The sequence below is a fragment of the Mus caroli genome, unplaced genomic scaffold (assembly GCF_978045245.1).
Source record: "Mus caroli unplaced genomic scaffold, Mus_caroli_1 scaffold_13, whole genome shotgun sequence".
In the NCBI taxonomy this organism is placed as follows: domain Eukaryota; kingdom Metazoa; phylum Chordata; class Mammalia; order Rodentia; family Muridae; genus Mus; species Mus caroli.
In genome coordinates, this window is record NW_028227268.1 from 69022779 (window position 1) to 69163107 (window position 140329).

The following is a 140329-nucleotide window of genomic DNA, read 5'->3' on the forward strand; positions in this document are numbered from 1 at the left end:
CCACCGCCCAGCTCTTTTTTTTTTTTTTTTTTTTTTTAAGAAAAATACTCACATATCTATTGTGTTAGTTGCTTTTCTATTGCTGGAGAAAAGTACCATGACCAAGGCAATTTATAAGATAAAGTGTTTAAAAGGGCTTATGCTTACAGAGGATTAGAGTCCATGATGGAGAAACAAAGGCTTGGTGACAGGAAGATCTGAGAGCTCACATCTTAAACTCTTAGCAGGAGGCAGAGAGTGTGCTAGGTGGGAGGCTCTTGAAGCCTCAGAGACCAACTACACGATACATCTCCTCCAAGAGAGCCACACCTCCTACCTCTTCCCAAACAGTTCCACCAACTGAGGACCAAGTATTCACACACAGGAGCTTTGGGGGCCATTTTTCATTCAAACCACCATACAAATGTTTTTCTAGTAAAGCCCAAATGAGGGTATATAATTTCATAATTTCAGTTTCCTAAAATATTGCTGAAAAATGTATCTATGGAAAGAATTGTGGAATTTGTACTTTTTATCTCTCATTTTCTCTCTCTCTCTCTCTGCTGTTTCTCCCCACCCCCTCACACACACACACACACACACACACACACAATTAAAGTATTTTTAGGGCTGGAGAGATGGATCAGCGGGTAAGAGCACTGACTGCTCTTCTGAAGATCCTGAGTTCAAATCCCAGCAACCCCATGGTGGCTCACAACCATCTGTAATGATATCTTACGCCCTCTTCTGGTGTGTCTGAAGACAGCTACAGTAAGTGTACTTATGTATAATAAATAAATCTTATTATTTATGTATAATAAATAAGCATTTTTAAAAGGAAAACAAAATGGCACATTGGTGGATTCAACTCTCTGTGATTTCTGTCTACAGCAGGATGCCCCATGTCTTCCCCACCATGATGGGCCAAATCTCCTAAACCATGAGCTGAAATGACCCCTTATTTCCTCAGGTGGCTTTAGTCATACATCCTGTAGCAGCACAGAGGGAAGTCACCAATACAGTCCTCAAAGGGCTGCAAGAAGTGCTACAAGCTAGTAAACCTAGGGTTAGCTGGAATAAATGGAGGTCAGATGCATATCCTTTAGCATTCACCCAGAGGGCAAGGGAACATCTTCAAAAACACACCTCTTGTGAGGATAATGAGATGACTCCATGGGTAAGGGGGCTTGCTGAGTGAGCGTGAGGACCTGAGTTCAAATCTCAGTACCCAGCTTTGGTTTGGTTTGGTTTTTAAGTCAAGTGTGGCTCTGGTCTCATGCAAGTCACATTCCCCCATAAAAAGTAGAAAGGATCAATGAGATTACTGGTCACCAGCCTAAGACCCTGTCTCCAAGAAATTTAGTGGAGAGTAACAGAGAGGGACACTAGATCTCTTCCTCTGTTCTCCACATGCACAGAAACATATGCATTGCACACACAACACATGCACATAACCACCCTCACAAACGTACCATACGCACACAAAAGGCAGACAAACAATATTATATTACATATGTGTATATAAAATTATATATATGTGTATATGTATATATATATATATATATATATATATATATATATATTCATTCCATCCCTTGAAATTCTTAATGGAATAGAATCCAGATAATATTGGGCATCTACTTTATATCTGAAGAACTTCATACATAGAGAAAGTTTCAGAAATTGTCTATAGTTCAAGAACTAACCTTTCTCAACAGGCAGAGTCTGCCATTAAGATTTTGGAAACCCAAAATGTGGCTAAACGGGAGAGAGAAACGAGGATTTGTAAAGCAGTCTTCCTATTGGCAGCTTCTCTGCAGTTCCATCTGTAAAACCCAGGAGAAAGAAAGAAGCCATCTCCAGCCAGAGCCCATGGCTTCCACTCTGAGACTTGTCACCCACTAAAACTGGGGGCTGAAACAGTGCACATTTTACAAACAGAAAGGACACTGGCAAAGGGACAGACCCAAACTGTCCTCAGAGAGGGAAGGTAGGAACCAAACCAATCCATTTTGGTTTCTCTTGAAAAGATAAAAACTAACCTAGTAGTGGTGGCTCATGCCTTTAATCCTGGCACTCAAGAGGCAAGGCAGATGGCTGAGTTCAAAGCCAGCCTAGTCTACACAGTAAGTTCTAGGATAGCCAGGGCTACACAGAGAAACCCTGTCTCAAACAAACAAACAAACAAACAAACAAACAAATACTAATGGGGCCAAAGTGGCTCTCAGCCTGGCTCTCTTTAGTGCCACCCAGGTGTGCATCAAGAAGTCCTAGGTCACCCGGGAAATAGCTGGCAGGAAAGCTGAGCTCTTATTGGACACTCAGGTGTTATATCCAAGAAAGCACGTGACGGGGAGTGGGAAGACATGAAGCTAAACTTTTTCCCCAACTCATGGTGTGTGGTCCTTTTTTAACATAAAAAATAAATTACATTTTGGTTTATTTATTTGAGAAGGGGGCATGCCATAGCACAAATATGAAGGTCAAAACACAACTTGTGGGAGTTTCTCCGTCCACTGTGTTAGTCCCAAGGATCAAACTCAGGCTGTCCGACTTGGCAAAAGGCACTCCCTTCTCAGCAGCCCCAGGTGGGCTCTTTAGACACTTATTTCTGTCTGTTCCTGCGTTTCCCAACCTTCTTAAGGAAGTGTCCTAGTTAGGTTTCTGTTGTTACAATAAATCAAAAGAAATTTGAGGAGGAAAGGATTTGTTCAGCCTACAGATTCAGATCACAGTCTATCACTAAGGGAAGCCGAGTCAGGAACTAAAGCAGGACCATGGAGGGATGCTGCTTACTGGCTTGCTCCCCATGCCTCGTTCTGTCTGCTTTATTATACCACTCAAGACCACCTGCCCAAGGATGGCACAGCCCACAACATTCTGGACCTTCCCACATCAATTATCAATCAAGGAAATCCCCTACACACACACACACACCTGCAGACCTATCTTCTGGAGACATTTTTTTCTCAACTGAGGCTCTTTCTTCCCTCATGCCTCTAGCTTGTGTCAAGTAGACAAAAAAACTAACCAACATGGGAGGGGTATGGAACAAACCAGGGGCAACTAATGATCTTCCCAGGAGTCACGCTGCTGAGCTCATGGCGTTTCTCCATGAAATTCCATCCATCCCTGAAGCTAAGCTCTGAGCGTATATTAGCTCAAGTCATGTGAAGCCTGAACACAAGGGTGAGTAGGACAAACTCTCAGCATTAAGTCGGCTTGGAACAAGCTAACAGGTAAATACATCTGCTTAAAACATGAACCCAGAACTGGAATCAGGCCTGTGGTTTATCAGCTTTTAAAGCAAGGCTGGAGAAACACCATAGTGGTTAAGAGTACTGGCTGCTTTCACAGAGGACCCAGGTTCAGTTCCTGGCACCCACATGACAGCTCACAAATATCTGCAATTCCAGTTCTGGAGCATCTGATGCCCTCTTCTGGTCTCCATGGGCACCAGACACGCAGATAGTACACATCCATCCATCCAAGAAAAACTCACATACACTTAATATGCTTCTTCAGATTTCCCAATAATATTGTCATCTTAAGAAGCCAGGGAAAGAAAAATGTATGTTCAGGCTGATGAGATGGCTCAGCAGTTAAGAGTCCTGACTGCTCTTCCAGAGATCCTCAATTCCCAGAAACTACATGGTACCATCTGTAATGGGATCTAATCTCCTCTTCTGGTGTGAATGAAGATAACTACAGTGTACTCATATACATAAAATAAATAAATAAATAAATCTTTAAAAAAATAAAAATAAAAAGAGAAATATAGGTTCATACAGGGTCTGCGTGTGAGTGATAAACTACTCATCCTATTTTTTTCTAATCCCTATGCTTTGCTGTCAAATCTTCCTGGGGTAATAATTACAATGCTGTCCTGGATTTAAGGGGCTCCTGTGTGCCACAGGACTCTGAGTTATTTGCCTTCGCGTGGGAGGATTTAAGACACTGTATGACCATGTTTCAACAGGGATTCAATTTCTCCCAATAAAGGACACATCACATTCTCTCTGCTCAAGCTCAGGGAACACCAAAGGGAAGAGGGCAGAAAGATTGTAAGAGCCAGATGTTGGGGAGGACAGCTGCAAAACAATGTCTCCTGGACATGAGACGACCTCTGCATACCTGGCCTCATAGCTGCTGTGGATGCTTGCACAGGACCTGTGCTGGGTCAAGCCAGTTTACATTCCAGCACAGACAGGGAGGCAGGGACTCACAAGCCCTACCCCTAGTTGAGGTGCCCCTGGCATTTGATGGCTACTAGGAGAGGGAAGGTGAGTTTTCTTCAGGGATGAGGTTGCTGGTAGATTGCCAATGCTTCCAATGAATGGCCCTATATCCAGGAACATAGGGATAGCACGACTTGGACTTAGTGAGCTATTCTTTTGAATAGGACATAAGGTTGGGAGGGGAATGTGGTGAGTGGTCTGGGAGGAGTTGGAAGAAGGTAAAGGAATGGATATAATTAAAATACCTTACATACAAACTGGGCAGTAGTGGTGCACACCACACTCAGGAGGCAGAGGCAGGTGGATTTCTTTGAGTTTGAGACCAGCCTGGTCTACAGAGTTCCAGGACAGCCAGGGGTACACAGAGAAACTCTGTCTTGAAAAACCAAACAACATCAAGCAAACAAACAAAAATAAAAAACAAAAAAGCAAACAAAACAAAACAAACAAACAAACAAAAAACAAAACCCACTGCAGACATGTATAAAATTCTCAACAGATATCTTACATTGTAAAAAGAACTCTCAAATCTTAAGCAAGACTGAAGATAATTCAGTCTGGAAGATGAACCTTGTTACCATATGTAGACGAAATACTCAGTGAAAGCCAATCTCAGGAGACCTGAGATAGAGACAAAATAACAGTCTTTAATCTTCTGTTAAAAAACTCAAAGCCCTCCAAGGGGAAGGCACAGGTGTCTGAAGAAATGGTAAAACACCTATTCTACTTTGTTTTCTGTTGCTGTGATAAACACCATGACCAAAACAGCAATTTGGGGAGGAACAAGTTTATTTCAGCTTGCAGGTTCATGGAAGCCATGTTATGAAGCCTTTAATAAACTCACAAGGTCCTGGTGAATGACACTCACTGCCTTCAGTCTGCCAAACAAAAGCAAGCCATTTGATTGATATGTTAATGTACAAGAGATTGCAACAAGTATATTAGAGCAGTTGCTGGATTCCTCAAAAAGGATAGTAGTTTATTTTTCTAAGCCATTAGTTCCTGTGTGATAGGACTGGCCACCTTGTTTAAGGACAGTTGCTAAAACTTCCTTTTCATCCAAGAGGGAGAAAACCTGTGGAGCAGGTTTAGTAGAGATCTGGTACCAGGTCTCTAGTGCTCTTGACACTAAAGGCCATCTCTGTTTGAAAAACAGCTGAAGGTTACAGACCAGACTCTTCCCGTCTGACTTCCAAGACTCTCAACCCAGTCACTCTGCTGCCTTTATCTTAAGGGCATCTAGTGCAGTGGTTCTCAACCTGTGGGTCACAGGGGTAACCTAAAACCATCAGAAAATGTGGATATTTACATTATGATTCATAACAGTAGCAAAATTACAGATACGAACTAGCAACAAAGTGATTTTATGGTTGTGCTCACCACAACCTGAGGAACTGTATTAAAGGGTCCAAGTGTTAGGAAGGCTGAGAACCACTGCTCCAGTATGTGGCTGCTGGGAATGGAATGGCTAGCCATACTCTAGCAGATAAGACCTGCAGACAGCCTTTATGAGATACTAGAAAGTGTGGTCTGTAGATTGAAACAGCAGTATGACCATAGAGTCTATCTGTGGCAACAGCTTCTAGACCACGGTGTGCCTAGGAGTTCAGAGAATCAGTGGGTGACCAGGTAGTATCTGGCATTTTCTCATCAGCCTCCCAGATCTAGGGCAGTTTTGGACCCAGAGCCTATTGCTTTAAGGCAAAGTCAAGTATCTATTTGGAAGAACCAGTCAATGAAGCCAAGAGTAGACACGATTGTGGTTTCCCCAAGTCACTTCCCATAAGGGTCTAAGGCTTTCACCACAGCAACTCCCATGGGGGTGGTGGTAGGGGTAGGATGAGGGTAGGGGTAGGGGTGGGGAGCAGGGGGAGAACCAGCCCTCTTGAGGATTGTGGGGTAGAGTAGGAGCTGGTGTCGATGCTGGAGTAGGAAAGGCATCCTGTTCTCTGTTACTATTTGCATGAGAAATAGTAACACATGTTACTATCAGTTCACAGGCTCATATGTTTGAACATAGTCTCCAGTTTGTGGTACTGTTTGGGAAGGTTTTGGAAACTTTGAGGCAGGAGGCACAGTAGAGGTGGGTCCTTGGGGGAATTCCTCTGAGGTCTCTAGCTCAATCTTACTTCCAGTCTGGCTTCTTCTTCCCACTGTCTCACATTCCTGCCTGTGTGACTTCCTGCCACAATGGACTATATGCTCTGATTTGTGAGATAGATACAGATACAGATACAGATACAGATACAGATACAGATACAGATACAGATACAGATACAGATACAGATACAGATACAGATACAAATACAGATATCTTGGGTTTTCAAGACAGGGTTTCTCTGTGTAGTCCTGGCTGTCCTGGATCTCACTCTGTAGAACAGGTTAGCCTTGAACTCAAAGATCAACCTCCCTTTGCCTCCTGAGGGCTGTGATTGAAAACATGCACCACCGCTGCCCAGTGTAAATAAACCTCTCTGAAGCTACTTCAAACAGGTATTTGGTCACAGTGGCATAAAGAAACCAGTAAGCTCCAATTATGAGAACTAGATGATAAAAGAAGTTCCTAGACAAACAGATGCAATGAGTCCCTATAAAAAGAAAGTTTCTGAGATGTCCTAAATGTAATTTCAAAGTCTAGGGGACAGAGGGATGTATCAGACAGCTTTCCATCTCGATAATAAAACGTCTGAGATGATTTACAAAGAGAAAGGGTAATTTAGGCTCACAGTTTGCAAGATTAAGGTTGATTAGCTTTCATGGTTTGGGCCCTGTAGCAACAAAGTATCTCATTGTATGGGTGTGCGGCATAGCAAACATATTTACATCAAGCAATGGAGAAAAAGAGAAGCAGAAAAGAGCAGGGGTCCCTTTGAAAGCATCCCTCCAATAACCTAAGGATCTCCTGTAAGGCCCATCTCCTAAAGGTACCACCATCTTTTAACAAAGTTATCCCAGGGACACTTCCCAGCCTTCAGGAAGTGTTTAGGATCTAAACTACAGCAAGGTGGGGGGGAGATAAGGGAATTCAGTCAGGTACTACAGGTAAAGTCAATGAAAAGACTAGAGGGCTGGTGGGATGACTCAGTGGCTAAGAGCACTTGCTGCTACGACACTTGCAGAGGGCCAAAGTTCAGTTTCCAGTCAGGAGGCTGACACACTGAATATAGTTCCAGCTTCAGGGGATCCAGCGCCCTCTTCTGGTCGCCCCCAGACACCCATACATATGTGCACATACACAGCATCTCTCCCCCCCCCTCTCTCTTTCTCTCTCTCTCTCTCTCTCTCTCTCTCACACACACAGACACACACACAGACACACACACACACACACACACACACACAGAGAGAGAGAGAGAGAGAGAGAGAGAGAGAGAGAGAGAGAGAGAGAGAGAGAGAGAGAGAGAGAGAGAGAGAGTCATTCTGACCCCTTAGGTCTGCTTCTTCTGTGTTTATTTGTAATTGTCTGTCCTGTTAGCCCTGCTTCTCCCTATAAACTACCCTCCCATCCCAGAACAATTTTTTATGCTTCATGTTATCCCATTCCTCATATCTACAACCAGCTTGGGTGAAACCCTGAGCAGGAGAGAGCTACACAGTGTGTCCAAGCATAGCACTACTTCCCCACCAGTTGGTCCATATAAACAGTGCTTTCCTTCCTAAAAGTTAAAACAAAAATACTCTTCTTAGAACGTGTAGACCCAATAAACATGTTTCCAACTGCTCCCTAACACTATTGATGGTGTGAGGTCTCTGTGACCACTACAGTCGGCAGAGTAACAATCTGTGGGAGGCAGGAAGGTAGTAACTAAGTAGCCAGTGTTGGTGTATTTTTTTTTTTTTTTTTTTTGGTATTTCGAGACAGGGTTTCTCTTTATAGCCCTGGCTGTCCTGGAACTCACTTTGTAGACCAGGCTGGCCTCGAACTCAGAAATCCGCCTGCCTCTGCCTCCCGAGTGCTGGGATTAAAGGCGTGCGCCACCACGCCCGGCTCAGTGTTGGTGTATTTAAGCACAGCACAATTTGGTGAAATCTTTGCTAGTGATAATTAAAAAGTCCACGTGTGCCGGGCAGTGGTGGCACATGCCTGTAATCCCAGCACCTGGGAGGCAGAGGCAGGTGGATTTCTGAGTTTGAGGCCAGCCTGGTCTACAGAGTGAGTTCCAGGACAGCCAGGACTGCACAGAGAAACCCTGTTTTGGAAAAACAAAAAACAAAAAGCAAAAAAATAAAACAAAACAAAAAGTCCATGTGTGCAATAAAGCTTGCGACATGAGTATATCAAAACTCTCTGTAAAGTGCATGTGACATCTTCCATCAAGACAGGTTCTGTAGATTTCCGCATTCATGATAAGGATCTGGAAGAAGATCTGGTGTGGTTTGGGCCACACAGGCTATTAACCACTCCCAGCCTTCTGGGTAAATAACAGGATACACATCCCTCCCTTTGAAGAGACAATCCTGTAGTCTAACGTTCTTGGTCCCTCCAGTCCATTTTCTAGCTAAGATCTTATAATTAGCTTTGTCAATATTTGGTTTTATCAATAACCTAGAATTGCTTGGGAAGAAAATCTCAGTAAGGAATTGACTATAATGGGCTGACCTGTGAGCATGCCAGTAGGGGACTGTCTTAGTTAAGCTAGTTTATGTGGGAAGGCCCACCCCAGTATGGGTGACACCATTCCCTAGGCAGGGAATCATGAACTGTATAAGAGTAGGGAAATCGAGCTGAGTATAGGTGAGTAGGCACACATTCGTTTCTCTCTGCTCTTGACTGTGAATATGACTAGTTTGAAGTTTTTGCCTTGACTTCCCCACAATGAGAGATTTCAACCTGACATTGTAAGCTGAAATAAACCCCTTTCTCCCCTGAGTGCTTGTTGTTGGGGGTATTCATAAGTAAAACCATATTTGTAGGAATTCACAACCACATGAAAGCCATTCTTCTCAGTATCCTTTATTAACAATGGCTATGGTTGAATGCCTGTTCTCCAAAAGAAAAATCATGCTGGAATTCAATTACATCAGAGTAGTCACATGGGGTGGAACTTTAAGGCAACAATAGGTCATGGTGTTTTGTTTTAGCTTTCTCGTCACTCTTACAGAATGCTTGACATAATAGACTTAAAGAGGAAAGTATTTATTTCTGGCTCACTGAGTCAGAAGGGTCAGTCCATCCTGGTAAGAAAAGATCATGTGATTTTCCTGGAGAAATATGAAGAAATATCTGTTTACCCCAGATAGCACACTGCCAACAGACCAAAGATATTGCATCCAAGTACCTCTTTTTTTCACTGTTTTTCTCTTCTCTTCTCTTCTCTTCTCTTCTCTTCTCTTCTCTTCTCTTCTCTTCTCTTCTCTTCTCTTCTCTTCTCTTCTCTTCTCTTCTCCCCTCCCCTCCCCTCCCCTCCCCTCCCCTCCCCTCCCCTCCCCTCCCCTCCCCTCCCCTCCTCTCCTCTCCTCTCTTCTTTTTCAAGACAGGGTTTCTCTGTGTAGTCCTGGCTGTCCTGGAACTCACTCTGTAGACCAGGCTGGCCTCAAACTCAGAAATCCGCCTGCCTCTGCCTCCAGAGTGCTGGATTAAAGGCATGTGCCACCACTGCCTGGCTCCATCCAAGTCCCTCTTGATGTACCAATAAGAACTGGCAATCAGGCAAAAGGCCATCAAAGGTTTGTGTAGTACAGCTAGCCACATAATGAACTGGATAGCACTAGATTCTAAGTTGTATTAGCAGGCTGATCAGTAATTCATCATAGAACAAACGTGGTAGGTTCTGGTTCACGTCTAAGCAGGTCAGCAGGGTATATGCATGTATGTCAGCCATGGGAAGGTCAGACACCAGCTCAGATGTACCAGCACTCCTCCCTCAGCACAGACCTGTGGTCTCATGAGGTAGTTCTCTGCAAACAGCTGATGGGAACAAAATATTCAGCCTTGGCTCCCAGATGGGTTAGCTTCCTGTGTTGATACTAGCCAAAAGTCACACCAACACATCTTACAGGTGAACCCTCCTAGCATACCAAGATATAGCCACTTTGATTCATTTTGTATAGAGGGACAATGGGCTGATTTACATACCCTTGTCAATGATGGCAAACAGCTGAGCAGATGGACTCTTGTTTAGCTCTCACAGCATCTAGGTGTCTGGGAGTGGCTTTTAGTGGAGGTGGAGCTATGTTATTCTGCCTCCTACTTTACCCAGAGGGACCAAGCTCCATTCTCCCAAAACAAGGAGGGTAAGATGAAACTGAGGCATGTGAAAAGGGTGAGGCAGTTGCTCCTGCTGGTGAGACACAGAAAGGGACACCAAGAAATGCAGTAATCAAAAACAACTGTTTGAGCTGGCCACAGAGGTGTGTGTCTGTAGTCCCAGTTATTTGGTCTTGCGCGTCTGACTCAACCAGCAAGAACTACGCTGCAACAGGATCCTTCTGCACATGTTTATTGGGAGAGCTTGATTGTAGAGGCGAATAGACCCCGAGCCCAGCACTGGTGCTGCTTTATATAGGCCTAGGAGAGGCGTGTCTCACACCCGGATTGGTTGTGCTTGGTTGATGCTTACCTCCTCATTTGCATGCCTACATCTGATTGGTTAATTTCTCTCTCATCTGATTGGTTAACTTCTCTCTCATCTGATTGGTTAACTTTTCTCTCATCTGATTGGTCAACTTCTCTCTCATCTGATTAGTTAATTTTGGTTAATTCTCAAAACCTCATCTTGGCAAAAAACTTTACTGCCTATGTATGCGTGGTGGCCAACAGAAGCCTGTGCCACTCTGCAACGGCACATGTGGCTTCCCACAATTTGGGAGGCTGCAGTGGAAGGATCCCTGGGCCCAGAGGCGTTTAAGACCTGCCTGTACATCTTAGCAAGATCTATATCTACACAGTTGCTAGAATGCCTATCCAGCACTCACAAAGCCAAGTGTTGCATAAGCCAGGCGTGGGGGTGCACATTAAGAATGCTTTAAGAGCATTACTATTTTAATGCTAGTCAAATATTATTTAATAATTTAGTTGGTTAATATTTTAAAATTGTAATGATATGTTTAGTGTTATTAAAAATGTTAAAAACATTTGGGTTTTTTTTTTTGTTTTTTTGTTTTTTGTTTTTTGTTTTTTTTGACACATGGTCTTACCATAGCTTTGGTTGGCCTTGAACTTAAAATCATCCTACTCTGGCCTACCCATTGCTGGGATTATAGGTATACACTACATGTTTGACATCAGTGCCAGCATTTTGAGGCAGATGTCACTGCTCATTCATTGGACCTCAGGTTCCAAGAGGGTTCCTGTGCATGGCGTGGGTACTGACCCTGAAGCCTGCCAAGGCTCAGCTCAACTCTGTGTCTTGTGGTGACTTCATCTTCATTCTGTGTGGTGGCTTCATCTTCGTTGCTCACTCTCCTCAGTCCTTCAGTCTTGCTCTTTGGGAATCATTCTTCAAAAAATAAACAGCTAGTTCTTGACTCTGTTTATGTTTGTTAGTAATTTGAAGTGGAAGAACTGAACCTAAGTGAGATTCCGACCACAACACACCACCACTCAAGCATTTCAGAAGTAAAGAAACCCTGCGAGTACTCTCACTGGATTAATAAGCACGGATCCAGGCACAGAGGTGCACAGCTTTAATCCCAGCACTTGGGAGGCAGAGGCAGGCGGAGTTCTGTGAGTCAAGACCAGCCTTGTCTACATAGCAAGTTCCAGGACAGCCAGGGCTACATCCGAAGACCCTGTCTCAAACGAACAAAAGTAAAAAGCATAAGCTAGTGTCCTGGCATACTAGGAAATGTGTCTTAAATGACAGGAAAAGAAATGTAAGTTACTGGTGGGAAGTCAGCCTAACAGTAGGGCTCATGGGGAAACTAACACAAACAAAGAAAAAAGCAGAAGTCTCCTTCAGTCCCTTGCCAGAGTCTAAAGAGACAACCCAGTTTGTGCAAAGTGTTGGGCTACTCAGCCTGTCAGTCTCTCCAGGCCTGTGGATCCCAGGCTAGGGGAGCCCAGCTCTATCTTGAGCTAGCTTGTACACTGTGCCCAAGACCTTAGATGTGAATACTGAGCAGAGAGAGAAAAAAGGTAATCCCACTTTTGGTTACCCTGCCAGTTCTGAGGGCCAAATCTCACCAGTTTGTCCTCTCTCTGTCCCTTCCTCCCTCTGTTCCTAGACTAGAATGGGCCTTTCTGCAAATAGAACGCCTTTCAGTCCAAGAAGGCTTTGGCACCGTGCTGCAATAAAGGGCTCCGGGTGCCCCGAGAGTGCAAAAGGACAAACACCGAGCCGAGCCCAGGCGTGGTGACTCCTCTATGCTCCCTCAGTGGGCCGGCTTCCCTCTGGTGTCTCTATAAAGGCCACAGGGAATCTTTCGAAAGGACACTAGAACGACTCAGGGGCCGGTGATCCAGCCCTTCTAACCAGGGCGCGCCTCTGACTCAGCATGACCTCGAACATCCTTTTCTGGCTCCAGGTCCACAGTCGCCTCTTTGCAAGGTGAGGATCCTGCTTTTCCAAGGACGCTTCTTGGGCCGCCGTCCCGTGATGGACTACAGCCGTGCTAAGGTTCATAAGTGAGTTCCCACGCTGGTATTTGTGAAGAGGTGGCGCTCCTGTCCCCCACACAGGTCTCTTGGGAGCGCGGACTCGATTAACTGACCGGTCCGCCTGCCTGAGCTCAGACTCCAGGCTGGGATCGTGGAGCAACGGACTCCTGCTCCGGGCTAGGCCTGGCTTTCGGGACGCTCCTCCCTGTCGCTCTCCCTCCCACGTGGGGCCGAGAAAGCCGGAGCTCCTGGCTGCACGCGCGTTGTCTGGCCGATCCCGGGCGGGAGGCCTGCGTGGAAGGCCGCTGGGTGCAAGGAACGGAGCAGGAGGCTGATCACGCCCGAGAGCTCCGCCCAGATCGGTAGAGTGCAGTGGCCTTTCCCTGCACGGGGGTGTGGTTCAGAGGACTCCGCTTCCCGGCGCTCCGCGCCAACCCCTGGGAGTTTTGCAGCACCCACGGCGTGTTTGCACGCAGCCACCTAGGAAGATCCCCGCAGCGCACCGCAATCGCTGAACTCTTTCTCTCCACCCACCTCCTTCGCACAAGCTGAGGAGGAGAGGCAGAAACATGCGGGACTACGACGAGGTGATCGCCTTCCTGGGCGAGTGGGGGCCCTTCCAGCGCCTCATCTTCTTCTTGCTCAGCGCCAGCATCATCCCCAATGGCTTTAATGGTATGTCAGTCGTGTTCCTGGCGGGGACCCCCGAGCACCGTTGCCGGGTTCCTGACACTGTGAACCTGAGCAGCTCCTGGCGCAACCACAGCATCCCCTTGGAGACGAAGGACGGACGACAGGTGCCTCAGAGCTGCCGCCGCTACAGACTGGCCACCATCGCCAACTTCTCCGCGATGGGACTGGAGCCGGGACGGGACGTGGATCTGGAACAGCTGGAGCAGGAGAACTGTCTGGATGGCTGGGAGTACGACAAGGACGTCTTCCTGTCCACCATCGTGACAGAGGTAGGTGGTAGTGCTGGAGCTGGACATTGGGAATGGAGACTCTGTTGCGTCCGTGCACCCAACAGCCCCTGGCAGTGCCTGGGTCAGTGTCACCTACCGTCTCGAACCTTCCAGGCACAGAGTGGGGTTGTGAGTGCATTCTCAGCGCACACTCAGAGCTGATGAATTTCTGTGTGGCATGGAGGGGATAAAAAAAGAGAGTGTTGTCATCAACTGCCTTTTCCTTTCTGAGTTTCACAACAGAGTTTCCCAAGAGCCCTGGTGCTTCCCTGGGCAGGCCAAACCAGACTGTCTTGATTTATAGTCATAGCTATTTCCTTGCCACAGAGAATGGCTACAGTGGTCTGTTGATGGACACAAGGAAGGGTCTTGAGACAGAAGGGCCTCTGTGTCGAGGCCCCACTTTCTCCAAAAGGAGGCAGCAGCCCCTTCCTTGACACTGGTTGGATGTAAGGAGTCAAAACTAGACTCTGGCCTTTGGACACTCAAGGAAAGACCCGTACTTCTGAGGGAAGTGTAAGCTGGTGATCAGGGCTCCAGCTGAGCCCACTGCCTTACCTCTAAGTGATCTGGGAATAGGTTTCCCAAGTCACTGGAATCTGAATGTGGACCTACTATTCCCTCTTAGTTTCCTGCTGCCTATTTGCTGAGGACCAGGTCATAACAGATAAGACAAGCACTGTTTCTGGAAAGAGCATCACCCAGAACTGATTACCTGCTGTTGGTCAAGCAGGTAGAAAAATCTGCCTTCCCACCATTGCTGCTTCTGTTCTGTCTTTTTTCCTTAGGCTGGTTAAGCAAAAAACAAACTAGGTTCCTCCCAATGAGATCTCTGGGAACAACAGCCTCAATTTCTTATCTCTTTCCCTCAGCACTACAGAGCAGTCAGCAGAAAATGTGTCTGGCCCCAGGGTGTAGACAGCTAGGGTGTGGGTCCCACCTGCAGAGCTCTGATGCCTGTGGGCATGCCAGCTGTGTTGTTAGGAGAGCTGATGTCAGCCCTACTTAGCTGTTGGCCTTCAGGAGCCAAAATTCAAATCATAGCTTGTTTAATGTGTGACTTTGGATAAATAAACTCCTTTCTCTTTGTGGAATAACTAGATCTGGATAGACTGCGGGTAGGAGTGTGAAGCAAGTCTGGAGCTAAGAGACAGTCCTATCTAGCCAAGAATGTGGCTGGTTCTGGGACTAAGAGCCCTGTTGATACCGTAGGTGGCGTTCAGGGAAGGATAAGAGACCAGAGCTGCCTTTAGGACCAGCCAGCTTCTGGGTATTCTGAAATGTTGACTGTATTTTGAGGACTGTGGAAATAGCAAACCTAGGGTTTCTGTTTTTATTTTCTTCTTTTGAGACAAGGCCACAGGATATCATCTTGTCTAGCCTGTAACTCAGTGCATCACCAAGGCAGAATGGCTTTGAACTCACAGGGATCCTCTTGCCTCTGCCTCCTAAAGAGAACTACAGATGAATATCAACTCTCCAAACCCCTTGTTCTTAGAGTTTGCTCTAGCTGCTACGGAAAGCAAGATTGGGAGAAAGCTATGGAAGTCAGTATTACAAAAGGGCACCTAGTCAAGGGTGGCAGCTGTGGAGGAGGCAGGGCTCATGGAGAGTGACAGCCTCTGGGTCCCTCACGCTAGCACCCTGACTGCCTTGGGTCCTGGTTGGCTGTGCCTCTCCAGGTGTGATCCCCTAGCAAGAACTCAGAACACATGTGCTGGCCCTGGGACATCTAAGCCTGGGAGTTCATCCTTCAGATCTGGAATTTCCCTGCATCTAAGTTGGGAGGTTGGACCCACTGGCTGCAACCTTCACAAACAGCGAGTCTAACCTGGCTGCAGTCCTTCTCCTCCTGGATGATTTTGTTTGCCTGAGAATATAAAGGGCAGAGGGACTACCAGCTCCTGAGTCCATAGGTGCACCACCGTGCTGTGCCAAGGGGCCTATGTGACTCCTGTCCCAAATGCTCATGTGCACACACTATGACTTGCTTTGCTTGGCAGCCTTTCTCTTCCTTGCTTGCTTTTTTGGGTCGGTGGGAGTTAAAAGGCAAAGGGCATGGGTAGCTGGAAAGAGACGGGAAGGAAGCAAGAAGCAAGATGACTAGGGTGGGGTGGCTCCTTGGGGGGCGGGGGCTGCGTAGTAACTGGGAGTCCGAGTGACAACTAAGTCAAACAGAAGCAAAACAAGTATTGAGGAGAATGTGGAGATGGAAGCCCCATGCATTCCTAGTGGGAAGGTGCCACTCAGTTTCAGTTACTGCAACAAATGCCCGACACAAGCAATTTATAAAGAGACAAGGTTCCAGCCTGTGATCAAGGGGCTCTGTTGCTTTGGGGCCTGTTGTGAGGCTGCACATCCTGAACGGGAGTGTGTGCTAAGAGTGAAGTAGCTTTCCTCGAGGAGAAGACATGTGAGAGAGAGGAAGAGGAAGAGGCCAGGGTCCTAAAATCCCCTTCAAAAGACTTCACTTCCTTCCAGTGGGCCTCACCTCTTAAAGTGCCCACCACCCCACAACAGCTTTAAGCTGGGAGCCAAGTTGTCAATAAAGGTCTTTAGGTGATGCCTGAGCCCCTCCCGCATACATACATTACCAGGACTCTGAGGACAAGACATGCGTCAGAACCCATGCTGACTTAGCCAGTGACCTCATCCTTGCAGGCTAGCGCAGGGCCCCTGACAGGTCCCTACATCCCAGCTGACCAGGATGGAAGGCCCATCCTCAGAACATATCCACTGCCTAGTCCTCCAGCACCCTGACATCCTCCAGAAGACAAAAGCCCGTCCAAACTCTCCCAGGTCCTCTCCACAGGAGGACAGGGTCAGCCCAGAGAAATGCCTTTCACGGATGCCAGGAGATAGGAATCTGGTATCTGGACTGTGACTCACATGCATATTACCTGTTCCTGTGTGCTGTGTTCTGCATGTAAGGTTTTCTTCCTTAGGGGCTGTGTGTGAGGTACAAGCCGTTTATCCTGTGTAGTAAGAACCTAATTTCCTACCCTTATTTTAAAATAATTTCTCATTCAAAGAAGAGTTGTTAAAATAGCACGGAATATTTACATACACCCTTCATCTAGCTTCCTCTGACTTCAGCGATTTATTTGTTTTTGGTTTTGGTTTTTGTTTTTTTTTTTTCTGAAACAGAGTTTCACTATACAGCTCAGGCTGGCTTGGAACTCACTATGCCATCCAGGTTGGACTCCTCTTGACTCTGGCCCCCAGGGCAGACATGTGCCACCACACCCAACTCTGATGTTATCAGTGCAAATTACCCATAATGCACTTATCAAAACCAGGAAATTAACATTGGTCAAAGTACCACTGGTGCCCTTCTTCCGTTTTCTGATCCCATCCTTTAGCCCACTACACTTAGGTGGCCCGTCTCGGTCTCCAGAGTGAGACAGCTTTTCAGCCTTTCCCGATCTGTCGTGAACATGCTGTGTTTCATGTGTTGTTTTGATGGCTGTCTATCAGCTTGAGTTTATGTGACTTTTCTCATGATTAGATTGCGCTATGCAGCTTTGGATAAGAATGTAACAGAAGTGTTATCTATTTAAGGGCATCAAACCAGATACCTAATGCTGGTCATAGGTGATTGCTAGTGATAGGAATATCAGCCATCTGGCTAAGTTGGTGTGTGCTGGGTTTTTCCACTATTATTGTTATTATTTTCCCTTTCATAGTTAATAAATACTTGAGGGGAGGTACTTGGAGATAATACAAACTTTTTTTTTTTTTTTTTTTGGTTTTTTCGAGACAGGGTTTCTCTGTGTAGCCCTGGCTGTCCTGGCACTCACTTTGTAGACCAGGCTGGCCTCGAACTCAGAAATCCGCCTGCCTCTGCCTCCCGAGTGCTGGGACTAAAGGCGTGCGCCACCACGCCCGGCTTGATAATACAAACTTTTACTCCCGAAGTTTAGTATAGATCTTTAGATAGTGACTACAATGTACTGTAGTATTTGCCCAATGGCAACATGAGCTTATTCTGGAAGTAAATCCTTCCCCTTGGTGTCCATTTGGTTCTGGGTATGTTTATTCATGTATTTCATTCATTCATATATATTTATTCATATATGTATTCATGTAAGCATGGGCTCACACCTACTTATTTCATCTAAGCAGTTAACTCTAATGCTATCCTCAGTATTCTATAGCTCCTGCTATCTGACCTTGGACCAAATTACTTTCCAAGTTAAGGGAAAAGAATGTGAAAATACAAGGTGAGGGTTTTCTGTCTCTGGACTCTGGGCTAGAAGAGTCTGAGGTCACTCTGGGAGAGGAGTATGAGTCCTATCTAGTAGCTAAGTTACCCATAGGGTGGTGTCTGGGCAGGGACAGAGAGAGGCAAGGATGTGTGGGTTTAGTGACGGGGAGGTTCTGTTGGGAAAGGAGACCCACCATAAAGCTTTATCTAGAGATAGGGTCCTGAGTTCATCTCTCAGTGCTATACCTGGGTGAACTCAGATGCCTCCTGCCCTGAGGCTGAAGGAGCAGGGAGGACAGACAAGGGCAGGGCCTGAGTGTGAGCTCCTCTTGCATGCTTCCTTTCCTCACAGGACACCATTAGGTGATCTTGGCCTTAGTCCACCAATTAGAAACACTTAGCCTCATGTGACCCAGACCCAGATCCTCCTAGACTTTGTGCTTCACGGTCCTCAAGGAAATCCTGTGTCCTAAGGCCCAACCTGCTCGATAGACCCTTCAGTAGCCTAAGATGGGACTGCTGTCTGGCCAAGGCTATATTTGTCCTCTTCTGTCCTATATCCCTGGGAGCCTGGGGATGAGGTAGCTGAGGGGGAAACCACTCATTCAGATAGAACCTGCTGCAAAGTCTGTGTCCCCGGAGGCACCAGCCTTGTGTCACCCCTCCTGGAACCAGGACATTGGTGTCACTCATACTCCCAAGGTAGGCCAAGTTTCTGGAGGAACATGGTGGACCCCATTCCAAGCTCATAGGTAGCTTCTGGGAATGGGAAGTAAGCAGGGTCAGTGACTAAGCCAGGATGGGGCTGGCCACTCCAAAAGACTTCATCTTGTAGATGACCTTGATGCGGACTCTTTCCACTGGGGGTCTGGGTGGACCTGGCCGAGGGATAGGCCTGGGACAGTTTGCTTCTTTCTTTCCTTGTCCCTGGAGTTGTTCAGGTCAGAGCCTGGACCCTGGCAGTTCTGGGGAGCTGTGCACTCATCCTGATAAGCAAGTACTGATGAGAAGCAGGAAAAGGAGACTATTCAATGAGGCCACATTGGGAAGAGGAACAAGAAGTCCCGAGACAACCATGTGCATACCTTTAATCCCAGCACTTGGGAAGCAAAGGCAGGCGGATCTCTACGAGTCAGAGGCCAGCCTGGTTTACAGAGCAAGTTCCAGGACAGCCAGGACTACACAGAGAAACCCTATCTGGAAAAAACAAGGGGGGTGGAAGTCCTGGGACACCTCCCCTCAAAAGCCCACCCCTGGGGTTCTGCCGTGAGGTTCAGGTCTATACAGAGGGCAAGGGCTCTGCTCCTCTAAGGAGTCCTGGTCAAGGTGTGGTCCTGCCCGTCATCACTGCCTGGACTCGAGGCTCTCCTGCAAGGTGGACAGACCAGTTGTCAGAACTGTGTGAGATTTAGTTCCAGAAGTCAAGTAGGCCCTCTGGCTAGCACCAGCATCCCAGCCTTTTTCCTTCTTCCAGGAACTCCTAGGAAAATTACAATTTCTTCAGGTTCACTGTTCCAATAGTCTGCTATACTCTTCTGTACTATGGTTATGCCACGGTACTGCTGGTGGCCAGGATGAGACACCTATGCCCTCCTTTGAGTCATTAGATTAAAACAATGGGTCCCAAGACATCATAATGACAACCTGGCTCTCAGGATGGCTTGAATATTAACTAAATCTCTCAGCACCCAGATTTGCGCTCCTGGTTCCAGAGACAGTGTGCCAGCCAGCCCCAAGGAGACTTTCTTTCCAGTCAGCTTTCAGAAACTGTGCTTTTGCCAGTAAACAAAAGAAGACTCAGGAACTAGTCCTGGCCCCAGTCTCTCTCTCTCTCTCTCTCTCTCTCTCTCTCTCTCTCTCTCTCTCTCTGTGTGTGTGTGTGTGTGTGTGTGTGTGTTTCCTTATTTATAAGCTGCTTCGTTGTCGTCACCTTGCGGCTGTGTTTCCCTGACAACTGGCTCTGGGATGTCAGAACACACCTTTGTTCTCAGACTGTCTCACCTGCGCCTGCTGCCAAGACTCAGGATAAACAGACTTTGTCCATTCCTTTCAGTGGGTCACAGAAGCCAAAGATAGAGTCCAGGGTGAAACGGTGACAGGCAAGATGGTCAGGAACAGGCTGGTAAATGGCATGGGCCTTAGGCACAACTGCCGTCCCTCCCTATTGCTGGTCATTTTCTTGTGTATAAGGACTGTGCTGGCACCTGACATATGTCTCCAGAGCCCCAAAGATATACAATAACCTTCATTTGTGACCTAGCCAGTGTAGAGAGAAATTGGGTGGAGGGGGGGATCTGGAGAGTGGATGGATTCACTTTTATTATACCCAAAGGTTCCCCAACCCACTCTGCTCTTATAAGAAATATGGGTATCCCATGCTGGCAGCTTCTGCTTGGTGTTTACAAGGTAAGAAGCAGGCAAATGTAGCAGCTTATGGTTGCAATTCTAGCACTAAGGAAGCAGAAACAGAAGGATCCTAAGTTTGAGGCCAGCCTGGACTACAAAAAGAGATCCTTTCTCAAAAATAAATAACTAAATCTCTGGGCCCAGGGCCAGGCTCATACTGATACCTTTGAGTGGTCTACCTCTGAGCAGGTGCTGGTACAAACCCAGTCTATTTGTTCACAGGCCTAGGGGAGGGCCTGGGAGAGCCATGGTAGACCCTGACCCTAAAAGGACAGATTCAGGACCCCAAAGGGACAGATTCAGGTCCCCAAGGGCCTTTTCTCTTTTCCATGGCTCCCTCTCCAACCTCACCTGCTGCTTTGACTTTGGGCTCACAGCTGTTAGCATACTCTCATGACCCATGTCCATTGCTCTAACCCAGAACTTGGAAGACCTGAGTCAGTAAAAGCGTGGTTTTCTTTAAAATTTGAGACCCAAGAGAGAAAAATTCTTAGCTTATATCTACCTTGCCTACAGTAAACAGTATTGTAATTTTCAGAAAGAATTAGACAAAAACACCTGAGGTGTTAGAGTGTTAGGTGTTAGACAGCTGAGGTGTTAGAGTGCTGGGTTTGAACCCTGACATTGCATAAACTGGGTGTGTTAACCCACACCTGAAATCCCAGCACTTAGTGGGTAGAGGCAGGATAGCCCAGGCCTCCTGCATACTAGGTGAGTGCTCTAATAACAAAATGCATCTCCAGCCCCAAACTTCTTTTAGTTGTGACCAACCTCAAGCAACCACAGAACTGGCACCTCTTCACTGGCACCTCTCCACCCTCTGTAGCTTTTTCTTTAACCCAATCTAAAGGAAGGCTTTGCAAACATTATTAGGTTCAGCAGTCTCTTGTCTCGGTTGTTTATAAAGAAAAATATGAGCTGGGTATGGTGGCACACACTATTAATCCCAGCACTTGGGATGCAGAGTCAGGCATATTTCTGAGTTCAAGGGCAGCCAGGGCTACACAGAGAAACCTGTATCAGAAAAAGAAAAAGAAAAAAAAAACAAAAGAGAAGGGGGAAGAGGAAGATGAGAATGAGAATGAGAAAGAGGAAGAGGAGGAGGAGAAGGAGGAAGAGGAGGAGAAGGAGAAGAAAGAAGAAGAAGAAGAAGAAGAAGAAGAAGAAGAAGAAGAAGAAGAAGAAGAAGAAGAAGAAGAAGAAAATCATGCATAACTCCAGCTCCAAGAGATCTGATGCCTTCTTCTAAGCCACTATGATGTGGAAGAATGTGGTGGAGAGATGGGAGAGAAAGAGAAGCAGAACAGGTTGAGCATCATGAAGAGAGGTGGAATGGGAGGCTGGAGGGGGAGAGGAATAGGCCTACCCTGCCACCCGAGGCCTTGATGAAGTCCCAATCCATGCTGTGGCTGAGGTCTGGGTCTGTGACCACACAGCAGCAGGGGTCTGTGTTAGTGTCTGTGGTTCATATTACCACTAAGGACCATGCAGAGGTCCCGGTCAGGGATGTGCAGAGCTGGCCCCACCCTTCAGTGGCTGTGGCATTCTGGAGAGCTGACCCACACTCCTCATTGGCTGCAGCTCTCAGGAGAGCAGTCCCTGCTCCTCGCCTAGGCAGCACAGTAGAACTGGCTCTAGTGGCATGGGTTCAAGTGAGCCTGCCTTGAGGGCATGAGAGCGGAAGAGGTGGCCCTACCCCTTGCTGGCTAAGACAGTGGGTGAGCTAGCCAGAGCTTGCCCTGGTGGTGTGGGTGCAGGTGTGGGTGATCTGGTGGGCTGACCAACTCAGCTATCATCCAGTCCCAGATCCAGGACTTTGAGTGGGCCCACCTCAACATCTATGAATGGCTTGAGTTCATGAAAGGGTTCAGGCCTGCAGACCGCCTGCAGACCCAGAGCTGCAGGATCTCCATGACACAGAGCAACAACAGGATATCTGAGAGGAATTCCAGTGAGGTTCCAGTACAGAGAATGTAGCAGAAGCCAGAGGCCTCAAACTAGACCTATGACTCATTACGATGAGTATTTGCATGTAAAGAAATGTGGGCAAAAGAGTAGACTGTGTGACACACTGTGACACACCGCAGACTCCATGATGAACTGTTTTTTGTTTTTTTGTGTGTGTTTATTTTGTTTGTTTTTATTTCCTTTTGAGGAGGAGATTGTGAGGGCAGGGGGAAGATTAGAGAGGATGGGGGATGAGTGAGCCTGGGGTGCATGATGGGAAACTCACAGAGAATCAATACAGAATTAAAAAGAAATAAATAAACCTTTATGTAAAAACATATGTGATAAAGGACTTGTATCCAGAAGGTGAGCTATAATTCTTACTACTTAATAAGGAAAAGGCCAACTTTCCAAAAGAAGAAACACTCATTTGGTTATTTTGAAAATAGGTTTTTCTCCACACTAAAAAGGATTAACAAATCAGTTAAGTAAATGAAAAGATTCTCAGACTTTCTGAACAGCAGTGTGATATACACCATAGATCTGCTTCTTGATGAAACAAACATAACTGGTTGTTTTAATCTCAATGTCTGTCTGTCTGTCTGTCTGTCTGTCTGTCTCTCTCTCTCTCTCTCTCTCTCACACACACACACACACACACACACACATCTTCTCAGTCACACCCTGACACAGGCAGATGGATTCAGCCAAGACAACAGGATTCTTATTATTCCCCTGTGACTCACACTCATAGATACAGTGTGTCATCACAAAGACCACCATGGCTTGCCTCACCTCATCCCTACATACCGTGAGCTCTGGGTTGCAGTGACTAAAATCCTGGTGAAGTCAGCCAGGAAGTCAGCAGCTGCCATCCTTTTCCACCCAGCTCCTCTGCAAACAGTGGCAGCTCTGTCCACCAGCCGTTAGGTTTAGAATCCCAGGGCCTTCATTGCTTTTTCCCTTGCTAATTTCTGGATCACAGGTTCTATGCAAGAGAAGCAAAGGCAAGCCAGAAAGCAAGCCAAGCAAGAACCCCTGTCTTGGGGTGGGGAGGTCGGGGAAGATGGGGGACCCTGGAAGTGTCCTCCCACACTCAGCGTTTCCCTCATGAAGAGGTTTCACCCTGAAATGGGCCACTTTCCCTGCCCTCTGCTCTTAAAGTGAATGAAAGAGGCTCAGAGGCCATCAAGTACTGAAGCTGTCTGCATAGGGTGGAAGAAGCCTAAGGTGGCTCAGAAAACAATGGAGATGCTGTGGGCACGCCAAAGTATCTCTAACAGAGCCACAGCTAATCCACGGAGCGCCTCATCACCAGGAAACAACCAACCAAAAAAAGCATCGACGAGCAGCCTTCCTGAGGTCAGAGCAAAACCTCAAAACGACTCCACCCAGTATCCTAACCAGAGGTGACCCAGCTCACTGGTAAACATTAGCAAAAACTGCATTCATTCCACCAGGAAGTGATGCAGCTTTGTAAAATTGAAGGGGAGAAGTCAACCTGCTGCTGCTGCTGCTGCTCCTCCTCCTTTTAATTTACAATCGCTTATTTAGTGTGTGTGTATAGGCACATGTGCAGCACCAGCAGAAGACAACCTGCGGGCCTCAGTTCTCCCCTTCCACTCTGAGGGGGCAGGGGTCAGTCTCGGGTGATCAGGCTTGACATCTGTCCTTACCCATGGGGACATCTTGCCAGCCCCTGCTTCTTCAATTTTAAATGAATGGATTGAATGGTAAACACCAAAATATTTACCTATCTGCATTATTTCACAGTTTAATAATGCCTTCAATGCTTCCTTAAGTTTCATCTGAATCTATGTTTACGTTTATTGATCCCTGTGTGTGAGATGAGATGAAACGGGGAAGTGCGACTCCCAGAGTGGACAGAGGAGGCAACATAGACTGTGCTAGGGAACTACCTGTCAGATTTAATAAAAAAGATACTGCAATAATATGTTCGAAGAGCTAAAGGAAATTGTGATGCTAAAAATAAAAGAGGCATGGAGACCATTCTCATCAAGTAAAGAATGCAAGGGAAGAGATGACATATATATGTGTGTGTGTGTTATATGTGTGTGTGTATGTATACTATCTAGAGAAACAGACATTATATATGTGTGTGTATATATATATGTAAATAGGTATGTATGCATATATATCTGGAATGAAAATAAGCAAGAGCTGAAAATAAAAATCCTGAAAGGGTATTGGTGAAGAATTGAACTGGCCAAAGGAAGAAGCATCAAGCTTGCAGTTAGAAGGCTGGAAATTATATAATGCAAAGAACAAAGTTGGGGAAAGGAATAGCAAATCACAGAGTCTCAGAGAAGCAGGGGACGCCTCTAAGCACACCAATACATGCACAGTGGGAATATTAGAGGGAGACAAGACCAGGGGGAAAGTACTCCAAGAAATGGCTAAAAACCCTTACAAATTGGGTGAAAAATATTATTACTCTCCGAATCTCAGAGGCTCAAACTCCACGTGGAATAAAACAAAGAAATCCACACTATTATACATTATAATAAAAATATGAAAAGACAAACCCAAGGGCAAAAGTTTGAATGCAGCAAAACTATGACTTGTCACATACAGGAGACGTCAAACGCACGTTCGTAAATCGGAGAAGACAAAAGGCAGTGGTGGTAATGGGGTGGCAGCCTAATTGCTGAGAGAGAACAGCTTTCAGCCAGGCTGAAGTAAAGGAGCTAAAGAGATGGCCCTGGTGGTTTGGAGTGCACACTGCTCTTGCCCAGGACGAGGGTTCGAGTCCCAGCACCCACGTTTGGCAGCTTAAACTCCTATACCTCTAGCCTTAGGAGATGCAGCATCCTCTTCTGGCCTCCATGTCCCTGAACTCACCCAGGCACATACATGTAAATAAAAGTAAATTAAGACTGTTTCTGGGAGTGCTACATTTGAAGAAATCTGTTTAGGAATAAATGTCACCAAAAATTTTCAAAATGTATACTCTGAAAGCTACAGGACATCATTAAAAGAAATTAAAGATATAAATAAAAAGACATCCCAGTTTCTGTTATTGAAATAGAAAACACACGGTCAAGATGTCAATACACGATGAGGGACTTCCTTATATCTACTTGGTTGATCAGAATTAAAGAGGTATACACTAGCAAGTGCTGTGGAGAATTTGAAAACCTTGTTCACTGTTAATGGGGTTATAAAATGAAATTGCCACTTTGGAAAACAGAGAACTCCCCTAAGGGTTAAGCATATGCTTACCATATAACCCAACTATTACATTACTATTGGAAATACAGTAAATTTCCTAAGGGAAATGAAAATATGTGTCTTCGATATAAATACATATGATGGCATTATACACAGTAGCCGCAAACAGTGCAATGTCTAATGTATACACTTAGATAACACCATGCTATATCAATACTATAAATATTATCCGTCAATAAAAAGGAATGAAATACTGACCCAGGCTTCCACAGCATGATGCACCTTGAAAGCATCACACCATATGAAAAAGGCCTATGGTAAAAGACAGCATGTCAGGTTGAGAGTGTGGCTCAGAGTCAGGGTGCTTGCCCAGCAGGGACAAGACCTTCAGTTCTGTCCCTAGGACTACAAAACAAAACAAAAAGTAACCAAATTCAAGACTGTATTGTATGACCCATCCCCAGTAAAGAAACCCACATGGTCCGTTACTGGCTGAGAGTGTCTAGGCTGGGAAGAGAATTGAACAGGGTTGCCTGCTGATGGGCTTGAGAGCTTGTTCAAGAGTGATGACATATGTTGGACTGGGGAGCTGCCTCCGTGAGTAAAGTGCTTGCGGTATAAGCATGAGGGCCTGAGTTCGGATCCCAGAACCCTTGTAAAGCCAGATAAACTATTATGTGTCTGTGATCTCACTGCTCCTAGGGACAGATGGGAGGTAGAAACGGGAATCTCTAGAAGCTCAAGGACCAGTTAATCAGGTGGACACAATGGCAACCTAAAAGAGACTCTACCTCAAGCAAGGCCAGATGCCCCAGGTTCTCCTCTGACCTCCACACAAGGACCATGGCACCCAGGCACCAGCACTATCACACAGAAACACACACACACACACGCATACATACATACATACATACATACATACATACATACATACATACACTCATACACATACTATCAGTATCAAACAGGAACACGCATGCATACATGCATGTGCACACACACACACACACACACACATACAAGCTCACAAAGGCCTGAAGACACCGCACACTCGGTTCTTGGGCCACATCAAGAAGTGCAGAACTGCACAGTGTACAAGTGTGATTTCTGTTATGTAAAGTATATCTCAACAAACCTATCATTAACAAAAAGGAATTAAACACTCGGGGTTTCTTTGTTTCTGTTTGTTTATTTTGCAGATGGTCAAGAGATTTCACAGCCAAGTTATAAGGAAAGAGCTGGGGTGGATGCCTATGTTAACTGTTGCCTCTGTCTCTCCTCCCGGGAGGAGGCTAACCTGAGAGGACACTGTAGAGACCCGTTGTTGCTCATTCTTAAGTGGACCGATGCTAATTTCTTATTCAGTCACCTCTGGGATTAAAGTCTGTTTATAGAAGGATTTTAGCCCTTGTGGTAAGAGTTTTTCTAGCTTTTTTCATACTTGGATGGAAGAAGTTTCACTTGTAAGCATCCCTTTCCTCAAGTCAGGTAAACACTATCATCTGTGCAACTTTAAGTCATGGCTTTCCTTAGCACAAAGGTAGGGGATGTTTGAGAGGTAACCTTCCCTTAAACAAGTTTGCTTGCACTTGCACACTTCCTGTCTCAGGAGGGACGTGGGTCCCATCTTTAAAGATGACGACAGAGCAGATGGACTGGGGAGATGACTGCATCAGTAAGGTGGCTGCATTGAAAGCACAGGGACCGTGCTCGGATCCCAAATGCCCACATAAAAGCCTGGCATGATAGTATAGTGCTGTAACCCCAGTGCTGGCAAGGGCATGGACACAAGCAGATCCCCCTAGCCAAATAGCAAGCTCAAGCTCGGTGAGAGACCTTGTCTCAAAATATACACAGTGGAGGAAGACCTCCACACGTACACACACAGCCACGCGGACCTCTGGCCTCCTCATGCATGTGCACAGGTATGTACCTGTGTACATACACAAAACACATGCACATACCTCACATACATACAATTGATTTTTTAATAAGGAAGCAGGCTGATAAAAGTGAACGAGAGGTGAGGCCGCATATGAGAAGTGCCAGTATCCAAGAAAGCCTGTCCTCTTTGCTCAATATCAGATGGCCTTGCAGGGTTTTCAGTTTTGTGCAGGACTTGTCTTTATGGTCTTTTATAGCTTTTGTACAAGCTGAAACTGCCAGGCTTAAACTACTAGGAGAGTTCAAAATCATAGGTGTCTTTCAAGTCTAGTGCTTGAAAAGTATAGGTACCCCCTAGCCCCAGAACCACACTTTGCTGTTACTCCTAACTTGGTCCAAATGCATCCATCAACAGTTTTGGTATGTACCAAGTGCCCAGCCCCATGTTGCTCTAGAGTCTAAAACACTATTGTACTAATTATTCAGGCATGGGAGCGTAATCCTTCTGATGAAGGATAAGGGAGGCTGCCTTTTTCTTTCCCTCTAGCTAGAGTAGAACCTACTAACAAGGATGCTGGCCTCATGCAGACACACGTGCATAGCTGGTCTGTCTTGCTTGACCTTGAGCTTTTATGAAGGAAAGAACTATGTCCTGTGCCTAGCACGTACCCTGGCCTGGAGCAGGTATTTAATGTCAGCTGAACAAATGATTAATTAATTCCTTTCATTGGTCCACTAAAAAAAAAAGAATTTGGATGGGTTCCTTCGTCGCTCCAATGCCTTTATTTATTTATTTATTTATTCATTCATTTATTTACTTATTTATGAACCGAGAAAAAAGAGTACCCATCCCATAGGACAACATTGAGAGCTCTTAAAGCAATACAGCATGTACACTAAGCACCCAGTACACTATAGTCACTGGGTATGGTGGCACAGGTCTGTAATCTCAGCCGTTGGGACGATCACAAGTTCAAGGTGATCAAATACATAGCCAGTTCAAAGTCAGCCTGGGCTACTTGAGACTTCATCTCAACAAAACAAAACAAAAACCCACTATGGTTGTTACTCTTATTATGCTGAATTTTGGGAGGCACAGGAAGCCAAGAGTGATCTTTCATCTCTTCTTGTTTGTTTGTTTTCCTCCCAGCAATGTAAGATTGAATTCAGGGCCTGTGTTTGCTGGGTAAGCATTCTGCCGTGGACCCACATCCTCAGACTGTTCCTCATGATCTTCTGGCCTGGTTTTTATCTATTGAAACAGAACTGAAGGACATACGATCTAGCTGGGTAGATGGCACCCTGCTCTGTTGAAGGAACCTCAGTCTTAGGCCCTGAGGATCCGGGGGGTGCATATCCAGTACTCCTCCCCCTGCATAGCTTGAGCCAGCTGGTTGCCACATTTCACTCTTTCACCAGAGAGGAGATGGGGAACCTTAATGTTTCGGGAACATTAATGTTTGGTTTAAAAGAACAGTCCCGAAGTGATGCCAGCCAGCTGGCTACTGAGGCTTCCGCCTCTAGGTTCTGATCCTCCAACTGGAAGCGTGTTTGTGTGCTTATGTGTGTAATTCACATGCAGGGAACAGTTCTGTCCCATCAAGAGAGATCGGTCTTCCAGCAGATATACTACAGCATTGCTACCATGGGGAGTAGCTTCCCCAACAACAGACCTTTGGGTGGAAGGGCTTCTTTTTGGACTGTGGCTTGGTTTACTGGACTATAGACCCACAGGCTGCAGCTAAGATTTGTCAGCCAACCCAAGCCCCTCACAGCTTTCCAAAGAAACCCCTTGGGCACAAAAGCCCTCAAAAGAAACTAGAGAGCCAGGTCTAACCATGGGAAGCCATATTGTTTAGCCTTTACCTTTGCCAAGGTTCTGAAAGGCATGCAGTGCCCCATATGGCTACTGTGTGTTCATGGCTGGTCAGGACACCTTGTTGGGCACATCTTCCTTCTCATGGAGGGAAAGAGACCCACAGCCATGGTCTCCAGGAGAGAGAGTTGCAGCGAGCTAGGCCAATCTCACTCCCATCCCCAGCACCCATCCTTCTGTCCAGAGAGCACAGGTTTGATCCCCTCACCAGAGGCTAGCTTCATGGTGTGCAGCCTGTGTAGCAGCCACACAAGACCACACTTGATCACATTGTTCTGCTTTGTGTGTTTTGAATTTTTTTCTTTCTTTAAAAGCTTTTTTTTTTCAGCCAAGGGCTTGCCGTATATAGCACAGGCTAGCCTCAAAACTCTTGCTCCTCTAGACTTGTACCACGATGCCTGGCTAGAAACCCTTAATTTCTGAGGCGAGGAAGATGACTCATTCATCAAGTGTTTGCCATGCAAGCAGTATGACCTGAGTCTGAGCCCCAGAGCCCATGTGGAAAAGCTCAGCGTGTAGAAGTACATTTGTTATACCAGCACTGGGAAGGGGTAGACAGAGAGACCCCTAAGGCTTTCCTGACCAACCAGCCTTGACTAAATAGCAAACCTCAGGTCTCCTGAGAGACCCTGTCTCAAAAACTAAAGTGGATAGCACCTGAGGTGCAGTATTTGATGTTGACCTCTGATGTGTATGTATACAGAGAGAGAGAGAGAGAGAGAGAGAGAGAGAGAGAGAGAGAGAGAGAGAACGAACTAAAGAAAGAGAGAAGAAGAGGTCGGGGGTCATCTGCATTTTGTAAACTTGCAGTTTTTGAGTCCTGGGTTCAGAGAGTTCAGTTTGCACTGGGACCACACATGTTACATAGAATCCCCATTACTGTTTTTGCTCATACTGGGTCTGGATCCTCCTCCAAATGCCTTTCTCTTCCCCTTTCTGTCTCTTAAGTCCTTTTATTTGTTTGTTTGGTTGATTGGTTGGCTTGAGATTTTCGAGACAGGGTTTCTCTGGTAGTCCTGGCTATCCTGGAACTCACTCTGTAGACCAGGCTGGCCTTGAACTCAGAGATCTGCCTACCTCTGCCTCCCAAGTCCTGGGACTAAAGGTATGGGCCACCATGCTTGTCATGAAGTCCTTTCTTTGCCTGTCAGTGAAACAGTTGAAAAGCAAAACAAAACCACAAAGCAGAGAATATCCTACTTAGAAGCTCTTTGCTGCCCAGATGCAGCTGGAATAGTGATGGTTGGTGGCTTCATGGTTAACACCTCTGCTGGCATAAGATTGGTTGGGTGCTGTCCATGGCTGAACTCCGTGATGTCAGCCTTCTTCCCATAGTCCTGAGCAATTGTCTCCTGGTGTCACATTCCTGGAAGAAGAGTGGGCTTGTCTTGGCGATATAGCAATGTCTCTCTGTTAGAACTCAAAGCTGCCTTCCAAGCTTTGGCCAGCTAGATTTGGAAGAAGACACCCATTCATGGAGGTACATCTTGCCTGCTACTCCCTTCTGGTCCGTAGGCTGACAGAGCATAGCAGGAACCTGGCTGGACAGCAGTTGAAGGCTCCCAGAGTTCAGGGTCCTCAGGTCCATTTCTATTTCTGAGTAATTATTCTTTAACTTTATTTAATTTATTAATATAAGTGTGGGTGGCTGATGGGGGGGGGGGGCTGTACCACAGAGTGAAGGTGAAGGTCAGAGGACAACTTTGTGAAGTTGGTTTCCTCCTTCCATCTTGACATGAGCTCCAGGAATTAAACTCAGGTGGCCAGGCTTATTCAGCAAGCCCCTGAGCACTCTGAGCCATCTCGATGGCCGCATTTCTAGGTAATGTAGAAAGACTGAAGGTTTGGACTGGCAAGATGGCTCAGTGAGGAAGAGTCCTTGCTGTACGGGTGCTTAGGCACCTGAGTTCAAATCCCCAGGAGTCATATAAAAAAAATTGCCAGGCATGGCTGCACATGTCTGTAACCTGCATTAAGTGTTGGAGACAGCAGTTCCTGGAAGTGCACTGGCCAGCTAGCCTATCCAAACTGGGGGCTTCCAGTTCAATGAGAGACCCTGTTTCAAAGGAATAAGGCAGAAAGTGATAGTGGAAGACACCTGACATCATCCTCTACCACCACCCAGTATGTGTGGGTGCACACTCACATGTATGTAACACACTATAACTATATCACAAACCATCCACACATGCCAGCACACATAGAGAATAAAGGCTTATTCAACTCCAGGTTATGAAGGTGGAGTTCAAGTTCACTGTCTTGCACAGGACATTGGTGAAACAGAAAACTCATTTACTTAGATCTGTTCTCTTCCGAAGCTGCTGTCCCTTTGGATTAAGCCCCACCCTTATCACCTCATTTAACCTTAATCACCACTCCAAATTCTTACCTCCAAATGTCATCATTGAACTAAGTCTGTCTACTTGCGTAATCCTTTACAATAGGGATTAAATTTCTCTGTGTGTTTTAATGCATGGGGGTGGGGGCAACTTGAATAGCCTCAGGTGGGTCCTTGGGTTGCTTCTGAGCGTTAGAGCTGACTTCCCTGTCCATGGTCTTCTTCTGTAGAGCCATGCTTTGACTCTCCAGCCAGCATCAGGGGTCTAGAGTAACCCTTCACGGAAGGAAGTCTCAAGGACTAATTCTTGAGTCTCAGGACTTAGGCAAGCTGTTGTTCTGCAGAAGGCTTAATTGCTGTGGGTCATGAGGCCCTTCTAAAGCTGAGAAGGGGTAAAACCATCTCTCAAACCCCATTGCCAGAAGTAGACCCTTGAGCAGGACGGGCTGGTGTGACCTCTGACCTGAGTTTTTCTAACCTCCCGGACTTTCTGTCTGCCCTGATTGCCTTAGCTTCTTGGCTTATGTGGTTTTATTTGTTTGTGTTTCTAGAAAGATCTCTCTGTACCACAGGATGAGATATGGAATGATGCATATGCATGAATTAATTTAAATCAACTATCCTTTGAGAGCAGCTATAGGGAATAAGAACAGATAGGGAATAAGAACAGAACTGCCCTGCAAATGTCGTGTACATGGGATGCCCACCCAGGGGAGCGAGGGATAGGCCGGAGACAAGGGTCCTTCTCCCCGGCCGGATCGTCTTGCGACACACTGTTCCCATACATACTGCAAGTCCAAAATTCGCAAACAAATATCAAGCACACTTTGAACTCTCTGCAGCCTCCCTTGAGACTGGGTTGAATTGACTTCAGAGGAAATCTGGGAACAGAAACTCGAGCTGAAACTGGTTTTATGGATCCAGCAGCAGGAACTTGTTAGCTTGGTAGCAGCCCACGGGGCTTTGCGGACTGGGAGGGACCATGTTGTTGGGAAGGCTATAGAAAGGAGGGGTGAGGATTTGAGGAAGGCGGCTTAGACAACCCTTGAAAAGGGTGGGTAGGGCTAGAACAGTGGTCCCTGGGATGGGTCAGATGCTCCATCTAGGTTTTAGGGGGTCAGGGAGCCAGCACTTTCCAGAGAAGTCTGCTTAAAAAAATAAACTCACCCACCACTGGGGCTATTTTCAGTTTCCAGCAGAGGAGATGACATTTTATTCTTGGACCAACTGGCCATGTCTTATGGCCTACTTTCCTGGCTTTTCAAATCTCTCCCTCTGTGCTAGGCGGCCTCAAAAGGACAGGGATTCTTTTGCTTCATACTGCTTTACGGTTGAGGGTCCGCTGTCCCTCTTGATACATTATATAAGTGGTTAAAGCCATCTCCTTCCTCTTGAAGAGGAAGCTGCATTTCAATGAGGGACTTTGGCACACCCCAAGACACTCGTCACATTGAATGGCAGACCCAGAGTTGTGTGGCCTGTACCTTTTGCACAGAGCCAGCCTGCTGGCACAAGGGAGGGCAGTGCATCCGGCATCCATCTGGCGCTCCTCGGAGCGGGGCACGGGTGGGTCGTGCTGGAGGACTGGGCTCACGTTGCATGCTGTCTTGTTGGCAGTGGAATCTGGTGTGTGAGGATGACTGGAAGACACCCCTCACCACCTCCCTGTTCTTCGTAGGCGTTCTCTGCGGCTCCTTCGTGTCTGGGCAGCTGTCAGACAGGTAAGGACCTTGGATGGGGAGCGATGGGGTGTAGCTATTTATCATGTCAGCCCATCTTGACACAAGATCAAATTCATGGGCTTTCTACACAGGGAAGAACCCTTTAGGCACTGGGGAAATAATAGGAGGAGCCTAGCGCTTGGGAGGCTAGGGCTGAGAAGATTACAAATTCGATGTGAGCATGGACTCTATATCAAGACTCTATGTGACTAACTAGTTAGATAAATCTTTCCCAGATAAACCTACTGTGCAGTCTTGACTGTATCACCCCTACATGACAAGACGCTGCCTTGAGTGACAAACTAGCACAGTAAATGAATAAGTCTTTCACAGATGGTACTATGATGTAACTCCAGCCTCAGCATCCTGCCAAGACCCACTCCTGTCACACTCCCAGGCTGAACTCATGGGGCTTTGGCCAAAGAGATGCAAGTATCAACCTCACTAGAAAGTGGAGCCCTTGGACCACACGTCCCTTCACAGAACAGGATGCTGTTATCATCATTGCCCTACACTCTGCCCCCAACTCTTGACAGGGTAGGGGGTAGGTGACATGTCAATGCTGTACAAACAGCCGAAAGCTAGATTCAAGCCAAGGAGCCCCTGCTATGCACTCTGATCCTGGGAACTGAGCCATGGCTGGGCCTGCAGCCACAGGGCTGACCCAGGCTGGCTTTTGGCCACCAGAGCTTGCAGGCTTCATGAGGACAAGAGTGCAGTATCCCAAGTTGTGTTTACCTGCTCTTGTGGCCAAGGCAGGCAGGAATGCTAACTGGCAGTGTTGGATGAGGCTTCCCGGTGTTCTTACCCTCCCCAAAGCTTTAAAGCCCAGTGGGCTTGGGGCAGGAAGATCCACCTGCCCATGGGTCATTACCAGAATGAAAATTTAAAGCTTAAATTGACGAGCGACGCCACAGACATGGCTCAGAATGACATCACCTCATAAAGCAGTTGTTTTCAATTTTAGAGACACATAGACACACCTGGGAAACTTCATCACACCCCAAATACTCACCTTGCATTGCAAATAAACAAGACCTGGGCAAAGCGGGGTGCTGGTATGAGTGGGGAATGCTCTTAACTTTCCCTTAGGCCTGTCCTGATAAGCCCATCTGAAGAGATGTTAGGTTGTAAAACTCTTCAAACAGCTAATACCGCATGCCAGCTCAGCAAACAGCCAGCTGTAGGGGGCCGGGTGCCTCCCCTCACTGTCCATCAGCTGTGCAGCTCACTGTTGCTGCTTGATACAGACAGAGAGGCCCACAGGCCACAACCCTGTCCAGCACAGAGAGTGCAGAGAATTCAAGGGCAGAATTCCAAGCTGGTACCCTAACTGAGTGTACAGCACTTACCTACTGTTGTAAAGGCATGCCATCCTAAGCTGAACCATTGTAAGTCAAGAACTGTCTGTCATTTTTAAAGCTCTCTGGGTGGTTCCAAGTACAGCCAAGGTTAAGAAGCAACCACCCTTCAGGGAATTTTTAAACTTACAGAATTCCCATGTGGGTGATAGAAGAAGTGTCTTCAAACTGCACTTTGAAGGGTTTTGTTTTGTTTTGTTTTGTTTTTAGACAGGCCCAGGATGGTTGAAGATGGCCTCAAAGCTGCTATGTAGCTAACAGTGGCCTTGAGCTCCTGATCCTCCTGCCTCAACCACTCAAGTGCTGGGATTGCAAATATGCCCCACCATACCCAGTCTTTCCCATTCTGGGGGGTCAAAGCCAAAGCTTCATTCATGCTAAGCTACTCTGTTCACTAGAACATGCCCCTGCCCCCAGCCTTCCTACAGCTCCTTCTGAAGATCAGATTTGTCAATGTGACTCTCATGGGAGATGTCCTGTGTTTTCCAGAAGTAAGGCTTGGTACCTCGGAAGGTAGTTCCTGGGCAGACGGGTGCTCCTCCAGGGAGGATGCTAGCAGAATGTCACAGGGGAAGAAAAAGGGGAACCAAACATATATCTGCCTTAGTGCTGACACAAGACAGAGCCTACAGTGAGGCTAGGCTTGGTGTTACAGCTGACCCTGGCTTACAGTGTTATGCTGTGTCCTCTAGGTTTGGCAGGAAGAAAGTCCTCTTTGCAACCATGGCTGTGCAGACTGGATTCAGCTTCGTGCAGATTTTCTCAACCAACTGGGAGATGTTCACTGTGTTGTTTGCCATTGTGGGCATGGGCCAGATCTCCAACTACGTGGTGGCCTTCATACTAGGTAGGAATGACTTCCCGGTTTTGATGTCCCTCCTTGCAACCCTGTGAAAGGCCAGGGAGGAGGGAGCCATGGAGTGTGTATCCAGAGTGTCCTCAATCTTGGATGTGTGTGTGTGTGTGTGTGTGTGTGTGTGTGTGTGTGTGTGTGTGTCTTAGAGGAGGAGGCTGCAGTTTTGGGCACCTTGAGCCAGTCACAGCAGGACTAGAGCTCACAGGAGGCCATCAGTATTGGGCCAGAATACGGCCAAATACAAGAGCTTGACCTGGGCAGAAGTAGCCACACAACAGCAGAGACACATTCTCAGGAGCAAGGGGTGAGAGACAGGAGGTCCTGGGGGAGAGACAACAGAGGACATAAAGCCTCGAGTTGGGCTGTGAAAGCAGAAGGCTGGTGGCCTACAAAGCAACTTAGTGGGGTCGATGTGCCGTATACAGAGGAAGGAAAGGCACTTGCTAGGTGGCAGGATTTTGTCCCACCTGGGCAGAGCTGTTCTGGCCTGCTTCTGAGCCCACACCCAGAGCATATGAGCTCCACATAGGACATCTGTGCCTCTCTGATAACAGTCCTACTGTTGGAAGGCCAGGCTGAGGGAGGGCAAGCCATCAGTTCCTAGGCATGGGAAGGCCCTAGACACTCTCCAGCTTCTCTGGGGGAGGAAATGAGGTGAGTTTCATAGAAGTTGTTCAAGGGTGTTCCGGAAAGTGTGATTCCCACCACCTAACACCCCCTCATTATGAGAGGAGGTGAGGTAGTGAACCCAAAGCATAATAAACACAAAGTCCTATAATACTTAGTACAAGCATTTTAGTTGGCCCCAAATTATCCCAGTCTTTTCCCTTTGTTCCAGCATAACTATTGATTGTGCTCTATCATAGAGGTCGAATAGCCTTTCCTACACCTGGCTATGTAGTTCTGATTGCTCTCCGGAGTTTGTGACTCACTGGCCTTAGCCGTGTTATGTTGTGTTAGCCAAATACATGCACACCCTCTGTCAGGTTGCCAAGGTGGAATTGTCCAAATTCCATTCCTTTAATTATTGGTGAATGCCCTTTGCCACGGGCCCAGCCTCATGTCTGAGGGAAGAGGACTCACAGGAAGGGATAGTGCAAGCAGGAGACACAGGGTCCCACGTAGCTCAATAAGCAGCCCTCCATTAAGCAGGCCCTGGCATGAGGAGCGAGGTTCTCAACCTTCCGAGGAGGATGAGGAGTGCAACAGGAGTTTTTCTGAGGTTATCTGTGAAGATGCACACATGTTCTCAGGAGACAGAGACAGGAGAATGATCAGTTTTAGGATAGCCTGGGCTATGTAGCAATACCATGTCTCATAAAAGCAAAACAACAACAACACCTCACCATAACAAATATTATTATGTCTGTAGAGAGCAAAGACGTTTGTGTAGAAAGAAAAGAGCTGCAAGCAGTAAGTGATGTAAGACCTGGGAAGGGTGGGACGTGAGGGTCCCTCTGGATGGAAGGACAAAGCCAGAGCAGCCCTGGCTGGGAGCAAGGAGTGGTCTATGCCAGACAGCCTCATCCTCTGATGCATTTTACTTATTTAACGTGTGTGTGTGTGTGTGTGTCTGTCTGTCTGTCTGTCTCTATGTGTCTGTGTTTGTCTATGTGTGTCTATCTGTCTGTCTCTGTGAGTGTTTATGTATGCATAAGTATAAGCGCAGGGGTGTGGGCAGGTTAATGCAGAAGGAAACACTGGGTGTCCTTCACAATTGCTCTCTACCTATTTTTCTAAATGAATGTTTATTTTGTATGAGGAAAGGGGGTGCATGCAAGCCATAGCACACGTGTGAAAAGCAGAGAACTTCTTGTGGGACTTCATTTTCTCCTCCCACCATGCTGGGCCCTGGGAGTCAACTCAACTGACCAGGACTGGCACTGAGCCAGCCAGCTGGCTATTATTCACCTTATTCTTTGGCATATGCTCTTACATTAAACTTGGAGCTCTCAGGCTAACTTACCCCAGAGGCCTCCTGTCTCTGTCCCACCAGCACTGGGATCTCAGGCGTGTTCCACAGTGCCCAGCTCTTTTAGGTGGGTCCTGGGCATTTGAGCTCACTCCCTCATCCTTCTACAGCAAGCACTTTATCCACGGGCCCAGCCGCCCACAGCAGCCCCAGCACCCTCAAGTACCACAGCTCTGGCACCACCTTCTACAACCCTCCTCCCCATGTGGCCATGGCCTCACGTGCAGGGGGGTAGAAAAGAAGAGGGCCAGGTCAAGGGTGGGCAGGAGCTTAGGTGTGTCAAGCCAACAGTTAACAGAGAAGACTGCAGTCACAGGGCTCGCTGTCTGCTTGGGTCCACCCTTCTCATTCTAGCGGGCTCGGAGGGAAACTGCTAACATTAGGTTCTGGGATAACACTTGTGTTAAGATCTTAGGTCTGAAGGCCTGAAAGTGTCGCTGAAAACTGATCTGTCCCAGAACAGATGGCATCCCAGGCACTTCTGCAGGGGAGGAGGACTTTGTGGAAAGACAGACGTGGTGGCTGCTGGTTTTCCTGCAGCACAGCAGCGCCCTCTGGTGTTTCACAAGTAAAATAGCTACTTTCCAGGCTTCTGTTGGTTTTCTCTTCCTCGAAGCCAGATTTGAACCTAACAGATTTTCATTTGAGAAGTTCCCTGAACTTTGATCTTCCCAGCTCTGGGAATCTGGATGCTTGGGATGGTAAAAAGTTCATCCTGAGGATTAATCTCTGTGTTGATTCTAGAGCCTGAATTGTTCCCAAAGCAGTACAGGAATGAGCCTTCTTCTAGGCTGCTCTTAAAAACCTCACTAGGCTTGCAAGAGTCTTAGGGTAGTACAAAAGGCCAGTGAAACCCATGCTCCTCAGAGCAACACACACGGGATACCCCTCCCAGGGTGGGGGAAGTGAGACTCAAAATCAGGGTCATTGACCCTCTCACCTCAGCTTTTTAGGCCCCGTGTCAGTCTCAGGCATAGCATCCTCAACCTGCCTACAGACTGCGGGGTAAGATGCCAGCAGTGGATCTCCTTCATCCCCTGTAAAGAACCGCTTCTCAGCAAGGGAGGACTTGGTGGAAGGAAGGATGTGGTGGCTGCTGGTTCTCCTGCAGCGCAACAGCGCCCTCGGGTTCTCTGTCTACAGAAAACCTAACCACCTCCTGCCTTGACTGAGTTCACTAATTCAGTATTTTCCAGACTTCTAACATTAACACCCAACCACTACCCCACCCCAACCCACCCCTGCCGTCCTTGCTATAGCTTCTCTTTAGACATGTTTAAAGCCTGTTTGATCCAGTCCACATATTTCCCTTTCAATGAGCATACACTTGATGGCATGTTTTATAACTTTGGCTACCAGGGATCTCAGTCATATTTGAAATTTAACTACATCAGTTACATGGCTTTTTATCAACCACTTATTTTGTATTGTTTTTCGCTAATTTATTAATGTACATATCTTTTTATATTAAGGATCAAACCAAGGGCTTCTTGCATGCACTGTATAACTGATCTATACTTCAACTTTTAAATGCTTTAAACTTGAAATATAAATTTGTCCTGGTCTATTTGAATGGAATAGCATAGCCAAATACCACAGGCTAGCTTATCTCAAAAACTCAGATCTCTTTTTTGTGGCAGCAGAAGTTGGAGTCCCCCGACCACACTGTATCTCTAGTCAGGAAGCAGAGAGATGAATGCTTGTGCCCACCTGGCCTTCTCTTTTTGATTCAGCCCAGCACCCTCTCCCACACCCTGGCTCCACCCACATTTATGGGGGACCTTTTTCCCTAGTTAAGTCAATCTAGAAACCTGATGAGGTAATTTGCTAAATCTGCTCTATCTCATGGCAGGCACACACACACTTCTCACCACCTGCCCTTATGTTCTGGATCCCAGATGGAAACACACACACACACACACACACACACACACACACACACTTTATATTTTAATATGCTATAACTAGCTTAATGGCTAGGCCACTTCTGAACCTCCATGTGGCTAACACACTCCCCTCCAACATTCCTGAGTTAACACACTTACTAAATCTGTATTTTATCCTTGCTGCCCTGGACCCTTCTGGGGTCCTCCAGGGGCTGCTTTCCCCTTTGTAACTACATTTCAGCTGTCTCTCCCTCCTGCACCTTCCCAATGTGGTCTCCTACACCCTTGTCATGGTGGGATGCCCTCTTCCTTCTCTCCTGCATTTCTTGTCCAGGAATCCTAAAGGTCCCACCTCTGTCTCCCTGCCCATCTATTGGCTGTTGGCAACTTTATTTCCCAATCAGAGCCAACTGGAGACAGGGACCCTCAGTGCAGACATGTGGGTTCCCTGTGATTTTGGGAGCCAAATGAACACAAATGGCATTAGAACCAATCCACAATGGAAATCCCTCACAAATATACGAGAGGTTTGTCTCCTAGGTGATTCTAGATCCCATCAAATTGACAAGCAGTATTAACCCTCACAGGGGGACTTAGCATAGAGGAGCCCACACTCTCTACCCATTATGATTCAGGACACTGCCCCCTCAGTCCATCCTAGCACATCCATTCCCCAGGCTTGTCTCCTGAGCTAGAATCTGCAGCAGGCTTCAGTTGCATTGAGGTGCATGTCCTGCTGCCTCCTTATGGAGAGTGTCCAGTGCCTCCTGGGGCTGGATGACAAAGGGAAGGGAGCCTGCCAGATAGAGGAGCCAATTAGTGGCATAATCTCCTGGAGCTGCCCGTGGTCTTGTCAGAACCAGGACATGCTCTTGGATTGGGATGTGGGGATTCTGTTCTCCTGAGAAGCCAGGCTTTGCCTAGGATCAGAAGCCAATGGGACAGAGGAAGACGACAGGGATCTGGGTGAGCGAATCTGGAAGTCATCTCTACCATGGGTCTTTCCCCCAGGTGAGCACACAGAGAGCTTCTTGCATCTGCCAGACTCGGGGCCCCTTCCTGGTGTCCCTTAGAGAGAACTTCTCTCTTAGCCAGTTTAATGATCAGCCCAAGAAGAACTGAAAGACATTCTGCCTCACAAGGGGGGAAGACACATCTCCCCTGGTGTCTCCACCAGCATCCCAGCTGAAGGACTGGTCCATAAGACAAAGGGTTTGCCCCAGGCAATGTTTTTCTTGAAGGCTAGACATGCATAGGTTGACAGATATGGCTTACATCCTGGTTTTATCACTGTGTAGTGGTTTGTTTGCTCTAGGATTCTGATTTGTTTGAGTTCTATTCATGTGTGTATGTGCATGTGTGATGTTCAAGTGTGTGTGTGTGTGTGTGTGTGTGTGTGTGTGTGTGTGTGTGTGCATGTGTGGAAACCAGAGGTTGATGCCCTATGTCTTCCTCTATCACTCTCTCACTGAATCTGAAACTTAGCGTTTCAGCTAGACTGGCTGGCCAACAAGCTCTCAGGATTTTCCTGTTCTCATCCCCAAGTGCTGGACATCCAAACATGTGCAGTCATGTCCAGTTCTCATACAGGCTCTGGGGATTCAAACTCAGGCCCTTGCTTGATCAGCCAACACTTGACCCACCAAGCCACTGTTCTCACCCATTTGTCTGTGATTTTGAGACACAGATCTCTTATAGCCCAAGCTGACATTGAGCTCAGAATTTATGCAGCCAAAGAGCCCCTAGTCTTCCTCCTTCCACTTGTTCAGTTCTGGGATTTTAACTATGAACTGTCACTTGCAGTTTGTGTCACTGTTACAGATATGTGATTGTAGGCAAGTGGCTTCAACTCCTTATGTCTCAGTTGTAAGATAACCGTCAAAGGGATCATTTATGTAAGCATTTACCCTGAAGTGGGGCTTAAAGAACTGCTCATAAAAGCGTTGGTTCTGAAGATGATGGTGGGTATGATGATGGTGGTAGTGATAATGGTAATGATGGTGATGATGGAGATGATGGTGATGATGGTGGTGGTGATGGTAATAAAGACAACGACTGTGACAGTGTTGGTGATTATGTACATTTTGGTTGCTGCTCTGTGGTTGTGATATAATACCCTGACAACAAGCAACTTGGGGAAAGAAACGCTTCTTTTGGCTCACAGTACCAGGGGCTACCGTCTGTCACGGTGGGGGAGGCATGGCAGCAGGATCACGAGGCGGACATGACAGTGTCAGGAAACAGAGTGACAACATTTTCTCCCTACATAGGAGGCATAGAGGGAAAAGGAAGTGGAGTCAGACTATAAAACCTAAAAGCCTACCCCTAGATGTACTTCCTCCAGCAAGGCTCCACCTCTTAAAGGCTCCGTCACTTTCCCCAGTGGTGCCACCTGTTGAGGCTAAGTGGCCAAATGCATGAGCCAATGGGGACATTTCTCACCCGAATGACAGCAGTGTATAAGGAAGGGAGAGGTCCTAAAAGTTAAAGAGTGGTGGAGTTGTTTGTACAGTCCTCTGTGATCCACGAGCTGGCAGAGCTCTTGTCCCTGCCTAGTACCTACCTGGTGCAGGACCAAATCATGCTGAGTGTGTTACTGTCTGCTCTCAGACAGTGGCCCAGTGCTTTGGTGTCTTCCCAGGCCTCACAGTAAACAGGTCCCATGTGTATTTCTTTTCCATGATCAAATTTTCTGCTTCTAGATTTTTGCTTAAGAAGAACACACACAAACATACACATACATACATACACACACACACACACACACATTCATTGCCATATTGTAGTCCCAGCCAAAGACCCAAAGACAGCCAGGTCATGGTAAAGTGCACTCATTCATAGAGTAAGGAAACATCTGGAAATGACACTCATGAAGCCCAGAGTAATCAGACCGCATCCTTCGGAATGAATCTACAGGTTGAAGGATGGCCCTGGGCTTAGAAATCTGGTTGCGCTGTAAGGATCGTGAGATATCCAGCCTCAGCTCTCTCAAGAAACTGAAAGAAAATCATGAGAAGGGGAACCATTGAGGAGTTTCTCCTTTTCTGTACAGCCGAGGACCCCATGCCATGCACCAGTGCTGTCCACATTTACAAAGGGTGTTCTAGCTCAGTTTACCCAATCCAGAAACCTTCACGGACATGCCCAGAGTCTTCTCTTCTGGATGATTCTAGATTCTTCAAGTTCACCATCAATATTACTAGTGTTTTGTAGTGTGGGCAAGTCCTATACAAAGAATAAAGCCCTTGCTGTCGGCTATATCTCTTCCTTCAGGTCAGAAGACCCAGAGTGGATTCTAGAAAGGGCTAAGGCTCCCCACAGAGGATGCTGTGCTAGGATCCTAAGTGACAACATCTCTGAAGACCCACTGCTGAGTGGGCTGCTGAGCTGCATAGGACAGAAACCTGCCAGTTCAGCCTTCCCCAGACAATACCAACTGCATGTGGCCTCAAGCCTTTGCTTTGGTCACTGGATATGTGCCTGGCACCTGGGCTGTCACCATAAGAGACAATAGAACACTGTTCTGCCTGGAGAACATCAGTTCCAGTGCTGGCTGCCAGCTCTGGGAAACTCCAGAGGCAGCTGGCTTCTGAGTATCATGTCTCAGGGTTCAAGGACAGGGGCTGTGTCCTGACAGCTGGGAGAGCCACTGTTATCTCACGGGCCAGTGACTGCTCACACACAGGAGAGTTGTGGACAAGCCTCCCACAGCCTGACTCCACTCAGTGTCTTAAAAGAGCCACTTCTTGTCTCCTGGACAAGACAGTCTCTGTGTCTCACGATGGCCTTCCTCTGAAAACAGCATTGTCAGAAGGCAGTAGTTTCATTGGTAGAGCCCTTGTCATACATGGGTTTAATCCCCAGCACTGGAAAGAGACCCCGTCTCAAAAAGGCAAACGTTGAAGAGAGCAGAAATGCTAATACTGCCCTTTGTTTTGAACAGGAACTGAAATCCTGAGCAAGTCAGTTCGCATCATCTTCTCCACATTAGGAGTCTGTACATTTTTTGCAATCGGCTACATGGTCCTGCCACTATTTGCATACTTCATTCGAGACTGGAGGATGCTGCTGCTGGCCCTGACACTGCCTGGCCTGTTCTGTGTTCCCCTGTGGTGGTGAGTACACCTGCCATTCCCAGCCAGCCCTCTCTGCCTTGTGGCAGGCAGGCACCCCAGAGATGAGCCCACTGTTCACCTAGCTGTGTCTGCGTGCTCTCTGCTACAGCTTGCCCTGCTGCCTCCAAACTTCCTGCACTCTGCATCTCAGTGACTGGGCACATGCACTGTAGGAAGCCTGTCTCAGACTTCTTCCAGATACTTCCCACTCCAGTCTCCTGCCCATGTATTTCCATGTTGTCTGTGGAGCTGGTACTGCTGGGTTGTGTCTTTAACTCTGGGCTGTTTGGGGCACTTTCTCTCTCTCTCTCTCTCTCTCTCTCTCTCTCTCTCTCTCTCTCTCTCTCTGTCTCTCTCTCTCTCTCTCTCTGTCTCTCTCTCTCTCTCTCTGTCTCTCTCTCTCTCTGTCTGTTCCCCTTCCACAGTCCACCCCCCATTCCTCATCCCCTTCTCATCTGATAGCACAGACCCCCCCACCCCCACCCCCCGCAACCCTGCTCCCCACCCTGGCACATCAAGTCTCTGCAAAGGTTAAGAGCTTCCTCTCCCACTGAGGCCAGACAAGACAGCCAAGTTAGGGGAATGGATTCCACATACAGACAACAGCTTTAGGGATAGTCCCTGCTCCAGTTGTTAGGGACCCACATGCAGACCGGGCTGCACATCTGCTACATACGTGCAGGGGGCTTTCATCCAGCCCATGTATGCTCTTGGCTTAGCGATTCAGACCCAAGGGTTGACTCTGTTGGTCTTCCTGTGGAGTTCCTATCCTCTTCAGGGCCCTCAATCCTTTCCCCAACTTATCCATAAGAGTCCCCAAGCTCCAATGTTTGGCTCTGGGTCTCTGTATCTGTCTGAGTCAGCTGCTGGGTGGAGCCTCTCAGAGGACATCCATGCTAGCTACTGTCTGCAAGCATAACAGAGTGCCATTAATAGTGTCAGGGATTAGTGCTTGTCCATGGGATGGATCTCTAGTTGGACCAGTTATTGCTTGATCATTCCCTCAAGTTTCTGCTCCATCTCCTGTCCCTGCATTTCTTGTAGGCAGGATAAATTTTGGGTCGAAAGTTTTGTGGGTGGGTTGGTATCCTTATTGCTCTGCCGCTAATTAACAATTAATATATATAAGTGTGTATATGTATATTTATGTATTTAGAACTATATAGAATATTTGCAACATTAAAATGACCTAGGACATTTTGCTACATATGTTTGCTAACATCAAATTCTGTGGTTATAGAAGGTAATGAACCATTTCAAATGAATTCCAGGTTTATTCCAGAATCTCCCCGGTGGCTGATATCCCAGAGGAGATTTGCAGAGGCAGAACAGATCATCCAGAAAGCCGCAAAGATGAACAGCATCGTGGCCCCAGCAGGGATATTCGATCCTCTGGAGGTGAGCGAGCACCTGTGTGCAGACATCCCTTTTGAGATCAGCTCTGCAGAGACTTTCTTTTATGGAATTTAGTGTAACTCGCTACCTGTTAAATGCCCACAATATACCAGGCACTGCATTAGGTATCACGGTTACATTCTCAGGTAAAATCTTAGGAGGCATGGCGCTGCACACCTGTTCTCCACCATTCTCAGGAGGAGGGGGTCTGAGGACTTCTTAAGCCCAGATGCCCAGGGCCAGCTTGAGTAGCATAGTAAGACATCATTTCTCTTCCTGAAAAAAAATCTACCTAAAGGACTATTTATAAGTTAAGAACATTAGGTGTTTGCCTGTCTTTTAACTGTCTATACAGTTCATAAACCCAGTTTTTGATTGGCAGTTTTATCCTCTTAGTACTTGCATGAGTCCTTGTGAACTCTGGATATTAGCTGGTAAGGGATGTCTGCCATTCTATAAGATGTTTGCTCTGCAATCTCTCTGCTGGTAGTTGGTGCTTTTCCTGTGCTGGTGAGGAGACTCTCGTCTTCAAATTCTCCCTTACCCCAGTGTCTGAGGAGTATTCCTTATGTTTTCTTTTAGAAGTTTTAGCATCTTGGGTTTTCAACTAAGACCTTTGATCTATTTTGAGTTGAATTTTGAACAGGTAAAAGATAGGACTCTGATTTCATCCATTGCAGGTGGCTATCCGGTGTGCTGCACCACCTGCTCAATGGGCTATCTTTGCTTTTTGCAAGTTTCCAACTTTGCATTGGCATGTGTGTCCAACCATTACAAGGTTATGTATGAACTGGTATTTTTAAGATACCCACAGTATCTGGAAAATGTGCATCTGAGAGTTGGCCAAACCCCAGTTCCCACTGTATCCTGGATTAATTACACCAAAGCCTTTCGGGGGAACAGTACATATCTTCAGTTGGTGTGCCTAGTATGTCCAAAGCCTCGGTGCTTAAGAGCACAGGCTCAAGGCTCCACTCCTAAAGGCAGGTGGCCCTGAGGAAAAATCATTGTGCCATGGGTTTGTGGTATGTTATGATGGTGAGGACTTTGTGGGTATCATGTTGTGCTGGCTCTTAGAGAAGACAAGAAAGGCAAGACACAGCCCCCACACTGCATTAAAGGATCAGAGAATTACTGAAGGGGGCAAGAGGAGTTGATGTGCAGGACATGGTGACACAGGAAAGAGATGCTAAGGACCCCAAGGAACAGACATTGCATGTCAGGAGTGTCCAGAATGACAGGCGGGTGGCCTGAGGAGACAGGTCCACACTTGGAGAACAGTAAGATTAACACAGGTGAGTATAGAGGTCATGGTACCGCTGGCCAGCATGAGGGAAAGGACCCTCAGGACATCAGAAGGAGATCCTTGTGGTTGCATCCGCAGTTTGCATGTGTGCTAGGGCAGCAGAATGCACATGTGGGGGGAAGGTCTAAGTCCAACCTGTGTATGCTCTTTGGTTGGTGGTTCAGACTCTGAGAGTCCCAAGGGTCCAGGCTGAGACAAAGCATTTTTTTAAAGATTTATTTATCTATTCATCTATATGAGTACACTGTTGCTGTTGTCAGACACACCAGAAGAGGGCATCAGATTCCATTACAAATGGTTGTGAGCCACCATATGGTTGCTGGGAATTGAACTCAGGACCTCTGCAAGAGCAGTCAGTGCTCTTAACCACTGAGCCACCTCTCCAGCCCAGGACAAAGCTTTGCTGTTTGAATTCAAAAGTTCATCCCGGTCCTAGTAAACTTAACTGGTTACACAAAGGACACTGGCCACAACTAATGCTTCTGCCATTTAGGGCTATTAGTGTGTCTTAGTATTTATCAGATAGGGAGCTTCATTCCTACCCTTAAGAAATAGACAATGTGATAGTGTGATTGTGGAGATCAGTTGACACAGAGAAAAGTATCAGAAAATTGACATGGACAAATAAGAATGAAGTCCAGAAACACAAACCCCTCAAGGAACCTTGTTTCTTGCTGTGAGTCTATCTTGAACTGGATACACCCATTAAGAGAAATAGAGCCCTCGATTTCCCCAGCCATGTCATCTCCCTGTCTCACCACTCTCTCAGACCCCATGTAGGAGGATCTGCAGCACCCTCACCAGCCAATACACCCTATTTAGAATGCAGTAAAGACAGGGCTGGGTGCCAGACAGCTTGTCTGATGCATGCGGTGCTCACGTTGGCCACTGTGAGGCGGTCTATGAGCTTCATTTTACAGGAAAGAGCACGGAAGCACAGAATGACTTGGGGAGATCACACAGCCACCGACCCATGATTTTCCAGGGTTTCTCTGGAATCAAGTACATGTTCCAGTGAGCTGCAATTTTCACTTCATACCAGGGGCTGTGGTATTGATTTGGACAGGAAGCCATTTAGAGGAGCATAGTCTTGAAGGATAACCTAAAGCTTTCCTGGCTTTGGAAGCCCCTTCAACCTAGTCGTGTACCTAATCCAGACACAGGGACAATCACTGAACTCATAACTTCTAGCCTTGCTTCTCTTGTGGGGGGCTTGGGGGGAGCGGTAACTTAGGCAAGGGCCAGAGTTCCAGGAGCATAAGGGGATGCCTACCGTGTCATTTAGGTAAATTATCACCCTTCGGGGTTCAGACCTCAGCTCAACTGGAGACCAGCCTGCAATTCCCCACAACCCCCCCCCCAGGCATTATGGAGCTGCATGGCCCTCTCAACTCAATAGCTTTAAGGACCCCAGCTCCATGTGTTAAAGGAGACCCATGTTAAGGCCAAATGAAGGAAAAGCTGGTCAGCAATCCTCAGTGGGGCTGATGCTGCTTATGTTGAAGGCTTCTATATAACATGGGCTATAGTCAGCATTTTAAAGTATATTTTAAAGACACTCAGGAAACAACATGGAAGAGGGAGCAGAAAGAATGTGGAGAGTCAGGTGATGAGAAATTATGTGAAATGTTAGCTTTTGGACATGACATAGCCATTGCACTAAGGAGTTCTCAGCAACTGTGGTTACCTGCAAGGTCCAGCCCTTCCACATCCCAGCATGAAGTGGGAGAGTCACATCAATCCATGGTCCTATTGATGGGCAATGGCTGCTACAAAGAGGGGGAAGAGGGAGTCATTTCCTTCATGGGTATAACCAGATATGAAATTAGGAGAACATGCTGGGAGGAAGGAAGATTCCAGAGGGAAAGGGAGGGGAATATGATCCAAATCCGCTAGAGGCATGTATGAAATTGTCGAAGAATGAGTTTAGAATTATGTAAATATTTAAATAAAGAGTTAGAATGAGCGCCATATTTGGAGATGTCCTTACAGCCCTCAACTTCTGAACTTGGAAGTGTATCAACTGTTCAGTTAGAGTTGTGTGGATGGGCCAGGATGTAGTTCAGTGCATGGAGTGCTTACCTAGCATACACAAAGCTTCAATCCCCAGCATCAAAGCTGGCGTGGTAATGCATGCCAGTAATCCCAGCACTGGGGAGATGGAGGAAGAAGAGTCCCAAGTTCAAGGTCATGTTTATTGACATAGTGAGTTAAAGACCAGCCTGAGATAAATGAGACCCTGTCTTTTTTTTTAATATTTTTATTACGTATTTTCCTCAATTACATTTCCAATGATATCCCAAAAGTCCTCCATACCCTCCCCCCCACTTCCCTACCCACCCATTCCCACTTTTTGGCCCTGGCATTCCCCTGTACTGGGGCATATAAAGTTTGCATGTCCAATGGGCCTCTCTTTCCAGTGATGGCCAACTAGGCCATCTTTTGATACATATGCAGCTAGAGTCAAGAGCTCTGAGGTACTGGTTAGTTCATAATGTTGTTGCACCTACAGGGTTGCAGATCTCTTTAGCTCCTTGGATACTTTCTCTAGCTCCTCCATTGGGGGCCCTGTGATCCATCCAATAGCTGACTGTGAGCATCCACTTATGTGTTTGCTAGGCCCCAGCCTAGTCTCACAAGAGACAGCTATATCAGGGTCCTTTCAGCAAACGCTTGCTAGTGTATGCAATGGTGTCAACATTTGGAGGCTAATTATGGGATGGATCCCTGGATATGGCAGTCTCTAGATGGTCCATCCTTTTGTTTCAGCTCCAAACTTTGTCTCTGTGACTCTTTCCATGGGTGATTGTTTCTAAATTCTAAGAAGGGGCAACGTGTCCACACTTTGGTCTTCATGAGACCCTGTCTTAACATAGTAATAGTAATAATAATAATAATAGTAATGATAATGATAATAATTTTAATTAAAGTAAATATTTTTAAAGTTGTATGCCCAAGTTTTTTTCCATAGTACTTCCTGCCTGTCTCTTTATCTCATGTTTCATTTATGGTATTTTAGCTACAGGAGCTAAACTCCTTGAAGCAGCAGAAAGTCATAATTCTGGACCTGTTCAAGACTCGGAACATTGCCACCATAACAGTGATGTCTGTGATGCTGTGGTAAGCAATGGCTGTTCCGGGAACTCGGACATGTGACACACAAGTGTGCAACTGATTTCCTCTAGTTCAAAGGGATGTGACGAAGCCTAGGCTTCCCCTATAGCAAAAGGAGAATTGTGCAATTCTAAGATCTTCAGACAACATGTCTCAGATTGATAGATTGTGCCAACCAAATACAGGAAAATTTATAGGTTAACAGTAAGTCTGCAGTATGGGGACCCCACCATGGAAGATGATGGGCTTGAGGCTCCTGATGCCCCTGAGGACCAAAGTAGAAGTGTTTTCTGGAACTGAACAGTGGAGTGAGTGTAACCTGATCCCCAGTAGCAAATGAACACATGATTTTAAGACATAGGAGTAACAATCTGACTTTATTAACTAGATGTAGTAACAAATCTTTGAAGAGATAAGGAAGGAAAAAATAATAGCCTACCTGTCCCAGAGATAGCAATACATGTACATGCACACATGCACTCACAACCACACACACACACACACACACACACACACCACAACACAGAGACTGTGTACCAGAACTGGCAGATTGTATTTTAGAACCATGGGTTTTGCAATTAGAAAAATATCAGTGTGAAATATCCTGGACCACAGCCTCTGTCAGGTGTCTTCCTTCTTAGCTATCTGAATATATCACTCATACAATGTATTCCAACCAATGGCACTAGGGAGCCAATAATCAGCAAGACCCAGGCCCATCCAAGCTGTTCTTAACTACCTGTGAGTGTCACTCTGCAATGATAGAGTTTACTTCTTCCTGTTTCAGATCCGTCCTATGCCCCCACCTCGTTTGGTGTGTTCTTCAGTCACACTCAGATGCCCTCCCTCACAGGGGCATCTGCACTGTTGACTAGTGGTTTATTGAAAAATGGCATTGTTCCACAGCACTTTCTGAAAAGACAGAAATGTTTGGAATCCATGTTGTCTGTCATAGTGGCCACCAGACTCATGCAGCTACTAGGTACATGAAGTGTCACTTTAATGTATTCCCACATGACTAGTGCCTGCCTAGAGGACATGGGACCTAGACCAACTCATGACCATCACAAAAGTTTAGAGAGCCATGGGCCATCTTTCTATGATTATGTCATTGGTCTGTCTTTCAGGATGCTAACCTCAGTGGGTTACTTTGCTCTGTCTCTCAATGTTCCTAATTTACATGGAGATGTCTACCTCAACTGCTTCCTCTCTGGCCTGATTGAAGTTCCAGCTTACTTCACAGCCTGGCTGCTACTGCGAACCCTGCCACGGAGATATATTATAGCTGGGGTGCTGTTCTGGGGAGGAGGTGTGCTTCTCTTGATCCAAGTGGTACCTGAAGGTAAGAAGTTAGCCCAGGCTAACAACATCCCAGAAAAAAAAAATAGATGCATTAATGGCCTAGAATATCAGGACAGGTGACCACCCTTACATGAGTCACCATTACCCCATAACACTGCCTCAACATCACAAACGTTCATCAGGTGACAGCTGACTGTGACATGTTTCCAACAACTGTCCCAGCAGGGTATGGTTGCCCATCCCTATAATCTCAGCTCTTGAGAGGGAGAGGCAGGAGGACCAGTTCAAAGCCAGTCTCAGTTGCATAGCTAATTTGAGGCTAGCTCAGGTTGGATAAATCACTGTCTCAAAACACAAACAAAAACCATGCAAACAGAATGTTTCAAAGTCAGCACAGGTACTTCTGGCCAAGCCAGAGAATCTGACTTCCATCTTTGGAACCCACATAGAGAAAGAAGACTGTCTCCAGCAGCTCTTCCTCTTACACACACACTTCCCCCACAGAAATGAATGAATGAATGAATGAATGAATGAATGTAGGGATGGTGCAGTAAGACTAAACAATGACAAAAGGTTCCAATGCTAAAAATAATGTATTTCCTTTTCCAAGTGTGTCTTTCTCCTATTGTTAAACTACAAATTAATACATTATCAATACATTGTTAACATGCAAATAACACTGTTTGGGTTTGTTTTTAACTTTTTAACTTCTGCAGTACCAAGGCTTAAGCCCAGGGTCTTGCACTAGCCAAACCGTCTACCATGGGGCCATATCCCCCACCCTTTGTTTTTATGTAGAGGCAAGATCTTGCTAAGTGACACATCCTGACCTTGAACTCATTACATAGCCTGGGCTAGCCTTAAATCTGTAATTCTCCTGCCTCAGCCAGTGAAATACTAATAGCTGGGATTATTAGCATGCACAGGCGGTGGGAGAATGGCTCAATAATTAAAATGCATGAGCACCAGAGTTCAGATCCCAGAACCCACATAAATACTGCTAAGCCTCATGGTTCATCTGTAATTCTGGTCTTTCATGACTACACACATGCAAAATCATGCAGATACATGTGCACACCATACAAAAAAATAATGGAAAAGGTACTTATTAAAGCATTCACCACTGAACCTAACTAAAACTATATTTCTTTTTTTTAAGATTTACTTATTTATTTATTCATTTATTTTATATGAACACACTGTAGCTGTCCTCAAACACACCAGAAGAGGGCATCAGATCCCATCACAGAGGGCTGTGAGCCACCATGTGGTTGCTGGGAATCAAACTCAGAAGAGCAGTCAGTGCTCCCAACCACTGAGCCATCTCTCCAGCCCTAGAACTATATTGCTTAATAATAAAAATCAGGGGGCCTAGCAAACACATAAGTGGAAGCTCACAGTCAGCTATTGGATGGATCACAGGGCCCCCAATGGAGGAGCTAGAGAAAATACCCAAGGAGCTAAAGGGATCTGCAACCCTATAGGTGGAACAACATTATGAACTAACCAGTACCCCAGAGCTCTTGACTCTAGCTGCATATGTGTCAAAAGATGGCCTAGTCGGCCATCCCTGGAAAGAGAGGCCCATTGGACTTGCAAACTTTATATGCCCCGGTACAGGGGAACGCCAGGGCCAAAAAGTGGGATTGGGTGGGTAGGGGAGTTGGGGGAGGGTATGGGGGACTTTTGGGATAGCATTGGAAATGTAATTGAGGAAAATACGTAATAAAAAAATATTTTAAAAAAAATCAGGAAGAACAGGGCCCTACATTTATAGACTAAATTTAACTATATTTAACATCTAACAAGTCACTATGAAACTGTGGTATCAAATAAAAGCAGATGGACAGAGGTCACAGGATGCACTGATAATCCAAAATAAGAGTAGTTCAAAGTCCAGGCCACCTATTGCCTTCCATCTTCAACCATCTGGTGACTAGGATTTGAGGGCAGTCTTGTCCAGCAGCACATTATGTGGGAACCATCATATGGCAGTTAAAAAGGGCAATAAAACAGCTAAGTGGGTTCTAGGAGCACCCTGTCTGACATGAGCCTCTTTTCCAGATTATAACTTTGTGTCCATTGGCCTGGTGATGCTGGGGAAATTTGGGGTCACCTCTGCCTTCTCCATGCTGTATGTCTTCACTGCGGAGCTCTACCCAACCCTGGTCAGGAACATGGCTGTGGGCATCACCTCCATGGCCTCGAGGGTGGGCAGCATCATTGCCCCCTATTTCGTTTACCTGGGTGAGATGTGTCTTATTCTGTCCTTAGGGGTTTTTTTTTTTTTGGAATTTATGTGTATTTTGCATGTGGGTTTATGTGCTTTGTGTGTATGAACAAGGGCCTTCTTTGGCCAGGCTCTTCATGGGAGGAGTTGGTTTGGGTCTTATGCAGCTGAATCTCTTCATAGTCTGGCTGCTCGGTTTTACAGCCCCATTTCAGGCACATTGCATCTTAAAGCCCTCACCGGTTTCTTTTCATGATGATTCCCAGTGACCCCTTGGACTGTAATAGTAAAGTAATAGTAAGGGTCTTCCTGCTGTGTGTCTGTTGGATTCCCTTCCCCCCACCTCTCTCTGTCTCTCTTTAGCTTTAACAAAACTTGTATTTTATGTGAACGACAGTTTTATCTGAAGGTAAGTGCAGCACTTTTGTACCTGGTGTTCAGGGAGTGTCTGATCTCCAGGATTTGGAGTGTAGGAAAGAACGAGCCATGATATGGGCACTATAAATGGAACTTGGACCCTTTGTAAGAGCAGCAAAAGGTCATAACCGCTGAGCCATCTCTCCAGGCCTGAACTCTTGTACAGATAACCTCCTCAGTGCGAGCAGGAAGCAGGCAAAGGGACGGAAAGAGCAGAGGCTCTAACTAGCAGACGTGAGTTAGGATTCTTTATTTGGGGGGAACCAGGCTTTGGAAGGGCAGTGAGGGCAGGGGCAGACAGACACATGATGTAAGGATGAATGGAGTTCAGGGAGTGCTACTGAGTCCTCCCCAGTGATTCGGTGGCATATGTGAGTTCTCCGTAGTGTAAGGAGTTAGCCTTCTGTATACACGTTATAAGTATTTTTCTAGGTAATCACTTACCCTTTATGATTTTATTTTTTGCAAGGCAAAAATTTTTAGTTTCGCTATAATCAAAGATTCCAGGCTGGAATAATATGCAAAGGAGCTTTTAGTGGGATGTTGTTCAGCGTTCTAAGCTTAGCCTTTATTAGGACTTGACTGACATAAACACACCTCCTTATTTTTCTTGCTCAGATGTTGGTTAGGTACCTGTTCAAACACATGCACACATGCATGCAGAGAGAGAGAGAGAGAGAGAGAGAGAGAGAGAGAGAGAGAGAGAGAGAGAGAGAGAGTGAGAGAACAGATAAATTCTCAGAAAGGATACACTATATAAATCCACACAGTGAAAGAAACGCATTTTCCTAACTTCAACACACCCTGCACAGCTGCTCTGAGTACAGCAGCCCTGAGCATACTGCAAAGCCATTTTTCCTTCCACTTCTCAACTATGCTTAAATGATCCAGTGTTGGGCCACTGGATCACAAGAAGCAGAGCCTAAGAAAGAATGTTTAGGGAGCTGGAAAGATGGCTCAGCGGTTAAGAGCACTGACTGCTCTTCCAAAGGTCCTGAGTTCAAATCCCAGCAAACACATGGTGGCTCTCAGCCATCTATAATGGGATCTGATGCCCTCTTCTGGTGTGTCTGAAGACAGTTACAGTGTACTTACATATAATAAATTAATTAATTTTTAAAAAGAAAGAGCATTTAGTATAAGAAGCTATTCCTGTTAGCAACACAAGGCCTCTGAAAAGCCTAAAAGAGCAGTATTTATCTTAAGTGCCAAAATAACAAAAAAAAACAAAAAACAAAAAACCCTACACACATGGGTGTTTGTTTTTCTATTCTCTCTGGGAGCAAAGGAGCAGATGAGGGTTTATCCTCCTATCTCATAGCCCCATACAGAGAAGCAGAGAGGGGCTAGGTGTGTGGCTCAGTCAGTACAGTCTTTGCCCACTAAGAAGCTGGGTTTGATCCCCAGCAGTGCTTCAACCACAGATGGAGTCATAGAGGTGAGGGTAAAAGAATCAGATGTTCTAAGTCATCCTCTGCTACCTAGGTAAGCCCTCTCACCACCCATCCCAAGTCACCTCCACCCTAAGGAAGCTTTGATAGGGAAGACTTCTATCTGAGGAACGTGTCATGCATGGCTGGGCAGTGGCTTAGAACCTAACAGCATGCTAATGTACAACCAGGGCTAGCGAACTGTAGAAGTCTGGGGACCCCGCGGACAACCTAGGGTATTCAGCTGACTTCCATTCTTCTGAAATGTCTGCATTCGGTCTGCTGTCCAGCCTGTCTGCACCTCGATCAAACGTCTCCCAGGAGCATGCTCAAATCTAACTGATGTTCTTGTGTCTGGTGCTTTGCAGGCGCCTACAACAGACTCCTACCCTACATCCTCATGGGCAGTCTGACTGTCCTCATCGGAATCATCACACTCTTTTTCCCTGAAAGTTTTGGAGTGACTCTACCAGAGAACTTGGAGCAGATGCAGAAAGTGAGAGGGTAAGTAGCGAAATGATTGGGAGAAAGTAATGTTTGGAAGAATAAACACGGGGGAATATCTAACATGATATGAGAAGGAAGGACGTTGAGTGGAGGTGGGGGGAGGACGCTGGAGAATAAATACTGTGGAGCAGTGCCAGTTAGAGCGCCACAGCCACAGTGTAGGGACAGAAAGCCATGGTGGAGCAAGACAGAGTTGAGCATGAAGCCCAAGAAAAGCAGAGAATTCAGAATATGATTTTAAAAAGCAAAAACAAAATGTATCAACTTAAAATCCATTGGGAAGAGCAGGGCACACACCTGTAGCCCAAGCTCCAAGACAAGATAAGACAGGAGGGTCACATGAGTACAGGAGTTCAAGACCAGCCTGAGTCACATAATGAACCCTCAATGTCAATTCATCCATTCATCCATGCATGCACACATACACACATACACACCCACACATACATACACACATACATACATACACACATACATACACACATACATACACACATACATACATACACACATACATACACACATACATACACATGTAAAAATAATCAATGGGAGAACTCAGTAAAAAGCTGTTGGAACATTCAACTAGATGTTTTTGAATAAAGAAACAGTAGAATCCTTCCAAACACATCAAGGTAGATTCTAGAGAGAAAAAGTAGGACTAAAAACATGAAATCATGAGTCTACAAGAACAAGATTTTTTTTTAACATGAACTGAGCACGGAAAGGTATACATACCATACGATAGAAGGCTCAAGGCCATCCTATATAGTGAGAACCAGTCCCAAACAAACCGACCAACTAAAAAAATCAAAGTCAAAGTCAACAAGGGAAATGTCTGCAGCACCAACGTGGACAAGGCTGATACACCAAGTTCCTGCAATCTGTGGGGAAAGGAAAGGAAAATTTACTTAAAGAAGATAAAAAGTAGGTATGCAACATATGCATGAAAAACAAACTACTCATCCATCCGTGTAAGTAAATACAGGATCCCGTGAGGTGCTCAGTAGGTAAGGACACTTACCGCCAAGTCTGGGCACATGAGTTCCATTCCTTGAGCCCACAGAGAGGAAGGAAAGAGCTGATCTCCTCAAGCTATCCTCTGTATGAAATACTTTTCTGTTGCTCTGATTAAATGTCATGACAAAGAGCAGCTTATACAGAAAGCTTATTTAATGCTATGGTTCCCGAACATCCATGTACTATCCAGTATTTCATCTATAATCCCAGCATCAGGAAAGCAGTGGCAGGCTAACCCTGGGACTTGCTGCCCAGCCTATCTGATCAAATCAGTGAGCTCCATGGTCAGAGAGAGACACTGCCTCAAAAACGAAGCTGAAGAGCAGCAACAAATGACACCAAACATGTACCTACATGCACATGCATGCACACAAATTTTAAAATCCAGATTGTCTTTTGGGGACTATGCGATTCATGTGTTTCTCTCTCTCTGAGACCTTTCTGAGTGTCCTACGATCTGGTTCAATTCTGCCACTACAGTTATCATCAGACCCCACTGGCATAAGGACCCAATCCCATACCTTTCAGTCACAAGTCTCTCTCACTCCTGTCTTGCCTGACTACAAAGTCTGGGGTCCCCACAGCTCCCATCCATGTGTTCAGTCATTTGGTAGAAAGTCCCCCCAGACCCTAGGGAAACACTTCCCTTGCCGTCAGCACTGTCTTAGGGAGGACATGGACAGATGTGTGCTGGAAGGACCCTAAGTGTGGGGTATCTGCTCCTGTGGGTTGGGGTGCACTACTCTCCTGACAGTGAGACGTTAGAAGATTCAAACCGCACTGTTTGCAGATTCTCCATCCTGTGGGGTTGATTGGTCATTAACTCTAGCCCTATCCTGCTCTCTGCAGAGGCTGGGAGAGCAGAGCCAAAAAGCTCTGTGCCCCTAGATGAAGGCTTCTTCCTTCTGGAAACCAGTCCCCATGCTTGAGCTAGCTAAGAGCCACCTCAGAGAACCAAAAACAACACTTTGCCCTCTATCACCCAGGAAACTACAAGAGAATTAGGAGTTCTGAACCAGGACCCAGAGGCAAAGGCCAACCATCCTTCTGTGGCAGCCTGTCTGACAGGTTTAAAAACTCAGTGGCATGATGAAGAAATTGAGATTCTGAGCTGCACTGGCCTGGCTTCAAATTTCAAACCTACAGCATAAAGTTGGAGAAATTAGGTTTCCTCGACCCTCAATATTCCCATTTATTACGTGGGAATATTTCACATGGCTGCTCCAGGGGTTCTGTTAGATAAAAGCCATGGCTGGCCATAAGTCTGGCTAAGTCTGGGTGCATAGATACTGATCTGTCACAGAATTTTACAGGTGCCTGTGTTTGATAAGAATTTATCTAATCACTGAATGGTGGTGGCACAAGCCTTTAATCCCAGCAATTAGGAGGCAGAGGCAGGCAAATCTCTGATTTTCAGGCCAGTCTGGACTGCAGAATGAGTTCCAGAACAGTCAAAGCTACACAGAGAAACCATGTCTTGAACAACAACAACAACAAAGAGTCTGTCTAATCATTACAATTCTTCTCTATCAATCATATCAATATGATTGACATAATTCCTGTTACCCCTCTATTCTTTCTCCAGGGAAACTGGATCTTAAATTCAAGCTTTGTGTTTAATCAACAAAGCAGCTTGATTAGTCTCTTGAAATCATAACATACGAGGTCTGCACCCATGAGGTTCTTTAGAGTTCACATGTCTTTAACTGGTTGAATGGGGACATGGTTTTGGATGTCAGTTTGGTGTTTGGGGAAAGGGAGTTCTAACTGCTTAATTTTCTTCAGCGGTTGTTTTATTTTCAGGTTCAGATGTGGGAAAAAATCAACAGTCTCGATGGACAGAGAAGAAAACCCCAAGATTCTAATAACTGCATTCTAACGAGGTTTCCAAGGCACTTGGCAAACTGAAAAACAGATGTATACAATGAGCAGGGTGTGATAGAGCAAGCCTGCAATCCCAGCGCTCTTGGGGTGGAGACAGAAGATCAGGAGTTCAAGGTCATCCTTGGCTATAGCAGGAGTGTAAGACCAGCCTGTCTTACCACAAGCAACCCTGTCTCAACAGAACAAAACAAAAGCCTTTTCTGCCGAAAGGGATTAATGGAAACAATGAGCACCAAACTGGACTTGTGGAGAAATACACAATATCTCATGAATTCTGGGCCACTCTTCCAGATGGTCTTGTTTTCAAGAACAAACATTTCTAAATAGTCTTGACTACTAACTATTCAATGAAATAGATTTATAAGAATTTTTTTTTGAAAATGTGTTAGTCAAGGACTGGCAAATTCCATATTAAGATTAACACACATTTCTAAACGTATAAATGCTATCCAAATAAAATTCATTGTATTATCACAACTATTAGATGGTAAACAGTGCTTGTGTGTGTGTGTGTGTGTGTGTGTGTGTGTGTGTGTGAGTATAGAGATGATCCAGCACATTCAAAATAAGAGCAGGTTTTTTTTAATTGAACTCATATGGAGCTGTAGCCAAATGGTTATCTGGACTGCAGGTCCTGAGTCTCTGATGGGTAGTTGCCACCCTGTGCTGGAAAGTCTGAGAGCATCATCAAGTAGATGTGCTGTTAGTCCACTGATGATCGGCAGACCCTGCTCAACAGTGGCTTCACACTGGGTCACATAAGCAGAACACCAACAGGCAAAGAACTCTTTCCAGATCTGAGGCGATGGCTCAGTTAGCAAAGTGATGACGGAGAATGGGGATGTGATATCAAAACCTATGGAGAATAAATATATACCCTCCTTCATTATTATTATTTAATTATTTAACAATTATTAAATATAATAATAACTTTTTAATTTTTTTAAAAAAGCAAACTAGCACGCATAGGCCCTGGGTTAAATCCTCAAAACGAGAAAGAAAGAAAGAAAGAAAGAAAGAAAGAAAGAAAGAAAGAAAGAAAGAAAGAAAGAAAGAGAGAGAGAGAGAGAGAAAGGAAGGAAGGAAGAAGGGAAGAAGGGAAGAAAGGAAGAAAGAAAGAAAGGAAGGAAGAAAGAAAGAAAGGAAGAAAGAAAGAAAGAAAGAAAGAAAGAAAGAAAGAAGGAAGGAAGGAAGGAAGGAAGGAAGGAAGGAAGGAAGGAAGGAAGGAAGGAAGGAAGGAAGGAGGGAAGAGAAAAGCCCATGGGAGAAAACGACAAAGAAGCATTGGAATGCACTTTCTTAAGACAGGAACATCATGTAATGTTCAAATTATTAGTAACAACCCAAGTTTTTAAAAGATTTATTTTATTTATATTTTATTTTTAAAGGCTTTAAAATAATACCACCCAGCAGGGTAGCCACTACCTAGAAGTAGCTGCTGAGTATTTAAATGTGTGTTTCACTAGATTCAACAGAAACGTCCTATAAGATACACACCGAAGTCCCCAGACTTAATATGAAAGACGGGGATTAGTGATTTTTAATAAGAATCAAATGCATTTCAATACTTTCCATGCCAAGTTCATAATAAAACAATAACATAGTCTTACAATTAATTCCATACTCTTTAAGGAAAAGCTTTTCTTACACAACTGGGATCCAATCCAAGGCCTGGTGCATGTGAGGCCACACCCCAGCTCTAAAGGCTTCTACTATGAGCACTGCCAGGGAGGAAGAACACAGGGTAGCCACTTGCATCTCAACCTCACATGTCCCTGCATATGCCAATACATAACTATAATTCAGATTGTTAGTTCTTTATGCAAAACTTGAATCTGACCACAGACATTTTTTATTTACTAAATCTGGCCATTTTATTAATATGGCTGTGACAATTATTGTTGTCAACTTGACAGGGTCTAGGATCACCTAAGAGAGAACCCTCTAGGTGTCTGTGAGGAAGCTTCTAGATCTCGTTAGTTGGAGCGGGAAGAGTGACCCTCAGAGTCTGAGGCAGCATCAGTTCCATGGCCTGGGGTCCAGGACTATGTAAGAGGAGAGAAAGCAAGCTGAGCGCCACCATTTCTCTCTCCTGGCTTCCTGACTGAGGCGACTGTGACAAGCAGACTCCTGCCACCGGGCCTTCCCGGAGTGACTCCACCCTCTAAACACAAGCCCAAACCTCTTCTCCCTTAAGTTGCTTTTATCTCTGTAACCAGAAAAGTTACGAATACAACAGCTACCAAGACAATTTTAATGATAATGTGCATCTGCTGTACACACCTGTTGTCCCTGCTACTAGAGAAGATGAGGCAGGTGGTCATTTGTGACCAAAGTTGCAGGTAAAGCCAGGGAAATACAGTAGGCCCCATCTCAATAAATAAATAAATAAATAAATAAAATTATAAATGTAACTTCTCATTTCATTTGACAATATTACTTTAGAATTACACAGTTACTATTTTATACCTTATCTTTTTAATTTTAGGAAATATTATTTGCACAGAACAATGGATTTCATTGTAAGGCTCTGTGTTTGTTTTAAGACAGGGTTTCACTGTGTAGTCCTGACTGGCCTGGAACTAACTATGTAGATCACCAGTCAGCTCCTGAATTAACTGTAAAAATAACTAATTTGAGGGTATAATCGTAGGCTAAGATCCTTAATCTTAAAGTTAAAGTTTTATATTTGCTTAAGTCAATTTGATGAATGACTGAATGGTTTCTTAATCTTTAAAAACATAAAGCACAGAACAGAGCCTAGAAATTGAAATTCATTGCCTACAGCCTCATAACCACAGCCTCAAATTTTGTCTCAATCTTTTAATGATTATTATAATATGACCTTATGTGAGTGGGCGTTTTGATTGCATGTATGTCTGTGCACTACATGTGACAGGGGACCAGAAAAGGGGATTAGTGCCCCCCCCCCAAACTGGAGTTACAGAAGGTTGTAAGCCTCCAATGCGTGCTGGGAATTGAATTCAGGTCCATTGAAGGAGCAGTCTTTTGGCGGGATACAATCCCTTTCTGACCCATAACAAAAAGTTGAGATGGTGTTTCATACCGAAATCCTATCTATGCCTTTCTCCAAGTCAACACCCAGCTTGGTCACCACTTCCCCCAAAGGAGCCCTGGAGACCTGCTCGGGGGTGTGGCTTGAGAAGACCCGTCCCTCCCTCTAGCAGCAGCTTCGGGGCGGGGACTACAGCGGCCCCGCCCCCAGCCTGACTCGCTAGCTCTCGGACCCGGAGGGACTTCACCTCTGGGCTTTCCTCAGCGAACAGCTCGGAGTAGTAGGCAAGGGACTCCTAGGCTCCCTCACACCCGCGCAGTTCTGAAGCCAGGCTCCATCCCGCTTCCGCACAGTCCAGCCAGCTCCGAGGCCCGGACCAGACCCGCCTCACGTACAGGCGCGTCCAGTGCCCACTACGGATCACTCAGACTCCTGCCGCGCCCACCCCACGGTTCGCCTCAGGACTGCACGGCCGGCCTTGCAGTCTAGGCAGACTCCGCGCGGAGTCCATCATGGCCTCACGTCCTCGGTGTCTCTGGCGCTGGCGGGGTCTGAGGCGGCGGGAGGAACTCACGAGCTGCTCCGTGTGGAAAACGTCTCCCGACGCTTTCCCGAACTCCTCTTCGACGAGTGACTGGTGCTCCGCGTGCACGGACAAACCGTGCACCGCCCACTGCGCCCGAGTACCCTCGGATTCCGGGCGGGACGCCGTGGGCTGCCGACTCTATGGTTGACTACGACGAGGTGACCGCCTTCCTGGGCGAGTGGGGGCCCTTCCAGCGCCTCATCTTCTTCCTGCTCAGCGCCAGCATCATCCCCAATGGCTTTACTGGGTTGTCAGCCGTGTTCCTGACGGCAATCCCGGAGCACCGATGCCGGATACCAGACACCGTGAACCTGAGCAGCGCGTGGCGCAACCACAGTATCCCGATGGAGACGAAGGACGGATCAGAGGTGCCCCAGAAATGCCGCCGCTACCGACTGGCCACCATCGCCAACTTCTCTGAGCTGGGCCTGGAACCGGGACGGGACGTGGACCTGGAGCAGCTGGAGCAGGAGAACTGCCTGGATGGCTGGGAGTACGACAAGGACGTCTTCCTGTCCACCATCGTGACAGAGGTAGGTGACAGCCCCCCTGTCAGGGTCTGGTGACATCTCAGGCAATGGTCGTTCCTTCGTTTAACGCACAAGCTCCCTGGTGATGAGCATCCTCTAGGAACATTTTATGAGATGACTTCTAGCCATAGTACGTCCCTCAGAGTACAAGTGTCAGGCAGACCATCCGTCCATAGGGTCCCATTGAAGATAGAGTCCAGAAGGTTCTGCCCCTAGGGGATGCCCTGACACCCTGAGTGGTGGGACTTTCTCGAGGTAGTGATGTGATTCAGAGGGGCCAGATGCAGACTTGCTCCAGAGAAGAGGCCACCGTTTTAGCCTCTGTTCAGAAAGGAAAGACTCTTTGCAGAACTTTTTAAAGTTAAAGAAACGTGTGTTCCAAACTCTCTACCCTTTCTGGAGTTATTCTTCCTTCCCTCACCTATCCTCACCCCAAAATGAAGTCTTGCCTTGCCATGCCCCAGGAGAAACTGTTTTCCATTTGCCCGCGATGGATTTTTACTTCTTAAGGACCCATGTGTCTGCAGATCTATCCAGGGTGACTTGTTGGTATGGAGTCTTTTCCACAGTATTCTGGGACAAGATCACTGGAGAGGTTAGGTAAGGCATGTAAGGTTACTCTGAAGAGCGATGGAAAACTAATTCCTCATTCCCTCACACTTTATTCTTGGGTGACTTTGACATTTCTCAGTCACTCAGCTGGGGATATGACATGCTGTTAATGGTGCATGTGGATGTGTTTGGTGACTTGGGCACCAGATGTAATTTCCTGGGGTTTGTACCCACTCCTCTATCCCCATAATAGAAAAATAATCCTCATTATGTATGAGGTCAAGAGGTACTTTTTGGAGCTAGAGAGATAATTCAGTGGGTAAGAATGCTTACTGCTCAATCATAAAGAAAGACTTAATTTTAGATACAAGCCCTTTGGGAAAAAAATGAAGGAAAGAATTAAAGAGGTTCTCATATAGAGGACCTGAGTTCAGTTTCTAGAACCCACATCAGGCAGCTTTCTACCACCTGTAACTCCAGTCAGATAATCCAGCACCGTCTTCTGCTCAGGACATGTAGCATGCACTCACATAGACAAATACTCATACACACATTTTTAAAAATAATATTTTGTAAAAACATGGAAAGAAAAGCCAGACACAGCAACACAGTTCAGTGAGAGACCATGTCTCAAACGAATAAAGCAGAACACCCACTGTATTCCTCTAGTCTCTATGTAGACATTCATGTCTATACACATATGCATAGACAAGCATCACACTAACATATGAATTAAATGATAAATAAAAGGTATGATTCTTTCTCTTTTAAACAACCTCAACAAGTTTTTTTGTTGTTGTTTTGTTTTGTTTTGTTTGGGGGGTGGGGGTTGTTTTTGGTTTTGTTTTTTCGAGACAGGGTTTCTCTGTGTAGTCCTGGCTGTCCTGAAACTCACTCTGTAGACCAGGCTGGCCTTGAACTCAGAAATCCACCTGCCTCTGCCTCCCAAGTGCCACCACGCCCAGCTTAAGTTGTTTTTTTTTTTTTTTAAAGATTTATTTTTACATGTGTGAGTGTTTTGCATACATGTATTTGAAATAGCACATGAATGTAGTACCTGTGGAAGCCAAAAGAGGGCATGGTATCCTCTGAAAGAAAGCTTAACAGTTTGATTGAGACAGAAATGAGATGAACAGTTTGAAAATACTTGACAGCTATATTAATATACTCTTGAGCCCAGAGAACCCTAGTTGAACACATTTCTAACTAGAAAGAAGTGTAGACCTCTGGTCATAGCTGTTCTAGATACTCAAAGTTTGGTTTTCCTCTTACAGCTCTCCAGCCATGAAGCTTGACTCGTGGCCAATTACACCCATCTGCTCACCAAATAGAAGCATTGATGGTTTGGGCTTCAAGTGCTTTAGTTGTATAGCTCAGTGGTCAGATGAGTACAGGAATACTAGGTTCATGGGTAAGCTTATTGTCTTAGTTGGGATTTCATTGCTGTAAAGAGACACTATGACCAAGGCAACTCTTTTAAAGGACAGCATTTAATTGGAACTGACTTACAGTTTCAGAGGTTCAGTCCATTATCATCATGGCAGGAAGCACGGCAGCAAGCAAGTAGACAAGGTGTTGGAGGAGGAGCTGAGAGTGTTATATCTTGATCCAGAGGCAGCCAGAAGGAGACTCTTTCACACTGGGTGGAACTTGAGCATAGGACCTCAAAGTCCACCCCCACAGTGACACACTTCCTTTAACAAGGCCACGCCTACTTCAACAAGGCCATATCTCCTAATAGTGCCACTTCCCATGAGCCAAGCATATTGAAACCACCATATTCCACTATGTGATAGCTATCCCTGGATGTCAACTTGACTACATCTGGAATAAACTACAATTCAGAAATGGAGGGTACATCTGTGATGCAGATCTTGAGGCACTGTGGCCATGAAAAGTTTAGGCTTAGGCAAGATAGTAAATGCCTTTAATCCTAGGAGACAGTGGCAAACAGATCTCTGAATTCAAGACCAGCCTGGGACAGAGCAAGTTCCAAATCCAGGCCTGGCGGTACACACCTTTAATCTGGGCCATACCTTTTGCTGGGGGCCTACATAAAGACAATGGAAAAAGGAAGTGTTTGTTATTCTTCATCTGCTTACACTTACTTGCCAGCGAGTCTGTTTAGAACTTAACTTCTTCAGGATCCCAGTTTATACAGAAGACCAGCTGAAACACCCAGCCTCATGGGACTGAGTAACTACTAGATTCTTGGACTTAACATTCACTCTTGGACTTCTCATTCACAGCTGCCTATTGGTGGCTTAGTTGAACTACTGACTGAAAGTTATTCCAGTAATTTCCCTTAATATATAGAGACATTCCATACTATAACTCTAGAGAACTCTGACTAATACAGAAGTTGGTACCTGGAATGGTTCTAGAGGAGCAGAAATATAAGGATGAATCTTTTAAGGATCTGGAATTGACGTAATAATTTGTCAGCACCTTCTAATGTATGAGTGCCTTCAAGTACTGAAACCTCTCCAGACACTGGGAGCTTGGAGAATATTGAAGGCCATGGTGGAAACTATATTCCAAACTTAAAGAAGTAAATGCCTTTGATTATCTTGATCCATCAATTGTGACTGGCAATGGATTAGGTGACATGGTATACAAAAATTTCTACAGTTTGGGGGAAAATAAGGAAAATGATTTTGCTGGCTTGTTGCTCTTAGCATCTATGGATAAATTGGTAATGGAAAGCAATGAGCTGTATGATAACATTGACTGGGCTCCAGATGTGAAAAACAATCTAAAGGTTTCCAAGGTACCCCTGGAGAGAATCTTCTCTTCAGCAGCCATAGAACTCATGTTGCAGAAAAATCAAACCAAAGTACTTGGCTGAATTACAGCAAAAATTCAAGTTTCAGCCTCAGACAGCCTCAGAAGTTAAAGTAAGGGCATTAATTGTCAAAAAATGACTTGAGGTGGGGATGTGTGGGAAGACCCTAATAAGGCTGAGAACTTTAAATCCTCAGATTCTCAAGGGGACTCTCACCTCACCTGAGGAAGTAGTACCCAGAGCCCCACCCCCTTGAAATATTGCCTTTTTCACCTGAGAAAATTAATCCTTCATTGTTTGATAAACCAGCAGTGACTTTCTCTGAAGAAAATGCCAAGCAAGACAATACTACTGTTCTTCAAGGCCCACCAATAGTTTCCACTAGACCTATAACCAGACTCAAGGCAAGGCAGGCCCCTAGAGGGAAGGTTAGAAAGTCTAGTCCATGAGGAAGTGTGCTACACTACTAAGGAGAATAAAGAGTTTGCTAATTCATTCCAGCAGAAATCTGGGGAATATGTGTGAGACTGGATTTTAAGGACATAGGATAATGGTGGAAGAAACATAAAACTAGATCAAGCTATGTTTATTGATATGGGCCCTCTGAGTGGAGATTCTAGGTTTAATCTGGAAGTTCACAAGTTACTAAAAGGGGGTCAGAAGTTTGTTTGAATGGTTGGCTGAAGCATTTCTCAAAAGATGGCCTACTGAAAAGGAGTTGGAGGTGCCTCATATTCCTTGGCTTAGCGTAGATGAAGGGATTTTAAGGCTCAGGGAAACTGCAATGCTAGAGTGGGTACAGTGTGTAAAACCTAATCCTCCACAATGGAAGGCCCAAAAGACAAGCCCTTCATGAAACCTTTAAGACACAAAATGGTGAGAGAAGAAGAGACCAGTATCACTGAGGTAAAAAATCTTCTGGGAAGGGTTTTCTGAGAGCATAAAGGAGGTGTGTTCCAGAAGTAGCTAAGGTTGTACCTCATGATTCGGCTGGACTCGGTAATGTGTAAGAATCACCCAGATGGTACTGGTTTTGAAGGCATGAAGGGTCATGGAGAGCAGCTGAGGCTTAGCACCGTGAGAGGCCTGGAAAAGTCATTGGTGAAGGTGCAGCCTCAGTTGCAGTTGACAGCCCAGGAATAAAGGGATCATGCAAAGGAGTTGAGGCTTGGCACCATGAAGAGAGCCTATGAGAGGCTATTGGTGAAACCTGGTTGCAGCAGAAGACCCTAGCATATTGAAGATGCCAGTACCATGGGATGACTACCAGGAAAAGTAGTGGCAGTGGAGTGGAGTCAACCAGAGCCTAGAGTGCTACAGAGGTCAGAGCTGGAGATATGACCCAAGCCCTTTGGAGGATCTCAGATCATGGGTTGGATCCTATACATTGGAACAAGAAGATATAAAGTTTAAGTTGCCTTGTATACCCCAAGATGCTAGAGATGTCAGAGCCATGGGATATCTGCTGAGAGAAAAACTGCTAAAGAAGTGGAACCAACCCAAGGGAAGGAAGTTTGTTACAGTCAACAAAGATGAAAGGAGTTGGAAATATGAAAGCACTTTAATATCAGACATGGAGATGCAGAGTTTGTAGCTTGCCCAGCAGGTTTTTTGGTCCTACTTTGGTCCAGTATTCCTACCAAGACATTTTGGAATGATAATGTATATCCTGTGATGTTGGAAGTATGTAATCTGCTTTTTAAGTTTTGAGGGGAGTACAGTTACGTGATTAGATGAATCTCAGAAGAGACTTTGAACTTTTAATTTTTTTAAAGATTTTATTTATTATATGTAAGTGCACTGTAGCTGTCTTCAGACATTCTAGAAGAGGGAGTCAGATCTTATTAGGATGGTTGTGAGCCACCATGTGGTTGCTGGGATTTGAATTCAGGACCTTTGGAAGAACAGTCGATGCTCTTAACCACTAAGCCATCTCTCCAGCCCTGAACTTTTAATATTGTTGAGACTTTTATAGACTATGGGACTTTTGAGGTTGAACTAAATGTATTTTTCATTATGCTATGATTTGTATTTTCATCTGCTTAGCTGATGACAATTTGTATTTACCAAGAAATAGATCTTCATCTATCTTACATCTTATTTTTGAAGCCTTGTTCAACTAAACTGGCTAACCATCTACCCTCTATTCTTATACTTATAATAGAATTATTTACTCTTAATTCATAACCCTGTCTTTTCATGGTATGCAGCAAAACCTGTGGCCATATCTATAGATCACAATATCCAGAAACTCAGACCCAACTCAGAATGAAATGTTTTCTTTGATCATTTAACTGATCCCAAGCCTACTTTTTTCTCTAGTACAATTGCATGCTTGTAACATATAAAAAAAGCTCACAGTACTCCTTTACTAACATATGTAGCCTTCACTATTCTACAAGGGAAGAGGCCACATTCTACTCTTAATGTATTATATCTTTCTGGCAAAACAACTTAAACCATCTCCTTAAACTTTCTATCAATTATCTAACTTCCTAAAACTATTTAAATCAAATCAGGAATTCCACAAAATCATTAATTGATTTAAACAGCATTATGTCAAGAAAGTTCATCTTTATGTTGATTTGCAGGAAACTTGCCCAACAGAGTGGGCTATCACCCAGGAAGTAATCACACCGGGCTATAGGCAGTAAGGGTCTCCCTGTGCCAGATGTATGAGGAATATAGCAATGACAAACATGAGAAGGCACATTGGTAGCAAAAAGCAATCCAGGGACGAAGCTCCTAGAGCTGTGCCTCCCCACAGTTCAACCATTGCAGCTGTACAGAACGGTGGGACATCTCCAGGAAGCTCACTTACCCACTGCAACAACTCCTCCATAGTATGCACCAGACCTTGAATATTGATTGACATACTGATCCTTCTTCCCAAGAACTGGGATTGTAACTTTAATTTTTTTTCAAATCCTGTTTTTAATGATGGTTCTTAAGTGCTTTAGCCTTCCTTGTAACCCACCACCCTCCAGAAGTAGTGGGAAAGAAAGGATATTGGGGAATTGGACCTGTTTAGGAAGGTTCTTTGGAGCAACTCCCATCTGTGTTGTCTGGAAATCAGCAGTTCAGTTCACAGGTTAGCAGGCGGCAGCAGCTTGATCCACTCTCAAACACATCATGGATACACCAGCAGTCCAGTTTGGTAGAACTAGGTTAGCAACAGTGGTGACATGACCTAGCAGAGACCTAGCAGAGAGCCTCAGCCTCTGCTCAAGTCAGCAGAAGGGACCAACAGGAATATCAGGAGAAGTTCTAGGCTGTGTCTCCCTCAGGAAGTGAAGATTAGTGAAAACGCAAGACCCACAGGCATTGCACAGCTAGCTATACCAATAAGCCAAGCTTTATCTCTGTCACTCCATCAAGTCCTATTTATATGCTCCAAACATTGCATGCTCAACCAGCCTTGCCTCAGCAAGTATCTTGCCTCAGTAGGTGCCTTGTCTAAGCATGTGTCTTGCCTGAGCACTTGCATCCAATCAGCCCAAGTCCTTAGAAGCAGCAACAAACTGCTGTACACCACCAGAAGTGTTTTGGTGCATTGCTCTCTGGTGTCCCCACAAATGCAACTCAGCTACGCAATGTAATACATGCGTGTCATTAGCAAAGAATCCTTCATCACATGTCCTTTCATGTGCTTGCTTTAGCAGAACATCCTCTCTTCTCTCTCCTGTGTCTGCTTCAACAAAACGTTCCTTCATAAGTCAGCCTTATCTTTTCACACCTATGTCCACTTTAAGGAAGTATTCCTTCATGTATTCATGCCCAGCAAAACACGATCCAACCAACTTTCCAAAGAACCCTTAAGTTTCCACTTCAGGGATGAACCACATACAGTACTGAGGATTGAAGCAAGGATTTCATGTATGCTAGGCAGGCACTCTACCAACTCAGCTACAACCCAGCCCTCTGAGTGAATTTCTTGGCTACCTTGGATATATCAGTTCCCAACCATCACATGGGACATGTTGATAAACAGCTTACAGCAATTTATCCTGCATATCATCTTTGTTTTAGCAAAAGTAATACATTTCATCATACTTAAGAATGACAGCATTATCATTGTCTATGATCTGGCTTTACAGAAGTTCAGAAGCTGTCTGCCATCGTTGTTTCCTTCAGCTTTATGGCCTCAATCATTCCCAGAATTGGCTTTAGCAGCCATGTATGGATGGTAACATTTGTCCACCTACCAGATATCTGGGTGCTGGCACCACCAAGGCAGGTGGAGCCTAGAGGAGCGAGAGCATCTAGATCCAGATGTTCAGAATACTTGACTCCTGCTTGTCTCTGTGTCCATTTTGACTGTTTCCTCTTTGACTTGGGGATCAAATAACCCCAATTATTCCCTCCTTTGAGGATCACCACCCAACTTAGCCCATCTAAGTAAATGTTAATTCAAAGCTAGTAGTATTCCTGAGGCAGCAATGGAGATTCTCTATGTCAAGCCTCTAGGTTGCCCTCCACACCCTGGTGTGGTACTGATAAGCCCAGGACAGCAGAGAGGCCCAATTTTTCTGCCACCAGTGTGGAAGTGATTCTTTATGAAAGCAGCACACCCCCTGACTGTGTTGAATCCTGGGAGGCAGCAGGCTCTTTGGAAGGCATACAATAGTCTGATGCCAGGAGAAGTAGGATGAGGGAGGCTGTACATGTGAGGTCTTGTCAAAGATCACCTTTGACACCCAGGTAAACTAAGGTAGGATGTAGCGTTGGGGAGTGGGGAGAGGTAAAAGATGATGATGGCTTCTGGCAATTAACTCCCTCTTACTATTTGGGGGCCAGAACTGATGACTTCTGCCAATTAATTCTTGCTTACTGTTCTGAAGCCTAGGCTAATGGCTTCTGGCAATTGACTCCTGCTGATAACAGTAGGGAATTAGGAAAAGAAGTTTAATTACTTGGGCTCTTTACTCTTTAACTCAGGGGCCACTCGCTGGCCAGGCATGAGGCTGGAGGCTCTGAGTTCATTAACTCTTCGTGAGCCAGAGAGAAAGAAAAAGAAAGAACACACACACACACTCACACACACACAGAGAGACTCACACTGGATGAAGCAGAAAAGAGATACACTCCTCTTGTGTTTTTGCTTTCAGCCTTTTATAGATTTTTAGACAAAAGTCTTCTAAGTAAGAACAATTACCTCATAGATAAAATGTTACACAGAGGGAGTTACAGCAGGACACTGAGTATAAGGTCAAAGCAGTGTTTCATTCTAAAGCTCATTATAAGTTCAAAGCAATAGTTTTACATGGCCTTACTTTATCATTGTGCACACCTATGGCCTCAACCTTGGACCTGACCTAAAATGAATATTTTTCCTTGATCACTAATTTGTTCCAAGCCTATTCTTCTTCCTAGTGCAATTTACATGCTTGTAGTACATGAAAACTCACTGTAATCTTTTTTGTGCAGTCTTTACCTACTATTCTTCGAGGACGGACACATTCTATTCTTGATCCTAACTTTATTATATCTTTCTGGAAAGTTACTGAAACCATCTCCTTAAACTTTCTACCAATTATTCTAACTTGCTAAAATTGTTTGAACCAAATCAGGAATTCTATAAAGTCATTAATACATCTAAGCATCACTAATTCAATGAATGTTCATCTTCATGTTGATCTGCAGTAAATTTGCCCAATAGAATGGGCTACTACCTAGGAATCATTAGGCTATGTAATATTGGAAGGAAAGGCATGTCTGCAGCAATAAGCAGTCCTGGAATGAAGTCTCTGGGGGTTCATGCCTCTCCAGAGTGTACCCATTGCAACCATGCAAAACAGTAGGCCATCTCCAGGAAGCTTCCTTCCCACAACATTCCATGCATGGCTTCTGCCAAGGTCTGGAAAGTCTTCTATACACAGTCTCTGATCAAGCAATATCTTTCTGGGAACCACTGAAGTCCCTGTTTGGACTGTCTACTAGTCTTCCAGCTCCATATTGGGTTGAGACATCTAAATACCTAAGTGTCACTGTTTCCCTGTGTACCCCACTCTTCCCTGCACAGATCACTTCCTGGTTGTGGTAACTGTAGTGAAACCACACTTTGAATGGTGGAAATGCAAACAGAGAAGCCTATTTCCTGCCCCAGTTTCTGTTTTCTAGGCAAGGAAATTAAGGCACTGTTTGGTGTGATGAGCAGAGCCTTAGGTGAAGTTAGAAAACCAGTTAACACTAAAGTAGCACTTAACACCCAGCTTCCAGAGTCCCAGTCCACAGCTCCAAGGCATACTGGGTTTAGTCCTATTGGAGTATGATATCAGATGTTCCAGTTTAGAATACCACAGGGACTGAAGGGCCATTTCCTTGATAGGAGCCCAAGCAGAACTGATGGAGCAGGTCTAGAGAGAATACTGTCAGCCCTTTGGCCTCTATCTTTTGCTGGATGCTTTGCCTCTTAGACTCCTTGCAAAAGTACCTTGCCTCTTCCACAGCCCTTGGCATCCTTAGAAGCATGCACAAAAAACATTGCTGACCAGAGATCAATGTCTGGCTTGGTAGAGTGCTGTTGCTTGCTCCTCTCCCACTCCTTGAATTGAACCGAGACATGGGAGCCTATTCTATGAAAGACAAGAGGGAGAGGGAGAGCCACCTGTTTTCTCTGCATTGCTGCCCAGGTGAGTCATTGCTAGATCAGTGAGCTCCTGTAGTCAGAACATGATGCATCCCTTTGCTCCTCCTACAGTGGAACCTGGTGTGTAAGGATGACTGGAAAGCCCCACTCACCACCTCCTTCTTTTACGTGGGTGTGCTCTTAGGCTCCTTCATTTCGGGACAGCTCTCAGACAGGTAAGGTGTCCAGCACTTATATACCTGGACTTGATTTCAAATGATCATGTTCTCTTAGCCCAGGACCATTTGTTTCAGAAGGAGCAGTATCTATGTCTAGCATAGATTTTCCATGACAAGTAAAATGGGCCAATGACCTCCCACCATTATTTACTAATCCTCACTGAACAAAGGAACCCGAGTCAGTCAAGCCATGTGTACCCATGGTCCAATGACGAGTTATTTTGTCATGATTCACTTCTATACTAGTTTGCATCATTTTCCCTAGGAGATTATTACCATTCTCCTATCCCTGAGGAAGAGAGACATTGACACTACAGATGTATGAATGCACTGTATTGTACATTAGGCAATCCCATGGTAGCCACTTCTGTATTTGAAAGAAGACCAGTTTACTCTCTGGGTAAGGTGAGAGAAGTAGAACTCTGGTGTCCTTTAGCAAAGTGGCCTATGGTTATAGCATTTACTATGTGACCAAGAGAGTGAATGTTATTTGTTACAAGCATAGTATTATACAATTTTAAAGCTCTTATCTAAGGTCCATTAATAGCTCAAAAAATCAAAATACCCTTAAAATTTAAGTAGTGGGTGGGGGTGCACACCTCTAATCCCAGTACTCAGATGACTGAGACCAGAGGGTTGAGAGTTCAAGGTCATCTTGGACTACTTAGGGAGAATCTGCCTGAGCAACCAAAGGCAACAATAAAAAATAGAGATTGTCTATGAGGGTTTGTTGTCTTTATTGTTATTTCATCAAGAACTGTGAAGTTCTCAGAAGGTCCATTATGCTAAGTCCCTTTTGTTGGAGCTTTGGGATCTATCACAGACAGCTGAGGTCAGCAAAGATGACTTCAACAGATCTTTGGCTATGGTAACAGTGATAGGATATTCCTAGACCCAGGAGAGCAGGGTTCTCAACTTGTGGATCAAAACCCTTTTTACAGGGGTCCCATATCGATATCCTGCATATCAGATATTTATATTATAATTCTTAACAGTAACAAAATAACATTTATGAAGTAACAAGGAAAATAATTTTATAGACAAGGGGTCACCACAATATGAAAAGGGTCCCAGCATTAGGAAGGTTGAGAACCACTGCAGTAGAGGGTGCTGCAGCATCCTCCTGGCCAGCTAGCAGGCTCATAGAGACATCCAGGCTGAGAGATGTCATCTTGTCCGGGAAGCAAAGCTGCTGACTCTGTCTCATACTCTCGGGGTTATATGAGTGCACTGTTGCGGCCGGCCAGCAGCTCGCAACGTGAACGGTTCACTGAGATGGCCGCTAGAGCTAAGGGAGGAACTAGACGGGGAGAAAGAAGAAGCGGAGCCAAGACAAGTTCATCCTGTTCAAAGCTCAATTTTACTTGTTCAGACACTCAGTTATAAAGGAAGGGGGAGGGAACCCGATTCCCGCTGAATGGTCTCGGGGTCCAGTAGCAGGGTGAACACGTGTGTGGCTCCAAGCAGCAAAACAGCACAGTCCAGCAGTGGGCGTGGCAGAACGAATGAGCAGGAAGCTCCACCCTTGAGCAAGCAGGTTCCAGGCTGGGGGAAGGGATATTACAGTGCATGTTTACATCTATGGTCATTCTCACATCAGTACTCAAAATTTTGGGGTTTTGTTTGTTGTTTAGTAAATTTGTATTTGCTATTTTGTGTATGTACAGTGGGGGAGAGGTATGCATGCAAAAATATTCATTTGGAGTTTGGGAGAATACAGTGGAATCCTACCTTGGATATTAGTTCCAGGAACCCAACTGAATTCATGATCTTACACAGCAAGCACTTTACCTGCTAGACCATCTTGATGGCCCTTGTTTTTTGTGAGTGCTTTTTTCTTTCTCAGTACAAGGTCTTTCCGTGGCTGACCTAGTACTTGCTATGTAAACCAGGCTGACATTAAACGTGTGGCAGTCCTCCTGGATGACGTTCCTGATGCCAGAAGTATTTACAAGGATTTACCATCACTCTCAGCTAGTGAGAACTAACATAACTGTGTATCTCATTAGATTCATTTTTCAAAAGTCACTTAGTGATTAAAAACAAAAATACTGACCTGCCACCAAGGTGCACTAAAGATGTCAGTGGGATGTCAAGTCTAGTGGCACTCTGCTTTAGTACCAGCACTCAGGAAGCAGAGGCAGGTGGTTCTTTGAGTTTGAAAACAGCCTAGTATATACAGTGAGTTCTAGAACAGCCAGAGCTACACAGCAAAACGCTGTTTAAAAATAAATAAATAAATAAATAAATAAATAACCGGACTAGCGCATGCTCACTGTAGGGGTCAGAGATCAGGGCAAGTGTCTCACGGGCCTAAGGAGGAAGATGGCAGTGGAATCGCGCATTACCCAGGAGGAAATTAAGAAGGAGCCAGAGAAGGCGATCTGCCGAGAGAAGACCTGCCCGCTCCTGCTGCAGGTCTTAACCAACAACTGCCGCCACCACCGAATGGCCATGGGATGGATGGATGCAACCTTGAAAGAACTGACTAGTTTAGTGAAGGAAGTCTACCCAGAAGCCAGAAAGAAGGGCACACACTTCAATTTTACAATTGTTTTTATGGATCTTAAAAGACCTGGATCGAGTTAAGGAGATTAGCAGCACCATGTCTGGCAGGAAAGGCACTGATGACTCCATGACCCTGCAGTCACAGAAGTTCCAAATAGGGGATTATGTGGACATAGCCATCACGCCTCCAAATCGGGCACCACCTTTGTCAGGGAGGATGAGATGTAATGAATTCTATTGACTTTCTTGAAGTTATTTTTCAGCCAGTTTGTAAAATAAACTTACTTAATCCTTTCTCTCTCCCCCCGCCGGGGGGGGGGGGGGGAACCCTAGACATTTTTTAAAAATAAAGATGTAAGTAGGCTGTGACTATAAGATTGCCAGCTCTGGCTGAGCCTGAGGGTTGGAAATGATACTTCTCTTAATCTAGTAACAAGCATTAATTGATTGCTTTTGTTTATTTAGCAAATATGTAGTCTGTGATATGTACGAAGGTCTGTTAGAAGTGTAGCACACTTTAAAAACCAACTAGGTGACCATATCCTCACACCTCTGACAGGAACTGTTATTTCCATTTTGTAAGTTGGGGCAAGTAAAACACAGTGGTTAATTTATGTGCCCAGGATATGTAGTTGGCAAGTGACAGGTTATACTGAGGCCCAGGGCTCCTTGCTTCTCTGGTTTTCGGGACTACTGCTGAAGATCTCTGCTCACCTAGAACATGCCTTTTGGCAAAGCAGATAGATAGATTCAACTTATTGAAGAAATGATTGTTTTCCTTGGCCATTGGGAATGATAGCAGGGAAGGTCAGAATGCCATGGAAGTGTCCATCAGGGGTCAGGGGAGGGTTTACTGAGAAGCAAACCATGAGCTGAGAGTTGAAAGATGCGTAGAAATTTGGTGTCAAAGAGGTGTTGAGAAGAAGAGCACTCTGGGCAGGCAACCCACCATCTGTTAAAGTCTTGACCAGAGTCTTGGGAATAGAAAAAAGTTCACTGTGGTGGAGGTCTGGAGGCTCAGGTGGAGACAGAGACCACAAGGCAGGCAGAGGCCTGAGCGGATGGGCAAATGGGGCTTAGCTCAGACCACAGTGAGGCATTTGGATTTGAGAAGTGAGGAGCCTTGAGAGTTGCTTTTTAAACCAGAGTGTAACTATCAGATGTGCATTTTAAAAAGGGATTTGATAGGCTTGAATTGATGGAAGGAAAACAAGAGGCGTGTGTGTGTGTGGTTTCATACACACACATGTGTATGTGTATTTTGTCTTGTCTTGTTTCTTTCAAGACAGGGTTTCTCTGTGTGGCCCTGGTTGTCCTGGAACTTGCTCTATAGATCAGGCTGGCCTTGAATTTACAGATCTGCCTGCCTGGGATTAAAGGCATGTGCCTCCATCACATGGCAGGTTGTCATGACTTTGTGAAATTATTAAGCTAGCTTTCTGGATTACGAGAGGCACAACACTGGGAAGAAGTAGATTGGTATTTCCTGGTTTTGTAAATATGTATGTTTGCCATTTTGTTCACAGCTTTAAAAGTGACCAGACCAGGTCCGTGGGTGGGAGAGACTGCTCTGAGTAAAGATACTTGCCACCAAGCAAGCTCACCACTGAGTTCTGTCATAGGGACTCACATGGTAGAAGGAGAGAACCATCTCTATCTAGCAAGTTGTCCTCCGACTACCACATGCCCTCCTCTAGTTCACATGCACCCACCTCCTACTCCCAGCCTCCCACCCCTCACCCAAAATATAATAAATTAAAAAGTAAAGTTCAAAATGAGGTTTTCTGGTCTGAGCATGATTATGCATACCTAAAATCCAGGCACTAGAGGCTAAACAGAAGGATAAACTTTGAGGCTAGCTTAGCTATTTGTAAGATAGCTCCCTCTCCCTCTGTTTAAAAACAAAGCAAACACATTTTTAAAAAAAAAAGAAGAAAAGAACCCAAAAATCAAAAACAGGGTTTTTTTTAAATTATTATTTATTTACAACCTACAGCTGCTAAAGAGTAGTGATTTGAAAGTGTTCCCTAGGTCTCTGGGGTCCTGAGCAGCCTTTGGGAGGAGAGAAGGTAGAGCTTACACTAGTCTGCCTTGTGCTTGTAGCATACCCTCTGTACAAAACAGTGCACGCAAGTCGGAGTCTCCCTCTTCACTGTCTAATAGCTGCAAAGCCCTTTGCAGTTTGGGATCCTTTCTTTCTCCAAAGTCCTGTTGTTGGGCAGCTAATGCCTTTCACTAAAGCCCTGAGTTAATCACATACACATAGACATGATCACCAGCCATAGTACATATGCTGATAACCATTCAGTGCTGTCTCTTGGCCACACAAATGGCTCATGGTGGCAGTTTCCATTACCTCAGTTCCTGGACTTCCTAGCACTAAAGAGAAATTAGTGAGTGGAAAGTGATGTCACAGGATTAAGAATGGTTTCTCATTCTAGACTGAATGCTTCCCCACTGGCATCCGTTACTTTTTCCTTGGACTTCATTGGTGCCCCATTGTCAGGGAGATTATCCCATAGTGCCCAGTCCTTACTCTTAGAGTCTGACTTCCTTAATGTGTCTCTGTGGACCTGGAGACCGTTTCTTTTCTGCACTTGTCTCAGTGTATAATGGTGTGTCCGGTAGCATGGTTAATTAAAGTGTGGTTAATATTGCCTATCCAATGGGACAGTACCTTCTTGAGGGCAGAAACATTGCCAGTTTTTAATATAAGAGAGTAAGCGTTCTTGAATGCACATGGTGTGAGTCAGCTGAGACCAGTCTCAAGCAGAAGCTCTGCTTTCCCTCAGGTGACTGGTGGGTTGACATTATTAAAATAGTTAACTTCATAGGCTGGTAGACAGCAGCATGGCAGGAGTTCAGAGAAGAGCTCAGGCCCATGTGGCACAGTGGTGGCCCTTCTACACTTTTCATAATAATTTCAGTGCAGGCCCATAGTCTGGGAAGGAGGGAAGGAGACTGAAAGGTTTCCTTTTTAGCCCATACTTGGCTGTTACTAGGAGGAATCAGGCAATGATGAGTTCAAGAATGCGGATGATGGATAAACATCTCTCTTGATGGGTCATGACTGAGGGAGTCTTTAAGGTTGAGGAGGATAAGAATCTAGAGAAACAAGTTTACTTTAGTTCTGGAAACTAAATTATTTTCTATTCTGTCATGGTCACAGTTCGACCAAAATGGAGGTGGCCTGACAACAACTGCAAGGCAGGCAGGAGAACTTTGTTGCCTCAGAAGCACATCCAGTGTTTGCCCATCCAAGTTAGCGCCCATGAGTAACCACTTCCATGTCAGTGCCAATCATAATCAGTAGAGGGATAGTTCAAAGCAACAAACCCTCAAGCCTAAAACTGCCCCAAATCACAAACAGAAACTCAAAGTTCTGAATTCTGAACTTCGGGAAATAGCACAGTGAAGGGCTGTCCCACAACCATGAAGTTCCATGCTCAGTCCCCAGCACCCATGTAATAGCAGGGTGGCATGGCATGCCTTTGTAATCCCAGTGACTGAAGGGCAGGAACAGGAGCTCTCTGGAGCTTATTGGCCAGCCATCCTAGCCTAATGGGTGAGTTCTAGATGCCAGTGAGAAACCTGTCTTAAAATGATGTGGACAGCTTCTGAATAAAAACACTGAGATTGACTGCTGGATTCCACATGCATATACACACATGTGCACAGGAGAACACATGCACCTGCACGTACATGCATACACACACACACACCAAAGTAAGCCTCCAAACTGAGATTCTCATTGTAAAGAATGTAAAGAAAGGCCCAGGAAGGCATTGATGCATGCTTTGTGGTACTCAGGAAAACTGCAACACATTAGTCGGAACAGATGCCTAGAAACCCAAGAAAGCATTATTTCAGGTATACCAGAGAGTGCTTCCTAAAGAGAAGTGTGTGAGTCTGCTAATTTAGTGAAGACCGCACTCTACACTGTAGGAAATAATGCCAGTCTTCCGCTCCTCTGCTGCCTGTGTGCAGTTGCCCATAATTTATCCCATTTTTGTGTGCTGGGTCTTCTTTTTGTAGTTGTTTTTGTTTTCATTTCATTTGTGAAAGAAATTTAATCCAGGTCCTTATGTCTGTTAAGCATGCAGTTTACTGTTGAACTATACCCACTTGTTCCAATTATTTTGAACTATAAGTATTGTTCTCTATATTCATTATACTATAGCTGTCTCATTTGCATAATTCCAATTCTAGGCATATAGATTATATGTAGGCTTTTTTATTTTGTGTGTTTCATGAATATTTGGTTCCATGAAAATACATTATCCCAACATCAATTTTGTATGTAACTATTGTGCTGATATGTGGAAACATCTTCAATAAATGAAGAGATGTACTTTTTGTACATCTGTCCTTCTGAACTATAAACATTAATCCAGATCCGTGGGTAATCCTTGGATGGAGGAGGGTGGTGGTGGTGGTGGTGGTGGTTGGGTTTCTTTATTTTTTGTTGGGTTTCTTGATCCCCAAGAGTTAGATTGGGGGTCAGAGGACCACCCAGATGTTGAGAGCATTGGCAGGTCTTGAAGGGCCTGGGTTCAATTTCCAGCAGCTACATAGATGCTCACAACCTAACCCCAGTGTTAGGGGATCTAATCCCCTCCTCTCGCCTCTGAGGACACCAAGCATGCATACAGTGCCCAGACATATACCCAGGCAAAGTACCTGTACACATAAAATAAAATGAAAATGAAAAAATGTAACTCAAAAAAAATGTTAAATGGCTTGGCTGGTGACCTTTCACCTTCTCAACAGGTAAATGTGCTCGCTGACAAGCAGAATAAGCTGAGTTCATTCCACCGTACTCAACTGGTTGATGGAAAGAATCAGCTCCCATGGGTCATCCTCTGATCTCTACATGGATGCACTCCAATAAATAAAAATGAAAGAAAATGTAAAACAAAAAAGTCAGAAATGTGAACTGGGGTGTTCCGCAATAGTAGAACATGGGCCTAGAACTAGGTTTCTGGCCCTGATACCACAGGGGAAAGACTCAGGTTTCCCTTCATGGCTGTGTCAGCCGATGACAGTAATAAAACAGTGCACACACTTAACGGGCATGTTTGTTAACACATTGCAGGTTTGGCCCATTTCTTTTTTTTTTAATTTGTTTATTTTATTTGTATGAGTAAGTACACTGTAGCTGTCTTCAGACACACTGGAGGAGGGCATCAGATGCACATTACAGATGGCTGTGAGCCACCATGTGGTGGCTGGGAATTGAACTCAGGACCTCTGAAAGAACAGTCAGTGCTCTTAACCACTGAGCCATCTCTCCAGCCTGGACCATTTCTTTATAAATATTTTGCTCCTGAATGTTACCTACATGTGACTGTTTTATGTTCATCAAAATATATGTGTGATTGTGTAGAGTATAAGAAATATTCTGTCATGTTATTTTTCAAACCCTCTTGAAAATGTAAATAAATGCAATTAAATTTTTTAATATTGAAGGATTATACTATATTATAAAAGTCAAATTGTTACATTTACGTTTTTTAATGTGTATTTTTGTCTTTAAAAATTATTACAAATATGTGGATTTACATGTAACAACTGTCTTTCCATTTCCTGCAGTCATTAGCATCATTGTGGCACTGCCTTTGAGGCAGCATGAGTATCCAGACTATACATTCATCCTGGAAAGTATGGAATGCAATGTACACTGGAGACTGAGAGGGTGGGGGAGACAGCCCCTCAGAGGAGCCGGTGGCTGCTGCTCTCCCAGCTGCTTCTCTGTGACCCTCATTTCCTCTCCAGGTTTGGTCGCAAGAATATATTGTTTTTGACCATGGCCATGCACACGGGATTCAGCTTCATACAAGTCTTCTCTGTGAACTTCGAGATGTTTACTCTGCTCTATACCCTTGTTGGAATGGGGCATATATCCAACTACGTGGCAGCATTTGTCCTGGGTATGGACATGAGATTTAAGTTTAGTTCTAGACCCTGTGTTTCACTTGACTGGAGACAAGTTGTAATGTCTCTCATACCTAGAATTCCCTACTAAACAGTGTAAACCTAGTTTACCAGGTAGGTAATTGAGCGTAACAATGGTTCTGACTTCTGATGTCCAGTTCTTCTGGCCTCTTGGCCTTATTAGTACTTCAATCATTAACTAGAATTCTCTTTTTAAAGACTTGCATAGAAAGGGCTTAGGTAACAAGAAAGAAGGAGGCACACCAAGGGGAGATGGGCCACGATGGGCAGGCTCCCCAGGAAAGAGGTGCTGCAGAGCACTGGTGGCTATCAGTGTCTGCCAAGGAGAGTGAGTTGAGCAGTCCAGTTCAGGTTTTGGTCAGTCTACCCTTCAAAGCTATGACTTAGACAAGCTACCTTGTCCCCACTGGAAAGCTTCCCGTCTCTCTGTTTAGAAGAGCCTTGCTCTAACCAGTCAGACACTGGGTGCCTTCGGCTGTATAATGGGGAGGGTGATTGTTTTCTTTTCGCAGTTACTAGAACATTTTTCCACAAAGGATCATAGTTAGCATGTGTGGCTTTAGTAGTGACTTTGCCTTTGATTAATTCTTCCTTGTGTAAGGACTTACAGGGGCCTAATGCTCTTTAGCATGTGTCTGAGGGTGGTAATGATGTGTTCATAAGAGAACTGTTACCTATAGACCTCAGAGAAAAACCCTAGGAGCAAATCAGAGCAGACTTAGTTCAGATGTAGCCTTCACAGAGACTCTCAACACAGAGCTACTTCTGGCTCCCTCCTTGTCTCTATGTTAAAAATGATATCACAGAAGATTCATAAGGAAATAACCCTCATTAATAATTAACTTGACTCTTCCTTGTTTTGAACAGGAACAGAAATGCTCTCCAAGTCAGTTCGAATTATATTCGCCACCTTAGGAGTTTGCATATTTTTTGCGTTTGGCTTCATGGTGCTGCCTCTGTTTGCATACTTCATCAGAGAGTGGAGGATGCTGCTGCTGGCAATTACTTTACCAGGCGTGCTGTGTGGGGCTCTCTGGTGGTAAGTGTGGCTTGGGCTGCTTACTTGCTGTGTGGCTTCTGTGTCATAGCCAATAGAGGGCAGCAGTAGCCCCCAAATCCCAAGTCTAGATCCCAGAAAAATAGGAGTGAGTATTATTTATAAATCAGTTCATAAAATCACGCCATACTCAGACATAAGTAGGCATCTCCTCTGCCCTATTCTAGGTTAAGCTAAGAATTTGCTGCAAGCATAGAGACCAGCCAAACCTCTGGGAAGTTCTCTGATCCCAGCAAGACCTGGACTGTAGCTGCTTGATGCTGAGGCCCCAGACCAGGGGGGTTGGGAAGTAAAGAGAGGGAGAGTTCCAAATTGAGCTTCCTTGAGTGGCCTTGCAGAGGAAGGCAGGCTCCAGCTGTGCTGCCAACAGGAGGAGATTGGGCAGGTAAAGCAAAAGCTATTCCAAGCCAAGAAGAATCCTGGCAGGAATCACTGCTTAGAATAGACTAGACTAGGGTGAGGTCCTCACCCCTTGCACGGTGGAGAGCATCCTGGACAAGAATGGGAACAGAAGAAACAATGTATCCTGATTATGAGAGAGGAGAGAGGGCTGCCTGGTCACAAGGATAAGGAAAATAGCCACCGGTCTCCAGCCTTGGTAACAATGCTGTTTTGTAGAGAGACTGACAAGTCTATTGAATAAATCAGAGGTGGAGTGAGGAAGAGATGGATGTCAAGTGATCCCTGCAGAAGGTCCCGTGCCTCACAGGGACAGAGTAGAAGATAGCAGGATCTGGGTGGGCCTGACTCTCAGCAGAAGCCAGGCATCAGGAGCCCATCTAGTACCTGTCTCCTTAAAGGCCAGAAGGGGGCACTGCCATTGCAGACATGCAGGTGCCAGCCAGAGTGGAGATCCCCTTGGGATGTACAGGAGGATGCTTCAGGTTTTGCCCACTTCAGTCAGTGTTCAGCAGAGCTCATACCTCAGGTAGTTACTGGGCTATCTTTATTTCTGGCTTATGAACACCAGAAATAAAGACACACACCTGCCTCTCTGTCTGAAGCCTCATTTACCATATGTAGCTGAGCCAAGTCCAGCCTCTGGAGAGCAAGTGAACAGGAAGTCTTACTAGATTGCATTGTCTTCCAGGTTCATCCCTGAGTCTCCCCGATGGCTCATCTCTCAAGGCCGAATTAAAGAGGCAGAGGTGATCATCCGCAAAGCTGCCAAAATCAATGGGATTGTTGCACCTTCCACTATCTTTGATCCAAGTGAGGTAAATGCCGTGTAGAAGCTGCTGGGGAGGCTCACACTCACCATATTAGGTCAGCAGCATACAACACAGCTCACAGGAACTTAGCCCTTGCCTTCCCTAAGCCATGGCCACCCCTAAGGCAAGGGGTGTTAAAATGCAGAAGTTGGAGGAATAGAGAAATGATTCAGTCTGTAAAGTGCTTGCCACCCAAGCATCAGGGCCCGAGTTCAGATCCCCAACAACAGACTGAAAAGCCAGGCATGGTTGAATGTGCCTGTAATCCCAATACTGAGGAAGCTGAGACAGAAGGATTCCTGAGGTTTATTGGTCAGACAGACAATCAGTCAGTGAGAGACCCTGTCTCAAAGAGAAGCTAAAAAAGTGATTGGCAGTAACATCCCAGGTCAACCTGTAGCCTACACACCTTCTCTCTCTCTCTTCTCTCTCTCTCTTTCTCTCTCTCTCTCTCTCTCTCTCTCTCTCTCTCTCTCTCTCTCTCTCTCGTCTCACACGCACGCGCGCACACACACACACACACACACATTCATGTGGTATGTACACATATATACTCATGTACGTGAATACATGCAAACCTCAGAGGACAAGAGGAATGGGTTCCAACTGCCCATGATTTTTTTTTTGCCATGCTTCCTTTATTTCCTATTCAAATAATCACATTTTTAAAATACTACTTGCTTGCTTGCTTGCTTGCTTGCTTGCCTCCTTGCCTCCTTGCTTGCTTTTTTAGCATAGATTCTTACTATGTAATCCTAACTAGTCTGGAAAACTCTGTGTAGACCAGGTTTATCTCCAACAATGATCTTACTCCTCTGCCTCCCAGGAGCTGAAATTAAAGAGATATATGCCACCAAGTCTGGCTTAACCATCACTTTTTACTAGTAAACACCCTTCATGAGAAAGGGACTTCCTTTGACGTTAGCAGTTTTGGGAAGTCCTTGTTTCTTATGCCTCAGGGGCTGCCATCTGCAGATAGTCAGAACACTGTAGATTAACACTCAGCAATGTTCTATCTGACAGACTTTACTGAGCATGCTCCATCCAGGTCTTTTCTCATGGCCACCACTTACCTGTTCTCATGGACCATGGAGAATTTCTTGCAGTTTAGGCAACAAGCATGTTTGAGATGCTCTGGGCTTATGAGGATTTGGGGTGTGATTATAGGAAGCCAAGATGCTGATAGCCACCAAGAGTCCTTATATGGTGGCCCAGGAGCAGCTGTGACTCAGCATGCCCCAGAAGGGCTCTGAAGCACAGAAGTGAGGCCTGGAATGTGGCTGAGGGCATTTTAAGTCAGATGGCTTTGGTAGCATTTAAGTAAGGGATAGGTTTGTGTGAACCTATTTCCTCATTGGCATCACTGAGGAAATGAGGCTTTTTCAGAGGATCTGAGTCCCATGTTGACCTTTTGCTGAGCTGCTGAGCCGAGTTAACTAAGAAAGCAAGGACAGTGTGTTTAGACAGGACAGCCTTGGCTCTGCTGAAAGCCATAGGAAGTTACTCTGGGTGAAGGGTGGGTCAATTTTCCTATTTTCAGTTAGATTTTGTTTCTGGAAGAAGACCAGTAACTATATGGTTACTGGTCTTTCATTCATTCCATTTAAATGTCAGTTCTGTAAAATACACAGCCTTATTTTTCTCTGACTGAAAGCAGAGAGTCAGCCTGCCGTAGGAATTCCCAGAAGCCTCCCTGGGAGGTGGCCAGTGAGGATGGGCAAGGTAATGCAGTGAGGTGGCTGTCTGCTTGCTCCTCTGCTATTGCTGGGCTCCTCTCTTTATCCCTCATTGTCTTTCATTCCAATTTGTCCTTGACTAAGCCTGCAGGGGCCTTTGACATCCCCTTGAGTCATTGTACTTCTGTCTTTTCAAGGAAGAACCTTAGAATGCTCCCTAACTCTTGAAAAGCAGATAGCGAAAATGATGGGTGCTAAGTGTGTGCCTGTCTGAGGCAGGTCTTCAACTTGTTCTCCTTCCTAGACCACTAATTTACAAGACGATAGTTCCAAGAAGCCTCAGTCGCACCACATTTATGATCTGGTCCGAACACCAAATATCAGGATCCTCACCATCATGTCTATAATCCTGTGGTACGTAAGTGAGACCTGCCTGAACTGTACCTACTCTCCTGACTCTTGTCTACAGACACGCTTCAGACCAAAGCTGAAACCTCTGTCATCGCAGATACAAGGATTCTCCCTTGTGATGGATGGCAGCCACAGAGACATAACAGTTTTTAATGTAGTGGAAACCCAGAAAAGGAGAAAATGATCATGGAGGCTGTTTGAGATCTAGGGATCCCACAAGGGAATCCCACAGGTCCTTCCTTAGTTGTCCTGTTCCTTGTCCCTTCCCTCTGTGGTAAATAGCCAGGAAGAAACTGACAGCAATTCTACTGTGCTCGTGGAGACAGAGGGAACGCCCCTACATTGGGTCCTCATTGTCCTTCATTTCCACACACCCTAAACAGCCCCACCCCCACCCCATCCCTCTTAAACAATTCTCTGTTGATAACACACTCTCTAGCTAGGACAGTTAGAGGTTTGAAGAAGTGTCTTAGTGAAGACACTTTATGCTTTATGTTCCTGAAGCTGCTAAGAGCTTTCTGGAAACATGAAAGTAAGATAGGGCCCTTCTGGGATGTTCATAGACTGGTGGTTCTCAACCTTCCTAATGCTATGAACCTTTAATACTCTTCATCATGTTGTAGAAAACCCCAACCATAAAATTAATTACTCAAGTTGCTACTTCATAACTGTAATTTTGCTACTGCTATGAATTGTAATGTATGCATTTTTTTAAGATACAGGTTTGCCAAAGGGGTTGGGAAATTGGGGTTTTGTAAACCCAATGTTCAGTGTAAGATTCTAATGTTGAAACACAAATTGGGACTTTCTCTAGTAATAAGTCATTGTGAATTATATGAAGCATTTTGCTGAGACACTTTCTTTATGGGATGTTCTGGGATATAAATCAGGAAATGATTTACACAACAAAACTTAACTTCTGTGCTACGTAGTAAGGCCCAGGGTGGAGTTTACTACTGCCCCCCCCCCCACTCCCTGCATCAAGAGCAGTTCAGAACTTCTCAGGATGAAGGTTTGTGAAGGTGTGTGGGTCTGGGGAGATGGATGTTGCTTCTCCAGCTCTCTTCTGTACCCTGTTGCAGGCTGACCATATCAGTGGGCTATTTTGGACTATCTCTTGACACTCCTAACTTGAATGGGAACATCTATGTGAACTGCTTCCTACTGGCGGCTGTTGAAGTCCCAGCCTATGTACTGGCCTGGCTGTTGCTGCAGCATGTGTCCCGGCGTTATTCTATGGCTGGTTCCCTCTTCCTGGGTGGCAGTGTCCTTCTCTTAGTACAACTGGTGCCTTCAGGTATGGACCACATTCAACATTCATTTACAATCCTGAGTATTTCCCTTTCTCAAACCAGGCTATGAATGAAGTGTATACAGTCAAGAGCATTATGTGTGTGCTTCATGTACACAATCTTTACTTAAAAATCATGAGGTGGTGTCACAGAACCAGAGTGCTCTTCATGGCCTGGGCTTTGTTTGGTAGGAAGAAATCATCGTGCTGTTGGTTAATTAAACCCCAGGCCTAAATTAATATATTCATTTATATTTTTCTCTCTAGAATAAAGAGATAAGAGAGTCATCCCACTAGTCCTGTCTTATTAACTTATTCAAGGAATAGCTGGAGTGGGTCTGCATGGAGTCTGTTCCTAGTAGAGAAGGCAAGTTAGATGCTGGTACTTCACAGATGGTGAACAGAAATAAAGGAAATTCAGCGCATCTAAAGTGCTCTTAGTCATGAGTAGTACCCTAAACAAGGGGCATTCAGTAAAATTTACATGAGGTAGCAGGACCCCTAAGGGGGAAAGTCAGGGAGAACACTTCAGAAGACTTGATAGGGAAGACAGAGCAAGGCCTAGTGGGTCACACCCATAATCCCAGCACAAGAAGAAGATGCAGGAGAATCAGTTCAAGGTCATCCTTGGCCATTTGGGGAACCTGACGTCAGCCTGGGCTACATTATTGCTCTGATGTTGTAATGGGAATGACCCAAGCATGATCAAGGATCATGATTAAGGCTGCCTTGGTAGCCCACTAGAGGGCAGTAGTTCTTTCTGACCACGGGGCAAGTTTTATTTGTCCATTGTTTGCCAGAATCACGCATACCCCTGTGGTTTGGAAACCTCTGGTCATTTCCTTTGGAGAATAAGGCCCCCATCCCTACACAAGAATATGCAATTATGGAACCTAGCAGTGGCTGCAGTGGCACTCACCTGAGCTCAGAGTGAGCTGTGGGACACTTAGTTACACTCATTAGGCAGTGAAGTCAATTGGAGGGTCAGCCCCAAGATCAGATGGTTTATAGTTTTGTCATTTTTTTCAGTGATTTTATTACACTTATTTATTTGGAGAAGGAAGACATGTTTCCAGCACACACGTAGAGGTCAGAGGACAACTTGTAGGAAGTGGGAACTGTTGGTCCTCCCCATCCAATGTGTGGATCCTGGGGATCAAACTTAAGTTTCCAGGCTTGGCTGAAAGCTCTGTTGCCCACTGAGCCACCTCAAAAGCCCAGATCTCTGAACTTCTTGAGTAGCCTGCAAGCATGACCTGAGTTAGAACTGAACTCCCCCATTCACTTACAAGTCCTTAGTTAACCCCATGGTGCCCTCAGGATGAGGACCAGGTAAAGCAGCTCATCCATGACACAGGATGACTTCTGGAAGGTAGGTGGGCTGGGCTGACAGGGAGCTTACCATCTGGGCCTCAGGGTTGAGAAACATGCACCCTTACATACATGAAGTGCCCTGTCTCCTCTACTAATCTCCTTTAAGAAGTCTTAGCCATGTGTTTTCTTCTGATGGAAAGTTTCAGAAACTGACCAACTGCTCCACCCCAAACCAAGGAGAAAGGGGAAGAGAAGTCCTCAGGGAACCCTTGCACTGACTCTCTTGCCTTTGCTAACTCTCTTTGTCTCTCCAGACTTACATTACTTGTCCACTACCCTGGTGATGGTGGGGAAGTTTGGCATCACCTCTGCCTACTCGATGGTCTATGTGTACACAGCTGAGCTGTACCCCACTGTGGTCAGAAACATGGGTGTGGGGGTCAGCTCCACAGCATCCCGCCTTGGCAGCATCCTGTCTCCCTACTTTGTTTACCTTGGTGAGTACCATGGTGCACTGGAGTGATGGGACAGAAGCTCTAAGTAGCCTTACTGTGAGCTGGAGAACAAGCACCTGTAGTTAGCAGGATGCTACAGTTACTGGATCCCTGACTGGAGAAGGTTCCTTTCCAAGTGTAGTGTAGAGAAGGCACTCATTTGCAAATGTCAGGTAACTCACAGCACAGCTAGATGGGAACGAGGAAGTCTGGGAGTTTCTATTTCAGACTCCCCAGACCCCCCATCGCAGAGTACAATTTCTTCATCTGAAGAAATGCTTTAGGGAGGCAGTGTACTTTCCTGGAGGAATTTTCCTTAGAGTTAGGAACATGAAGAGAATCCCTTCCATGCAAGAGGTCTGATAGACAGACAGTTGCCGTAACATAAACACTTCATTCCTTCAGCTTATCTGTGGAGGTCAGAGAACAATTTAGGGAGTCAGTTCTACCATGTGGATCCTGGGGGTGGAGCTCCAGTCTCCAAGCTTAGCAGCAAGTATTTTAACCAGCTGAGCCATCTCCCTGGCCCTCAGTTTACTTTTCAGAACAGTAGCTCACTAAGTTGTATGAGCTGGGCTTGAACTTTTGCTCCTCTTGCCTCAGCCTGCTGACTAGGTGGCATATAGAGGCCTGCATGGCACACTTGACAAGATGTTTTATGCCCTGGAAAGATCTGCCTTTTGACATTTTATGTATCAGGACACCAGTTTCTATGGTTCAGAGAAGTACTCCCTCCTGGCAGCTGCTTCTCCTCTGCATATCTCTAGCTCAGGAGAGGACTTGCCAGTGTCCAGAGAGTAGCAATTACTTTGCAAGCATGCTACATGGTGCTAATTGGGCAGTACCCAGTCTAACCTGAGTGTAAATCAGACTGTGACACATCTGCAGAGGTGGAAAGTTGTTCCTGTCCTGGACAAGCACCTTGTGTTGCTTGGAAACCCTGCAGCTGTCCTGTCTCTGTTCCCTTCTACCTCCCTTGTCCAATGTAAACACGGCTGGACCTCTGGGCACATGTGTTCCTGGTCTGGGTTCTGAATCTGTAGATGCCAGACTTCACTCTGGCAGCCCAGGCTTTGGGAAGCACTGGAACCCACAGGACAGTAAGCGCTATATAGAGTCCAGAGAGAATAAAAGGCCCAACTAAGACCTAGTCTCACTGTAACCTGGGTCCTCTGCTTGACCACAGGTGCCTATGACCGCCGCCTACCTTATATGCTCATGGGAAGTCTAACCATCCTGACAGCTATCATCACTTTATTCTTCCCAGAGAGTTCTGGGGTTTCTCTCCCAGAAACCATTGATGAGATGCAAAAGGTCAAAAAGTAAGAGACTTCCCTCCCCATACTGTAGGTATATTGAGTCACATCCTTGCCAAGTCTTAAGGCCACAAGCCTTTGAAGCAGTGCTCTCTGCATACTGTGTCTCACAAATCCCTAGACTCCTTTAACCATGGTGCTGTTGAGGGCGATGGCCCAAGCCCGTATGACCATGTGCACGCCCATGAAAGCAGCAGTTCTAGTTTAGTGCAAAGACTATGGGAAACTTCAGAACCCACCAGGTGGGGTGGGGTTTTTTCCTTCCTAAATCTGGCTTGCTTGTTTTGCAACTGATGGGTATCTTTGTAAGATTTATAAGTAACATTTGTTTTTCTTGTTTTAATAGACTAAAACAAATGCAATCCCTAAACAAGAAAGGGTCCCCGAAGGAGTCTAAAGGAAATGTGTCCCGAACCTAAAGGCTTTTAACACCTAGTCCAGAAGCTGATTGAACTGAACTGAAAACCTGTATGTTGTCAGAAATACTGTCAGTGACCGAGTGCTTTCTGTTGTGTTGGCATTGTGTCTAACTAGCATCTGTCCTGGAGAGTCACCTTCCTCTAGGGCCGCCAAGGCTAACTACACACAGCTTGCACATCCCATCACAGTGGTGGACCTTGGGCCTTCCAAAGAAATAAATTGAGTCTCTTGAACAAGCAGGACTTGGAAGACTATAAGAAACATCTGCTAGACATGCTTTGTTATTTTGTAAGACCTGATAAGGGTGCACATAGAACAGCAGGTCTGTTTTTCCCTCCTTTCCTTAACTGCAGAACTTATAGGAAAGGAATAAGTGTGGCTCAGGGGCAGTGTCCTTGTCTAGGTTACACAGGGCCCTGGGTTTGATCAAGTGCACCAAAAGGAAACAAAAAAAAAAATCTTTTCAGAAAATAAATGATTCCATGGATAGTTTGATTTCTCGTCTTTTCTCAGTTAAAAAGTTTTAACTGCAACGCTCTTAACTCGTGACATAACACAAGACTGAGGGAGCCCAAAGGAAACTAAGGTGGAAGCTGGTCCATAAAGCAGACAATGTGTGGACTGTGACTGCTCAGTCCCACAGCCAGGTACTGTGTGTGTGGTCAGGGTCCTGGGCTTGTCCAGGCCCTGTGAGAAATCTACTGTTGAGGCCAAGGCTTGTCTTCCACTGCTGTGTAAATCAGAATTCTGGCTGCCAGCCACTTATCTGTGTCTTGAAGGAAATGTATGGATAACAGAGTGTCCCTTCCCTCTCCCAGCACTGTCATGGGGAGTTTGTTTGTTTGTCATCTGCTGTTTGTGTCTCAAGCTATTTGTCCCTTAGCAGAAGCTTGGGAACTGCCTGTGTTCCCCAGCCCAGGGTCACCCTGGCTGGTGTGCAGTTACCACCATACAAGGCCTTCCCAATCTTAGCCACTAGAGCTGCTCTGAGTGCCAAAACTAATAACACTATGCTTCTTCCTTTTACGATGTGTAATCATGAGGAAAATTACAAGAAAGAAATGTAAATTGTGTTCACAGTCTCTCAGAGTAGCTGGCTGCAGGCATGTCACATCGGTGGGTGTTTTGTGTTCAGTGTGATTGTCTTCTCTTCTGATTATGTTGCCATGGTGCTCCGAAAGCACATGCTTCACCCACTTACAATACAAAACAAACACAAAAACCTGTATTTTGTGAAGGCTACTGAAGTGCCTTGGGCAATGAAATGGTTTTAATAAACTATTTTTTAAAAATAAATAAATAATAGCAACTGACTACATTCTTTATTTCTAGAATTGGCTAGGATCTTTTGTGATAACTAATCTTGATCATAAACTTGATGATATATGGAATTAACTAAAAGCAGCTAGCCACACACCTATGAGGAATTTTTTGTGCTTAGATTATTTGATGTGGAAGATCTATTTTAAATCTATAATCACTGAGGGTCAGAAAACACACCCTTAATCTGGTCCATATCTTCTCGTGACAGCTCACAGGGAAGAAGGTAAGTTTTTACTTTCTGCCTCTTTGCCCTCGCTATCACTAGCTAGTTCATCTATCTTGTTCCTAACCCCTGCTCTGGTGTTAGAACTCACATCTGTATTCCCACATGGACTGAAAACTGACAGTTCTCTAGGACCTTCTTGGGACTCCAGCACCAGTTGAAACTGCTGAGACATTCAGTCTTGGGGAATGAACAACTCCCCAATTGTTAGCTTTTCCACAGGAGACAGCCATTGTTGAATTGCTCAGACCACAGCCTCTAAACCATCTAGTAACTCCGCTTTTAGTATATATGAGTTCATTCTATCATTTCTGTTCTTTCAGAGAACCTTGACTGATCTACCTGGACACAGTACATGCAACTCTTCTATAGACTAATTGTAGCAGTGGTTTGGGATTAAGATTTAGCTCGTAGGCATCTACTTAATATTGACCATGAACTGCACCTGTGTAATGCACTTATCCTAGGTCTCCCAGGAAACAGCTATGGAGAGCTTTTGGTACTGCATATAGAAATTTGGCAAGTACTTGTCGCTGGGCTCAAGGAAAGAGGCTCAGATAAGAATATTCACATTTGGGCTAATGCAAGGATCAAGGTGAGCACAGCCAAGGAAGGTGTGACCTCCCTTTTGTCTTGGATTCAGGGGACCTTGTTTATTGCTTTGCTGATTACTACCTGGTGTGATCTCTTTGTTCATTGCTGTGTTGAATCACTTTGTCTTTGATCTAAGAACTGATCCTATTCTCTGCTAGTACCTAGAATGGTATAAAAGCTGGCTGGGAAAAATTAAAGCTGCTTTGTCCTCAGCACTGGCTGGAGAGATGTTATAATGTTTCTCTAATTGTCTTTTTCTTTTCAATCCTCACTCTTGCCCTTGAGGCCCTGTTGACTGACTGAGCTGGCTTGGTCAGATGGCGCCCAACCTGGGGTGCAAGTCAGTGGGATACAGTGAAGGACACCACAGGAAGTGAGTGTTGCGCAAAGACAGCAAAGGCAAAGGAAAATAAAGAAGATTTGGGCCAGCAGTGAATAAACCTTGTAAAAAGGGACAAGGTAATTGTAGAATGCTTTTTTGTGTGTGTGTTTTTGAGTTATGTTAAAATCTAAAAGAGTAAAGATAATTCACATAGATGGTTTTAGTCTTTGGACCCTAATGAGAGATAGTTTAACCCTAGATATAAGAGAGAGAATGGGTTTCAGAAAAGCAGTTGTGTCGTGCCCCCCCCCCCCAAATCTGGGACACTTTAGTGAAAGAGAAGGAAAATGAACATAAGCTGTTCCAGAGCTCTCCTAGGGATAGGAGGAGGTCGGGAGGCATAGTCCCGCCTCCTCTCTGGCTCCTACTGGAGGAATGCTTCTGGTTGTTTGTCGCATAGGTAGATATCTGGGCCCCTTTGGCACATCTAGTTATCTTTCGGTCTATCCTTAGCAAGCCAATCTGTCCATGTCTGTCAGTTTATGTCTGTGTTTTTGTTCCATTGTTTAATTGTTGCTCTGTGTTTCATGTTGAAAAGAAAAAAATGGTTACATTTTGGCTGTGGTTAATGTGGCCACTCATTTCATGCTTGTTTCTGACTGGTCTTAAATGTATAAATATGCTGTGCATATCTTGGTTATAGGTTATTGGCTTATAAGTTATTGGGTATGATTAAAATTTTGTAACATTGGTAAGAGAAAGTTAGCTTAAAACTGGTAACTCTGTTAGAGTCATTCTAGACAACAACACATGGCATGAGCCAACCTAGAGAAACAAGTCTCTATAGATACCTCTACATTGGGATAATACTTAAAGTAATTCTTGTTCTAAAAACCAGGCTTATGGGACTTAAAATAACGAGGTATAAGAAGCAGCACTGTCTCAGCTAGAATTTCTATTCCTGCATGGACATCCTGACAAAGAAGCACTTGGGGAGGAAAGGGTTTATTCAGCTTACACTTCCACACTGCTGTTCATCACCAAAGGAAGCCAGGACTGGAACTCAAGCAGGTCAGGAAGCAGGAGCTGAAGCAGAGACCATGGAGGGGTCTTACTTACTGGCTTGTTTCCCCTGGCTTGCTCAGCTTGCTTTCTTATAGAACTCGACTACCAGCCCAGAGATGGTACCACCCAAGAAGGGCCCTCCCCACTCTTGACCACTAATTGAGAAAATGCCTTACAGCAGGATCTCATGGAGGCATTTCCTTAACTGAATCTCCTTTCTCTGCGTTAACTCCAGCTTGTGTCAAGTTGACACACAAAACCAGCCAGTACAGGCACCATCATGCATTTATATATAAGAACTGGCAGCCAGACTTTGTAACATGAAAGTAATGAACTTGGTGTTTTTTTTTTAACAGAGAATGGATTGTTTGCTCTGTTAAAAAATTGGTTTTGCTTTCCAAAATTATGGTTATGCTCTAATATTGCAAAAGAAACTTAAAACGTATAATTAAACTGCCAATGTTCCATCAGCTGCAGTCTACAATTCAATAATAAGCTCAAGATTTTAACTCACCCATATTGGTAATTAAGAAGAAATCAGGCAAGTGAGATTATTGCAAGATTTACAAAAAGTTAATGAAACTATGGAACTTATGGGAGCATTACAACTTGGCTTACCTGCCATTCCAAAAAAATACATATAAAATTATTATAAATTTAAAATATTGGTTTTATACTATCTCTTGCATCTTGATGATTGTAAAAGGTTTGCATTAGTGATCCTGCTTGTAATTTTAAAAAAGCAATGAAATAATATCATTGGAAACTTTTACCACAGAGAATGGCTAATAGCCCTTCACTATACAAAAAAATTGTTGATGCTTCAATACAAGAAATTTGAATCCTTCAGTGCATATTATTCATTGTATAGATATTTGATCCCTCTGAAGGAATTTTACTACAAGCCTTTGCTCTTATACAATGAGCTTTAAAATTTGGGGGAGGACACTCGCCAGCTACCCACAACACCCACCACAGGATCTTAAGACTTCTGGTGAGTGGAACACAGCTTCTGCTCCAATCCAATTGTGCGCGGGACCTGAGACTGCATTAGTTAGGGAAGCAGAAACCGGCCTGAGTAGGGCCACAGGCCTCATCCGGCTGGATCAGCGCCGGGGTAGTGGGAGAGCAGGGTTGCCTGACACCCGCCAGCTACCCACGACCCCCGCCGCAGGATTTTGGGACTGCTGGTGAGTGGAACACAGCTTCTGCTCCAATCTTTAAACAGTGACAACGATAAAAACTAACCCCAGAGATTACCAGATGGCGAAAGGTAAACGTAATAATCTTACTAACAGAAACCAAGACCACTCACCATCATCAGAACCCAGCACCCCCACTTCGCCCAGTCCAGGGCACCCCAACACACCGGAAAAGCTAGACACGGATTTAAAAGCATATCTCCTGATGATGATAGAGGACTTCAAGAAGGACTTTAATAACACACTTAAAGAAATGCAGGAGAACACTGATAAACAGGCAGAAGACAATAAAGAGGAAGCACAAAAATCCCTTAAAGAATTGCAGGAGAACACTGCTAAAGAGTTACAAATCCTTAAAGAAAAACAGGATAACATAATCAAACAGGTAGAAGTCCTTACAGAAAAACAGGAAAACACATCCAAACAGATGATGGAAATGAACAAAACCATACTAGACCTAAAAAGGGAAGTAGACACAATAAAGAAAACCCAAAATGAGGCAACACTGGAGATAGAAACCCTAGGAAAGAAATCTGGAACCATAGATACCAGCATCAGCAACAGAATACAAGAGATGGAAGAGAGAATCTCAGGTGCAGAAGATTCCATAGAGAACATCGGCACAACAATCAAGGAAAATGTAAAATGCAAAAAGATCCTAACTCAAAACATCCAAGAAATACAGGACACAATGAGAAGACCAAACCTACGGATAATAGGAGTGGATGAGAATGAAGATTTTCAACTCAAAGGACCAGCAAACATCTTCAACAAAATTATAGAAGAAAACTTCCCAAATCTAAAGAAAGAGATGCCCATGAACATACAAGAAGCCTACAGAACTCCAAATAGACTGGACCAGAAAAGAAATACCTCCCGACACATTATAATCAGAACAACAAATGCTCTAAATAAAGATAGAATACTAAAAGCAGTAAGAGAAAAAGGCCAAGTAACATATAAAGGCAAGCCTATCAGAATTACACCAGATTTTTCACCAGAGACTATGAAAGCCAGAAGATCCTGGACGGATGTTATACAGACACTAAAAGAACACAAATTCCAGCCCAGGCTACTATACCCAGCCAAACTCTCAATTAACATAGATGGAGAAACCAAAGTATTCCACGACAAAACCAAATTCACACATTATCTCTCCACGAATCCAGCCCTTCAAAGGATAATAACAGAAAAAAAACAATACAAGGACAGGAACCATGCCCTAGAAACAACAAGAAGGTAATCCCTCAACAAACCTAAAAGAAGACAGCCACAAGAACAGAATGCCAACTTTAACAACAAAAATAACAGGAAACAACAATTACTTTTCCTTAATATCTCTTAATATCAATGGACTCAACTCCCCGATAAAAAGACATAGACTAACAAACTGGCTACACAAACAAGACCCAACATTTTGCTGCTTACAGGAAACTCATCTCAGAGAAAAAGATAGACACTACCTCAGAATGAAAGGCTGGAAAACAATTTTCCAAGCAAATGGTATGAAGAAACAAGCTGGAGTAGCCATTCTAATATCTGATAAGATTGACTTCCAACCCAAAGTCATTAAAAAAAGACAGGGAGGGACACTTCATACTCATCAAAGGTAAAATCCTCCAAGAGGAACTATCAATCCTGAATATCTATGCTCCAAATACAAAGGCAGCCACATTCATTAAAGAAACTTTAGTAAATCTCAAAGCACACATTGCACCTCATACAATAATAGTGGGAGACTTCAACACACCACTTTCACCAATGGACAGATCATGGAAACAGAAACTAAACAGGGACACAGAGAAACTAAGAGAAATTATGAATCAAATGGATCTGGCAGATATCTACAGAACATTCTATCCTAAAACAAAAGGATATACCTTCTTCTCAGCACCTCATGGCACCTTCTCCAAAATTGACCACATAATTGGTCACAAAACAGGCCTCAACAAATACAAAAATATTGAAATTGTCCCATGCATCCTATCAGATCACCATGGACTAAAGCTGATCTTCAATAACAAAATAAATAATAGAAAGCCAACCTTCACGTGGAAACTGAACAACACTCTTCTCAATGATACCTTGGTCAAGGAAGGAATAAAGAAAGAAATTAAGGACTTTTTAGAGTTCAATGAAAATGAAGCCACAACATACCCAAACTTATGGGACGCAATGAAAGCATTTCTAAGAGGAAAACTCATAGCTCTGAGTGCCTCCAAAAGGAAACTAGAGAGAGCACACATTAGCAGCTTGACAACACACCTAAAAGCACTAGAACAAAAGGAAGCAAATTCACCCAAGAGGAGTAGACGGCAGGAAATAATCAAACTCAGGGGTGAAATCAACCAAGTGGAAACAAGAAAAACTATTCAAAGAATCAACCAATCAAGGAGCTGGTTCTTTGAGAAAATCAACAAGATAGATAAACCCTTAGCCAGACTCACTAGAGGGCACAGGGAAAGCATCCTAATTAACAAAATCAGAAATGAAAAAGGAGACATAACAACAGATCCTGAAGACATCCAAAACACCATCAGATCCTTCTACCAAAGGCTATACTCAACAAAACTGGAGAACCTGGATGAAATGGAGAAGTTCCTAGACAGATACCAGGTACCAAAGTTGAATCAAGATCAGGTTAATGATCTAAACAGCCCTATATCCCCCAAAGAAATAGAAGCAGTCATTAATAGTCTCCCAACTAAAAAAAGCCCAGGACCAGATGGGTTTAGTGCAGAGTTCTATCAGACCTTCAAAGAAGATCTAATCCCAGTTCTTCACAAACTATTCCACAAAATAGAAACAGAAGGTACTCTACCCAACTCATTCCATGAAGCCACAATTACTCTGATACCTAAACCACAAAAAGACCCAACAAAGATAGAAAACTTCAGACCAATATCCCTTATGAATATTGATGCAAAAATCCTCAATAAAGTTCTTGCTAACCGAATCCAAGAACACATCAAAACAATCATCCATCCTGACCAAGTAGGTTTCATCCCAGGGATGCAGGGATGGTTCAATATACGGAAATCCATCAACGTAATCCAGTATATAAACAAACTCAAAGACAAAAACCACATGGTCATCTCGTTAGATGCGGAAAAAGCATTTGACAAGATCCAACACCCATTCATGATAAAAGTCTTGGAAAGATCAGGAATTCAAGGCCCATACCTAAACATGATAAAAGCAATCTACAGCAAACCAGTAGCCAACATCAAAGTAAATGGTCAGAAGCTTGAAGCAATCCCTCTAAAATCAGGGACTAGACAAGGCTGTCCACTTTCTCCATACCTATTCAACATTGTACTTGAAGTCCTAGCCAGAGCAATTCGACAACAAAAGGAGATCAAAGGGATACAAATTGGAAAAGATGAAGTCAAAATATCACTTTTTGCAGATGATATGATAGTATATATAAGTGACCCTAAAAATTCCACCAGAGAACTCCTAAGCCTGATAAACAGCTTCGGTGAAGTAGCTGGATATAAAATTAACTCAAACAAATCAATGGCCTTTCTCTACACAAAGAATAAACAGGCTGAGAAAGAAATTAGGGAAACAACACCCTTCTCAATAGTCACAAATAATATAAAATATCTTGGCGTGACTCTAACTAAGGAAGTGAAAGATCTGTATGATAAAAACTTCAAGTCTCTGAAGAAAGAAATTATAGAAGATCTCAGAAGATGGAAAGATCTCCCATGCTCATGGATTGGCAGGATCAACATTGTAAAAATGGCTATCTTGCCAAAAGCAATCTACAGATTCAATGCAATCCCCATCAAAATTCCAAATCAATTCTTCAACGAATTAGAAAGTGCAATCTGCAAATTCATCTGGAATAACAAAAAACCTAGGATAGCAAAAACTCTTCTCAAGGATAAAAGAACCTCTGGTGGAATCACCATGCCGGACCTAAAGCTCTACTACAGAGCAATTGTGATAAAAACTGCATGGTACTGGTATAGTGACAGACAAATAGACCAATGGAATAGAATTGAAGACCCAGAAATGAACCCACACACCTACGGTCACTTGATCTTCGACAAGGGAGCTAAAAACATCCAGTGGAAGAAAGACAGCATTTTCAACAAATGGTGCTGGCACAACTGGTTTTTAACATGTAGAAGAATGTGAATCGATCCATTCCTATCTCCTTGTACTAAGGTCAAGTCTAAGTGGATCAAGGAACTTCACATAAAACCAGAGACACTGAAACTTATAGAGGAGAAAGTGGGGGAAAGCCTTGAAGATATGGGCACAGGGGAAAAATTCCTGAATAGAACAGTAATGGCTTGTGCTGTAAGATCGAGAATTGACAAGTGGGACCTCATGAAACTACAAAGCTTCTGCAAGGCTAAAGACACCATCAATAAGACAAAAAAACCACCAACAGATTGGGAAAGAATCTTCACCTATCCTAAATCAGATAAGGGACTAATATCCAATATATATAAAGAACTCAAGAAGGTGGACTCCAGAAAGTCAAATAACCCCATTAAAAAATGGGGCTCAGAACTGAACAAAGAATTCTCACCTGAGGAATACCGAATGGCAGAGAAACACCTGAAAAAATGTTCAACATCCTTAATCATCAGGGAAATGCAAATCAAAACAACCCTGAGATTCCACCTCACACCAGTCAGAATGGCTAAGATCAAAAATTCAGGTGACAGCAGATGCTGGCGAGGATGTGGAGAAAGAGGAACACTCCTCCATTGTTGGTGGGATTGCAAGCTTGTACAACCACTCTGGAAATCAGTCTGGCGGTTCCTCAGAAAATTGGACATAGTACTACCGGAGGATCCAGCAATACCTCTCCTGGGCATATATCCAGAAGATGTCCCAACCGGTAAAAAGGACACATGCTCCACTATGTTCATAGCAGCCCTATTTATAATAGCCAGAAGCTGGAAAGAACCCAGATGTCCCTCAACAGAGGAATGGATACAGAAATTATGGTACATTTACACAATGGAGTACTACTCAGCTATTAAAAAGAATGAATTTATGAAATTCCTAGCCAAATGGATGGACCTGGAGGGCATCATCTTGAGTGAAGTAACACAATCACAAAAGAACTCACACAATATGTATTCACTGATAAGTGGATATTAGCCCAAAACTTAGGATACCCAAGATATAAGATACAATTTGATAAACGCATGAAACTCAAGAAGAATGAAGACCAAAGTGTGGACACTGTGCACCTTCTTAGAATTGGGAACAAAACACCCAGGGAAGGAGTTACAGAGACAAAGTTCGTAGCTGTGATGAAAGGATGGACCATTTAGAGACTGCCATATCCAGGGATCCGTCCCATAATCAGCTTCTAAACGCTGACACCATTGCATACACTAGCAAGATTTTGCTGAAAGGACCCAAATATAGCTGTCTCTTGTGAGACGATGCCGGGGCCTAGCAAACACAGGAGTGGATGTTCACAGTCAGCTATTGGATGTATCACAGGGCTCCCAATGGAGAAGCTAGAGAAAGTACCCAAGGAGCTAAAGGGATCTGCAACCCTATTGTTGGAACAACATGATGTACTAACCAGAACCCCGGAGCTCTTGTCTCTAGCTGCATATGTATCGAAAGATGGCCTAGTCGGCCATCAATGGAAAGAGAGGCCCATTGGACTTGCAAACTTTATATGCCCCAATATAGGGGAATGCCAGGGCCAAAAGAATGGGAATGGGTGGGTAGGGAAGTGGGGGGCGCTATGGGGGACTTTTGGGATAGCATTGGAAATGTAATTGAGGAAAATATGTAATAAAAATATTAAAAATCAAAAAAAAGAAAAAAATATGAAGCAAATGAAATATGAGAATTTTGAATTTTGAAAAAAAAATAATAAAATAAAATAAAATAAAATTTCTCCACCACTCTTCTTCTACCCTTTCTATCCCCTAAAACTAGGTAGGAGAGAAAGAAGGATAGAAGAGAGAGAGAGGAGAGAGAGCGCGCGCTGAATAAAGTCAAGGAAAGGAATAGGATAATAGGGTGATACTATCATTAGACTACTTCCTGCTGACTGGGGGCTTCGAGTTCCTTGGAGCAAGTTTGATCTTTGCCATCAGGATATCTAATTTCTTCTCATCTCTTTGTTCATGACTACTTGACAAACAGCAACCTACAGCCATCAACAGCAACCCACCAACAACCAGTAACCCACTCTCTTGGGGCCCTAGCATTTATATATCCTCTGAAAAGTCCCCAGAATTCTAAATTTCACACACACAGAGAAACTATCTGCAACTGGAAAAACCAACACCTGCTAGAGCACAAGGCAAATCACAGTCACCTGCTGTCAAGCAGCCCCATATCCCATACCTGGGATTAAAATGAAAACATATTCTCATAGTATTTCTGTGTCTTTTAAAGAAACTGAAATTCCCACTGCAAGTCTTGGTATGGTGTCTCTTCACAGAAATAAAGAAGTAACTAAGACAATCTCCAAAATCCTTCCAGGGCTAGTGTCAGGCCATTGCTGTGTCTGTGTGGGTTCTCCCACAACCAGCTAGGAGACAGAAGGAAGAGTGCAGGTGTTTGCTGGGGAAACATAAAATGGAAAGCATAAAGAGGAACACAAAGAAGCCTAAGCAGGAGAAGACTGAGGTCTGGACGCAGGTCTGATGCCGAGAAAGGAGAGTGGGAAGGAAGGAAGCTGGAGTGGGAAGGGTCGCAGGCAGCAGAGCAGAAGCATGGGCTAGGCTGACAGGAAGCTGAGAATTCGGATTTGCTGGTTAGGCGGGTCCCACTTGCTAATTTATCCTATGGCATTTAGATCTTTTTATTCTTTCAGGTGCTTGTGTGTGTGCATGTGTGTGTGCATGTGTGCACATGTGCCAGGGCCTCTATGTAAAAGTGACAGAAGTCACTTCTCTTCCTTCCATTATGTGAGTCTGGAGGATCAAACTCATGTCATCAGGCTTGGTAGCAAGGGTTACTGAGCCATGTCCTTGGGCTCACAGCATTTAGGATGGTCTTTCTAGATTTGACTGACTGGTCTTATTTCCCCACAAAGTGTTTTTCCTGAAGGCTAAAACCACATTGATTTCTGTTTGTTGTTCAGTGCACTGGCAATATTTGATTAGGGTTAATGTAGGTGGCATGGAAATAAAAGGAGAGGAGACTAACATACAAGAAGCAGGGTTGCCCTTTAATCAGAACAGTGAAGGGCAGAGTCTCTCTGTGAGTGGAAGCCATGTTGGGGCTCTGGGTTCTTAGGGCTTTAAAGGGGCAAAAAAAAGAATTTTATGTAGAAAGATTTTCATCTCCAGACCTATAATCTGCTTTTCTAAGCTTCTAAACTTTGGTGGAGTCCTTGCTACACCATTCTTGCCAGGAGTTCTCGTGACATGCTGAACCCAGGCCCAGAACTTCCCTGCTTGTAACTGCCCTGTGATATCAACTCTTCCGCAGGGAGTACCCAGGCTGCCTGAGGCTTTTAGGTTTTAACCCATTCAGGAAAGATGGGTGGCAGAGGTTTATTGTGGAGGAAGAGGGCAAAGGTGACAGTGAAGAGGAGTGGGGGAAGAGAGAGAAAGGTCAGAGGGGTCTGCCTTTTATTTGGATAGTGACGTAGTCACTCGAAGGTAAAGGTGGAAGGTGAGCCAAGTGGATTCTGGGAATGGATGGCGGTTGCCATGGCCGCAGATGTGTGGGTCTCTTTCACCTATGTGTGACGTCACTGGGTTCGAAGTCAAATCCTATTTTTAATGATGGTTCTTAAATGCTTTAACCTCCCTTGTAGCCCAGCACCCTCCAGAGGTAGTGGAAAAGAAGGGATATGAGGGGGTGTCAGGAGAGTGGACCTTTTTAGAAGGGTTCTTTGGAGCAACTCCCATCTGTGTTGTCTGGAAATCAGCAGTTCAGTTCAGAGATTAGCAGCAGCAGCAGCTCGATCCTCTTGCAAACACTTCACAGATTCACCAACAGTCCAGTTCAGTAGAGTTGGGTTAGGATCAGCAGTGATACGGCATAGCAGCAGAGATATTCAGGCCTCAGCTTCACCTCGAGTTAACAGGAAGGACCAGGAGGAACACCAGGAGAAGTTCTTGGCTGTGCTTCTCTCAGGAAAGTGAAAATCAGTGAAGACATGAGATCCACAAGCATTTCACAGCTAGCTGTACCAGCAAGCCAAGCTCTGTCTCCATCACTCCATGGTGTCCTATTTATATCCTCCAAACATCACGTGTCCTCCATGTGTCTTGCATTCAATCAGCCCAAGTCTGCAGAGGCAGCAACAAACTGCAGCATATCACCAGAAGTATTTTGGTGTGTTTCTCTCTATGGAGTCCTGACAAATGCAGCTCAACTACGAAATGTAAGGCAGACCAATGCATGTGTGTTATTAGCAAAAAATCCTTTATCACATGTCCTCTCATGTGCTTGCTTTAGCAGAACATCCTCTCTCCTGTGTCTGCTTCAGTGAAACATTCCTTCATGAGTCGGCCTTTAGCCTTTCACACCTGTATGCACTTTAACGAGACGTTCCTTCATGTGTTTGCCCCAACAACACATACCATCCAACAGACTTTCCAAAAAAAAAAAAAAAAACTCTTAAGTTTCCACTTCGTGACTGCATTTTTGTAGTTGCTACCTAATACTTTGAAGAGAAAAGGAGCACCAGGCAGTATAAGCAGATTAAAGAAAAGCCTGCCGCTAAATGGATTAAGGAAGAGGTTACTTCAGAGAGAGACCCCACCCAGCTAAACTCACAACTTGTGAAAAGGAATTAAGGAAAAATAAAAGGAAACAAAGACACTCTTAGGGCCAGGTGTGGTGGCACACACTTTTAATCCCAGCTCTTAGAAGCAGAGGCTGGTGGATCCCTGAGCTAAAGGCCAGCCAGGTCTACAGAGTAACTTCCAGGACATCCAAGCTTAGGCAGTAAAGAAAACCATCAAAAACAGAGAGAGGGTGAAGATGTATTTGAACAAGGGGACCATGTTCCAGTCCTAGCAAGCAGCCGAACTTGACAGCTTCAGCCACATGGTTTTTGGCTTTAAAATCAAGGACACAAGAAAGAGGTTATAAAATGTGGGGTGTGGGTGTAGGGGAAGAGGGGTGAGGGAGAGAGCCCACGTACTGCCAGAGTTCCTGTGCTCTGGGCAGGCAGACACTGGAGGACTGTCAGACGCTTTCCATTTGGCCCTGGGTGGGCATCTGGCTGTGTGAAGCTACTGACCCCACTTGGTGGGGGGTGGACAAGGGGCAGCTCCCGATACCAGAGGCCCGGGGTGACACCCTCTGCCCCAGTGTTATGGGAGAAAGGGCAGAGGGAGAGAGGTTCCCACACAGCGAGAGTCCTTAGTCCAGTTCTTGGCTGGAGCACAGGAAGGCCTTCTGACGGGAGATTAAGCACGGCTTGTTAGGAGAAAGCCTATCCCATCTTCCAAGCACAGTGGGCCTTGATGAACAGAGACAGTCTATGGTTTTAGAGCTTTATTGTAGAAAGGCAGAGGGAAAGAGAGAAGGTAAAAGAGAGAGAGACCGGCCATGGCCAAGAGGAGGGAAGGGGGAAAAGGAGAAAGAGAGAGAAAAAGGCTAAAGAGTAAGGGGAGAGAGAGAGAGAGAGAGAGAGAGAGAGAGAGAGAGAGAGAGCGAGAGAAGAGAAGAGGAGAGGAGAGAGAGAGAGTGAGGAGGGGCCAAGCAGCCCCTCTTATGGTGGGATTGTTATCTTGTTGTTGCTAGGTAACTGGGAGGAGTCTAGCCTGAAGGTCAGAAGCTTGGGACATAGTGTACATGACTAAAAGCCACGCTTCGGGGGCTGTGGGGGCAGTAACTTCGACAGAAGCCAGGGGTCCAGGAGACATGAGGGAATGCCTTCCATCCATGTAGATGAAAATTATCATCACTGGGTTTCACAACCTCAGCTCGACTGGAGACCAGCCTGTCTGTGCATAGCCCATTGCCCTACAATAAAATCTCCATCCATGGCTAAGGAAAGCCTCTGAGGTCAGCCATGTGTTAAGGGAATTCCTGCATGGAGGCCCAGAGAGACCATTTATGAGGGTGTGAAGGTGAAGCCTGGATTGCCTAGGAGACCCCAAGATGTTGTAGACGTCAGAGCCTTACCTGCTGAGGAAAGCTGCTAAGAGGAAATTGAACCAGCCTAAGAGAAAGAAGTGGGTTTGACGTGGAAAAGCTGAAAGGAGTTGGAGATCTGAAGAGCATTTTGCATCAGACATGAAGATGCAGAGTTTAGTGTTTGCCCAGCTAGGGTTGTTTTTATTTTTTTATTTATTTTTTCCTTGATTTGGTTCAGTGGTTCCTCATTATGCTCCCTTTCCTCCATTTTATAATGGTGAAAGACCCACAACGTGAGGACTCCCCCACGTTCTGACTCAGGAGAGGTGACACCCCAAAATCACCCACAAGAAACGGTCTTGCTGCAAACTGCAAGAGGATTTTTATTCAAGAGTGCTCTCGGGCCCACGGTCATACACCATGCAGGGGTAGAGGACCGTGGTGCCTCGAGTAGCTGAGTAAGGGGGTATTTAAAGGAAGAAACCACAACTCAAGGAAGTGGGGAGGGCATTATTGGAAAATACCAAAGATACCAGTTAAGAGTCACAAGGAAGTGCAAAGTCACAAGTGTCACAAGGAATACCTGGTAATTGTTCAGGCTATCTCTTAAGACCCTTTCTAAGAGCCCCTAACAATAGCACATTCTTTGAATTAACACTCTTTGAACCCAGGAATCGGGTGGGTGGAGGAATGTCGCTATCTGTTTTATGATTAGCATACCTTGGAGCCTTGAGTCACAAAGGTCACATTCCCAAGCCTGGGCCTAAAGGCCTAGAATTTTGTTTTTACGTTATACTGTTTCAATGGTAATTGTATTAGTCAGGGTTTTACTGCAATAAACAGACACCATAACCTAGGCAACTCTCATAAAGACAACATTTAATTGGGGTTGGTTTACAGGTTCAGAGGTTCAGTCCATTATCATCAAGGCAGGAGCATGGCAGCATCCAGGCAGATGTGGGGCTGGGGGAGTTGAGAGTTCTACATTTTACCCAAAGGCAGACAGAGAAGACTGGCTTTCAGGCAGCTAGGATGAGGGTCTTAAAGCCCATGCCCACTGTGACACACCTATTCCAACAAGGCCGCACCTACTCCAACAAGGCCACATGTCCAAATAGTGCCATTCCCTGGGCCAAGCATATTCAAACCATCACAGTAATTTTTTTTCTATGCATAGTATGTTGGAACTATGTGATCTGCTTTTTTCTTTTGATTTAAGAGAATCCAGTGAGTCTCAGAAGAGACTTTGAACTTTGGACTTTTTAAATAGTGGTGATACTGTGATAGACTATAGGAACTTTTGAAGTTGGACTAAATGCATTTTGCATGATGATATGGCTACAAGCCTATGGTAGCCAAAGAGCGGAACATGGTGGTTTAAATGAAAATGGTCCCCATAGACTAGAGTACCATTATTGGAAGTGTGGTCTTGTTAGAGGAAGTGTGTCACAGGGGGACACAAAGGGAGCTTTGAGGTTTCAGAAGCTCAAATCAAGCCCAGTGTCACTCTGTCTTCCTGCTGCCTGCAGATCCAGATGTGAACTCTCAGCTTCTTCCCAGCACCGTGCCTGCCTGCACACCAAAATGTAGACTGAACCTGTGAAGCTGGAAGCCAAACCCAATTAAATGTTTTCTTTTAAAAGAGTTGCTGTGGTCCAGCTGGAGAGATGGCTCAGTGGGTAAGAGCACTGACTGCTCTTCTAGAAGTCCTGAGTTCAATTCCTAGCAACCACTTGGTGGCTCACCACCATCTGTAATAGGATCTAATGCCCTCTTCTGGTGTGTCTGAAAACAGCGACAGTGTACTCATATAAGTACAATAAATATATCTGTTTTTTTAAAAAGAAAGAAAAGAAAAGTTGTTGTGGTCATGGTGTCTCTTCACAGCAGCAGAACACTGAGTATGACCCCTGGGGAGATTCCCCTGTAGCAGGTACTTACTACATAAGCATAAATAAGTGTAAGGGTCCATGATTCACTGAAGAATTACACCCCTCTCCAAGAGTGTGTAAAAGCAAAGTGTTTTATTCTGCAGAAGTCCAGCAAGCTGGGATCTCCCATTCCAAGATGGAGGAGACAACCAAGTGAGCTCGCAGGCACTATTTAAAGCACATTAGGGGAGTTCCAGGAAGGGATAGGTGACCTCTATCATTGGCTCCATCTCTAGGGACATTCCAGAACCATTGCTGGGGAAGTATGGAAACAGTTGCTGACCCATTGTCCTGGCCTCAGGCCAGGTGGCAGAGCAGCCTCTAAGGCCTGGACTTACCTGGACTTGCCCAGTTCTTAGAAACAGAGATTTAGGCCTAGTCTCCTGAACTGCCAATTTGAAGACAGTCATAGAGTCAGCCTGTCTCATAAGACCCTGACTTCCATCCCCAGCAGCATATAAAAGCCAAAACTGGGGAGGCAGAGACAGATGGATCCCTGGGGCTTGCTGGCCAGCCAGTCTAGCTGCCTCTACAGGATACAGGTTCTCTCATGGAGAGAACCTGCCTCAAAAAAGTAAGGTACAGGGTGATTGAGGAAGACAACTGATGATAACCTCTGACCTCCACACTCAAATGAACACACATCTACGAAACCAGGTTTTGGCTTTACCCTTGGGAATCCTTTGCTCTCTCTTCATGACTGTTCTAGCCTAGTTTGTCTTGGTGTAATGAAACACTGGTCAAAATCAACCTGGGAAGAGTTTATTACAGCTTACAGCCCATCACTGAGGGATGTTGAGGAATCTAGAATCAGGAACTGACTCACAGATCATGGAGGAATGCTGGCTTGCTACCCCAATGGTTGCTCAGCTTGTTTTTTGATACAACCCAAGACCACATGGCCAAGGCTGTCATCTCCCCGCAGTGAGCTGGTCCCTCCCATATCAGTCTCCAGTCAAGAAAATGGCCCTCTCCCCAAACATGTCAATATGTTAGCCTGATGGAGGCAATTCTTCAGTTAAGGGTCCTCTTCCCAGGTGACCCTAGTTTCTGTTTTTTTTTTTTTGTTTTTTTTTTAAGATTTATTTATTATACATAAGCACACTGTAGCTGTCTTCAGACACTCGAGAAGAGGGCACCAGATCTCGTTACGGATGGTTGTGAGCCACCATGTGGTTGCTGGGATTTGAACTCTGGACCTTCGGAAGAGCAGTCGGGTGCTCTTACCCACTGAGCCATCTCACCAGCCCCCTAGTTTCTGTTTAGTTGAGGAAAACTAAGCAGCATTCTAACTAAACCTCCCCATATTTTGTTTATACAAAAGCAGCCTGAGCTCCACTCTGCTCCCAGGGTCAGAACTGGCCTGCAGGAGGAAGAGGCCTGTGAGTCAGAATTGCCTGCAGGAGGAAGAAGCCTGCAGGAGGAGAAGGCCTGCAGGTCTGGCCTTGAATTTCTAATGCTTTCCATTTCCCTCCTGCCTGTCAGGAAACACCTACTGCAGGAGAGATGTGAGCTGCTCTTTCCATAGCCACCAATGGGTCTGTCTTGCTTTCCCTCCAGCTCTCCAGCAAACACTAAAATCTCTTACCTAGGGTATAGACCGAGGCCTCCATCCTGCAGGACATATGCAAGGTACAGAAACGAAAAGCAAGTGATTCAGAGCCACTACATGGTTCATTTGGGTTTTCACTCCAGATTTCGACTGCTCTCTCTTGGCTCTGTAATAAAAAAATTTTTTTTAATTGTCGTATATTTGTTCTATCTCTCTCTCTCTCTCTCTCTCTCACACACACACACACACACACACACACACACAAGCTCGTAACCTCTCACAAAAGGAGAAACAAAGAGAGCAACCTAGCTGTACTTGTCCTGTCTTTCCTAACAGCAAGTGTTTAAAATGCTTGCAGGTATCAGGGACCAGTGTCGAATAGAGCTTAAAGCATTTTGGCAAACTTTTATGGCAGTTTCAGCCTTGGCAAAAATTTGTTCCAATGGGCTAACTACAGCAAACTGTGGAACTCTATATTAGAAACCCTTGCCAAATACATTCTAAGTGTTCTCTGTGCAGATGACAAATACTTTAAACTGTCTTGTTGTCATGCAGATGCCACAGGCAAGTAAGTGCAGTCCCTGCTGCTCCAGGGCTTGTCCTTGTGAGGCAGGCACTAAGCTCCAGGGGGGTACTGAGTTAGGGAGGACCTAAAATGTGACACAGCTGGGGTCCACGTGGCTCAGAATCCCCAGCTCAGCCTGGAGGACCCGGGAAACCTTGGACGGTTCAGATCTAGCACCTCAGGGTTCTGGTAGTGCTTTGACCACCTGAGTCCATATTGCTTTGTGTTTTCTTTTAAACACTCTTTTCATAGAGTTTTAGATTGTTCTCCAGACTCTTCCCTAAGAGAACTCTTTGATTCTGAGATAGTACTATGCCAAGTGATATCTTATTTTGTCACGTTATTGTAGTATAGGACTGAAGTGGAAACTTCTAGCTCTTTGGAAAATTAGTTATATCAAATGAAGTTTTGCTGGGGGGCACACAGGTGAAAGGATAAGACTTGCTTTAGCAAACCCGTGAGAGGACGCTTGAAGGAGTACAAATATGACCCCAGAGACAGTGGGAGACAAGCACTGAGCCTTGCTATTTGTAGCGAAAGACATGCGTGTATTGGTTTGCCTTGAGCTCAACTTGTGCTCCTGGGGTTCCTGCTGAAAGACCCACAACGTGAGGACTCCCTCACGTTCTGACTCAGGAGAGGCGACACCCCAAAATCACCCACAAGAAACGATCTTGCTGCAACTTGCAAGAGGATTTTTATTCGAGAGCGTTCTCGGGCCCATGGTCATACACCACGCAGGGGTAGAGGACCATGGCACCCTGAGTAGCTGAGTAAGGGGGTATTTAAAGGAAGAAACCACAATTCATGGAGGTGGGGAGGGCGTTGTTGGAAAATACCAAAAATACCAGTTAAGAGTCACAAGGAAGTATAAAGTCACAAGTGTCAGGTTATCTCTCAAGACAGTTTCTAAGAGCCCCTAACAATCTAAGAGCCCCTAAAGATAGCACATTTGCATTGCAGGTTCCAGTAATGGTCAGGGTGCCATTCTTTGAATTGAACCCAGGAAGCAGGTGGGTGGAGGAAGGAATGTCGCTATCTGTTTTATGACCAGTACCTGGAGCACTAAGCCACAACGGCTACACTCCCAAGCCTGGGCCCAAAAGACTTTGCTATACTTTTTTAATACTTCTTCATTCCCCCCCTTTTTTTTTTTTTTAATAGTTCTAATCTTAGAACTAGACACTATCTTTTCCCTGACATAGTTGATCCTTTAGGGCATGGTACTGTTGTCTCAAAACTAAAAGCCACACTGCATTAATTCTTGTTTTAATAAAGGTGACTTGCCTATTTAACACACATGGACCTATAATTAAAAGCAGAAGCAAAATCAAAAGGGGTCTCATAAAGGTAGAAAGTAGGGTGGTCAAGAGTACAAGATAAGGGCCTTTCCACCCGAGTCTCAAGGTTTTCTGCGTGGAGATGTCTAGCAGGTCTTCTGGAGCAGGCCTTCTGGAGCTGCTTTTTCGCTTGCTGTCTCACTCACTGGAGCACCTTGAGCCTAGAGAACAAAGGCTGGGAAAGCAGCATGTCAGCACTATGTACAGAGGCTATTTTTACCAGTGGAGGGGCCCCCCTGTAGAGTAATTCATAAGGGGGTCAGTCTAAACTGTCCAGGGGTGTTTTTAACTCTGAAGAGCAAAGGGTAGGAGAGTTATCCAATCATTAGCGCCAGTCTCCGCTGTCAATTTGGTAAGGGTCTCTTAATGGTTCTATTTATTCTCTCTACCTGTCCTGAGCTTTGGGCCTGCATGCACAATGTAACTTCTAACCGATCTCTAATATCTTGGCCAGTCCCTGATTTACCTGGGCAACAAAGGCAGGTCCATTACCTTGGGAAGATTTCTTTTAGGATCTTTAGTCCTGGTAGGAAAAGCTTCTATCCATCTTGAAACGGTGTCTATAAACACTAACAAGTACTTGTTGCAATATCTAGCTGGCTTAATTTCTGTAAATTCTACCTCGTCATAGCACAGGCCTTGTAGCTTTTGGCTATTTCTTCTGTCAAGTCAGAGAGTCCTGTAACATAGCAGTCAAAGGACCTAACCACACCTTTGAATTTCTTGGCCCCCAGGCGAGTCAAATACTGTCCAAACTTGATAGTGCTCAGGGGTGTATCTAAAGCTGGTCTCTCTGATGTCATAATAATCTTTAGGCTCCTTGACTGCCAGGATCATTGCTCCTTGAGTCACCTGTTTGGCAGTTAGATCTGCTATCTGATTTTCTTTAGCCACAGCATCTTAGGTCTTTCTCTGCAGATGTCAACAGCCCTCTTTGTCTGTATATTGCCCCGTACAGTGGCAAAAGCATACCTGCTGTCAGTGTAGACTTTTCTTTTGCCATTTATGGACCTTGTCTCAAAGTCACAAGTTCAGCTTTCTGGGCCGACGTCCCTTCAGGGAGGCTGCTGGCCTAGATCACTTGCTTTCTGTCCACCACCATACTGCTGTCCCCGCCTTCTGCTTACCTTTAACCTCGAGGCTACTGTCATCAGTGTACCAGCTCGAACCCTCAGGCCAAGGCTGATCTGATCCTTCAGATCATTTCAAGTACCAGTTTCTCAGCACAGTGATGAGTAGGTGCAGTCTCACGCAGTGGGACAGCAGGTGGAACGAAGCGAAGGTCACTCGTTCAGTCAACAAAAAGTTCTGATGTGTCACAGGAGCATTGGTAGTCATCCATCAGTCAGGGGGCTTTTGGATAATGCTTTCAAGAGCGTGGGATGCCATTACAGCTAGTTACTGTCCCAGAGTGAGCTTATCAGCATCCTTGACAAGCAGATTATGGCAGCAATAGCTTTCAGGCAAGAAAACCACCCGCTGGCAACAGGGTGTAACTTCTTGGATAGGTAAGCCACTGGCCTTTTTCAAAGTCCCAAAGTCTGAGAAAGGACTCCTCTGGTGACCCCTGATCTCTCTTCCACATAAAGAGTGAAAGGCTTGGTTAGGTCAGACAAAGGCTGGTCATCAGTAGGGCCTGTTTTATTTTTCTAAAGGCTTTCAGGTGATCTGGGATCCACACAAACACTTCCCCTTCCTTGGTTAGGAGGTACAATGGGAAGCTAAGGTCGCCAACCCAGGTGTCTAGAGTCTGTAGAAGCCAGCAAGTACCCAAGAATTTTCTTACTTGCCTTGGCGTAGTTAGCCACTACTTCCCGTCTCGAAGGGTGTATCTCAAGTAAGTAACTTCAGTCTGACACAGCTGAGTCTTTTTAGCTGAGGCTCGGTCTTCAGTTGCCCAGGTTTCCTGTCTAGATCCTGTCTTTTTCTTTCTCTCCTATCAAATTTCTCTCTTGTCTAAGATCCCTCCTGTTTTCTCTTTCTTCTGCCTCCCGCCTCTCTCTCTCTCACACACACTTTCTCTGCCTCTTTCACTAGATCGCCTAACTGTCTCCCTCTTTTCTCTGAAGCTTCTTTCTGATATCGGGGGCCAACTGCCTTATGGAGGCAAGCCAGGCCACTGAGGCCTTCTGGGCTTCCGAGGTAAGATTAAAGGGAGTGGACTGCCTGAAGGCTTCCATAAGTCTTTCAAGGAACATTGAGGGAGGTTCGATCGGCCCCTGCATTACCTCTTACCTTAGCCAAATTAGTGGGCCCATCTTGAGGCACCTTGGAGACCAGAGCCTGGCGTTAGATTTTCAAGCTCTCCTTACCTTCAGCCATGTTGCATTCGCAACTGGGGCGAGTCAAAAGGAATCCCATGTTGATCTCATTTTGTAGCTGTGTAAACCGCTGTTGGCTTCCGGGCCATTTTTCTAGCTTCTAACAGAATTCTCTCTCGCTCTTCGGTTGTTAAGAGCATCTGCAACAGCTGTTGATAATCATTTCAAGTAGGCTGATGAGAAAACATAAGGAACTCTACCAACCCTGTGAGGCGTTGGGGATCCTGAGAAAGGGGGTGGTTAGTTTTTCAGTTATAAATACCAACAGAGGAAAATGACCAGTACTGAAGGGTTTAAAGTTTGGGCGGGTCCACCAGAGTCCGCCCGGACTCTGTGCTCTGCAGTTCCATGTACCCGCAGCGGTCCGCCTCTCGACACCCCGAGGGGTTTAGGGTTCCCTCGGCAGCTGGGGTTGAGGCTGTGGATAAGGGGAAGGTTGTGGACTAGGCCACTCAGGAGGCTTCATAGATTTTGGAGGAGCCGAATTGGCTGGTGGCTGCGATTTGGGAGAAACCTTTAATTTCTCTTGTAACATAAGAGTACAACCACAATTTTGAGTAGCAAAACCCAATTTTAACAGTGAAAACAATCTAGTTTTTTCTTTAAAAATGAACTCCAAAAACATTACTTGCTACAAATTTTGGTGGCCTGTTCCTGCACACAAACACAAGAAGGTGTAGCTGCCAATATTTCAAAAAGACACTACCCTAAATCTTATCTTTTATAAATCGGATTTCTAGGATAAGAATTACATAGAATATTACTCAATTTAGGCGTATCTTTAGAGACCTGTTCCCATGGATTGTCTCATGCTGCATGTTGTAGTTCTAAATTACTCTAACCCAGAGTTACCAGTTTTAAGTCAACTTTTTGTTACCAATGTTACAAATTTTTAATCATAACTAATAACTTATGAGCCACTAATCTATAACCAAGACATATAAAAACATATTTATACTTTTGAAACTATTTAGAAACAAAAATGAAATGGCCGCATACATTTGTTCATTTAAACCAAACAAAATTCTTAATTTTTCTAGCTGTAATTTCAAGAGAGGAGCACCTTGTCACCTGATGAATCCAATAATCACAAGCACAGAGATTTTTGTAGGAAAAACAGCCATTTGTTCCCTTACCATAGAACTTAAGAACTTGAGAAGCTGGTGGTCCCTATAAGAGCAGCGTTTATAATCAGCTCCTAGCAGGGCTTCTCTAGCCACACTAGATTCCTAACTACAGGTGCAGGGCTCCAAAGACCAATTAAAACTGTTTATTTTATTTTATTTTTTTACCAAATTATCCCCAGATAGTCGGAGAGTACTGCTTTTCTCAAAACCCATTCTCTCACATCTCAGGTGTAAACTATCTCTAGTCAGGGTATAAAGCACCTATGAGAATTACCTTTGCTTTTCTAGATTTTCACATAGCTCTAAACACATACACAAAAACACATAAAACAGAAACCAACAGATCCAGACACATTCGACCCTTTCTTGTCCTCTACAAGCAGGCAAGAGAATTAGACGATTTTGGAGGGGGAAGCTTCCGCTTCAACAGAACTCGGTCCCTCTGACCGATCCGGAGACGGCCAGGCGTCCCTGGCTCTCCTTACCTCCCAGGGCGTCCCCCAGGGCCACAGCCTGTGGTCCTCCTAGCACGTCTGCCGACCACAGTCCTCCGGTCCTTACGGCCCAAAAGGACAGCTGCAAATACCGACCGCGCGCGCATTTCAGACCCCATCACCCCATCGTCTACAAACACCAGCATCCATTTCTACCTAGACGACCAAAACCAGAGAAGCACACTTGTTCCTCACTCTGCCAGGTGTAAAACCAAGGCATGAGGTGGGACTCGAACCCACGATCTCGCAACCCGAAAACCAAGACACAAATTTCACTCTGCCAGGTGTAAAACCAAGGCACGAGGTGGGACTCGAACCCACGATCTCGCAACTCGAAAACCAAGACACAAATTTCACTCTGCCAGGTGTAAAACCAAGGCACGAGGTGGGACTCGAACCCACGATCTCGCAACCCGAAAACCAAGACACAAATTTAATAAACTCAGATGGATCCGAACTCAGACTTCGCCATGCTTCAGAAACATAGGACAAGACATAAATAACCCAACACAACAAGCACATGTTCCAATGTTCGTTTCAGAAAACAGACACTCAAAACAGAGACACCGGCCGGCACACACACAAGAGGGGATCCCCATACCTCCAAGTCGGTTCTCGGGTGTGAGGGGTGGTCGCGTTTCCCGGCCAATGCACCAAATGAAAGACCCACAACGTGAGGACTCCCTCACGTTCTGACTCAGGAGAGGCGACACCCCAAAATCACCCACAAGAAACGATCTTGCTGCAACTTGCAAGAGGATTTTTATTCGAGAGCGTTCTCGGGCCCATGGTCATACACCACGCAGGGGTAGAGGACCATGGCACCCTGAGTAGCTGAGTAAGGGGGTATTTAAAGGAAGAAACCACAATTCATGGAGGTGGGGAGGGCGTTGTTGGAAAATACCAAAAATACCAGTTAAGAGTCACAAGGAAGTATAAAGTCACAAGTGTCAGGTTATCTCTCAAGACAGTTTCTAAGAGCCCCTAACAATCTAAGAGCCCCTAAAGATAGCACATTTGCATTGCAGGTTCCAGTAATGGTCAGGGTGCCATTCTTTGAATTGAACCCAGGAAGCAGGTGGGTGGAGGAAGGAATGTCGCTATCTGTTTTATGACCAGTACCTGGAGCACTAAGCCACAACGGCTACACTCCCAAGCCTGGGCCCAAAAGACTTTGCTATACTTTTTTAATACTTCTTCACTGCAGCAGCTTGCTGCTTCCACTGCCTTGCCTCAGGCCAGTTGGTGAGCCTGGTGGTTTCCTTAGGATTGAACTACACCTGCCTGGTGTCTGCTTGCTGAAAGGACTGGACTGTAGCTGCTGGTTTGTGACTGGGGTCTGTCTGCCTAGAGGACTGGTCTGCAGCTGCTGAGTTATATTTGGTGTTTGCTACAGGACTGAGCTGCTGCCCAAGATCAAGCTCACCCCAAAGAACTATGGTTGAACAGGTCTACTTCCCCCATCCTAATAACTTGTCTCTTCCACTACCTCTGCTGGGTGCTGGGCTAGAGGAGAGGTTGAACCCTTATTTAAAGTAGGTTGCAAAAAATGTATGCCTACATAGGACTGTATTTCAAACCACATCTTCTTTGAGGTGTTACTATGCTCTGATCATCCTATCTACAAAAAGACCATCCTATCTGGGGTTGTAACTGTTCATATCCATGCACAGAGAGCCATGGAGGGGCACCTGAGTATCCACCTACTCTCTGCCACCTGTCCTATGCAACTCATCCCTAATTGCATGTGGTCTCAGAGAGAGCTAGAGTGTATATAGCTCAGGAAGACACAGGGAAGTCAGGAGTGCTCTATCTTAGTGGCTATGGGAAAGCTCTCATCCATAATGTGGAAAGACTTTCCAGTCTGGCTTTGGGTGGGGAAGAGAGCACCCACACTCCAGTAAGTAAGCCCTTATTCATCTATGTTCTGAAAGCCCAGTAAGTTCATGGTTTCCCAAGGAGAACCGTGGCAGAATTGTACCTAGGTTTGTCTTGGGTGGAGGGATAGACTTGAGAGTGTTTTTGATTGTGTTTCCCCAGGGAAGGAGTTTAGCAACAATTGTTGATTATACGGTTTCTGCTGACTTAGTTGCTAGCTTGTAATGAGAATAAAGGCAATCAATTGTTTTTAGTTTGGGACTCATGTCCTTTTACCTTCCCGGACTCATCCACTCTGACAATTTTTCTCTTGATGATCTTGAGACTCCTGTGAAAATGATGCCAGCTGTGAAACATGATGGCTTTTGCCTCTTCCTAGATCATTGGTTTTCCTTTCTATCTCCTCAAGGCCTCTCCTGCCTCTGTAATGCTATAGCATGGTAGGGAGAGCAGATGCCTTGTCTTGTCCTATTTCTTAAGAGCACAGTTTCTTTGTTAAGTAAGATGTTAGCTGTGGGGTTGTAGAAGGTGACCTTTATCAAGCAAAAGAAATGCCTTTCTTTCTTCCTTCCTTCCTTCCTTCCTTCCTTCCTTCCTTCCTTCCTTTCTTTCTTTCTTTTGGGGGAGGGGGTTTGGTTTTGGTTTTTTGAGACAGGGTTTCTCTGTGTAGCCCTGGCTGTCCTGGATCTCACTCTGTAGACCAGGCTGACCTCGAACTCAGAAATCTGCCTGCCTCTGCCTCCCAAGTGCTGGGATTAAAGGCGTGCGCCACCACTGCCCTAAAAGCCCACTGAAAAGAGGCAAAAATGTAACAGCTTCTGTCTTAGTTAGGATTTTACTGCTGTGAACAGACACCATGACCAAGGCAAGTCTTATAAAAAACAACATTTAATTGGGGCTGGCTTACAGGTTCAGAGGTTCAGTCCATTATCATCAAGGTGGGAGCATGGCAGTATCTAGGCAGGCATGGCGCAGGAGGAGCTGAGAGTTCTATGTCTTCATCCAAAGGCTGCTAGTGGAAGACTGACTTCCAGGCAATTAGGGTGAGGATATTATACCCACACCCACAGTGACACACCCATTCCAACCAGGTCACACCTATTCCAACAAGGCCACACCTTCAGATGGTGCCACTCCCTGGTCCAAGGATATACAAACCATCACAGCTTCCTTCTTCAGTGTCCTTCTATGTGGGCTGCCACCAGAAGGTATGGCCCAGATTTAGTGTGTCTTCCCTCCTCAAATAATCCAACCAAGAATATGTCTTATAGCTCTTGACTTTTAGTTGATTCTAGATGTAGTCAAATTGGCATCCAAGATTGGCAATCATATGCAGCAAGTCTCCTAACTGCTAAATCACGGGCCATTTATGGGACAATTTTATAACTTTTAGAATGACAGTTGTACTTTCTGTATAGACTCTTTAAATTTCTTAATTAGTTCTGTATGTGTACTGGGGGTGCATTCACATGAATTAGCACACATATGAAGCTCAGAGGACAACTTATAGAAGATGAGTTTTGCATTCTACCATATGAATCCCTGGGGTTGAACTCCGGTGGTCAGGCTTGGCAGCGAGTACCTTTATTCTCTAATCCACCTCACCAGCTCATCATCATCATCATCATCACTACCACCATCATCATCATCAATCTCTCACCAGCTCATCATCATCATCATCATCACAGCACTGGGATCTGTCTTAGGGTTTCTATTGCTGTGATAAAACACCATGACCTTTTAAAAGCAAGTTAGGAAGGAAGATGTTTATTTGGCTTTCACTTCCACATCCCTGTTCATCACTGAAGGAAGTCAGAGCAGGAATTCAAACAAAGCAGGAACCTGCAGCTAGGGAGGGGTGCTCCTTACTGACTGGTTTCTGTGGCTTCTTCAGCCTGCTTTATTATAAAACCCAAGACCACCTGCCCAGAAGTGACCACACCCAACATGGGATGGACCCTGTTACATCAATCACTAATTAGAGAATAGCCTACAAGCCAGCCTGCAGCCCCATCCTATTAAGGCAATTTTCTCAATTGAGGCCCCTTCCTCTCCTGCGACTCTAGTTTGTGTCAAGTTGACAAAAAGCCAGCTAGTGCAGGAGCTAAGCTCAGAACCTCATGCATGTTAAGAAAGTTCTCTCCAGCCGGGCAGTGGTGGCACATGCCTTTAATCCCAGCACTTGGGAGGCAGAGGCAGTCGGATTTCTGAGTTCCAGGCCAGCCTGGTCTACAGAGTGAGTTCCAGGACAGCCAGGGCTACACAGAGAAACCCTGTCTCAAAAAAAAGAAAGAAAGAAGGAAGGGAAAAAGGAAAGAAAGAAAGGAAAAAAGAGAGAAAGAGAAAGAAAGAAAGAGAGAGAGAGAGAGAGAGAGAGAGAGAGAGAGAAAGAAAGAAAGAAAGAAAGAAAGAAAGAAAGAAAGAAAGAAAGAAAGAAAGAAAGAAAGAAAGGTTCTCTGCAGCCACTAGTAGCACATGCCTTTGATCCCACCCAACAGTAGGGAGGTGGGTGTATCTCCAAGTTTGAGGCCAGCCTGATCTATAGAGTGAGTTCCAAGACTTTTAGGGCTACACAGAGAAACCTTGTCTCAAGAAACCAGAGAGAGACAAAGACAAGACAGAGAGAGAGAGACAGAGGGAAAGTGCTTCCCATCAAGCTATAGCCTGACCCATGGTATTTTAGATGCCTAAGAGAAAGGACGGTGGCCCGAGGGCCTTATAGCCCTCCTAGGGCTGGCTGTCCAAAACATTCTCAGGAGCAAGGAGCTTTGGACAGGACGTCCTGGGGAGAGACAACAGGGATCTGAAGTCCTTGCTCTGGTCTCTGAAGGCAGATGGTTGGGGCCTACAAAGGGAGCAGCGTGACAGGGGAGCCAGAGCAGTCCTCCCCTGTCACAGGAGCAGTGAGGAGTGTGTCAGGCAGTCGGTCCTCAGATGAGTTTTACATTCTGTTTGTTTGTATTGTGTGTGTGCTCACAGGCGCATGCACAGACGTGTGTAACTATGAACACAGGAGTATGGGCATGTACATGCCAGAGGGAACCACTGTGCATATTTCACAATTGTTCCCCAAACTATTTTTTTAATGTTTTGGGGAGGGGGGTACACATGTGTAAAGAGCAGAGAACTTGTGGGATTTTATTTTCTCCTCCCACCACGCTGGGCCCTGGGAGTCAACTCAGCTGATCAGGACTGGCACTGAGCCAGCCAGCTGGCCATTCACCTTATTCTTTGGCATAAGCTTACATTAAACTTGGAGCTCTCAGGCTAACTTACCCCAGAGGCCTCCTGTCTCCGTCCCACCAGCACTTGGATCTCAAGTGTGTTCCACAGTGCCCAGCTCTTTTAGGTGGGTCCTGGGCATTTGAACTCACTCCCTCATCCTTCTACAGCAAGCACTTTACCCAGCCGCCCAGCGGCAGCCCCAGCACCCTCAAGTACCACAGCTCTGGCACCGCCTTCCACAACCCTCCTCCCCACGTGGCCATGGCCTCGAGTGCAGGGTAGAGAAGAAGAGGACCAGGTCAAGGGTGGGCAGGAGCTTAGGTGTGTCAAGCCAACAGTTAACAGAGAAGACTGCAGTCACAGGGCTCGCTGTCTGCTTGGGTCCACCCTTCTCATTCTAGCGGGCTCGGAGGGAAACTGCTAACATTAGGTTCTGGGATAGCACTTGTGTTACGATCTTAGGTCTGAAGGCCTAAGAGTGTCGCTGAAAACTGATCTGTCCCAGACCAGATGGAATCCCAGGCTGCTCCAAGTTCCAGGAAGACTTGGATGAAGGACAAGACAGAGTGACTTCTGGTTTTCCTGCAGCGCAGCAGCGCCCTCTGGTGTTTTAGGAACAGAATAGCTACTTTCCAGGCTTTGGGGGTTGGGGCATGGGAGGAGTCCTCAAAGTTAGATTTGAACCCAACAGATTTTCATTTGAGAAGTTCTATCTGTCCTTGCACTTTTATCCTCCCTGCTCTGGGAATCTGGATGCTTGGGATGGTAAATGTTCATCTTAAGAATTACCCTTTTCATTGATTCTAGAACCTGAATTGTTCCCAAAGCAGAACAGAAATGAGCCTTCTTCCGGCTGCTCCAGCTCTGCCAGCTCTGGGAAACTCCAGAGGCAGCTAGTTTCTGAATAGCGTGTCTCAAGGTTCAAGGACGGGGGTGTGTCTCACGGGCCAGTGACTGCTCACACACAGGAGAGTTGTGGACAAGCCTCCCACAGCCTGACTCCACTCAGTGTCTTAAAAGAGCCACTTCTTGTCTCCTGGACAAGACAGTCTCTGTGTCTGACACTGGCCTCTTCCTCAGAAAACAACATTGTCAGAAGGCAGCTTTAATAGTTACTTCCCATTACTGGGATAAAACGCTATGACCAACTTATAAAAGAAAGAGTTTAATTGGGCTTACACGTGGGGGGGTCCCTTCAAGCGTTATGGCCAACAGGGAAAGGAACCTCAAAGAGGCGAAAAGAAAACTCAGTTCAGCTAGGCTCAGTTAGGGTGAACCAAACTATCAGGAATCAAGAGTCTGACGCCAGGTGGTGCACGCATATTTAAAGCAAGTACGGTTTGGAAAAGTTTCCAGGCAACAATCATCCTGATTTCAAGCATTCGATAACCCTTAATGTGCGACTGCATAGACTTTCCTTTGCAGAGTACATGGGACTGTGAAGATGGGTTCTAGACCTCAAGGGTCCAGGATCTGGTGTGGTCTCTGACTGAGATAGCATAGAGATCAGCAGGCTATAAAGTACATGTGACATCTCCCCCGAGGATGGATAGTACGGATTGGGAGCTAACGGTCTAGGGAGAGAATCTAAGATAAAATAAGCAGTCTGGGTACTTGAGTGACGTCTGGCTCTACAGATAGCAAAGGTCACTGGGTCGTTAACAATATCACCTCCCAGGCTTCTGGATGGAAAACGGGTATTTATTTCCTACTCGGAGGAGACACCCTTGAGTGATGAACGTTCCTGGTTTCTCCAGCGTTTGTCTGTGAGCATCAGGACCTCATGCTCTCTACCCTTACAGTTCCCTAGGGTCAGAGTCTGTGGTGGTTGAGCAAAGGCATGCTGGCAGGAACAGCTCTGAGCTCTCATCTTGACCCATAAGCAGGAGTAATAATGCAAGTCCTTTGGAGCATCAGCCCCAGTCCCCCGTTACACACACCTCTAACCCTCTAAACCTTCTCAAATGGTTCCACCAACTGGAGACAACATATTCAAATGTATGAACCTGTAAGGAACCACTCTCATTCAAACCACCACAGCCGGCATGATTGCCCTATGACATAAAACAGCCTTTATCCAAGCCCGTGAGTTTAAAAATCTGAAACCCCATCCTCCCTGAAGTTCCCGAATCTTGGTTTCTATCAACATTGTCCCCCCTGCCCTTCCTTACTCCCAGGACACACCCTGAAATTGCTACTCGGGGCACAAGGCAAAGGCCTTCTTTTGTGGTACTTGAATGCTTAGTCACCAGGGAGTCGAACTCTTTGATGGCATTAGAATGGCTGGGTGTGGCCATGTTGGAGAAAAAGTGTCACTGGGGTTGAACATTGAGGTTTTAAGAGTGCAGTTCACTAGCTCTCAGCCTTAGGATCAGGATGTAGCTCTCAGCTGCTGCTACACCGCCATTCTTACCAGCATGCTCCCCACCATGATGATGCACCAAGCAAACCCTCAATTAAATGCTTTCTTTTATAAGAGTTACCTTGTTTGTGCTGTCTCTTCCCAGCAATGGAACAGTGACTAGGACACATTTTTCTTAGGGTAGGGTTCGAACTCCAACTTCCAGGTAATACTGTAACAAATGGATGTTGGGCTCAGGTATAGCTCATTGGTAAAATCCTTGCCAGGCATACACGGGTTCAATCCCCAGCTCTGGAAAGAGACCCCATCTCAAAAAAGCAAATGTTGAAGAGAGCAGGAATGCTAATACTGCCCATTGTTTTGAATAGGAACTGAAATCCTGAGCAAGTCGGTTCGCATCATCTTCTCCACATTAGGAGTCTGTACATTTTTTTCAATCGGCTATATGGTCTTGCCGCTGTTTGCATACTTCGTCAGAGACTGGAGGATGCTGCTGCTGGCCCTGACACTGCCTGACCTGTTCTGTGTTCCCCTGTGGTGGTGAGTACAACCGCCATTCCCAGCCAGCCCTCTGCCTTGTGGCAGGCAGGCACTCCAGAGATGAGCCCACTGTTCACCTAGCTGTGTCTGCCTGCTCTCTGCTGCAGCTTGCCCTGCTGCCTCCAAACTTCCTGCACTCTGCATCTCAGTGACTGGGCACGTGCACTGTAGGAAGCCTGTCTCAGACTTCTTCTGTTGCTTCCCATTCCAGTCTCCTGCCCATGTTATTTCCACATTGTCTGTGGAGCTGGTACTGCTGGGTTGGGTCTTTAACTCTGTGCTCAGTTTTGAGCACTCTCCTTTCTTTAGAAATCCTCTTTCTTTATTCAACCACAGTACAGATCATCCTAGCTACCCACAAGTTCCAGATCTGTGGATTCAAAGAACCAGAAATAAAGTGCCCTAAGCGTGCTCAGGCTGGTTTTCTTGTTATTCCCTAAACACTACATACACTACAGCCACTCTTACACCATTTCTTTTTTTTTTTTTCTTTTTCTTTCTTTTTTTTCCGAGACAGGGTTTCTCTGTATAGCCCTGGCTGTCCTGGAACTCACTTTGTAGAGCAGGCTGGCCTCGAACTCAGAAATCCACCTGCCTCTGCCTCCCGAGTGCTGGGATTAAAGGCGTGCGCCACCACGCCCGGCTTCTTACACCATTTCTGCATTGCATTAGGTATTGAGAAACTGGTGGTAGGTAGATCAGAGAAAGAATGCTTGCTTGGCAGACCAAGGCCCATGTCCAGCAAACTATCTCAAAGGAAGTGTTATACATTATGCTGGATTTGTAAGCAACCCAGAGATATACATGGGGACGTACTTAGATTATATACAAACTTTATGTGGGGTTTATTGATGATGTTTGTTTTGCAATGCTGGGGATGGAACCTAAGAATTGGTTCATGCTAGCCAGCGTTCCACCACGGAGCTCCGCTCAGTTTTAGATGAGGTCTTGCGGTGTAGACTGGGCTGGAGCTTGCTCTTGAGCTCCTGGCTCCAAGCAGTCCTCCCATCTCAGTGGTCCTCCCATCTCAGTGGTCCTCCCGTCTCAGTGGTTCTCCCGTCTCAGCTCTCCTTTTGAGAATTTCCCATTTTTACTTCCTCATGTTTAAACAAGACAAACAGAGATTCCTGGCCCTGCTGTTTACCCCCACCCCTTCCTCTTTTCTTCGACCACAGTGCAGACGACCATCCCAGTTACCCTGAAGCTCCACATCCCCAAATTCATCTTGGTTTGATTTTGTTGTGTCAAAATCCAGTCTTCTAGAAATGACTGAACTATTTTACTGAGCTGCTCGATGGCCACCTACTTACGTGACTAAGGTAATAAAGGTTTCTTTGGACACCTTGTGGAATTCACAGTTTAGATAGCTTGCTTACCTTGTGACACCTGCCTGAGAAGTTGACGAGAAGGACTGTCATGCAGCCACAGGAGTTGACAAGTGTCCCCTTGGCCTTATCTAAGGGATGGCTCGATGGCCTTCTCCAAGTTCACTTGCTCTTACCTTCCAGGTTGTTGTGGGTTTGCCAGCAGCAACGTTTAGACTGAGGAGTATGTATGAGTTCAGGAGGAATTAGACTGAGGAGTATGTATGAGTTCAGGAGGAATTAGTATTTGATATAGGTAACCTTTTCTGGTTTGGTTTGTGTAAAGGCATTTTTTAAAGTGGATAGTTTTGTTGTTGTTATATTTTTTTATCTCCAGCTAGCTCCTAAATGAATAAGACAGAGGCTATAAGATTTATTTAATTACCTTTACAACTCAATAGCTGGGCAGCCATTGATCTATTCTAGTCCTCTAAGCTAGTTCATAGTCAAAATCTCCAAGATACTTGCATTTTAGTATTGGTCTGGCTCTCTAGGTTTCAGGTGTGTTCTCCCATGATGTCTCCAGCACCTCTTCCCCATGATGAATCCTCTCTTCTCTGTCTCTCTGTGTCTCTGTATCTCTCTGTCTCTCTGCCTCTCTCTCTCTTCTTCTTCTTCTTCTTCTTCTTCTTCTTCTTCTTCTTCTTCTCTCTCTCTCTCTCTCTCTCTCTCTCTCTCTCTCTCTCTCTCTCTCTCTCTCTCTCTCCTTCTCCTGGTTGTTGGAAGCCCAGCCCTATTCTCTCTTCTGCCTAGCCATTGGCTGGTCAGCTTTTATTGACAAGTCAGAGAATAAATGGAGAGCAATGTTTACACAAATTTGGAACAGGAGATACTTGGAATAATCATTTCAATACTATGTCTGGATTTCAACAAGATATGGGTGCATAGAAATCAGCATTTGAATAATACAAGGATAATCTTTACACAGTACAAACCAACATTATGCCTACAGGTTTCTTTTGTTTCTGATTTCACGGGAGTTTGAAAAAATACTTAATTTTATTTATATATATGGGTATTTGTCTGCATGGGGTGTGCCCATGCACCATGCATACATGCAGTGCCTGGGACAGCCATGATAGGACCTTGGGTTCCCTGGAACTAGACATAGACAGTTGTTAGCTACCATGTGAGTGCTAGGAACTGAACCAAGGTCTTTTGGAAGAACCGCTAGCACTATTAATCTTCTGGCCCTCAAAAGACAGCTTTGTGTTTGTTTGCTTGTTTGGTTTGTTTTGCTTGCTTTTTGTTTTTGTTTTTCAAGACAGGGTTTCTCCATGTAGCCCTGGCTGTCCTGGAACTCACTCTGTAGACCAGGCTGGCCTCAAACTCACAGAGATCCACCTGCCTCTGCCTCCCCAGTGCTTACATTATAGATGTGCACCACCACCTATTGGCGAATGACAACTTTTAAAGAGCTAGCTATTATGATGATTTATCTAGGAGTTCCTGGAACCCAGGCTGAGGATCAGTAAGGAACAGGGGCCATGCTCACACAACTCTGTTGCCAAGAGAAATTCCATACTGGTTACTTTTCTTATTGCTGTAACAAAATGCCTGACAAAAATCAACTCAAGGAAGGAAAAGTCTGCCCTGGCTCACAGTTTAGGGATACAGTCCATCACTGCAGGAAGCCATGGTAGCAAGAACTTGAGGCTGCTGGTCATGGCGTCTATAGTCAGGAAGCAGAGAGCAATGAGTGCTGGTGTTCAGCCCGCTTTCTCTGTGTATGCAGTCCAGCCACATTAGAGTGTGTCTTCCTGCCTCAGTTAACTCGGTTTAGAAACTGGTTACAAGCTTGCCCAGAGATTGACTCCCAGGTAATTCTAAGGTGCCTTCAAGTGGCTGATAATATTGGCCAACACAAGCACCTGGGCATACCAGAGCAGAGCAGTGCTCTTGCAGAGAGAGGAGCCTCTGCCGTTGTCATGGTCATCACACACCCTTGACCCTTTCTACAGCCTTCTTGCTAAGCTCATGGGTTTATCTGAGAAGAAGTTTGTGACCAGGAATTCTCTTAAGGCACAGGTTATTTTTGTGCCTCTGCAGGGGAATGATCTTTGTAATCTTCTTCCAGGCGCTATGTGTCACCTTGGCCTAAGGTTTCCATACTTCTGAAAACTGTTCTCCTCTTTATACCTTATGATTCTATCGGAGGCAGAAAGAGATACAAGGGCAGCAATCACAGAGTCCATACACAGGTTAAGAGGTATCTGCCTGAGGATCCCAGCAGCTACCTCTGACTCTCAGTTCCCAGAATTCAGCAAGGAAGGCCTATTGCAAAGGGCTGACTCATTCTTACTTAAGAGAGTTCTTCTGCCACCCATGGACAGGCCCAAGTGCTATTGGCAGTGGGCACATTGTACCGAGGGCAAGGCTGCCCCAGGCAAAGGGCAGCCAGAGGCCAGCACTAATGACCTGATGGCTTGAGAATAGTCATTCTGTCTTCCTATAATATAAAACAATGGCGCTCTTTCCTGAACAGCTTGTCCTTGACCATAAGACTTGCAAAAGCACCAGCTAATGGACTAGGCTGGGAAACATCTTGGGCACCTGTGTACTTCCTGCCTGCTAAGAATGAGGCTAGCATTACATCTGCGGAAACTCTACAGAGACTATGGTGTGCAGCCTCACCAGGCTCCACCAAATAATCATCTCATCTTGAGATGTTGCAACAAATACCAAGGCAAGTTGAAAACACAGGTCCATGGCCCTAAGGAGGGCAGGCTGAGAAGGGGAGAGGAGCAGGTGGTTTGGGATTTTTTTTTTTTATGCCCCAAGTTCCCATTGAAAGGCTAGGTGATGGTAGGTGTTCCTAAGGAGGGAGGAGGCCATACAGGAACTGGGGGAAAAAAATCTCTACAATGTCAGGCTGATAAAATGGTTGAAAGCCAAGGCCAGTGATGACTTAGACCCTGCAGAAGGGAAAGAAAGAACTGCATGGACCAGCAGTTCAAGGTTATCTTTTACTACATAGCAGGATTGAGGCTACCCTGGGCTACAGGAGACCCTGAAGAAAGGGGTGGGGGAAGAAGAAAAGGAAAGTAGAAAGAGAGGAGGAAGAGGGGAAGGCAAGAAGGAGAGGGAGAAGGGAGAAAACAGGGAGGGAGGAAGGAAGGAAGGAAGGAAGGAAGGAAGGAAGGAAGGAAGGAAGGAAGGAAGGAAGGGAGGGAGGGAGGGAGGGAGGGGGGAGGGAGGAAGGGAGGGAAAAAGAAAAAGAAGACATTTATAAGCATAACCTGGCAAAGAAAGCAAGACTGAGCCAGGATAGCAGCTAAGAGCATCAGAGAAATACAAGTTAGGTGCTGGGGAATAAGTTGGAGAATAAACTGTTGGGAGCACAAAGGTCCCTGTGCCCACTGATCACCAGGGAAACCAGGGATAATAATCACACATAGTTGTCTCCTCAAAGGAGCAGAATCTTGTTTTCCATCCAGAAGGCTGGGAGTAGATGCTGTTAAGGACCCAGCGATCTGTAGAGCCAGGCCCCACCCAAATACCCCAGAATGTTTATCTCAGACTCTCTTTCCCTGGACCTTTACTTAGCTTTGTTTTTCAGTCAGTAGAATCCCTCAGGGGAGATGTCACATGTACTTTATAGCCTGCTGACCTCTATGCTATCTCAGTCAGAGACCACACCAGATCCTAGGCCTTTAAGCTCTAAAACCCATCTTCATGGTCACATGTACCTTGAGTTGAGTTTCAGTGGAATTATGGCTCCTGTGCTCTGGAGATTGTCCTAGAGCAGGAAGCCTTTGTCCAAACTGTACCGTGTTTAAATGTGCTTACAATAAATGGCCTGGAGTCAGACTCTCTAGAAGCTTGAACCAGCATTGACTAAGACAGGCTTAACTGAATGTCCCTTCTTGCCTCTTGTGGTTTGTTTCCTTACCAACTGTGATGCTTGCAGGGACACACACGTCACACACGTCACACGTGCAATAATCTGCTTGCCATGCAAATATAAGAACCTAAATTCAGATCTCCAGCACCCACATATAGCCATACACAGTAGTGCATGTCTATAATCCCTGAACACCCACAGTAAGATGGAAGGCAATGACAGGAGAATCATCAGAGACTCACAGGGCACACAGCCCAGTATGTACAATGTCGAATAAAAGACTGTCTCAAAGAAGGTGGGAAGTGACGACCAGAAGACGAGGTTGTCCTTGGATCTCCATACAGGCACCACAGTACACATGCATTCACAGCCATCCACAGATTTAAAACAAAATACAAAACAACAAAAAGAATCCATTATAACTCATTTTTAAAAGATGTGTTTTAGCATTCAAAGAAAGACAAGTGTACACAGTACCCTAGAATGGTTGGGGTGGTCACTGACCAGAGAAGCAGTTAGAAGCCCTCGCCTTCCCCTCTGACTGCTTGACAACCTTAGAGACACAGGCATCCTAACCAGCCTTGGTCCCTAATAAACAGGTGACAGCTGGGGTACCAGTGTCCTCCCAGAATAATATGCACCTTCCTCCAGCTCATATAATCTGGTAGCCCCAGTTCTTTTAGGGACCCCACTGACTTCTTTTTTTTAAAGGTTTATTTATTTATATGAATATGCTGTAGCTGTCATCAAACACATCAAAAGAGGGCATTAGATCCCATTATAGAGCCATCATGTGGTTGCTGAGAATTGAACTCAGGACCTCTGGAAGAACAGTCGGTGCTCTTAACCTCTGATCATCTCTCTAGCCCCACACTGGCTTTCTTGAGTGTTTGAACGGTAGCCCTGTTACACACCCACACTTGAGGTCATTCCTTGCAGTTGGGGCCTGGCCTCAACTTACAGACTTTCTTGCAGTTTGTTGAGAAATTTGAACTAGGAGGCTAGGGTGGTAGCTCCATCTTGTCAATGCACTTGTATATTTGCCAGCACAAGGGTGAGTGTGACCTCCAGGGCTCATGTAAATGGCCTGTGAGTGGTACTGCACACTTACAATTCTAGCTCAGGGGAGGCAGCGACAGGCAATCCCCTAGGTGTCCCTCTCCACAGCCTCCTTGGTGAGATTCAGACTAGTGAGAGACCCTGTTGTTCAAAAACAGTAGATGGTACCCAAGGAGGAATGACACCCAAAGACCATCCTCTGGCCTCCACATGCATGCACACACATGGACACACCACCTGTGGACATACATGCAGTGTGCACACATACACAAAAGCATTTTGAAACCACAACTCCCTCCCTGTGGTCTTCTCAAAGGCCAACCCATCCTTGCATGTTGTATAGGTGCAATGAAAAGTCTTACCGTGCCCTAGGAATAGGGTTTATGTGCTGAGTAACAATAAAATATTGTTTATGGTCAGGATATTTGCAACATTAAGATGACCTAGGAGAGCCATGGTCGCTAATATCAAATCCTTTGGTTAAGGAAGGTTATGAACTGACTTCCATCTTTGGGACCCACGTGAGGAATGGAAAGGACCAACTCTGGCATCTCTTCCTCCCAGCACACACATGCCCCAGCATGCACTTGCCCAGATAAATAAATAAGCAAACAAACAAACAAATAAATGTAAGGGTGCCGCAGTAAAACTAAACAATAACAAAAAACTGCAAAGCCAAAAATAACACAAAGGAAATATATTTTCTTTTCCTAGTGTGTCTAAATACAGGGGGATATATTATTGATACATTGTAATATGCAAATAATGTTACTTCTTTTGTCTCTCTTTAACTTTTTAAAAATAAAATTTATTTGTTTGTTTGTTTGTTTGTTTATTAATACGAGTACACTAGCTGTCTTCAGACACACCAGAAGAGGACATCAGATCCCACTACAGATGGTTGTGAGTCACTATGTGGTTGCTGGGAATTGAACTCAGGACCTCTGGAAGAACAGTCAGTGTGCTTAACCACTGAACCCTCTCTCCAGCCCCTTTCTTTAACCTTTTAACCCTTGCAGTTTTAAACCCAGGCTCTTATACTAGCCAACTACTCTGCTTTAGAGTCATATCCCAAGCCCTTTGTTTATTTTTCATGGAGAGACAAGGCCTTGCTAAGTGACCTAGCCTAACTTTGAACTCATTATGTAGCCTAGGGCTATCCTTGAATCTGTAATTCTCCTGCCTCAGCCAGTGAAGTATTAATAGCTGGGATTATTAGCATGCACCAGGAGCTTGGGAATGGCTCACTGATTAAAGTACATGAAGACCAGAATTGAGATCCCAGAGCCCACAGAAATGCTGGCAGGAATTATGGTTCATCTCTAATTCTAGCCTTGTATGACTACATACATGCAAAAGTGTGCAAACAGCATATACATGTGAACACCATATAAACATATGCTCACGCGTGCACACACACAAATGGAAATTTTTTTTTGTAAACAGCATGCACCACTGAGCTGCTAGAACTGTGTTTCTTAATAACAAAAACCAGGAAAGAAAGGACTGTCCCCTCTCTTTAAAGATTAAGCTTAACTATATTAACAACTAACAACTTACCATCAAACTGTTGTAATAAATAAAAGGCATGTGGACAGAGGTCACGAGTAGATTAATAATCCAAAATAAGAGTAGCTCAAAGTGCAATGTCCTCCATCTTTAACCAAGTCTAGCAATTAGGACATTTGAGGACAGTCTTGTCCCAAAGTACTTTATGTGGGAACCACCACATTGCAGCAAACGGACAGTAAAATAATTGTGTTGATTCTTGAAGCACCCTGTCTGACATGAGCCTCTTTTCCAGATAATAACTTTGTGTCCATTGACCTGGTGATGCTGGGGAAATTTGGGGTCACCTCTGCCTTCTCCATGCTGTATGTCTTCACTGCGGAGCTCTACCCAACCCTGGTCAGGAACATGGCTGTGGGCATCACCTCCATGGCCTCTCAGGTGGGCAACATCATTGCTCCGTAGCCTGTTTACCTGGGTGAGATGTGTCTTTTTTTTTAAGGTTTATTTATTTATAGGAGTACACCATTGCTGTCTTCAGACACACCAGAAGAGGGCATCAGATCCCATTACAAATGGTTGTGAGACACCATGTGGTTGCTGGGAATTGAGCTCAGGACCTCTGGAAGAGCAGTCGGTACTCTTAACCGCTGAACCATCTCTCCAGCCCCCGTGTCTCATTCTGTTGTTAAATTAGTTTTTAATTTTTTGTGTTTTTTCATATGTGTATGTGCATTTGTGTTTGTGAATGCAGGTGAATGTATGCATGTGCATAAAAGTAAAATCAGAGGACAGTCTCGGGTGTCAGTCCTTCCCTTCCTTCCACCTTATTTAAGATAGAACCCTCTGTGTGGGTCTCAAGTGAACTGTGTGGAATGAGGACTTTCCCTTGGGATATGCAACACACATATCTACTCACCTCAGAAAAGAAAGCCACAACAGACAAAAGTAACCAAAGTGCAATTTGGTAAACCATGACTTTATTGTGGCTGCAAACAGAATATGTATGAAGAGTTACTTAAGGAGTGTCTTAGTCAGGGTTTCTATTCCTGCACAAACATCATGACCAAGGAGCAAATTGGGGAGGAAAGGGTTTATTCAGCTTACATTTCCAAATTGCTGTTCATTACCAAAAGAAGTCAGGACTGGAACTCAAGCATGTCAGGAAGCAGGAGCTGATGCAGAAGCCATGGAGGGATGTTTCTCACTGGCTTGCTTGAGTTCCAGTCCTGACTTCCTTTGGTGATCAACAGCAATGTGGAAAGTGTAAGCTGAATAAACCCTTTCCTCCCCAACTTGCTTCTTGCTCATGATGTTTGTGCAGGAATAGAAACCCTGACTAAGACATGGAGGAAGGATGATTCAAAAACAGCTGCATCACTGAAAAGCCCTACTCCCACCGCTGGAGACAGATTGTGAAAGCTCCAGCCTGCAGGTAGGGCAACAGATCCCAGAATCTCTACAAGGCAGCTCAATTAGATTGTCTCCTTGGCAGCACTTATTGGTCAGTTTCAGGGACTTCCTGAGACTTTTGGGTTGTTGACTTCCTTAGACTTAACCAGTCATCCTCTAGAATAGCAGAGTCTTCCTGGAACATCGCCACACAAGAAGCTTGATCTTGAGCTTCCAGGGATTCAGATGAACTTTGTGTGGCATAAACATATTTCTGGACAATCAAAATTATGCATTAAGTATAACTTTCTAAAACATAACATTGTCTCAGAATATCCTTTCACATGGGTGCATTTACTCTATGCTTTATTTTAATACGTACCGCCTTTTAATATATACATGTAGATAATTTACTAAACCTGGTTCCTATGGGCTGACAGGTCAATTGCAGGCTTTTGAATTCCAAATACTCCAAAATTAGAAACTTTTAGTGTCAATACTTACATTCTGGAAAAGCCTACACAAACATTCCCCAAACAAACAAACAAATAACAACAACAACAAAAACCCTCTAAAATCTGAAGTACTTTTAGAACCAAACTTTTTTTTAAGACTTATTTATTTTATGTATATGAGTACACGGTTGCTGTCTTCAGACACACCCAAAGAGAGCATCAGATCCCATTACAGATGAGTCACTATGTGGTTGCTGGGAATTGAACTCAGGACTTCTGAAAGAACAGTTGGTTCAAGCTTGGCCTGGTGGGCAGGGGCAGCACTGGGACGACAATGTTCATGAAGTGCCACTTGATGGAAAAGTACAAGAAGTATGCAGCCATCCTGGGTGTGGCTGTGCACACACTAATCTCCCATCTTAGCAGAGGACCTATCAAGGTGAACATGGGGGACACGGCCAGCCAGAAGGAGTTTAGGGTCCTGTGTAATGGTTACCACTGTCAAGCCCAGTGTTCTTTTCTGCTGACCCAACTCCAGGCTGTCTAGAAGCCTCTTCCTATTTTACTGTAACCTCCTTAGCACAATGCTGGAAGCTCCCAATGGTGTTTATTATATCTCATATAAGACAAAAATGATAATGGTTTAATCAGGAAATTCCAGGGGTCTTAAGATTTCTGAGTCAGGAATCATTAATAAAAATTAAATACATTTCAGTGTATACCACAGTGGTAGATATTAATAGTATTTTACTGTACAAAACAAAAAACAACAACAAAAAACACACACACAGAGTAGCTTGGGAGATCCCTCGTACCGTGTAAAAAAGCCAAGAGTGGTTGTGTTTGTTACCTAGTTTGAGAGAGAGGCAGAGTTGGGAGGAACCCTGTGGCTTGCTGGTAAGCCAGTCTAACCCATCAAGCCAGCTCCAGGGTCGGGGAGAGACCGTCCAATAAAGCAGTGAGGTGAAGGTGCTGGAGAAGCAGCTCAGCAGATCTGAGCCCTGGCTGCCCTTCCAGAGGTCCGACGTGATGGTGCACAGCCTTCCCTACCTCCAGCCCAAAGAGATCTGATGCCCTCATCTAGCCTCTCCAGGCACTGCATGCACGTGGTGCATGCATATACATATGGGCAAAAATTCACAGATGCAAAATAAAAATAAACCTTAAAGAAAAACAAAGGTTGAGATGATGGAGAAAAACACCTGGTGCTGACCTCTAGTCTCCATGTGAACATTCACATACATGCATGTGTACAGGGGCCTACACACACACACACACATACATACACACACACGTATTTGTTACAGTACTGCTCTCCAGAAGCCACTCTCCTGAAAGTGCATGTCCCCATGTCTCACGTCACAGGAGTGACTCTGTGCTGTCACCTGAGCCTCTGTGTTCTGTGACACACAAACACTACGTGACACATGGCTGACACGTAATCTCACAGCTGATACGTATTACGTTATCCATCATGGCTTCAATCTTTGTGCTGCTGGCTGCTGGCCCTGAGGTTCTACTGCTGGTGACCTCACAGTCGTCACCTGGTTTGAAAGATGAGGCTGCCTGTGATGTGTAGGAAGGTATGCAATCATGGGAACAGTTTGGCACACTAAAATGCGCCAAAAGATCACGTAGCCTGGCCTATCTGCTCTTCGGAGGGAGTTAGTCACAGTTGCAATGGCTTTTATGCATCACCGTCTACTAAAAAGGCCTTTGGGTAGATGGCTCAGTAGGTAAAGCCCACACTGTGCAAGCTTAAGGACCTGGGTTCAGATCCCCAAACTCTCTATAACCAATCTAGGCATAAAAACACACATCAATAAGCCCTGCCCTAGAGGGCAGGGATGCAGAGAGCCCAGGCACTTGATAGCCAATTAGTCTAGCCAAAAAGGGTGAGCTTCAGGGTTAGTGAGAAACCCTGTCTCAAAAAGTAAGGTAGAAAGCGGAGGAGGAAGCTACCCAGTGACCACCTCTGGTGTCTACATACACAGACAAATGTGCCTGCACACATGTGTGCACATATACGTTCACCACATGCACACATATATGTGCACATACAATTTGTAAAAGGTCCTTGTTTACTACGCATTTTCTTTTTGAGCATATACTTCCTATTCTGTTTCTAGGTTTGGCTCCAGATACATCTTGTTGATTGATAATCAGCAAAACTGCACAAACTGATTAAACAGGTAGGGATGGCTTGTATTCTCCTCAGCCAAGAAGAGCACCAAGAAAGAAGGTTAGGAAGGCTGAAGACTGATTGCATACCTTCCTACACATCACAGGCAGCCTCATCTTTCAAACCAGGTGACGACTGTGAGGTCACCGGCAGCAGAACCTCAGGGCCAGCAGCCAGCAGCACAAAGATTGAAGCCATGATGGATAACATAATACGTATCAGCTGTGAGATTACGTGTCAGCCATGCGTCACGTAGTGTTTGTGTGTCACAGAACACAGAGGCTCAGGTGACAGCACAGAGTCACTCCTGTGACGTGAGACATGGGGACATGCACTTTCAGGAGAGCGGCTTCTGGAGAACAGTACTGTAACAAACTGCTGTGTCATGAGCCTGACTCTGAGCCTGACTGACTCTGAGCCTTACTGTGCTGTCGGTCAACGTTGCCTCTTGAAAACTGTGGCCTTCCAATGTACATTTTCTTCATGTGACAAAAGACTTTTTGATATAACATCTCAATGAACGGATTATTTCAAGCTGCTCATGTTGAACCTTTCTGGATAATTTGGGATGGTTTTCTCTCTATGCTCCATTTTTAACAGTTTTTATGTAAAGCATCAACACTGTGATCATGGGTGTGTGTGTATGTGTATGTGTGTGTCTGTGTGTGTGTCTGTGTGTGTGTCTGTGTGTGTGTCTGTGTGTGTGTCTGTGTCTATGTTCTGTGTGGTCAGGAACATGTGCACACACATGATCATGTTCAGGAAGGAAGTTGTCTATCTTGGGTTTTTGTTTGTTTGACATGTGTGTGTGTGTGTGTGTGTGTGTGTGTGTGTGTATTACCTAAGGAAAGTAGGGTGTCTCCTTCCACTACATGGGTCCTAAGGCTCTAACTCAGCTATTCTGACTTGGCAGCAGGCTCCTTCATCCATTGAGCCATCTGCCTGATCACCATCTTGTTTTATAAGATAGCATCTCTCACTGGGGCCAGGAGCTTAAGAAGAATTAGTTGGGTTTGATGTCCAGCAAGCCCTAGGGATCTTCTCTTCTCCTCTTCTCCTGGGTTTACAAGTACACACCACCACGCCTGGCTTCTTACATGGATTCTGGGGACCAAACTCACATCTTCATGCTATGGAACAAACACTTTACCAACTGAGCTATCTCTGCAGATCCTGATCCAAATAGGCAAGCATCCATAGAATTGAGCAATGAGATGCCTTGGTAGGTAAAAACAAGATGCTTGTCACGGAAGCTTGATGACCTGAGTTTGACCCCCGAACCCATGTAAAGGTGGAAGGAGGGAAATTACTCCACAATTCTGTCCTCTGATTTCCACATGAGCGTGATGGCACATGCACTCCCAAACACCTTTCTCTCTCTTTCTCTCTTTCTCTCAATAAGTAAAAAATAAATAAATAAAAATTCAAATTTAAAGTTAAGAAAGTAGAATATCGGATGCTTATCACACTTGGCCATCGGGATGCAGGTGTGCAGTCTTAGCCTCTGGTGTTTGTGTCTTGCTCATTACAACCTGCCTAGCTCGCCATTCCTTCTACATGCAGCCACCAGTCACGATGCTGCCCGTCCTGCAGAGCTGATTGTATGGCCACCCAGATGCCGTCCTTGGCCTGTCTTCCTTCTGGCAAAGGCTGCTTCCATCTGTGTCCTCTCGTGCCCCTTGTCATCCTCACTCAATCGCCCCCTCAAAAGAGTTCTGGGCTCTGGGAGACCAGGGACCTCTCTTGCTTCACTCTTCATCCTCCTCAGGGAGGCTTAGCACAGCTAAGCTAAGCATGTAATAGGCATATGTTATGGTATAGATCTTAAATGGCCCTAGACATGGTCCCTAGCTGATGGCGCCACTGAGAGCTGATGGGACCTTGAGGTGGAGCTTCCCTGGAGTAAGTAACTCACTGAGGATGACATATGTCCTCTAACGGAAAATGTTTACTCCTCTATTCTTCTTAGCTTCTCAGCTACACGTCCGTGAACAATATTGTTCCACTAGATGCTCTCTGCTCTGATGTTCAACCAGGGACCCAAAGTGCTGGAACCAAAGAGCCACAAGCCAAAGCCCTTGAAACTCTGAGCTAAAACAAACCTTTCCTCCTTTTAAACTGTTTCTTACAGGTCTTTCATAGCAATGACAGAAAACTATCTAAAACTGCATTTAATAAATATCTTAACTTAAATACTATGACATCAGCCTGATGAAAGTTTTATTTTTGGTACATTGGCATTTGAAGTATATATATATAGTATATGTAAGGGTGTTCACATGGGGTTGTGCACGTATACATACATGTAAGTGCTTAGACACATTTGTAGGAGTACTTGTGGAGTATGAGGTGAACCTCAGTTGTCCTTAGTTACTTTCTGCCTTATGCCTTGAGATGGGGTCTCAAGGATCCTCCTGCCTCGCCTCTCCATTGCTGGGATTACAAACGCATGCAGCTATATCTGAATTCGATGTGGATGCTGGTGATCCAACCTGAGGTCCTCATGATCATACTCTATTGGCTGAGCCAGCTCTCCAGGCCCTGCGCACCTGATTTTTCTTTATCTGGAAATGCAGGTGGCAGGAGGAGGGGAGGCTTCTGCAATCGTCTTTTAACTAACTCAATCCAGTGCACAGCAAAGCATACCTAGATCTCTCTGAGGAACAAAATAAGCTAAACACAGATGAGGTTCTACAGACTGAGAAAAACCAGTGTACAAGGTAGGTCTGGAGGAAACCTGGGTGCTGGGAAAGTCTCCAGCCACACTGATTGAGCAAAGGTCGCCAGGCCAGAAAGCATGTCTACTGCAGCCTTCTGGACAAGAGATTTTACATTCCTTCCCTTGAAGGTTTTTCTCAGCAAATCTATAGTTAATGAACCTACCTTTATGGAAGATGTCACCTGTACTCTCCAAAGAGTTTTGAGATAACAGATAGAGGTGTCTGACCTCTAGCATGCACCATGGTGTGTGTATGCCTTCACTCATAAATACAAACACACATACACAGATGCACACCCATGCACACTACACACACCAACAAAACATTTTACTTTTTATAAACTGAGTACTAATTAAGGGAATAATTTGATACCATTTTCCCATCTAACACATAAGCACAGATTATGCAGCATCTCAATTATAGAATACCAATGAGATGGTTATTAAATACCCTCTTATGCTATAGCTTCAACTACATAGAAAATTTGAGGCCAGCCTGGGCTACATGAGACCCTATTTCAAAAAAAATAGCCAGTAGGCAAATTAATTATTAATAAATGGTGGGTGAATGAAGAAAGTGTTAAAAGATTTTGAGGGGGAAAAGCTGGAAGAAAATATTAATTGTCTGGTATTGGTACATGTTTGGATGGTAGAATTACAGAGAATTCCTGTTTCTTTTCTATGGTTTTCCCACACTTTACAAATGCTCCCACAAATATATTACATTGTTAACCATAATAAGGCTTTAAAATAAATACCTTTATTGTCTACCACAGTACCAGGTCTTGGTCATTGTTTTTCTTAGTTTCATTGTGCTTGGATGAACCTAGCCTCTGACAAATGCTTCCTAGCCAGTGAGCTACACTTCCAAGTCGGCCTTAGGAAACAAATGCACAGAACTTGAAGAATGCAAAGCTCTGGCCCTGGGGCGGCTCAGGATGCTTGCTCAGCCTTGTGTCTCCTCCCCACCACTATCTCGGAGTTTTAGGAGGCTGAGCCCAGGTCAAAGTCATCCTATGAGTGTTTCACACTTCCCATTACAGCACTCACCTCTCCTCTAGTTTAGACCCAACCAAGCTGGTTCTGCTGGGGTGAAATACCTTATCGCAGAGCTGATATTTAACAGACTGCTAAGCAGATTGTAAAAAGTAAAAAACAAACAAACAAAAAACCAAAGATATGAACTATTACCCAGTGCCTATGTCTGGTTGGCACGGGAAAAGTCTAAAACCTGATCTTGTGAAACTTGAGCCTAGATTACTCCATCCCTAGGCTCTGAAAGTTTCCTAGGCAACTATCAGGGCACCAGGCAGTGGTGGCACATGCTTTTCATCCCAGCACCTAGGAGGCAGAGGCAAGTGGATCTCTGTGACTTTGAGACCAGTCTGGTCTACAGAGCAAAGTTCCAGGACATCCGTCTACACAGAGAGGTCTATCTGGAAACAAAAAAAAAAAAAAAAAAAAAAAAATGAAACAAACAAACAAACAAAAAAAAACCCTCACAGTGATCTACACCCCACTTGTCCACCAGCCAGCCATGCAGCTCTGGCCTTCCCAGTTCCATCCTCCGTCCTCCTCTTTCAGGTCCACCTCCTCGCTGCTCTCCACACCTCCTCATGGTTGGGTTTGGGGGTAGGAGTTCACGAGGGACACTGAGATGGATTACAGGGGAGTAGTGACTTTATTAGAAGAGTTACTGATGCTGTGGGCAGACAGTGCGGCGGGGGCTCAGAGGAGAGCTCAGGCCCCAGCATCAAAGACAGCATGGCAGGGTCTCTGATTCACAGATGGAAGGGGTTGGGGATCAGGATGTAAGGCCATCAGTACTCACTCTGATGTAAACTCTTTTCCAATGTAAGAGAGCCTGATACCAAGAAGTCTGACTGGGACTCACAGTTTCTTAGGTGACTGTAGTATTATGTTGGATGTAGAGACCTTGAAGTTGGCTCAAAACTACCCCAAGACCAAGTTCTTAGCACAAAGGAGATTTATTTGTCCAAGAGGGCAAGGATAAGGGACAAAGACAAAAGACAGAGGACAAAGGAACGAGGGAAAGGAATACGGACAGGGAAGGGATATTTTCCCTGGAGGACAAAAGACTGCCTCTGGATAAAGAGGAGGCAGATGTGGCCCACAGGCAAATGGCGGTTTCTAAAGACAACATAGCAGGGGAAAACCAATGTTAGAATGAGGTGTTTAATTTTTTTATTTATTTATTTATTTATTTATTTATTTATTTATTTATTTATTGGTTTTCTTTTTTAGACAGGGTTTCTCTGTGTAGACCTGGCTGTCCTAGGACGCACTCTGTAGACCAGGCTGGCCTCAAACTCAGAAATCTGTCTGCCTCTGCCTCCCAAGTGCTGGGATTAAAAGTATGTGCCGCCACTGCCCTTCAAGGTGTTTAGTTTTAATTGGGCATGTTAATTAGGTGAGCGTGGTGGCGCATACCTTTAATCCCAGCACTCGGGAGGCAGAGGCAGGTGGATTTCTGAGTTCGAGGCCAGCCTGATCTACAAAGTGAGTTCCAGGACAGCCAGGGTTACACAGAGAAACCCTGTCTCGGAAAACCAAAAAAATAAAATAAAATAAAATAAAATAAAATAAAATAAAATAGGTGAACCAAGGAGGGGTTTTGATTGCTGGACTTCAGGTGACTACATTGGTAGTCACCTTCAGGGGTAGGAAATGGACAAATAGGGGAATAGACCTTGGTGGGTAGCTTTAGGAACGTGATCTAATGGGGTTTTTAGGCAAAGAGAACAGGAGAGAAAGGCCAAACCTGCCAGAGCCACGTTCACCATGCTTGGGCTGACTAGAGTCCCTTCCCTGTGGCTTCGGCAGATAGTGTGGTTGAGTAGAAGCTACATTCTAACATGACATTCTTACATTCCCCTCGCCTTTCCAAGCCTGGCTCCCCCTTGATGCCCTCTTTCCTCTGAACCCTCCCAGGAAACTGCTTGTTTTCCACCTGCTGTGAGCTTCCGAGCTGGCAAGGCCTCTTGCACTGTCACCAACCATCTCTGGTTTGACTGTAAGAGCCTCTTCCAGACAACAGCCAGCCCAGTGATGGTTCACATTCTGTGAACTCCCAAGAACCCCAGACTGTGCTCCTTGGGGAGATGAACAATTCCTCACCATGGCCTCGAACTTCTATGAACCTGGGCCACACTCAGGCTCCATCAGCCCCGCTGGCTTCACCTCACTGTGGACTTTGTTTTCCTTCCATGCAAGTTTATTCTGTCCCCAAACCTCAGTTGGCTTCTAAAATAAGTCCAATATAATTCAGCCGACTTGAAATTCACTTCCAACCCAGGCTGCTGAATTAAGGTGTGGATGAGAAGGTAGGTAGCTGACAGGGCCTGGGGAAACCACCAACTGGGAGAGAGAGAGAGAAAGAGAGAGAGAGAGAGAGAAGCTCAGGCATGACTGGAACTGTCAGCCTGTGCAGATGCCACGTTACAAAGTTGTGGGACTTTCTCTACTGACCTAGGGTAGGAGTGACGTACAAATGACCGGACTTGGGACTTTGAAGTTCAGATAAGCAGAATGATAATAAATTGGAGGAACCAAGATTTATTGACACAAAGGACTGTGGGATATAGGTTGAAGAGGAAAGGGAGTGGTACATGATTTCTGTTGGGTCAAGAATGCTATGTTTATGAGTGCATGCACGAGTGT

General features: G+C 45.2%; 2 protein-coding genes, 1 long non-coding RNA gene and 1 pseudogene across 5 annotated transcripts; all 4 read left to right on the plus strand.

Annotated features, from left to right (window-relative positions):
- Positions 1–12479: 12479 nt before the first annotated feature.
- Slc22a4 (solute carrier family 22 member 4) lies at positions 12480–58561 on the plus strand. Of its 2 annotated transcripts, none has more exons than XM_021177068.3 (10): positions 12480–13718; positions 33186–33289; positions 35343–35497; positions 43308–43479; positions 44751–44877; positions 49200–49300; positions 50422–50636; positions 52661–52843; positions 55042–55177; positions 58004–58561. In XM_021177068.3, exons 1-10 carry the CDS (start codon positions 13326–13328, stop codon positions 58077–58079), a joined length of 1662 nt encoding a protein of 553 aa, XP_021032727.1. In that variant the 5' UTR covers positions 12480–13325; the 3' UTR covers positions 58080–58561. The 2 variants fall into 2 exon arrangements, with proteins under 2 accessions (XP_021032727.1, XP_085686141.1); XM_085830015.1 differs by having other exon boundaries at positions 13611–13718; positions 33247–33289.
- A 2785-nt stretch (positions 58562–61346) lies between these two features.
- On the plus strand, positions 61347–91265 carry LOC110289184 (solute carrier family 22 member 21). Of its 2 annotated transcripts, XM_085830013.1 has the most exons (10): positions 61347–62219; positions 72254–72357; positions 80644–80798; positions 81691–81862; positions 82971–83097; positions 85072–85181; positions 86261–86475; positions 88098–88280; positions 89464–89599; positions 89940–91265. In XM_085830013.1, the coding sequence occupies exons 1-10, from the start codon at positions 61827–61829 to the stop codon at positions 90010–90012; spliced, it is 1668 nt and encodes a 555-aa protein (XP_085686139.1). In that variant the 5' UTR covers positions 61347–61826; the 3' UTR covers positions 90013–91265. The 2 variants fall into 2 exon arrangements, with proteins under 2 accessions (XP_085686139.1, XP_085686140.1); XM_085830014.1 differs by lacking the exon at positions 89464–89599 and having other exon boundaries at positions 61349–62219.
- On the plus strand, positions 74629–75109 carry LOC110306176 (histone deacetylase complex subunit SAP18 pseudogene; annotated as a pseudogene).
- Positions 91266–112235: 20970 nt separating the features above from the next.
- Positions 112236–114664, plus strand: LOC147001520 (uncharacterized). Its single transcript, XR_015045065.1, has 2 exons — positions 112236–114322; positions 114485–114664. It is a non-coding gene; the product is annotated as an uncharacterized LOC147001520 (long non-coding RNA).
- Positions 114665–140329: the final 25665 nt, after the last annotated feature.

Bases quoted from the DNA above. Each gene is read 5' to 3' on its own strand.
- Slc22a4 (XM_021177068.3), top strand. From the start codon at position 13,326: ATGCGGGACTACGACGAGGTGATCGCCTTCCTGGGCGAGTGGGGGCCC. The intron at 44,878-49,199 runs GTGAGCGAGCAC...ATGGTATTTTAG, and splicing joins GGATATTCGATCCTCTGGAG to CTACAGGAGCTAAACTCCTT. The intron at 50,637-52,660 runs GTAAGAAGTTAG...CCTCTTTTCCAG, and splicing joins GATCCAAGTGGTACCTGAAG to ATTATAACTTTGTGTCCATT.
- LOC110289184 (XM_085830013.1), top strand. From the start codon at position 61,827: ATGGTTGACTACGACGAGGTGACCGCCTTCCTGGGCGAGTGGGGGCCC. The intron at 83,098-85,071 runs GTAAATGCCGTG...TCTCCTTCCTAG, and splicing joins CTATCTTTGATCCAAGTGAG to ACCACTAATTTACAAGACGA. The intron at 85,182-86,260 runs GTACGTAAGTGA...ACCCTGTTGCAG, and splicing joins ATCATGTCTATAATCCTGTG to GCTGACCATATCAGTGGGCT.